This window comes from Colossoma macropomum, unplaced genomic scaffold (assembly GCF_904425465.1).
Source record: "Colossoma macropomum unplaced genomic scaffold, Colossoma_macropomum, whole genome shotgun sequence".
In the NCBI taxonomy this organism is placed as follows: Eukaryota; Metazoa; Chordata; class Actinopteri; order Characiformes; family Serrasalmidae; genus Colossoma; species Colossoma macropomum.
In genome coordinates this window covers 7,661,298-7,801,247 of record NW_023494796.1, presented here as the reverse complement: position 1 = coordinate 7,801,247, position 139,950 = coordinate 7,661,298, and the positions used below count along the sequence as shown (strand labels likewise).

The 139,950-nt window shown below is 39.0% G+C and overlaps 4 protein-coding genes, 1 long non-coding RNA gene and 1 other non-coding gene across 8 annotated transcripts in view; 3 read left to right on the top strand and 3 right to left on the bottom strand.

Annotated features, from left to right (window-relative positions):
- Positions 1–6,481, top strand: part of klf3 (Kruppel-like factor 3 (basic)) — a 26,109-nt gene extending 19,628 nt beyond the window's left edge. The window contains exons 6-7 of the mRNA XM_036583737.1: positions 117–268; positions 1,193–6,481. Of these exons, the coding sequence (XP_036439630.1) occupies positions 117–268; positions 1,193–1,374 (334 nt within the window). The 3' untranslated portion in view covers positions 1,375–6,481. The remainder of the gene's footprint in view (positions 1–116; positions 269–1,192) is intronic.
- Positions 6,482–8,063: 1,582 nt separating this feature from the next.
- On the bottom strand, positions 8,064–8,135 carry trnap-agg. The gene has a single exon. It is a non-coding gene; the product is annotated as a tRNA-Pro (tRNA).
- Positions 8,136–9,212: 1,077 nt separating this feature from the next.
- fam114a1 (family with sequence similarity 114 member A1) lies at positions 9,213–26,575 on the top strand. Its single transcript, XM_036583736.1, has 13 exons — positions 9,213–9,260; positions 13,661–13,969; positions 15,176–15,260; positions 15,780–15,991; positions 18,095–18,229; positions 19,823–19,975; positions 20,264–20,390; positions 21,659–21,744; positions 21,936–22,139; positions 22,605–22,744; positions 23,798–23,870; positions 24,904–24,957; positions 26,051–26,575. Exons 2-13 carry the CDS (start codon positions 13,667–13,669, stop codon positions 26,174–26,176), a joined length of 1,698 nt encoding a protein of 565 aa, XP_036439629.1. The 5' UTR covers positions 9,213–9,260; positions 13,661–13,666; the 3' UTR covers positions 26,177–26,575.
- A 2,747-nt stretch (positions 26,576–29,322) lies between these two features.
- Positions 29,323–31,053, bottom strand: LOC118817064. Its single transcript, XR_005007935.1, has 3 exons — positions 30,998–31,053; positions 30,068–30,121; positions 29,323–29,880 (listed from the first exon to the last, which is right to left on the bottom strand). It is a non-coding gene; the product is annotated as an uncharacterized LOC118817064 (long non-coding RNA).
- Positions 31,054–31,180: 127 nt separating this feature from the next.
- Positions 31,181–46,903, bottom strand: si:dkey-192k22.2. The gene is made up of 8 exons (XM_036582880.1): positions 46,617–46,903; positions 38,398–38,637; positions 37,192–37,524; positions 34,035–34,148; positions 33,833–33,898; positions 33,072–33,119; positions 32,651–32,695; positions 31,181–31,227 (listed from the first exon to the last, which is right to left on the bottom strand). Exons 1-8 carry the CDS (start codon positions 46,702–46,704, stop codon positions 31,181–31,183), a joined length of 981 nt encoding a protein of 326 aa, XP_036438773.1. The 5' UTR covers positions 46,705–46,903.
- A 4,410-nt stretch (positions 46,904–51,313) lies between these two features.
- klhl5 (kelch-like family member 5) lies at positions 51,314–139,608 on the top strand. Of its 3 annotated transcripts, XM_036583733.1 has the most exons (12): positions 51,314–51,607; positions 63,078–63,169; positions 110,919–111,101; positions 116,463–116,599; positions 116,878–117,074; positions 120,251–120,463; positions 126,868–127,054; positions 127,711–127,935; positions 128,560–128,722; positions 129,473–129,685; positions 133,057–133,228; positions 137,862–139,608. In XM_036583733.1, the coding sequence occupies exons 3-12, from the start codon at positions 110,959–110,961 to the stop codon at positions 137,916–137,918; spliced, it is 1,707 nt and encodes a 568-aa protein (XP_036439626.1). In that variant the 5' UTR covers positions 51,314–51,607; positions 63,078–63,169; positions 110,919–110,958; the 3' UTR covers positions 137,919–139,608. The 3 variants fall into 3 exon arrangements, with proteins under 3 accessions (XP_036439626.1, XP_036439628.1, XP_036439627.1); XM_036583735.1 differs by lacking the exons at positions 51,314–51,607; positions 63,078–63,169 and adding an exon at positions 91,111–91,243; XM_036583734.1 differs by lacking the exons at positions 51,314–51,607; positions 63,078–63,169 and adding an exon at positions 93,000–93,036.
- Positions 139,609–139,950: the final 342 nt, after the last annotated feature.

The following is a 139,950-nucleotide window of genomic DNA, read 5'->3' as shown; positions in this document are numbered from 1 at the left end:
TGAATTGCGTACATGTACAAACAAAAATACCACAACACTGCAGGATGAGGTGTTTGCTAGAACTTCTACCAGAATTCTTGAACAAACTTTCATTGATTGTTCTCTCTCTTTCACAGGGGGAACACGCACTCTGTGATCGTACACACGCGTAAGTTGGAGTCTCCAGACCCTCTGAAGAAGCGTCGCATTCATCGCTGTGATTTTGGAGGCTGCAATAAAGTCTACACCAAGAGTTCACACCTCAAGGCCCACAGACGCACACACACAGGTACACACCAACACTCAGATAAGCACCCAAACACCTACACATATATACTAACAGTCAGAGAGCAGCCTTAATCTATTAAATTTTACAGTCAAAACAACCAGTAAATACATTTTTAAGAGGTATTTCTAAAGGGAATAGATAGAGGATACTCCACCTTCATGAGGAAGAAGAAAGTAAAAGGAAAACATGAAATGAAAAAAAACAGGCATTTTAAAATTGGAGTTCAATAAATGATTAAAAGCTACAGAGAAAATGAGACACCTACGCTCAGAAAGATGGTTCTTCAAAGGTTCTTCAAAATGGTTCAACATACAACCATGAACGCTCAAAGAATTCTTCACATGATTAACCCCTTAAATGGCCAGGGCCCAAAGGCAGGTCCAAAGTTTTATTACACACTTCTATGACCTAAGAATAGCTGAGCCAGTTTGCATTGAAGTCCCTGTAGTTACTGAATAATATTCCTTAGTATATAATATTCCTGGGATTTTAAGGGGTTAAAGGGTTCTTTGCACCATAAAATGGTTCTTAAAATTGATGGAGAATGTGCAAACAAAGAAGCTACTGGTGTTCTCAGAGCAATGAACTGACCACCCCAGTGTTCAGACCTCAACATCACTGAATGTGTTTACACGAATCGTAAGGAGCAGAAAGTTCAACCAACTTCTAAGACTAAACTTTGAGAAAAAATATCCCTGCAGATTTATTTGAAAACTGGAAGTGAGTCTCCTGAAAAGAGTAGAAGTTGAGTGGACACGCTAAATATTGAGAAATTAGATCCTGTATTTAGTTGTGGTAATTTTCTTGTTGAACGTAACGGCTGAAATGGAGAAACTAAAGGGTGGTCTCTACATAGTTCTGCACTGTTTTGCTACTATAAACGTGCATCTCACATTTCCTTCCTTTGCGTTCATGTGTTTTTAGGAGAGAAGCCATACAGGTGTATGTGGGAGGGCTGCACATGGAAGTTTGCGCGCTCCGATGAGCTGACACGTCATTTCCGGAAGCACACGGGTGTGAAACCGTTCCAGTGTCCAGACTGCGAGCGCAGTTTTTCACGCTCAGATCACCTCGCGCTGCACAAGAAGCGCCACCTGTTGGTCTGACATGGAGCGGCAAAGCAAAATGTAGCTGTCACAGGACAGCAGTTGGACCGCACTGTCAACAGCATGCAGGTGGATGAGATGTAGATAAAAGGGGCAAAGTGGAAGATCCCCATTACCGCCCACTGTCCCACCACCATGGATAGGACATGAACTGTTTGCATTGGAGAAAAGAAAACGTCTATTGGTTTAAATGGATCTCGCATCTAAATACCGTTCTTATTTGAAGCCTGAGAGCCACCTTATGGAACTGTTTATATTTCTTTTTCTCTTTCTTTTCATTGTCACTCGCTCTCTCATATACACACATGCTCACACACACAGACATACAGCACACACACGCAAGGCCTGGCGTCAGGGGGTCATTTACTGGGGCAATGCCCTACTAACCATTCATCTTGGCCTACTAAACCCACTAGCTTTTACAGCGTAGGTGGCAAAAAGCAAAGTAAAACTAAACTTTGTGCGCACCAAATATAAAAAGCTGCATCAATTAACATAGTCATTACTTTGTATTGGCTGTATAATAGGCATGCACTATGTGTGGACAGATTTGTTTGATTTACTGTAAATGTGGCTCAACTTTATATCACCTCCATAAATTTTTCTTGTGCCGAGTGCAGTGGTGGTGGTATGATTGGACCTAGCGGGCGTAGGCCCACCCACATTTGTCACTGGCCCCACAGAACGATCTCTCAAGTAGACTTTCAATATGAATATCTTATTAAAACATAAATCAAAACCACAAATAAAGAAGGAAAAAATCCGTTTTTGACCATTACCAGTCAAAACTCCACTGTAACCAATATCCATAGCAGTGAAGTGTTTGCTAAGCTTTTTAACTTTAGAATTGGCCAAAAGCTCCTCATAGGGCCACCACCCCTGCATATGGACTTAAGGTACATGACTTCTTCGAAGAAAACGGTCACAAAAAGTAACTAAGCAGCTAAGTAACTAAGTAACTAATTTAATGTTACATTACATAAATACAATAACTGTAAACCCTGAACATGGCACACTGCATCCAAAAGCATAAATGGCAAACTAGTAGATCAAAATCATAAGCAGATGGACATTATTGCTTCATGGCCAACAATTCCTTGACACACAGGCGAGTGGACAGCTGTCCGGCTAACATGATAGGGAAGGAGATACTCAGATGTGGGTAAAAATGCATTAGTTTATTACTTTGACTTGTCAAGCTGTTATATGCCTGTAATCTGGATTTGGCTACTGTAAACAAGCAAATTAGCTTATTTAAAGAAACACATGTGATTCGCTGGGTTCAGCAGTCTGTCCCACATGCACTAAAACAAACCACCCTTCAAGGTCCATTGTTGACGTCATCAGAGTGTGGACTTCACAAGGCTTTGGGTGTCATTTGAGACTGGGCTTTAGTCCTGGCGCCGGGCCTGACACACACCCCTAAACTCTCCTACTCTTTCTTCCAGTCATTCTTTGTCGCCCTCTGCTGGCCAAAGGGTGTAGTGCACTCTACAAAAACTCCTACATGCACACACACGCCCAGGGTCAATCCTGAATAATGTGAATTTCTCTGTTTTTTTTTTTGCTTGTTTGTTTTTCATAAATATTAGTCAGGAAAACCATGTAAGTCCGTCATTTTGTAACCGTCATGTGTATTATGTATTCAGCCTCATCAGGACTAGATTTAATCAGTGTGTTTTATGCTTACAACTATTAATTTTGTAGATCATTTGGGTTACTGCAACATATTTTAAGCGGCAAGTCTGAAGCATCAGACCGGTTGCTTTATTAGTCTAAGAACGGGCAGAGTTTGGTTTAAGTTCATATCTGCAGTGCTTTGAGCCTCAACACCAGATGCTCATGCTGTTCCACTGAGGCTTGTCCGTGATTTTTGATCCGAGTAATATGTAAGTACTGTGTACTGTACCGTATCTATGCAACTCTGTATTTGCACATCAGTCGCAGTTTCATGCAAACCCAGGTGTGGATAGAGTGACAGTTGGGTGTCATGTGGACTAGGAATACTCCGGTTGTTTCGACCTAAAGTCTGTCTGCTACCTCTGTAGAACATGATCGATTACCACTGGTAATGATTCGGATACCAAACTCGGAAGAACAGAAAAGAACCAAAAAAGGACTCCCAAACCACGCCCATAGTACAAGTCAATGGGCAGTTGCTTTAGCTTCTCTCATAAGCTTATTTTGATTTATCACAATGAACAACTGATGGATATTAGGTTGAAATATGATGGAGTGTTCCTCTAAAATAGTGGTCCCAAGATGAAGACCATATGTATTGGCCGCTAAGCGCCAAAGTTGTTCAAACATCCAGTAGCAATATCCTGCAGATTAGCCTACACAGCTGCTCAAACAGTTAACAGTTAGCTGCTATGACGTAGCATATAGACCGAGGGAAAAGTGGCTTTATTTAATTGAGATTTGTTATAGTGGTAGATTTGAATAGTTGTCAATATTACGAATTATAATGATGCATGAACGCTGGGTTGTTGAGGGCTAGCATGCCTCCCTTTGATGGAAGCTTTGGGGGGGCAGTATGAATTTTTTTTTTCAAGTTTGTATTTACTGCTAAATGTGAACCATTTAAAAGGGGCATTATGGTAATGGAACAAGTTCGTCTTGGTTATGGGTAATGTAGTTTTTAGCCGTCACTTGCTTAAAGAGGATTTTCATCGATTTTTCTGTTGAAAAGTCTTTTCTGCATAATTAACATGTAAAATGTAAACGAAGTCATTCGGAGTGGTTTGATGAAGTCTGCCTCTGAATGCTGCATCACAGAAACTTATCACATACAATATCAGAGACATTTCTTCACAATAGTTTTGAGATAAACTTTTGGCCTAAAACTTGAAATCTATACATGGTGGAGGGGTAAATGCAGGGTGTTCTACGGCAAAATAGTCCCCAAAGAAAAACAGGTCTTCTGGTCATTAAATGGCTACGTTTGTGACCCCTGGTTCCTATCACCACCATTGTAAACAGCACAATCAGAGTCTGTTTCTCTGCAATGAACCATTTCACATCAAACCACTCTGAATGACTTTTTTCTACATCTGAAACCACTGAATTACTCAGAAATTGAGAAAAATCAGCGGGATTCCTCTTTAAGACACTTTGCGAGGCGTCCCGGGAGACATGGACAGGGATGCTGTTTTCTGCCTAAGCTTTGAAAAATCACTTTTCTGATGTGACTGTTGTATAGAGAGAGAACTGAAACGTGGAAATGTGCACTTTAACCTGATTTGATGGACACATATCCATTAGGATGTTGAATGCTTAAACCAGGGAGGTCAAGCCAGGCTCCTGGAAGGTCAGAGTCCAGCAGTGTTTAATGATTTCACTGCTAAAAAAGACCTGATTCAACTAATCTCTTCAAGAGGGTCAGATGTAGTAGTGTTCTAGAAGTAGTGAGGCCTTCTAGGACCCCAGTTCGGCCCCCCCAGGTTTAAAGGAATACTCTAGCATCTTTCAATCTAATCTCTATCTGCTGCATCTGTAATGTGCAGTGAGTTACCACAGACAGTAACTTCGATGCATGTTCCTGTGTTTAGAAAAGAACACAAAAACCAGTTATTCGAAACTTATTTATGACAGAGGTCAATGGGCAGCTGCTAAACTCGACGAATAAACATGTGAAATATGTAACAATTGAAAATGAACTTTAAAACTTCAGCTGTAATAGTATATGAGACGAGTGGAGAAGTCTTACCAAAGCTGTTCTTTAGACGTTTTATCCAACTTTCAAACACAAAGATGAGAAGAAGTCCCGGTAACTTTCCATAAGGTTGTGCTGCATTTACGTTAATCAGGCAGAGCCTGTGGAAACTCACACCACTACCCTGGTAACAAATAGTATCTGAAAGAATTCACAGCTTAATTTAAGTATTCATGAGTTTTGATATGCTAATTACATGTTTAGCATAAATGTTTACCAATGGAATTCAGCAACTGCCCACTGGCCTCTATTATAGGTGAATTTAGATTCATAATATTTTTATTATTTTTTGGTGCTACAAGGAAACATGTAGAAATTACTGTCTGTAGTAACTGATGGAATAAATACAGTTGTGTGCAAAAATTTGGGCACCCCTGGTCAAATTTTATGTTTTGTTGTAATAGTGATTATAAGGCACAATTATAACATATTGAGAAAAAAATTAAAGCATAGAATGCCTTGTGTGCAAAAGCACACTTTGTATTTTATGTTTTATTTTTCCAATATGTAAAACTCAGCAAAAAAGTAGAGATTGTGCAATAAAAGTTTCAGAAACTTGTCGTATTTAAGTTGGCTCCCTGTAGAGGATGTCTTAACTCACTGTCACTTAGAAAATCAACAAAACATGACATTTTAGCAGAATTATTTAAAACCTCTGCATACGACTGTAGGCGGATGTTAGGTTGAAATAGGTTGAATCATGCTGGAGTGTCCTAGTCAAGCTTTGGTGGCTGAATAAACATTGTCAACAACTCCTCACAGCACACGGGAAATCTGTAACAGATCAGTGCTGGTGCTTCTCGGTCCTTTTCATATCTTCTGCTCATTACTGTTGTATTTCTGTGCTCAGGCAAAGGATATCATTGATATCAAAGTTGTACTGAAGTACCTCTAAAGTGCCTTATGTGTAGGGGAAGATGGAGAAATGGGGAGAAACACAGAAAAGCAGAACTGGACAGAGGAATGAGAGCGATAGAAAAGAAGAATGAAAGACAGAAAGGATATAAAACATCTCCTTTTTTGTTCTGACTACAGCGTAGCTGTATGAGAACATTACGCAAACCTTCCCAGAGAAAAAAAACTACAGCGAAAATTGTAATATATATATTTTTACAGAGTGATACAATTAAAAGGGAAAATGAACATATTTTTATTAGGCACCCTGATCTCGATATAATTTTTTATTTTTTAATCTCAGCAAATATTATGCATTTCTATGAAGATGTGAATCTATATCTCGAATTCTATCTCTTTGAATTATATTTTCACTGTTTGTAAGGGAATCGTGTATTATGTCATTGTATTAAACTGTGAAATAAGATATATACTGTACAGACTAATATTGTATTATTATATATGAAATGTATCTTTAAATAAACGTTTATCTGTGCATTTTTGCATAAAAGTGATTTTGTGATTTTTTATATGTTTATTTTAGAGCTAAATGGAGCTAGTACAGGAAGATTACAAGCTATGAAACTAATGACTTTCAATGATGTTATGCAGAACATTCACTGAATGCTTTAAAATACCTCATTCAGGAAACACATAATAACCTGAGAATGCGATGTTGAACGTATTTATGCTTTTGGTTATACTAGGCCATTTTTAAAGAATATTTTTTCAGATATCAGACCTTTTTTTTACTTATGTTCTCAAAATTTTGACTCACATTCTCACATTTACTCACATTTTTGACTTATTATCTCAAAATAATTTGTTATTTTCTTACATTTTCGACTTAGTATCAAAATAATGATGATTTCTTATTTTTTTTTGGCTTAGTATCTCAAAATGATATCTTAATTTCTTGCATTTTGACTAAGTATCTCAAACTAATGGCTTATTTCCTTATATTTTTGACGTATTATCTCAAAATAATCTCATTTTCTTATATTTTTCACTTAGTATCTCAAAACAATGACTTATTTTCTCAAAATTTTAGCTTAGCATCAAAAGTAACAATTTATTTTTTGAAAAATCAGTACTTAGTATGTCAATAATGATTTATCTGCTCAAAAAATGACTTATCTCAAAATATGGCTTACTTTCTTGAAATTTAATCAACATAGTAAGTTGTTCTTTAGAGATAGAAAATCAAAATGTCAAGAAAGTAATGTATATTTCAAGATTCTTAATCAACATTTCAGGAAAATAAGTCATTGTTTAGAGACAATAAGTCAATATTTTTACATACTGCTGCCAGAAAAAAATGAATAATTTAAAAATTCTGAAATCTATAGAAATATATAAAGCGAATGGTGGGCAGTTCTTGCCCCTTTCTTCCTGATTCCGGAAGTCTTAAGAAAATTTTTAATTATGATTCTCCAACATATACTGCGTGAGTGGTTTACATTGACATTTTTTGCCAAATTTGACAAACTTAAACTGGGTTAGACACAATTTCAGGTTTGGATTGTATCAATTTTGCTTGCGTTGGACAAAAGGCTGGAAAAACCCAAATTTCCTCACAAGTTTGAATACATCAATATTAAATACATATATACATAAGTATTAAGTTCCAAACCATACAATTCACTATCCAGTCTTTATAATACATATATGGAGACTAAGCTGCAAGTACAGACCTTGTGATGTCACGAATATGTTTATATCTGCCTATTTAGCCTGTAGCAGTTGAGCACCAGGCTGAGTTAAGCTGAGGCACAACACAGATCAGCCAATCAGAACAGAGACCATTTACATGTGTGGATCTTAAAAATGGTGTTTGACTTGAAGAGATAAAGAGGGGCTGAAAATGGGTCATGTAAAAACCCATTTAGCCTCTTCTCAGTATATAAAACCACACAAATGTCATAAGTGGATCTCAGGAGGAAAGAAATACAAGAAACATGTGCTCTTTAATTGCATCATTAGCTACAGTACAGGAGTTAATCAGTGTTTTCTGTTCTGACTGGTGTTCATGTGCTCCATTAAGCTGCTGTTTGCAGACAGTAAAGAGGGTTTAAAAGAAGGGCTCGTCCGGGATTTGAACCCGGGACCTCTCGCACCCTAAGCGAGAATCATACCCCTAGACCAACGAGCCGGATAGACACGACGTCAGACAACACCCACCACGACACGGGAGTTCCGGTTACAGTGCAGAAGAGCGGCGGATTCATGGTTAAATGTGATCTGACTCTCAATTCCGGATTTATTCACAGTGTAACTGTATCTACTGTAAACTCTCAGCTCCTCCAGTCAGCGTTCAGAGAGACCAGCACAGCAGAGCCTACAGTCCTCTGAAGCCACACTGTCCGCGTAAATACAGTGTATAAAGAGCCTAAATATTGTATAAATTAGCTACAACGACATTTAATTTGTGTTTTTTCCTATTCATTCATTCATTCATTCATTCATTCACTGACTTAATGACTCACTGTATTTGAGTGTATTTAGTAAGTTCTTTTATAATATTATCTACCTTATTCTCTTTATTTACTTTAGTCTTTCAGCTGCTGTACAAAAAAGCACATTCCATACATATTATAGCTACTGTAAGTACTTGCTTTTTTAAAAAACGCATGAATCATACAGTTTCTCTGCCACTGTCTTCTTTATTTCATTTAAATCATAACGTACAATCAAGAACGAGAATAATATCACATACAAAAGAAAAAGAAAAAAGTAAACAGGTTAATCCAGCAGTATAAGTGCCAGACAAAGAGGCTCTCAGATGAAATACAACTAATAAATACACATTAAAAGAGAAAAAGGGGGGGCTGCTGGGCTGTTGAGGTAGTGTAGTTCAGAACAGGTCATATTTCCTGATAAATCAAAGAAGATTACATCTATTTTTACTCTTCATTGAAGCTGAAAATTGTACAAAAAACACTTTAAAAACGTACATAACAATATATATAGCTTATGCTTATTGCACATATATGCATAGTGAAATGTAAATAATGTCCAGTAAGGGCATTAAAAACAACAAAAAAAGGCTGTTTGGAGATCAAATAATCCACAGTAGAGTAAAAGGCTCTTTTTAATATTGACCAGTTTAAGAGTCCTCAGTGCTTCAGTGCTGGCTGAAGCAGAATCACTGTGTAGTTATTCTCTTTATTATGGGAGCGCCCGAAGTTGGCGTGACGTCACGGCCCGCAGCACGTGGTCCGGTGCCGACGTGGCGCGCGCCTGGGCGGAAAGAGCGACAGCGCCGCGAGAGCCACCGGTAAGATGAGCGTTAATCTCTACAAACCTGTTTATTTGTGTTTGTGTGTTTTTTTTTTCGCTGATTTGAGCTGCATTAAAACGCGCCGAGCTGCAGAGCGCGCGCTGAGTGACGCCCAGCTGTGTCCACTGTGTTTGTGCCGCTGCTGTGAAAAGTGTTATTATGAAAAGTGCACGCTCACTGTCTGTGGACGAGCCCACAGCGGACATCTGCTGACCAGCTGACTGACAGAAGATCGACCGCCAGCTAAAACACTGAGCTGCTTCTTCAAACGGAGTGAATTGTGCTCGGAATGAGCGCCTTCACAGTTTGAAGTTCTTGGTCAAGCTAAAAGTCGTTTGTCATCCTCTGTGTAGAGCTGGTCTCTCGTATTCAAAGACGTTTTGCATTTCTGTGGTCATTCTTCCTGCTGCAGTTCTTTCGCCAGGGCGGTTTTACTGCAAATCTTCCGACAAAGTTAGTAAAGATGTGTTGTGTTTACGTAGACTAGCCACTAGATGGTGCTGTAGCCCAACTCGAGAGGCTGCTCTGAGGCAGAAGGGTGGTGTGATGGACAGAGCTGTGTCACCACATACACGGTCATTCAGTCACCATAAAGCTGTGACTAAGCTGTTTAAAGGGGAATTCCACCTGTTTTTCAAAATTACTGCACAATTCAGTCATTTAGATGTAAACAAAGTGACTCAGAGTGGTTTGATGTGTAGAGAAACGTGCATACTCAGGTTTTCTTTACAGCAGTGCTGACAGGAAGCAGGGGTCACAATCTCTGCTACGCAAATATAGCCATTTTATTTACTAATCAGAATGACCAGTGAACCTACACAGTTTTATGTGTTATGGTGATGACACAATTACATTAAATCTGAATTAATACGTTTTCTTTGGGAATATGTTTCAGGCCCAAAGCTTATCTCGAAAACTATCACAAAACAATGTCTCAGCCATCAGGCAGCGTAGGCTGTTTATAACCATTTCACATTTATTTGCTTTTTGAGACATTAAACTCTTCAGACGTCTGGTTCCTATCACCACCACTGTGAACACTTCTGACTCTGTAAGTTTCTTAGAACAGAGCATTTCACACCAAACCACTCTGAATGACTTGGTTTACATCTTAACCATTTAATCATGCACAGTGAAATCAGTGGGAATTCTCCATTAAAATAACTGATTACAGTATAGGATTTGAAATCATGCATATATTTACTAGTTACTAGTCTTATAGACATTAGAGCTCTAATAGTGTCTTTCCCTTCTTTTCATTCTGCATCCTGACCTTTTGTAATGACTCATTAGTTTTATATAAAATATGTTGTCACAAAATATTACCTAGGGAGGCTCAATTTATGTTCCTGTGGTACTGAAATCATTGGAAATATTGCTAGATTGATTAAGACTTCCATGTATCACCATTGGTCTAACAAAACCTTACAACTTGTATTTGTTTTCATTTATTTTTTCCCATTCCGAAGCACCACATGTCCTTTACATTGTGTGAATGAATGAGGAATGGACCATTAGTAATGGTCTGAAATTGGTCTGAAGTTAATGTTATGTTATTTTGCTTTGTCAATCTTCTAAAAAGTTGCTAGTAGGCCTGGACGATAGGGCAGAGTAATCAGATATTGTCAATGATTGACAAGTAACCCGATGACGATGCTTAAAATGCGATAATGTTGGAAAAGAGAACTGATAGAGAACTGGAAAGGACTCATTTTAATATTAATATTAATACTAAACCATTTGCTAAATAATATTAAATAATATGTGGACAAAATGTTTTATTCACTTTTACTGTTAGAACCTTTGGTTATTAAGGGGGCTTTACAAGCCATTAGGCTACAGTAGAGTCCCCACTGTTTCTGCTGTGTTATGTACTGTCTTATGCTGTATTTTCCTTACAGTTTAGGTGTTCCTGTGGTTAGTTAAATCATGAAAAATTAATATAAACCACCATATATGGTTTTCTAAAGGCGTATAAAGCTGAATTCCACAAAGGCAGAAAATAACTGTTTTTAAGTATGTAAAATACATGGGCTTGGCTTTTGAAATCACTCATTTAGAATGTATTGCAGTCTGAAGTTTCTCCGGCAAGGGATGCCGTTAGCGCACAAGTTGCTATAAACCTACACCAGCAGAAGCTCATGAATGCACGTTTGCAGTGTATTTCTTGCACAAATGTAAGTGACTGCACAGCTTAAGCTTGCTAAGATGTTGCTAGGTGGTTGCTATAGTATCCCAGATGGTTGCTAGAGTGTTGCCATGCGGTAGCAATGGAATCCCAGGTGGTTGCTAGGCTGTTGCTTGGTGGTTGCTATGGTGTCCCAAATGGTTGCTATGGTGTTGCTGCTCAGATGTTTCAATTATTGACAGTGGTTTCCGCAAAAGATAGTAAATGAAAGACCCTCATTTAATGAGAGGGATTTATCATCCTAAATTTCAGTACAACATATTAAATAAAACTTTGTCACTTCACTGTTAGCGTTGAACTAACTCACAACATGTGGCGCCTCCAAAGGACCCACTGTGAACCCACTGTGGACCCACTTTTGAAGTGAGTACTTTGGAGCATCGTTGAGTCACACAACACTATACATATTCGTCCTTTCCTTTAGCTATGCAGGTGGACAACAGAGTCAACAAATGGTAAACAAATCAATATAGAGATAAGGATAAGTCATTAGGACGGTGTTTCCCAATCTAGTTGTCTGGTACCCCTTGTTGGTCCATGCTGGTCTAAGCTGGTTTTTACTGGTCTAGTGATGGTCTGGTGCTGGTCACACAGTATGGCCGTACCAGCACCCAAAACACAACATGCTGGTTTTGCTGGACTATGCTAGTCCATGATGTTTTTTTCTAGCGGGGTTAGCATTTGTTTTCACTGGACTAAGCTTGAAGTTAGAATGCCAGTTTGGCCTTTAGAGGAATACTACAACATTTCCAAACTAATCTCTCTAAAACTAGTCAGTACTACTGAATGAACAGCCACTTTGAAGCTGAAAGATTTGGGTCTTGTTTATGAGCTTATTCAGTTGATCTGACTCATAGAAAAGAGATGAAATGCCCATCGCTAGCTGTGCAAGTGTGCAGGTTGCTTTCCACTGCATTTTAATTTCAAACACCCCGACTTGGCAGTTTTTACAGTACAACTATGAAATCGACAAAACACAATTTCCCCTAATCTTAGCTTCTTAATGCACTCATATTAAGGACTCCATTCAGAAGACTGTTCTGTTGTAAAAGAGAGCTGTTCAGCTGCTGATTGTTTTGCTTAGCATCCATTTTGGTAGCCTGTTTGAAAGAGAGTGCAAACACACTTAGTAACTGGTTTCACTGGAACAAACTTAGCATGCTTGTTTGGCTCAAGGAATACTATGGCATTTTAAACCTAATTTCTTTCAGCCACGTTTATAGCATACAGTTGATTACTGTGGACAGTAGTTTTGAGGTGTTTCTGCCTCAAAGCATGTTTATAATAGAATCCAATGGGCAGTTGCTGAATTCTGTCAGTTACCTTTATACAAAAGATGTATTTTTGTAGATCAATGGTGTTTACAAATTAAGCTGTAAAGCTGTATAATTTGTTCTTTTACAAGTGTGGTGGTGACGGTGGAGTTTTCACGATTTCCCCGTGATCACACACGAATACCAGAAAAAGTGAAAGTAACCATAACTGCTTTTGTAACTGCGTTGCTCCAGTGTTGGACAAAACGATCGGCAAGCCATTCAGTCCTTTAATTTTTTAGCATTTTTCAACATTGAATATAAGAAAACGTGTATCTAATCATTTCAAAATGTGTCAACTCAACTAGGAGCAATATCTCATTCTTCACATGGTTTTCTTGTTGGCAACGGCTTAAATGAGTGACATGGTTGAGTTTTTTTAGCATAGAATTAGCAAATACTCAAAGTGCATAAGGGTGTTAAAGATATTATAAGGATTTCCTTAAAATGTATTTTTTTATTAATAATTTACTATGAATATATAATTTAGATAACGGAGTTGACATTTTGAAATGACCTCATCAGTAAATCGCAACATTACTAAAGAGAAAAAAAAGAATGAGAGAACTTTTGATCTTTCCATGATCTTCAGGAAATTCAGATGATGCAACTTCGTGTAGAACATGTGACTTGTGGACTATTCCATATGTTTTATAGGGGTGAGTGTGTCCAGGTAACTGGGCATGAATGAAACGAATGAAAGTTCAGTGATTATAATGTACATGTGTCATAACCTGTAGTGATGACCCCTTGAAAAAAAGAAGAAAGTAATGCAAAAATAATACGATTTTTAAAGTAATTGTTTTCTTTTCCAAGCACACAGCAACACATTCATATTATTGATTGGCTGATCAGCATTTTTTTCTTTGTTTGTTTGTGTGCATGTTTACTTGCAGAGCACCATGTCACAAGAGGATGCAGTGGGAGACCCGCCCACACACTCAGACCCTACTGTCTTTGAAACATCTTCAGAAGAACGTGACCCTACTCCTGCGCCCAAAACAGATGAGCCTCCTTTTGCTCCTCCACTCTCATTGGCTACATCAGAGCCTCGGCCGGCCAATGAGGGTGCAGAAGAGCCAGCTCCAGCCACCCAGGCCGAAGAACCTCCACAGGGCCAATCAGAGCAAGGCTCTGGGGATCCTATGACTGAATGCAGCGAATCAGTGAGCTTGGAGCCGGAAGCTGCTGAAGCAGAGGTGGAGGTACAGTGCGATGTCACAGTTTTACACCTGATCATGGCAGCTTTTTCGTTTAAAGTGATAGTTGGCCAAAAATTTAGTCGATCAGCCGAGATGTGGCTGAAGTTTGCATTTAAGTTTTTACTGCAGCTGTGAGTCTAATGTATGATGCAAACTGTAGGTATAAATCATTGAATACTGGCCTCAAAGTGTGGCAGTGTCTGAAATGTAATAAATGCTGAATTGAAAATCCTGCCTGCTGAGGTTTCTCCATTTGGCCGTTTTTTGGAAGGCAGTGTAGACAAATTTTGCTAATGTCCAAGGTAACATAAGTACTTAGGTTGCCTAGCCAATAAAACCAGTGAAATGTTGCTGCTTTTTGAGCATTATGGCCACTGCAAACTGGACGCGCCAGGTAGCGTCACGCAGCGTCATATAGCACAGTGCTGCTGTAGAATGTATGCAGTGAGAGCATGATAAATGTCATGTTCAGGTTCATTTTTATACTCTACATGTAGGGAAAATTTAATGAAATAAAACTTTAAACATCTTTATCACACTTGACATTATTTTACTACACAAACTCACTATTTTCAAGCTGAAAGGTACGACAAAAAAAGGACTAGTAAGCATTTGTTTGTTTATCTAAAAGACTGACTGCCTCTCCCTGTGTAAATTTCAAGCCACATGCTATAAACTTTGGCTTTCTGTGGTCTCAATGTTGCTTCATTTAATGTAGTGATGACAAAATGCTGAGTGACACACTGTGACAAGCTGAGAAATTAAACAAAAATTGAAACTGAATTGCTCGGAGTCACCAAGCCCCAGTGCTGCCTTCTTTAGAAACAATGGATTTGATTTTTGGATGCTGTGTGACGTAGCGTGTCCAGTGGGATTTAGAGCTTCTTTCTGGTAGACAAACGTTTAATTCATGGGAGCTACCACACTTGGTCATTAAACTATAGTCTCATAGCCTTCTTAAAATATTTTTTTCTGGGTAACAACTAATGCTAACAACTGATGTTAGCAAATGTTAGCTAGCAACACAGCAAAATGGCAATGTCATCATAAACTGTTGCCTTTGTAGGACATCTCAAATGTGACTTGGCTTTGGATTTGAACACAGCCTGTGTAAAATAGCCTTCTTAATGTGGTTTTCCTGACACTGTATGGTTCTGTTGTCTGTAAACATGGACATACTGACCAACAAGGATATGTGCTGCTTCTCAGGCCTCAGAGCACTCTCCATCTAAAGGCTGGGGTGGATGGGGTTCCTGGGGAAAGTCCCTGCTGACCAGTGCCACGTCCACAGTGGGTGAGTCTCTTCATGGTCCCTGTGGCTATTAATGCATTACCATAGTAACCTTACAGTGAGTCAATGCCTTGGAAAACATCCTAGCGACAGAATGCTGTATATATGAAAATTTCATGACCAATTTTAAGAGGCTAAAAATTCTGATAGCCGCTAATATTGTCCAAAATAATTTTGTATTTATATTTTATATTTTAATTTTATATTCCAGTAGATTTAGATAAATAGTGCTTTACTGACTGATATGATTCCCAGTTCTTAATTTACACAGTCTTAATTTATTGTAGTCCATTGGCTGGAGCTACCCAGCATGCTTTGCACTGTTGGTTTCTGTTTTTCACCTCTTATTTTGTTATTTTTCATTAGTTCTCTTCATAACAAAAAGACAAACAAACGTTTTTTTATTCTCTTGTTTTAAGTCAGGTTTGGATGCCTTTTAACTATTTTTGTACAGAAATGCATCCAAACCTGACTTTAACATGTTTGTTATAACCTTTCACCACCCTGCTACTAAATGCCCAGGTCACGGATTAAGCTCTGTGAAGGAGAAAGCAGGTGTGGCCTTGCGGATTCGTCAGCCATCTTCATGTGAGGAAGGTCAGGAGGCTGAAGAGCATCCAGTTGCTGAGTCCACAGAACCAGATCAGACTGGTCAGACAGACGGGTCAGCGGCCCAGTCCAGCAGCGCACCAAGAGGAGTGCTGTCCACCATCACCAGCGCTGTACAGAACACTGTCAGTGCACACCTTAATCTCTATCTTTTTGTCAGAGTGTCAGTTTAAATCTCAGAAAGAACGGACACACTTAGGATTTTATTGATACTCTTATGGATACTGTTTATGAGAGCGCTACAGTTATGGGTTATTAAAGCTACTGGCCACAAGAGGGCATGCTTGTGATTTACTCCACTGCATGTTCTAAGAACACCACTTACTCATGGTAAAATCACTGTAATGTCTGGCCTCAAGTGGCTTTTTGCCTTTATCGTATAGCAACAGCATAAAACATAAAACAATACAAAAAAACATTTACATGTTGATTATAATTAATAATAATAACAATTAATGATTTTTCCACCGAGAAATGTTCTTCATTCAGAGTATGCTGTTGTAGCTAAGCAACTGCGGACTGCTAAAGGAGTGCAGGAACTTCCACTCACCCATTACTGGAGTTAATTCATTTGAACTTTTTATTTTAACGAAACTATAATAATATAGCTGTGAAATATCATAATACAGCAGTGTTTAATGCAGAACCATTCACCTTATATGTAGTTTTTAGTCAACAAATTACCACAGCAATGATAAGGGTAATTTCCACTAGCATCTCAATGTGATTTCCTGTAATGTGTTAGCATCAAGCTAGCACAGTTGTTTTCTCACACTGCGTTTAACACTACTTAAGAAAGATCGAACCAAAACATGGATATTTGAAGCATTTAAGACATTCAAATAAGATATTCTTTCGTTTTAGAGTGAATTATTCAGTAAATACTTAAAAGCCTAACACTCAGTATCAATGGGGGAGTGGTTTAGCCTGTTAGCTCTCTTTTAGCTTCTGTAGCCTGCTATCACAAGTTGTTGAGAAAATAATTTGTCTGCTCTTAAACTAAACTGGGTTCACATACCGCACTGAACAAACTCTAACCAGTAAGTCATTTTGTCAAAAAGACATCATTTTGCTTTGAAACATCGTTTTCATTTGACGTAGACTGGCAGTTTATTAGTCCATTCACAGCACAGTGTTTTTAGTGAAGATGCATAAATGCAGAATTGTAAGGCGGTCATAGGTGCGTATATGCTTTACATCGGCTTTGAACGTGACTCGGTCAATCAGATTTTAGGACCAGGACTATCTGTTTTATCATTTCCATTATTGTGTCAGATCTGTAGAGTAGATTTATAGCAAAGGAATAAGCTTTCATTCATTAGCCTGTAGTAGGCTAAGTTGTTATTCACCTCGAGAACTAGCAAAGGGTCTTGTTGCATTTAAAGCAGTGAGTGTTGTTTTTACCTCAGCTACAGATCATTTTGTATTCTGTTCATCTAGTGTAGAAGAGCTTCTCTCAAATCGTTCTGAGTGTTTGCCTCAGAACAATTCAGCAACAATTATTGGCACTCTTGGAGAAGATGTTTGTTATTTACCAGTTACACTTACCATCTTACCGTCTTACACTGGAAATATATAAGAAATGTAACTGTTCAGTGAGATAATATATTTCAAGGAAGAAAATCGTTAGAAAAAAGCATTGTTTTCTTAGCATTTTTTTCTCAGAAACACATGACATTTGAGACCATTCCAGTATTCAGAAGTATTTGGTTCTCTCTGGGGATGCACAATGATATGGGAGTCATATTGGAGTATTTATTGTACTCCGAAAGGGAAGAACATTTAGGCAACGCTAGGCCGCTGTGCTAAAATGTCTGCAATTTGTTCACTTTACTGTATTTGTAATCCTACACAAATAAGGGCTGCATTTCTCTATAATACTAATCCAGGTGGATCTAGTCCTAATCCGTCCATGAAAAATACTGAATATTAGCATCGTCTCACAATTCACATTTCAATGCATCACTAATTCTTGCCTGTGGACTCTGGTTATCTGTGGAATTTAGTTCCGGAGACTGGGAAGTCCAGTGATTCTGTGGGCAATGAATTCCATGCATTTTAACATGATTTCCAGGGCCTTTGGAAGAAAAGCAAATTTAAACAGATCTATTCTGCTCCTTAATATCTGTTTCTCTCTCTTTCTGAAGAATTAGCTTCCATTACTCAAGCCTCCTCCTCCTTATCTGACTCAAAAACCAAAAACTTTTTTGTCTGTTTCTGCCTCTCAGGGTAAGTCTGTGCTGACTGGAGGTCTTGATGCATTGGAGTTTATTGGGAAGAAGACGATGACAGTGTTGGCAGAGAGTGACCCGGGCTTTAAAAAGACCAAAATCCTCATGGAGAGAACTGTGTCACTATCCCAGGTGAGACGGCTATCTGACACAAGAAATGACCATTCACTAGAAATAACTTTTCTGTAGAAATGACCATTCACTAACCATGACAATTCACTAGAGAATCTGTTTCCTGACATTATGTCTGGGTTGCACCACACATTGCATGTCTGCATTTGTGCCTTTATGCATGTTTAAGCACATACTTGGTGATTTATTTGCAGTTTGGAATGTTAGAATGAATTAAAATGAGCTATAATAATCAATAAACTATGCATCATTATGCATTTTTGACTTGTAAAAGTCAGGCATGTGAATTCTGCCTAACTTTGATATTAGTGTCAGTAAGAAAGAATGAACAGTCAAAATCCTTACACATTACTGAATCTTCAAATATCAGCTCAAATATGGCTTAAGACAGTTATTTCAACATACTTTTTTGAATATCTTAACTTGAGAGCACTGTCAAATTCCAGTGAAGTAAGTTAGTTACCTTGTAGTTTTTATGCCCCTTGTAAAAATACCACATAATGGGCCTTTAGTGAATCATAGCATGACACAGTTCAGCAGAACTTAATACCTGAACCACTCTGACAGTAATTTTCCCCCGAGGAGGGGGAAGACTTGCTTGAGACAGATTTCAGATTGGCAGATTTAACTGGCAGTGTTCTTCTTCATCCGCCAAATTCTGTGTTTCACAAACCCCCCTGTTAGTGGAAAGTAGGATTAGCTTGAAATCCAAATGAGTGAAGTAATTCGACATGTTGAGATTCTAACTAAATTCATTTTATTGAAAACAGTTTAAGGTTTTTAAGCCCATTTTGAGATTACAGTGGATCTTACAAAGGAATTCAGTTTACACATGTGAAAGTGAGGTTTTTGCCAGTAAAATTGTATTTCTCATAACTAAAAACTTAATTTTTGTTATTAATTGGTGGGATTTTAATTTTCACCTGTGCAGATTGAATTCCTGAGATCAGCTAAAAAAATATGCACTAGTTTAAAATTATTTTGACATTTGTAAAGAAAATAAACAAGAAAAATAACAAATAGAAGCTAAAACAGACTGCCATAGTAATTAGAATTTCAGTATGTGAATGTCCTAAAATTTCAACACGTTAAACTTTAATTCATGTCAGTAAAAATTGTTACTGCAATTGTCAGGAAGTGGTAAAAGGCTTGAATACTTACCAGTGAGAAATGAAATCTTACATGCTAAAATTAGAATTGTAATAATTTATAAAAGTATAAATGTAATTGTAAGATGTTATAATTTATATTTTAATAATATAATAATCAAAATAGTTAAATAATAAAGTTTCTTGAGTAAAAGTTAAAAGCAGCTTCACCAAATAATTTACTATTTCTTACACTGTTTCATTTAAAATTGGTAGCTCTGTTTCTGAAGTCTTTAGCTTATTTACTGTGCTGCATATTTACTGTGGTGTAGCACTGTGCTGTTACTCGAGTTTTATGCTTGTTGTGTTTGTCTATATTCCACTGCTATATTATTTTAAAGATATTTGCATTTTCAGCATGCTGATCCTGATCCTGAATAGTACCAAAATAATCAGTTCAAACGTTGGTAAAATTTGAGATCTTATGATTCCCGGATGTGTGCAGGTGCTGAAGGAGGCCAAAGAGAAAGAGCGGGAGAAGTTGAGCAGTCAGACAGTTTCCGAACCCACGGCTCATTACAGCATCCTGTTTGATGATTACCAAGGCCTGTCCCACCTGGAAGCTCTGGAGATACTGTCCAACGAGAGTGAGGGGAGGGTGAGTGTGTCTCTCTCTCTGTCTCTCTCTCTCAGTCTCTCTCACTCACACACACACACACGCACACACACACACACACAGAAACAGAAAGACACACGGACAGAAAGTAGAAAAACAGGTCAGCAGACAGTTAGAAGTTTTTCTTCAAAGACTTCTGACAGTTGTCATGTTGTAATTCCCAATTCTCATCCCATTGTTCTTTCCCTTTGAGACTCCGAGCGCTTCATGTTTTTGTGTCTCTGCTCTCTTTCCTCCTCTTTCATTCCATCCCGTTCTCTTCTCCCTCAGGTTCAGGCCGCTCTTGCCTCCTTGGAGGGGGAGCAGTTGGAGCTTGTGAAGAAGGAGCTGATTGAGATTAAGGAGATCTTCATCGCGAGGGAGGAAGAGGAGGATGAGACGAGTGCTGAGGAAAACGGTGATCTTTATTCCCAAATTCACTCTTTCAGCCCTCTCCGTGAGTTGTGAACACAGATCAGAAGGAACCAGATATAAATCGAATTCAAAATCATAAAAAATGATGGTGGTGGTCATGATTGGAACCATGTGTACGAATCAGAATTACCTACTAAATTAAGTAAAGGCAAATATCCAAGCGATGGTTTGGACGAACATTACATTTGCATAATTTTCTCCAGCCAAGACATGCTTATGGGGTTTCTAACACTGTATGACAGACTGCTATCTAAAAAGAACTCAAATTCAGGCTTCAAGATGGCTGATACTATGGTGTTTAGCTATGCAATTCACAATCAATTTTTTTCCCCTTAAATTAACATGAATTGAAAGTCACCATGGCGGTCATTAGTGTCTCACTGTATTTTTAATGGCGTGGTATTTCTCACCTGTGTCCTGGGCAGCAGCCAATCAAAATCCTTACGTAAATGACATCATACACATTGAAGACCCATCAAGTGAAGCTCCGGTTGGCAGCCAAAAGAAACGAAAACAAAGAAGCAAAGAAAACCAAAATTCTCAGAAACAGAGCTACAAATTTTAAGTTATAAATATAACAAAGCTACACTTGTTGACTTGCGGCAGAGGTGACATCCTATGACAGTGCCATGTTTAAAGTCACTGAGCTTATCAGTATGACCCATTCTACTGCCAGTGTTTGTCTGTCGAGACTGCATGGCTATGTGCTTGACTTTATCCACCTGTTAGCAGTGGGTGTGGCTGAAACACTTGAACTCAGTGACTAGTATTGTCCACATACTTTTGGCCACATAGTGTATGTTTGAAAAACTCTGTTGTTTCTGTCTGAGCACAAACAGTTGCAGCCGTGTTAGTGCCAGCAATAAGACAAGCTTAAATAGCACACAGTCAGTATTTACTCAGTCAGGCTTGGTAATTCAGTGCATGCGAGCAGCTGGGCTTCCGCCTGACTATTACTGCCAACTGGAAATGTTTTGTACTGCAGTGATGAACGTACTTCACGTAATGGTTAATTATTAAATGGTAATATTGTTTTTAAGGGTGAATTTCAGAATGAGTTGTTATTACCACCTGTAAATGCTGTTTGGGCCTATTTTAATTAGTCCAGATTTATACTCCTTAATTTGAGGATAACTGGTCAGCAAACTGATTCCTTACTGGATTCATAATTTAAGTTTTGTTGTATTATGTTTATGCTGTATGAGCAATACAGCTCAGTAAACTTTTTGTGTGTATCGTGTGTTTGTTTAGTTGCTGATGGGGAAGAATTTGTCAGTGTTCTCACAGAGCTGCTCTTTGAGCTACATGTTGCTGCTACACCAGACAAACTGAACAAGGTACACTCTCATTCTTTTTCTCTCTCTCTGTCTGTTTCTCCTATTCTGTATATTCTCATCTCCATATACATACGCTATTAATATTCAGGTCGAGTAATCCTGTGGGTTCATCTAGAATTCATCTACATGCACACAGACGCAGCCTCCAGCACTCTCTCTGGTTATAACTCATGCCCCTCATTGTGCTGTAGGCCCGTGTGAAGGCGTACGATTGGGTGAAAGAGGTGGAGAAGCCCGCTGCCACGGACGTTGCTAAGGAGGCAACCGAGGAAGCGAGCAAAGACGACTCTGCCACTTCAACCACTCATGTATTAGAAGAAGGAGAGAAAAAAGAAGGGAGTGAGAAAGAAGTCGAGAAGGGAAATGCAGATAACGGCTCCCCCAACAAACTGGAGGTGAGAGCCAGTATGCAGGACTGGGGGTATTTGCAGCAGTAAAACTGACCCTGTTAAACCACTCTAGTTCTATGAGCAAGGCAAAAGCAGTCATGAACTGACATGAGAATTTTACTTAAGAAAGGGGAGTTCATTAATACACTCCTTTACATACACTACCATCCAATTATTTGCAGAGTAATTTTTGCACAGGCATAAAGTATTTTTCCATTCAGAAAGTCATCAGACACCACATGTATATTTCCTTAATACAATATTGTGATTTCATAAATCACAGTAAAAGATTTGGTCATTATCATGATCTTACTTTTTTATATCAGATGACTACTTTCTACTAGTTATTTGACACCTGAGATGTTGCTCAGGACTAACATATTTGATTAAAGCCAGTGTGGTTTTCATTTTATTTCAAACTTTCGAACAGTAGTGTAGATGAATGACTTCTCTGTCTGTGCGTGTGTGCAGAGTGTGTATCTGTCCTCAGTAGGCAGTCTTGCAGAGGTGACGGCTCGTAGTATAGAGCAGCTCCATAAAGTGGCTGAACTGATACTGCACGGACAAGACGTGGAGAAACCAGCTGCCCAGCAGGCCAAAATACTGTCCAGGTGGGTGCGCGGGTGTGTGTGTGTATATTGAGACAGTATATGGGATCTCCCTCACGCCTTATGTCCACTCTGGACGCAGGCAGTAGTCCTCCAGCAGTCATAGTACTTGGCCTGCTTGGTCTAGACTTTCTTTCCATGTTCCTGGACCTGCTGGATAAGCTCTTGCTGCTGCTATATCACCTTGTATACATTATGATCCTGAGATGGGATTGGCTCAGAAACCTATATATTTATGAATGCGAAAGTCTTAGGCACTTCAACACAATGTATCTTGTCAGTCAAGTATTGTTTTGTTTGAAAAAAAACATATACCATTAGAATAAATGCAAATAAACATAAATACAGAAAGAAGTAACAGAAACGTTTTAGTTTGAAAACAGTAGTTGATATCTTGTGAGTTAGTTTGAAGAGCAAAGTTTGATTCCGAATTTCTTCTGGACGCCTCCAGCTGTTGCATGGATTGTTAACATAATGGAGCATTGATTAGATAAACTAGGTATGCAATGAAAACTACAAGTAATACTGAATTTATTTTATTAACATCATTTGTATTTGTTTATTAACTGTGATCGCAGTGTAAACATAAAAATAAGGTGAATACAGTTGTTAGTCTTCATTACCGACATCCAGTGAGAGCAACCATGGCTGCATGTTCCACATCCTTTCCTATTGTAGACCTCTTGCTCTCATACAGCTGTGTTACGTCTTGTTTTGAAGGGAACTGAAGCTTTCCACTTTACTAGCGCCTTTATTCCTGTCTTGCAAGCTCTGTTCAGCACAGTCTGCCGAATGTGTTGCATCAGTGCTGTGTTTTTCGTAAGCGATTTCAGACACGTTCGCAGCATTGTAGTAGCTATGACAGTATTTATCACGATAGGCACTCCAAGTCGCAAAGTCATAACAATAATGCATCAAAAAAAGCATTGTTGTGATTTTGTGTGCACAACTGAATCCCGTTCACTTTTACTATGGTGCCAGAAGTGTTCAAAAGTATTCTAAATAAGCTCTTTGAAGTGACCTCAGCTTTGTGACCTCCGACCTCTTGCCTTTCAGGCTGACCTGTGCTATGTGTAAGGAGGTGGGCTGTCTGGCGCGCATGTTCTCTGATACACTTCTGACTGTGGGGGTGAGTAACTGGTCAGGCATCAGTTTCAGTCTACACAAACTATGTGACAGAGCTGGAGAGCACTGTTCTGAAATTAGTGTCTTCTATGTTTAATGGAGTTTGCAGTTCAAACGAGTGCTTTGGCATATTTCAACACAGTCTCTATCTGCTGCGTCAGTGTTGTGTGATCAGTTATCACAGACAAGAATTTTGACGTGTTCTGCTGTGCTTACAAAAGAACAGGAAACCTTTTGGCTCAACATATGTTTGAATGATGCATTTTCAAATTGACACAACCCAATCAAGGCACATCATTTTCTAAACCACACCCCTAAATACCAAATTGTCCAAGTGTAGCTTAGCAAATATAACTAGGCCTGAGCACCTCTGACAAATTAAAATTATGGTGCTCTAAATTTCTCTGGCTCTCCAGACCTCTGGTGTTTTCAAGCATCTCAGCAAAGATGCCTAGGGTGCGCCTAAGTCGGATACAAATTTGGGAGATTTTCCCTAAAGGCTAGCAATGCGATCCAGGGCTCGAGGGAAAGGGCACGTCACGCTCTCTTGAGCCATGGAGTTTGGTTTTGTCACGGATTTTAAAAGTCAAAATTTTTAAAGTCACTTGTTGCAAAGCATTGCCTTCTCCTGTGGTTTGATTCATGATGCCATCAGCGATTAGTCAACGTTGACTCGACTTTCATCACATAACTGTCCACTTTAACTAATCTGAATTTGTGCAACCCCTAATATCCCAAGAGTTTTCAGTGATTTGTTTATTAAACAGAGAAGTTTGCTTCCTGTTTGCAGCCACAAATTGAACTCAAGTACAAATATAGAAGACTTGTACTTTTACCCAAGTAATGTTTTACCAGGGGCATCTCTAATTACTCTCCATGTACCTTTTCTGTTTTTTTCTGATTTTTTTAAATGATTGTCTGTGGAATCAACAGTGTGATTTGAACGCAGCAGAGAGACTAGGGTGACCTTAACATTCTTGATTCTTTATATACACCTTATTTTTTTCTCTCTCTCCTTTCTCTCTCTCCACCTTTAGAGCCAGAGGAAAGCAGAAGAATTGAACCCTTTGGTAAACAGCGTGTTGTTTGAGGTAATCACAAAAATGGTGGGGGTAGAGATTTCTGAGATTAGATATTAGAGATTCCACTTGCATAAGAAAGAGGAAGTGAGTGAAAAAATAGTTTCCAAAATTTGAGTAAAAAAAATGATTGAAAGGCTCCAACCACCTGCAAGGCCTGGTAGACCACCAAAACAATGGGCTAGCATCAGATTAACAGCGACTAAGGCTCCACTCTTGCTTCAGATCTGATAAAATCAACAGGTGTTTCTGTCCATCCTTCCACTCTGAGAAAACCACTCAAAGCTATGGATCTGAATGGATGTGTAGCTGTCAAGAAGCTGTTACTGAGAAAAGGAAATAGATAAAAAAAAAGAAGAACATCTGCACAATAACAATGCATTTGGACATCTGAGATGAAGAGGAATGTTTTATAGACTGATAAGTCTAAATTTGAGATCTCAGAAAGTAATTAAAGGCAGTATTTGTGCTGCAGAAGCAACAGACGTCTCTTTGGACCATTTCGACAACCATCAGTCAAGCATGGTGGATGATCAGTGCAAGTTTGGGGATGTATAACAACATCCAGAGTTGGTGATTTGTTTTTGATTGAAGACATCATGAATGCTGATATTTTAATACATCAAGCAGTACCTCCTGGAAACAGTTTGAGACAAAATTCAGCAAGGTTACATTCACTGCTGAAATGATCAAGATGTACTTATTAAAGACAGAAGCTGCTGATGTTCTCAGAACAATGGCTGACCACCCCAAAGTCCAGACCTCAACATCATTCAAGGTGTTTGAGTTTACTTGGATTGTGAGAAGCAGAAAATACAACCAACTTCTAAGACTGAACTTTGGAGGTGTGGAAAAATATCCCTGCAGGTTTCTTTGATAAACTGAACACATATCTGCTAAAAAGAATGGAAGCTGTAATAAAGGCAAAGAGTGGAGACACTGAATACTGAAAAAAATGTGTTATATTTATTTGTTGAGGCTTCTGTGTATTTTTTTGGTTAAATATATGTTTGCTGCTTTTCCCAGCTGCTATAATTTGTATGTATATAACATCTACATATATACATATACATGTACATATACACATGTGTGTCTGTCTCCACAGGGCTCCAACAGCACTACGTATATTCAGAATGCTTTCCAGCTGCTGCTGCCTGTTCTGCAGATTTCCTACATTCAGACCAGCCAAACTCCAGCTAAAACTGACCCAGAACCAGCTCCTACAGACTGACCTCCCCTGCGTATGTGTGCGTGACTGACTCATGTATGTTACAGTGTGTGCTGCTTTCTTCTGTAATCTTCTGCAAAAAGTGCAATGTGCAACGCCTTCGTGTACAGTTAAGCAATCCACATAGAGATATTTAGAACAGCTAATTCAGAATATAATATAGACTTATTATAATAACTTATTTAGGATGCTGTAGTGCCAGTCCTGATAATAGTATCTTTTAATGTGTTCACTTACTGTATAAACAAATGCAGACACTAGTGACTGATTGTATTATAATGTAATGACATGAAATTGAGCGCTATGCAGTGCATTTGCCTTCAAGTCACAAACCAAATCCATTATGAATTTTTTTGAAGACTAACCAAAAATGACTAAGCTGCCTGTATTTGAAAGGGACAGGAATTATGAGTTTCAAGCTTATGCTGGTGTTTTCCACTTAGATCCTTTTCATTGATTCACATTGAATTTTGTTTGCATTGTGATGTAACAATGGTGTCTAATGTGGCTTTATACAGTGAAACTTTCATGCAACTTTAGTTGCTTGAAACCTGCATGAAACTAAATTGTGCTCGAGTTGCAAAGTGTCCTGCAACTCGCTTAAACCCAGCCGCAACTGTTGAAGACATCAGAGCGTCAAGCGAGCTTCATGAAGCAGCAAATCAAAATGCTGATAACAGAAAAGACAGAAAACAGGAATGCTGAGAAAAGTCAAATCTAAGTGCCGCAAATGATGTCACAAAGGATATCTCTCACACTGCCCCATAGACATTACACAGAGACTCACATACATACTAGCACACACATACACAAACATACACACATTACCAACCACCTGGGATACCATACCAATGGCCGAGCAACAAATTACTATAGCAATGGCCAAGCTAAACCTTAAGCAACCACCAGGGATGTCCTAACAACACCTTAGCAACCACTTGGGATATCATAGAAATGACCTAGCAACACCTTAGCACCCACCTGGGATTTCGTAGCAACAGCTTTTTCAAGCCAATTTAAACTTCCAAGCTTTCCCCTTATAGCCCATTTTGTCAGTTTCCTGAGCCACTCTAACGCTAGCAGCTGTTTAGATGACTGCTCACAGAAAGGGAGACCAAGATGTACTCCTCACTGAACTGCTTTTAGGACTGGATGAGTGATACATCAAATCAGTTATGACTATAACAGCTAGTTAAAGGCTTAAAATACACAGCTACAAAACAGAAAAAGCAAATATATAGTAAAGAACCATAGAATAACAGTTTGAAAAGACGAATGGCAATGCGAGCTGGAAAAGAATGTATAAAGATAATAAAAATGCTTCACGTGTGAATTACGCCTTGCGGGTGACTTTAGAGCAAAAACGATATGGTGTGTCAAAACATACAAGCTGCTAGTTTAGTTAACTAGTGGAGTAACTAAAGGTGTTGCATGCAACTTTGATTACTTGTAATTGTTTCGTGTAACTGTCAGGTTGCACTGTAATTATGTTGCAGGCAACTGACAACATGCAGCTGAAACTTTCACTGTGTAAAGCCAGCCTTCCATAATCAATAGCTCAAAATGGTCTGAATTCTAGAACCACATAGAGAATCACACAAAAATAGTTTCAGTTAGCCTGAGACGACTTCTGCATAAATGCACGACTGAAATAAACCTCCTCGTGGCCTATAACTCTACGAGCAATGCTACAGCAAGTCAGTTGCTTCATAAATCTGGCACACACAACAGCCAGAAATGAAACGAAGTGAATAGATGCTACATCTGCATAATATGTCACCCAGCTTGATTGAGGGCCAAAGCCCGGGCAGATCTGCCACCGCTTACGCTGATTGAATAATGATTTAATGCAAATGTCAGAAAATTAGTCTTTGGCATTTCTGCTTTAGCAGCATTTGCTCATGAACACTGACTGAGGCTTTGGCTAGTTTGATTAGCTTTGTAGTCAAATAGCAAAGCCTAGAAAAATCTGCATGCTTTTAAAATAGCCAGCAAAGAAAGACATTCCACGTTGTTGGTATGTAGTGACGTTTCGGTTTATAACCAGTTATTAAATTTGGATCTGTAGCATTAATGTATGAGTAAATGGATAGATTCGTACCTCCCCTGATGTTTTATTTTCTCTCTGAACAAACTAAGAAATGCATATAAAGATGTAAGTTCCACCGAAGTGCTTCACCTGTTTGCCAATGTGTATTCCTATGTGTTGGAGGAACACCTCAGCGTTTTTAATCTAATCTCTATCTGCTGTATCTGTAGCATATGGTTGATTATATTTTAAAATTTGATGCCAAATTGCTTTATAAGTTTAAATTGGAAAATATAAAATGTGCCACAGGCCACTTTTCCAATGTGTTACAATCAGCAAATAAAAGTAATTGTGAATAAAAATGTGCAAAATCAACAAGATTGCTTGACCAGGGGTGCCCAAACTTTTGCATATATATATATATATATTGTAAGTATGCTGGGAGGCAATAGAGAAATTATTGTCTGTTGTAATCGATTATACAGATGCAGCAGATAGAGATTAGGTTGACACTAAAGTGTTCCATTAATAATCTAGTTTGGCATTGTTTACTTCCATAAGTGCTTTATGCTGGTAGCCATCCAGCAATAATGGGAGCCAACCATATGACCACTGATCTTGGCTTTGACTCACAGCATTTGACCCCAGCTGATGGCTACTGCTATTCTGCCCTTGACTAAGGCCCTTCACTTTGGTGAGTTGCTATGGGCAGTATCAGCAAATGTAAATATATTTTTTGAAACTACTACTTAGATGTTACTAAATGTTTAACAACAATCTAATTCTATTGTGCGCTATTACATAAGAAGGGAAACCACCAAAGTGCTTTAATAAATATTGCAAAAAGAGGTTAAATACTGAAGAGGTGTTTGTAACTGATATCTGCCTTAGTTAGGACCATTCATGCCTTTCACATCAATAAAATGTCAAACATTAATGATTGTTTCTCTTTTTTTATTACTTAACTGTAAAATATACAGTACTGTGCAAAAGCCATCCTTTTTGTTTTATTAAATTTGCCACCATTAAGTACATGTTATTAATCTTCAAGAGATATTTCTGAGACAATGAGATATAAGATAATCTGCTGGTATAAGGAAGGAGAAAGTCAAAGCGAAAAGATATAAAGAAATAGGATTCCTAACAACCACCTGAAAGACCTGGTAGACCACCAGCACTGTCCCCATTAAATAAACCGAGCCTTTCATTTTTGAGAGAGAGAGAGGAAAATCAAGCTCCACTTGAATCCAAAGGTGTTTCTGTCCATCCTTCCACTGTGAGAAGGCAACTCAACACTATGAGTCTAAATAGATGTGTAGCTGACAAGAAGTAAGTACTGAGAAAAGATAATGGACGAAACAAACAAATAAGCTGCTGGTGTTCTCAGAACAGTGGACTGACCACCCCAGAGTCCAGACCTCAACAGCACTGAATGTGTTTGGGATTACTTGGACCATGAGAAGCAGAAAATGCAACCAACTTCTAAGACTGAACTTTGAGGTATAGAAAAAATTCCTGCAGATTTCTTTTGCATAGCACTATATTTCAGCTTAAATGAAAACAAACGGAAATTGAAAAGTTGAGAAATCAGTTTTTCATAATGGCAGAACATCCTTTCACATTTATGTTGATTCCTCTTCGTCTTTCTGAGAGGGATGAGTGCGATGGTGCAGGCAAGCTAGAGAGAGCAAGAGAAAGAGTCATTACAACAGGAAACTGATGTTAATGAACATGCATTGCTGTATATGCATACTAAGTTTAAACTGATTTGAAATGGCCTTCAATGCAAATCTAATTCTAGACTAATTAATTCACTCAATGTGCTGCTGATTCTGTAGTGTGTATGCTGTAGAAAAGTCACTTACGTAAGGACTGTGTGTGGGCTGGACCTTGGTGAAAGTTCAGGGAATCCTCTGACCCTGTGCAACAAAAGGTAGGACATACACAGTTTTTTGACCCATAAATACTTTGTATAACAAAGTTCTACAGGTAATATTTTCTACACTTATAATCTACTTATTGGCCACTTTATTAGAAACACCTACCTTGTACTTCCACTCACTGGCCACTTTATTAGAAACACCTACCTTGTACTTGCTCTCACTGGCCACTTTATTAGAAACACCAACTTCGTACTTCCACTCACTGGCCACTTTATTAGAAACACCCACCTTATTTCTCCCATTTATATGAGGCCCCCCTTCCTTATTGATCCACTGTGTAGGTGTACAATTACAGACTGTAGTCCAGCCCAAATTGCATCAATACATTTGCACTACAGTTTCTAGCCGAACACAAGCAAGGAGCTACAACAGAGGGGCTTCTGATAAAGTGGTCAATGAGTGTATATGCTAATTTGAGGTTTTCACTGTGTTGACGGGTAACTAAGCTCGGCATAACTACCCTTATAACCATATAGTTTTAAAGTTAACTACATTTTAATGTGTACATCCACATTCACATTTATTAATACACATTATTATAAAGAGCCAGTTAAAAACTGTAAGACAATTGAAAACAGTGAACCAACTAAGCTTTTCCCTAGTTTGATTGAGTAATTTCCCCAGTGCTGGGTTTTCCTTTCACTGTTTCTTTCTGTATGTTTTAAGTTTGCCTGCTTGGATATGTGAGACTATTTGGGCTGGCAGATGCTGTAGCAAGACAATTACATGCTATTCATTATGTAATGTAAATTATTAATTTGAAAATTGTATTGGGGTACCAGAGCTTTTAATAATTCATGGTCCTTTGCAAGACTTTCATAACAAGTCTATATCTTTGTAATGCTTACTTACCTTCTTCTGTTATTATATTCTCAGACTTCTTTTTTTCATAATCTTCATCCAAAGAGACATCTGAAGTATTCACACAAAAAATAAACACACGTAATTTCACACCTACCTTAATTTAATTTCACAATACAATGGAAAATACAAAATAATATATAAATATCTTTTGAGCATAAGCATGTATGTGTGTCATGCACTCATACCTGTCAAAGACACCTCAAAAATAGGGGACAGTCCTGCTTAAACAGAGAAATCAGACATGGTGTAAGACACAATGGATTATAAACTCTTAGTTTCTCACAGAATTAACATCTTTGTGCATCATTGACTGACAAAAAAGATCTAATACTTGCTCTCAGTTTTACAGCATCCTGGGTGGCTGGCCATAGACAAAAGCTCTTAGTCTACACTGTTCAGTGTACTCTTAAGAAGAATGAATGGATAAAATGATGGCACACAGATGTGACCTCCTTTCTTCTAGACTTTGTTGCATTTCAGTAAAAAGCTATATGGCAATAGGCTAAAGAAGCATCAGTGAACCATTAAAACTGCAAAGATATCCCTCATACGTTAATTAAAATGCATTAAGCCAGTATAAAAGGAGGTGTGAGTTACAGTATGAATTTCAGTACACAGCCAAACTCTTACCTCGCTTGTACATTTCCTGATATGACAAATGAAGCCGTTCTGTGAAAAAAATAAAACAAAGAGTTTTTACTTCAGAAGAAAAGTCCACTGAACTGGGCAATGTTGTAGCCCTCCAGAGCTGGAAGCTGAAGAACACTTCAGTACAGACATAACTCTCTAAATCAACCCCTTGCAGTTCTTCTGAAACAACTTCTGAAAGTTTGATTCGAATTCAATAAACAACATAACCAACTATATCTTCTCATCACTCTACCTCGCACTACCGCTCACTTGCCACTATATTAGAAACACCAACCTTTTAGTTCCACTCACTGGCCACTTTATTAGAAACCCCTGCCTTTTACTTCCACTCACTGGCCACTTTATTAGAAACACCTACTTTGTACTGCCACTCACTGGCCACTTTATTAGAAACACCTACTCTGTACTTCCACTCACTGGCCACTTTATTAGAAACACCCACCTTATACTTTCACTCACTGGCCACTTTATTAGAAACACCTTCCTTATACCTTCAATATATAGATGTACAATTACAGACTGTAACTCCTCTGTTGCTGCACAATTTATTAGCACCATCATTGACCAGGTATTATTTGGGTGGTGAACCAGACAAAAATATCCAGCTTAGAGCAGCTCTGTGGTCAGAAACTGACCACTGGTGAGGGGCAAGAGGGTGAACACAAATTATATCTCAATAGATGGACTGCAGTATCTAACTGTACACCAGCAAGGTGGAAGTTCAGGATAGGAGTTTCCAGTAAACTGGCCACTGTGTGATCAGTGCAATCAAAATTATTATATCTGACAAGAACAAAAAAGTCAGACTGACACCAGCAAATTATGAATAAGATCACTGCCCAAGTAGCAAATAGAGACCTACAATGTTCTCCATATATATTTTCATCAAAATGTCAAAGCTAGAGTGGCATATTGAGACAAAGCCCAGCACAGTCATATAAAGGGTAACATTTACTGTGGAGAACTGAATAGGGTTCCTTCTTCTTTTACCTCTTGAGTAATCCTTTGGCGTCTTCTCTAAGAACAGCTCTTCATCTGAGGACAGATGTATGACAGAGACATTTTAAAGGCTTACATGTCTGTTAGATGTAACGTAACAATCATGCTTTCTGCCCTCAGAGAACCTTTGTTCTCCAAAACTTCTAGTATCTGAAGAAGAGAAAAACTTCTGTGCCCTCTTTTCATATAATCCTCAAGGTAGATTGAGTTTATTTATTTATTTTATTTGTTTGAGCTCAGAGAGCTGTAAAATGCCTTGAGGGGATAGATGAAAGTTTTCAAACTACAGTCAAACCCTTCAAAAGAGGGATAAAGAAAAGTTCTCATTTATGTAGCTCCATTCTGTACTTTCACTATATGTGCAAATAGGCATGTCAACAAACCAAATGCCAGCAGGCACACACGCACGTACCTTCTGCGCTCCATACTGGGATAGAAATATCAGGCAAATCACCTAAAGCTGAAAAACAACAGAATTACAGAACTATAGATCAGCATTACCAACACAACAGAAAATGAAAATGGCTCTATAAGGCGCCATAAACGTTTTTCTATTGTTACAAGCTTGACATCATAACAGTATGTGCTATTTAGAAGCATTTTCAAAAAGATTCTGTATAGAACCATATGGAACACATTCTCCTTCAATCTGAAGAACCATTTCACCATGCAAGAACCATTAAAGCCTTCAAATGATTTTATATAGAACTCATGGTTCTAAATAGAACCATTGCCTTTACTAAAGAGCCCCTAAAGAACCTTTTTTGTGTAGTGTTTCAGCTTGGCCTGCTATTTGAATAAGCTAAAATACTGGACAGCTAGTCAGCTAATAACATGAAGAGAGGCTGGAAAATGATCATGCAAAGATGAATTAGGACCGTTTTGGTCCATAAAACCACAAAATCATAAATGGACCTCAGGGGGAAAATTTAAAATACATGAATAACGTAAGATATGGACCCTTTAACCCCTTAAAACCCCAGGCTTATTACATACTAAGGCTTATTATTCAGTAATTACAAGGACTTCAGTGTAAACTGGCTGAGCTATTCTTAGATTATAGAAGAGTGTAATAACACCGTGCGCCCACTGGTTGGCTCTGGGCATTTAAAGGGTCAAATGAGGAGTAACAGCAGGACTAGTCTCAGATTCCTGTGCTTCTGCTGTACTCACACTTAACTCTTCGCTTGGAGAAGCTCTTAGGCCGATGGGCAGCGACTCGAACTGGCGCTGACTGTGCTGGAGAGAGAGAGAAAGATATTACAGTCCTTTCACAGCACTTCAAAAGATGAAGCCAAGGAAATGTTGGTCATTCAGCTGTGGTTTGTCTGTCTTCCTCAGCTGTACTGCTTCTGCGATAGGTTAACAGACTTACCGTGAAAGCAGCGTCTGCTTGTGCAGACCTGAACCCAGACACTTAGCATGACCACTACGATCACGATCAGTACCAGAATCATCCACACGGCGATGCTAAAACCCCACCACCTCACTGACAACACAAAGAGCAGAGAGACAGAGTGAAAGGAAGTCCACTGATTTTTCAAAATGTCTGTATAATTAAATAGTCAATAAAGCCATTGTGAGATGTGAGATGTGAGATGCTCTGTTCTAGAGAAACCTGCCAAGTCAGATTTCTTTACAGTGGTGGTGATAGGAACGAGACATCCACCTCTAAAAACTCCTTCACAGAATGTTATTACATGAAATGGTTGTGAATACTCTGCCTGATGCCTGAGACACTGTTTTACAGTAGTTTTGTGCTAAAGATTTTGGTATAAAATAATTTCAATCAATTTATTTAAATCCATTTATAGTGGAGGGGTACATGAAGGGCGTTCTAAGGCAAAATAGTCCCCCCAAAAGTCTCATTTTTTCATATTTACCACTATTTTACCATCATCAACACTACACATAAAAACACGTGTAGGTTACTAGTCGTCTTGGATAATAAATAAAATGTCTATATTAGTGCTGTAGACATGGCGACCCCTGGTTCCTATCACCACCACTGTAAAAAAATCAGAGTCTGTGAGTTTCTCTACAATGAAGCATTTCACGTCAAACCACCCTGAATGACTCTGTTTACATCTCAACCACTGAATTGAAATGCAGAATATTTAAGAAATTTTTAAGAGTTAAATTTATTCAGAATGGTTTGATGTGAAAAGCTTCATTACCGAGAAAATTAGTTTTTCTACAATGGTCATTAAAAGCAAGGGTTGCAATGTCTACAACACAACATTTTATTTACTATTTAAAACCTCAGACACAGTCAACCTACATGTGTCTGAGTTTTATGCAATGCCGATGATGATAAAATAGTGATAAATCTAAAAAATACCTTTTCATTGGGGACTATTTTGCCTCACAACACCCTGCACGTACCTCTCAGCCATGAATGCCCTGCTGAAAAAATCAGCGCAGTCCGTCTAAGCTGGTTTATGCTGGTCTAAACTGGCCTATAAAGGTTATCCGGCATGGTCATGCTGGTTGACCAGCATACCAGCATCAAAAACCCAACATATGCTTGTCTATGCTGGTTTTTCTAGCTGGGTGGAGTTTAAAGGCAGCATATTCATTCCATTTCATGTAATTACTTTCTGTGGGGGAGCTTTTAAATGCATTACATTCTTCAGACGTCTGGTTCCCATCCCCACCACTGTGAACAATACTCTATAAGTCTTTCTAGGACTGAGCTGTTCACATGAAATCACTCTGACTTTGTTCATATCATACAGAATAGAATGTACAGAAATTGTGAAAAATTCCCTTTTAAAATAGCTGATTAGGGTATAGGGCTCTAAATTATTTACATAGTTTAAATTATTAAACTAAATTATTTACTAGTCTTATACATATTATAACTCTTACAGTGTCGTTTTCCTTGGTAAATTACAATTACAGTGCTGAAAAATTGGTCTAATTCCCTTTTAATGTAGTAGATGTCATAACAAAATCTTTCATCTATAAAGCAGTGCCTTTAAAGAAAAAAAAAACATTGTTATATTTAAAGTATATTAATGTAATAAATTACAGTATTTCAATGTTTTAATATGGCAACTACAACATAAAGATTTTCTTTTGTTAATTCCGATTAACGCTGTTATCTCTAAGTCTTCAGATCCACAGTAACTTAATAACCCCAAATGACTCGGACAGCCTGGACCTTCTGTAGAGATTTGTGGCTTTGAAGAAGGCCAACTCTTAGCAGAGCAGAATGATATATTGCAGTAATATATTTATCAGTGGTGAAGTCGAAATATAAAGTGGTACTGTCTTCTGTCCTGCCAGAATCAATAGACGGAATAAAACATGGCCTCGGCTAACCTTTAGACTCGATTTATAGGGAAGGATTGAGAGAGAGAAAGAGAGAGACGATAGGAAGGACTGTATTGATATTGAATGTCTGAGGTGTTGTCTCGAGCCACTATCAGCAATTTCAGCTCGCTTTTCTGAAACTCAAAGACAACCTTGCATAGGAAAGAAAAGCCAATGGCATAAAGCCACTGATTTTGGTTCACAATGCACTATGATGTTATATTTGGCAAATAAACCATCTAAATGGTGTAACATTTAATAGATATGTACTGTACATTTACTGAAACCAAATCTCTTTGATGCAGGTTTTAAAATCCCAGCATGTCTTTGGTGCGGTTCCTTATGTGAACTGTTGCACTGGGGTATTAACCCAGCGAACAAAATGACATCCTTAGGGCGTCCTCAAAATGGCTTTAAAAGATATTGTTTTGTACTGTCCCACAGGACGTCCTTTTCTGATGTCTTCATTATGTCCCAAGAAAGTCCCATGTCACTAATAAACGGTTACACTGTTTTGAATGAACTGTTACAGAAACCAGCGTATTTATTTATATATATATATATATATATATATATATATATATATATATATTAGCAGTGTAGCCCCACCTATTCACACTGAAGGTATAAGGAGTTTTTCAGCCCGGGCTAATTTTTGAATGAGGCATGATTCAAGGCATATACCAGTCATGGACATACACCAGTCTTACAGGCACAGTAACCAAAACAGCCTTTTTAATTCTAAAGTTGACTTTACATGGTGAAACTTTAGTTGCTTGAAACCTACATTAAATTAAATTGCACTTGGGTTGCATAAAGTGTCCTGCAACTCATTTGAAACTCAACAGCTGCAAGCGTCTCAACTTCATGAAAGAAGTTGCATGAAACAGCCAATCAAAATGGTGATAGCATGTCACGTGATCACAGTGAGTAACACTTTTAAGACATGGGGAGAACATGCAAACTCGACACAAAAAGGGCCCTGGTTGCCTGGCCGGGGAATCGAACCCAGGATGTTCTTCTAAACTAGCTGCATGAAAGTTTCACCATGTAAAACCAACCTCAATAGTGGAAAGCGTTTATGTAAAAAATAACTGTGACATCAGCACAAACATTATAAAGGAACCTCAAGGAACAAATGTACAAATAAAATGTAGAATAATGGCCCTTTAAATTGACTTAAGAAATGGACCCAAACATCAGCAAAAGCTCACCTTCCTTAGTAGATGCTTTGATAGCGTTGCCTCCTACATAGCGAAAAAAGCACTGGCTTCTGTTTGATTGACACTTGAGATTAGAGGTAGAGTCTGTTTCTCCTGATGATGGCACTGTGGACAGTCCAGGTCTTGTAACTGGTTTGTGGGAGGTTGGGCTTGCCTTGACTTTGTTTGGGTATGCGCAGTCTCTTTGAGGTTGGGCGCAACAGCCTAACAGTGTGAAGTTCAGGCTGGTGTCTATGTGCAGTCCACTTTGGTTGAAATGACCATGCATAGTCACATTCTGGAGAGTCTGATTTGTGACCTGTAGCATCAAGACCGTGTCTAGATCTGGAAAAAAGACCAAAAAATACAAGATTTCTGAATTATGTTCATCAAACAGACTTTCTGACACAAAAGAAGATGCAACATATTACTCTACACATATTCTTAAAAATAACTTCTTCAGTTGGTGTGTATAAAGCTAGCACACAGCTCCTATCATGTTATGGGCAACAGCACTTTCAAATTATGTCAAAAACAAAAAAACAACAAAAATGAAGATAGACGTTTTGTTGTAGCGTCTATACATTTTTGTTTTAGATTAAAGCATGTACCGCATAAACCATATACAAGTCTGTTTAAGATTACTCCACATCTTCATGCAGTGTCAGCCAAGTGAGATTTGGGCATGCAGTTTGTACATGTATGCTACATTGGCAGCTATAAGCTTGGAAAACGGTGTAAATTTCATTTTTAGCCAAACTATCCTTTACACTCACTCATTAAATGGATGACCTTCAGATACAAAGGAAGATGCAACATACTGTGACATTAGTGAATTGCTCTTTTATTGGCAAAACACATGCTTTCAGCACAGAGCAGGTGGTTAGCCAGAAAACTAAGAAGCTAGTGGTCAATAAAAGGTGCTGGACTCCTTGTGGAAAAAATTAACCTTCTTACTAGAAAATTAACGTACCACTATAACAAATGCATTTCAGCAGCTAATAACACTTCAACATAAATCAATGGTTTAAATTACTAAGCACATCCGCATCTCCTGTTGCCTTATGAATGTGTCTTAATCTTGAAATGGCCACAATTTGAACAAGGAAATAAAACATCAAGCATGGAAGGTAAACAAGGCGATCAAAAAAGAAACAGCATGTTCACAAGGACACATATACACGCATGTACATACATACACATCCTACTTGATCCCACCTGAGAGTGAGGCGTTGTCATGGAGACTCCATAGGTCAGCCTCAGTCTCACACACAAACCAGTCTTGCACCACTTTGTCTTGGCTGATCATGTTCTCTTTTGTCTCCACTTCACATAGGGCATTAATCCTACTTGTATTCCTGTACTCCTGACAAATCTGCCCATCCTTAGGACCTTGCCCACTCATAGGGTCACAGGGGTTGAAGGACAAACAGTTAAACGGGATCTGCAACACTGGATCTGAAGAGAGAGATCAGTAAATTTGGAAAAAATAGAAATAAATGACCATCATAGTGGAAACCAATCTACAAAATGTAAAGCCACACTTTTAGTTGGCGCCATGCCCATATAAGGAACTTATTGTATTCTGGATGCTGGTCAGCAGCAATGGAAGTGGATATACTGACCACCAGCAAAACCAGCATTTGTTGTGCTTTGACACAGATATGCTGGCCAACCAGCATGACTATGCTGGGGTGACCAGTTAAACTAGCACTAACCCAGCTTAGACCAGCATGAAATGGTGCAGGGTGGTTTTCTCTATGAGTGAAATGAATGACATTTTCAAAAACGGCTGCTCTCACATCCTGTGGTAAACTATATTCCAAACTCGATTCATTTTGCTGTATATACATTTTCCTCCTAAATCCTGGATATTCTGAGTTCTGCGGTTGTTAAGAAGCCATTATGAATATTGCTACATGCAAGCTAACATAGCTCCACACTGAACTCACATCATAACTTTGCTAACCACACCAACTACCTCATGTAAACAAGCTTCGTCCAGTGTGGTAGTTAATTGCTTTGGCGGTAATAGTCTACTGTCTGTGTAGCTGGTGTTGGTATATACTAGTGTGGAGGTTGAATAGTAGACTTACTTTCATGCAATGTCACTTTAGTGCTCAGGAGCTTTAGCTTGTTTGTAGCATGTATGTGGCATTTTTGTATTTCACCTGCTAATGACCTTGTAATCCAGAGGATCCAATGACATTCAAGTGAAAAATGTACTCATGACAAAACGTGTCAGCTTTGGAACCTTTTTGTTTACCACAGTACACAATGCGCCATTCATTTGTCTAACTACTTGTACCCTGAGTTGTTAATATAGGCACGATGCCGACTACAGAATGACACATAACTTCAGAGGTCTATTACAGGTTACTGCTATTTGTTCAGTCATGAGATTTGCCAGAAACATGCCTGAACACGGGAGGAGAAGCCTCAATATGCAATCACTGTGAGCCGCAGACTCGTTTTAAAGAATAAAATAAAGTAATAAAATATTTACTGTGGCCTGTGACATACATTAGGTTAATGTACAGTTCCAGCACACCCTAATAAAGCTTTGAAAGGAGTATCTCAAACAGATATGCTAACATGGCTAACAGTGAATTGAAGCTAGTGTCTGCAAACTAGCATAATAGCATTTACGTCTTTCATTAGCACTTCTGAGTGAGCTGTTCCTTTAAATGTACAATAGGAACTGCTTTTTCTCATCTTGACTGCTAAAGATCTGTACATAGACATGCTCCTGGGGGGCTGAATGCCCTGCTGAAGGGCATGAAGGCAGCAGGTAGATAGTGTGGGTCATTTTGGCTCATTCACACTCTTAGTACCCATGGCGGTCATTAGCACTGTGCGCTGGCCTGAGGCTCTGGCTGTCCGGAGGGGACAGCAAGCTCATATGCTGCTGAATCCTCAGGCCTTTCAGCACTTTCCCCAAGATTTTCAATGTTGTTAAACTATTATTCATTTGCCAGTTTATTAGGTACATTCATTGGCCACCATCATACTGATGCTGCACAGATTTATCAGCCTCCATACATCCTGTACATCAAAGAAAAGGGATCACCACAGGACCACCACTAGCCAGATATTATTTGGCCGGAGGATCACTTTCAGCACAGCAGGGACATGGTAGTGATATGGTAGTGTGTGTGGTGCTCCTGGAGTTGCTGGATTTTTACACACACAAGTGTCACTGCTGTGTTGAGAATGGGCCACCACCCAAGAGCAGCTCTCAAGTCGGAAACTGACTAATGATGAAGGGCTAGAGGATGCCTAATATCTGCATCAGCAGATGAGCTGTGGTCTCTAACTGTCACAAGCAAGGTGGAGCTTAAAGGCAGGAGTTTCTAATGTGGTTTCCAGTAAGATACACTACTACCACTGTCACACACATTACAATGTCACTGTGACTGCTGCGCTGAGAATGGCCCACTATCCAAATGATTGTGTAACAACACATGGGCTACAATAAGTTAGTGTTAAACAAAGTGCACCGATATGGCAGGTGTTTCTGATAAAATGGCCAGTTAGCACAGGTACAGGGGTAGTTGCACCTATTAAACCTTGTATTCTTTATATTGTGCTATATATTGCATAAGAGTTCTGACATGTTTGTCAGTGTTCATTCATGTTTCTCATAATGCAGGATCACCTCTTATGAATCCTCATCACAACGAACACTAGCAACACATTTCATGAGCAGTGCAGTTTTATTTTTTCCTCTGTCACATGGCTTCTGCTACAGCCACATGCTGTTCTTTTCCTCCTCAATATTGATCCAAATGTTATATAGAAGGGTTTGTTATTCCTCTCCTGTCCTTCTCCAAAACCATCGGAAAACCATTTGTATTGATCTGCAGCACCCCAGACATGCCAGGATAATACGTTTTGTTCAACATGTAAAGGGTAAAATGTCGAAATTCAGTTTAACCTGGAAGATTTTAAGGATTTTAAGGCCTTCAGGATTCAGGGTTATTGCTTTTATCCCATTTCACCTTTTTATTATGTTATTATATCTTATGCCTTTTCACATCCCAGTAAGAGGCGTGTTACATTTGGAGCCAACAGCATGAGGTGGCTGCCCTTTTCCCTCAAAATTAATGGTGCCCTTTTTGATGGGCTCTAAACCCTTAATATGCTGCTGTGCAAAACCTTTGTAAAACTTAAATCTGGTCTCTTAGCTGTTATGTATGGCAATAAAGAGTTGTCAGAACAAAACATCTACATTATAAAAACAGTGTAGTTTAATACTAATACCAAGACGACACACTTTAAGAGTCTAGGTGTATCAGAAAACTGATGAAGCTTCCTGGCATTTTATGTTGGCGTTTAAGGGAAGAGGGATGTGGGGGTGCTAAGGGAGCTGCAGCATCCACTGATTTCAGAATTATTTAACTGCCGCTGCTAAAAATATTAAAATGCTTTCCAATTGTTGGCTGTTTTGGCCGTGTTGCTTAAGGGTTATAGCCTAGTTCTGAGCCCCAAAGCAGCCTAATATTGAGTTTTTCTAAATTAAAAAAAAAATATCTAATGTCCCACGTTTTTAATATTTTCATTTCTTATCAACCATTATTACAAACATTACATCTCCCACTTGTTGTGCTGTCAAGTACTGAAACTTCAGCATGTAGCTTGACCATGGGCACGACACAATCAGTTATCATGCCACATATTAACAATCTGATTGGATGTCACAAGAGAGCATGGTGTGTGTCAGTAGTTTGATGTGTCAGTTATATGTGCATATTGTCATCTCATGCCATATTATAAGACATTATGATGTTCTGTTTGATGTTAATTATACAACCGCATTTCCAAAAAAGTCGGGACGCTGTGCAAAATGTAAATAAAAACATAATGCAATGATGTGCAAATCATTTAAACCCTATACATCATTGAAAATAGTACAAAGACAACAAAATGTCAGATGGTGAAACTGAGAAATGTTTTTTTTTTTAAATATTTTTGAATTTGATGCCAATAACATGTTCCAAAAAAAGTTGGGACAAGGGCAACAAAAGGCTGGTAAAGTTTTGTCAGATGTTGAAACTGAGAAATGTTTTGTTTTTTTTTTAATATTTTTCAATTTGATGCCAATAACATGTTCCAAAAAAAGTTGGAACAAGGGCAACAAAAGGCTGGTAAAGTTTTGTAATGCTAAAAAAAACACCTGGTGGTTAATTGGCAACAGGTCATTTACATGATTGGGTATAAAAAGCGTCTTTCAGAAGTAAAGGAGGAGGGGTTCACCACGCTGTAAAAGACTGCACAGGCAAATAGTGCAACAATTCAAGAATAACGTTTCTCAGTGTAAAATAGCAAAGAACTTTTGCTTTTCATCATCTACGGTACATAATATCATTAAAAGATTCAGAGAATCTGGAGAAATCTCTGTATGCAAGGGACAAGGCCAAAAACCAGTATTTGCTGGCTGTGGCCCTCAGGTGGTACTGCATTAAAAACAGACATGATTCTGTAGCGGAAATCACTGCATGGGCTCAGAAACACTTCAGAAAACCATTGTCTGTGAAAACAGTTTGGTGCTGGAATGCTTCCACCTTCTCTGGGCCCGAGCCCATTTAAAATGGACTGAGGGAAAGTGGAGAAGTGTCCTGTGGTCTGATGAATCAACATTTGAAATTCTTTTTGGAAATCATGGACACTGTGGGTTAAAGACCACTCAGCTTGTTATCAGAGCACAGTTCAAAAGCCAGTATTCATGATGGTATAGGGGTGCATTAGTGCACATGGCATGGGTGATGTGCATATCTGTGAAGGCGTCATTAATGCTCAATGATATATACATGTTTCGGTAACATATGCTGCCATCCAGATGACGTCTTTTTCAGGGAAGGCCTTACTTATTTCAGCAAGGTGATGAAAACCACATTCAGCATGTATTACAACAGCATTGCTCCATATTAAAAGAGTCCAAGTGCTAAACTGACCTGCCTGCAGTCCAGACCTGTCACCACTGAAAACATTTGGGGCATGATGAAATGAAAAATAAGACAAAGTAAACCCCAAACTGTTGAGCAGCTGAATATATGATATATTCAAACAAGAATGGGAAAACATTTCACTTTCAAAACTACAGCAGTGTCTCCTCAGTTCCCAAACACTTACCAAGTGTTGTTAAGAGAAGAGGTGAGGTAACACAGTGGTAAACAGGCCCCCGTTCCAATTTTTTTGGAACATGTTGTTGGCATCAAATTTAAAATGGACATACATTTTTCAAAAACAATAAAATTTCTCAGTTTCAACATTTGATATGTTGTTTTTGTACTATTTTCACTTAAAAATATGATTTACATGATTTGCTTATCATTGCCTTCTATTTTTATTTACATTCTGCACAGTGTCCCAACTTTTTTGGAAATGGGGTTGTAGAAAAAACTGGGTAAGTCACATATATATAAGCTTTTTTCAGACAAGCTAACTGCTCTTGTTACACAGTGTTTATGCATGGAAGAAAATTTGTTTTTAAATATCATTACATTGTCACTGTAATTATCTAATAGTACATTTAATAGTATGTTCTTACATTTCATATTTAAAATCAGATCTGCATATAGAGTACTGCAATATTAGAATTACTGTCTATAGTGGTATTTTGATTTACTGAAGTAATCATCATATTGCTGCTGTCAGATCCAAACTCATTTTTGTCTTTTTTATGGCATAATTTGTAAACACCAGCTGCTCTTTACATCATGACAAAATTTCACTCTGAATGGACCAGTAGAAGTGGTCTAAAATGACTTGGAAATAAATAGTTTTTACATTAACTCCTAAAATAAGTTAAGAACTTTTTCCTTCACCTGTATATGTACATTTTTGGATATATGAGGTTTTGTTCTGACTGCGACAATATAAAGTCTTCCACAAGTTCCAAAAATGCCTGTTTGAAACACTATTTGAAATCTGTTTCTCTGCGTAGTTTGTTATCCTGGTCTTTAATGGTCAGAACCACCACAGGACCACCACAGAGCAGGTGCTATTTGGGTGGTGGATGATTCTCAACACTGCAGTAACACTGACGTGGTGGTGGTGTGTTAGTGTGTGCGCAGGTACAAGTGGATCAGACACAGCAGAGCTGCTGGAGTTTTTAAAAACTGTGTCCATTCACTGTCCACTATATTACCTTGGCCCACCTTTAGATGTAAAGTCAGAGACAGTAGAGCTCATCTGTTGCTGCACAGTTTATGCTGGTCATTCTCTAGTCCTTCATCGGTGGACACAGGACGCTGCTGGCTGGATATTTTTGGTTGGTGGACAATTCTCAGTCCAGCAGTAACCCAGTAACACTGAGGTGTTTAAAAACTCAAGCAGCCGTGCTCTGTGGTGGTCTTTAGGGGATCCGGACCACTGAAGAACAGAGTGAAAGGGGCTAACGAAGTATGAAGAGAAACAGATGGGCTATAGTCTGTAATTGTAGAACTACAGAGTGCATCTATATGGTAAGTGGAGCTGATAAACCAGACAGTGAATGGAGAAACAGGTTTTAATGTTAGGGCTGATGGATGTATAACACATATGTGCATGTTTGTTTGTATGTGTGTGTATGATGAAACCATGCGTTTGCACAGAGGCAGATTTTGGTCACCGCAGGAGCAGAGCAATTGGATGATAAGAAATCGAAAATGCTGAACTGCACTCAAGACGTGGTCTTTTCACACATGCAAACACAGATGAGTCGATTAAATACATCACGTGTGCACACTTTCTTGTGATTACTGGCAAGCCAACTTGAGGCAACTTGTCTTTTATGGTCATTCCATGCGTCTTGAGAGATGTATGAACACACAATTGGTGTTAGAAATTTACTTGTTTATAGTGCTAATGTTAAATAAATGTGTTTGTATGTGAGAATGTATAGCTTATATAAATGACTGTAGGCTTTTAACCTTTGCTTTAATTGAAAGTGATAAGTAAATTTGCATTTTGTTGATTATAGGCTCAGAGAAATATTCTAGTTCTGTTTTAAAAGCAGTTTGCTGCACATTCTAAGCTCTTCACTACATCTGATGAGAGATTGGTATTAAGCGTTTCTCTATAATAAGAAAAATAAGTACCCTTTAATACACTTTAATTCACAAATTCACACTTAAACACACAAATTTCACATGTCTGAAAGTTCTATTTATGATATAACAGTGGCATTTATGTATGATGAAGCAATCACTAATGATTCTAGAATCGGATCATAGGATGATGTGGCAGTTGGCAATGATTAGATTCTAGAATCTGATTGTTTGATTTAACACTGGCATTTATTTATGATGAAACAATCATTAATGATTAGATTCTAGAATTGGATCATTTGATGATGCCACAATGGTATCTGTTTAATGTAACAGTAACAATCAGATTCTGGAATCTCATTGTTTGATGATGTAACAATGACATTTATTTATGATGAAACAGTTACTAATGGTTAGGTTTTACAATTGGACTGTTTGTTGATTTAACAGTCACTAACAATTAGATTCTGTAATCTGATGATGTAACAGTGGCGTTTGTGTATGATGTAACAATCACTAACAATCACAAATTGGATCATTTGATGATGTAGCAATCATTAACAATTAGATTTTAGAATCTGATTGTTTGATGATTTAGCAATAGCAATTAATTATGATGTAACAATCACTAATGATCAGAATCTAGAATTGGATCATTAGATGATGTAACAATAACTAATGATCAAATTAAAGAATCTGATTGATGACGCAATGATGGCATTTATTTATGATGTAACAAACTCTAATGATCAGATGCTAGAATTTGATCATTGATGATGTAACAGTGGCGTCTGTTTATGATGAAACAACCAGTAATGATTAGATTCTAGAATCTGATTGTTTAAAAATGTACCATAGCATTTATTTATGACATCACAATTACTAACAATCAGATTCTACAACTGGATAATTGGGTGATGTAACAATCACTACTGATTAGGTTATAGAGTCTGATTGTCTGATGATGTAACAATGGAGTCTGTTTATGATGTAACAATCTCTAACAATTAGATTATAGAATCTGATTGTTTGATGATGTAACAATGACAATTATTTATGATTTAACAATCACTATTGATTAAATTCTAAAACTGGATCATTTGATGACGTAACAGTAAGTAACAATTAAATTCTACAATCTGATTGTTTGATGATGTAACAATGGAGTCTGTTTATGACATAACAATCACTAAAATCTGCAATCTAATTGATTAATGTTACAGTGGCAACTATTCCTGATGTACGAATAGCTAACAGTCAGATGGTAGAAACTGAACATTAAGTATGGTGTAACAGTGATGTAACAGTGGTATCTATGATCTATGATCAGATGCCAGCATCTGAGAGTGTTCCAGAACCTTAAACTAATACAGGGTTAATCACGTGTTCATAGGCAGGCATTCTTACCTGTGTCGGATGGAAAGAACTCTGGCAGGCAAATGATGAAGGTGAGGAAGACGAGGACAGCAAGCTTGGCAGCTGTTGCTTTCGACATGGAAACCACGTGTTGACAGAGAGCTCACTCACACACACACACACACACTCACTTTCCTGCATACACGCACATGAGCGAGCCCACCTTTTGTCCTGTCTAGTCCAGTCATCCGGTGACAAAGACAGAAAGCAATGCTAAAAGCTTAAGGTACAAATTGAACGTATCTCTACCGCTCACTCAAATGTGTGTCATGCTCAACAAACAGTAGAACCACTACGCCACTTGATTTCCTGTCTTTCTTCCTGTTTCTACACCAATGTATGCAAGAGTGAGAGAAAGAGGCAGGCAAAGAGAGAGAGACTGAGGTGAATCATTACTGTAACTCGCTTCACAGATGCATGTGTATGTCAACAGTGCTGTAGGTCTTTGTATAATGCTACAGTATTATTATGTTAAACAGTTACGACTGACGCTGTAGGCCTTGAGTTGTAGAAGTTGTGGCCTCACGTTTGTGTAACTAACTTTAGCTGGTGATGCAATGGGAAACTCAGGAAAACCACGCAGGGTTAGTGCTGTGGTATTTTTCCTCGAGGGCAAACATGCCCTTCACACTTACCCATGTGTGCACACAACCAATGGTCCCCCAAAACCAACACTGAAACCTCATACACCTCGCTTCACTATTTGGACTCTAACTCCATCCGCTAGTTAGGTCTCCTCCTATCTAGCATGTGCATCCTCCAAGACATGTGAAGCACCTCTGCACCTTTTCAAACTAATGCTAACACATCATTGTTACTCTAATGTAGGCTAATGATTGTGTACTCGTGTACACAATCATCCCTTTTTATGTCATATGATTCAAATATCTTGTCTAATGTCCAATTCAACAAGCAATTTACTGTCAAGTGACTAATTCTTGAACATAACATAAATATTGAAAAAAGCAGATGTGTCATTTGGCAGTCAACATATTTCTAGCTCTATCTGGCTGATGCTGAGTAATATCCTGCATTTCCAGCATGTATTTCCTGTCATGTTCTTTACACCATCTCCTGTAGTGCTGAAGCAACTCAGTGTAGGCTTAGTCATGTAGGCCGCCAAGTCCAAGTCCTGGAAAGCCAAATTTTCATAATATTTTGAAATTAAATAGCTTGAATGGGGAATTCCACCAAGTTGGTAAGCTGTAAACTAAGCCATACAGAGTATTGTGATGCCAAGTCTTGCCAAGTCAGAAATGTGAGGTGGTGGTAGGAACCAGATGTCTGAAGCATTTAATGCCTCTAAAAGCTTTATCCGAAAGCTATTACACAAGATGATTACGAATATGCGGCCTGATGCCTGAGACATTGTTTTACAATAGTTTTTCTGGATAAGGTTTTGGCTTATAAAAACATTTTTGAAACACATTCATGATGGAGAGGTACATGTAGGGCGTTGTCAGGCAAAATAGTCCCCAAAGCAACAATATTTTTTCAGATTTTCATTAACAACATTATAAAAACTCTGAAGGACTTATGTAGATTCACTGGTCTTTTTGGATAATAAATAAATTTAGCATTGCACATAATCCAAGTTTTTTCCACAATGCACCACTACACATTAGACAAAATACAAAGTGGCCAATCAAAAGAGATCATTTACATATATAACTCTTAACAAATACTGCGTGTTTTATTCTAAGGAGTAAAGAAAGGGTGGAAAGTACTCATGTAAATATAAATTATGACTGTCTTTGGTAAATGAACCCACACAAATGCTATAAGTGGGCCTAAAATACAAGAAAATGTAGGATATACCATTTAAGCTGCAAGGTACAAACTGCTACAAGGTAAAAGATGTTGTGTGTTAAAATGTATGTTACAAGCTTCAAATTAAACATGGATTGTCTTTTAGAAGCTTCAAATGTATGTGTTTAATCTAAAACAACCAAAGAATGTTCATGTGAATCACTGTTAGCTTAGTGCTAACACACTACTAGAATCCCAATGTAATGCTAGCACAATAAACCACACACTGGCTTTAAAAAGTGTCCCACTTTACCTGAAAACCATGTTCCACTTTATCTAGTATATATTTAACCAAAATGGAACAGTATTTAAACACACCTTGCTACACAACTCAATATAAATTTGACAAGACTGACAAGACTGGACATATTGACCCCTGAAGAGAATATTCAGTTCAATCCTGGCAACATTCAGATAAATGACTGACTCGCCACATTGATTTATTAGTCTACTCAGGCTTTAGCAGGTACTTCAGTGTTTGCAAGAAGCCATTTGTTCAGTTACTCAGAGTGCAGATGGTGTTTCTTTTAAGAACTGTATATATTTTTAATGTAGCAGGTAAGTATTCAAGTAAATTTACCTGTATTCTGATTACTACTTTTTCAAAATGTAATGTGGCACTTCATTTCTGTGTTCTGAACAAATACCTGACTACCTATTAGCCTATAGTGGATTGCTGTAGTTTCTATAGTACTACAACATAGCATCTAACTCCAGAAATGGCTGTGTTACAAACACAGACCATTTCTCGCTGTCTGACTAAACCTCTGCTGATGTGATACACACTCCCAATCCCACCAATCCACTCAGCAGCAGTGAAGTGTTGTCAGTTGGATGCTGAAGGATGTCCCTGCTGTTCTGGAAGCAGCTCTCTGTGGGCGCACCATCGGGCAGTTATCGCAGTAGGCCAGGATAAGGTTCCTGCGGGAACCCTCAGTGGGATCACGAGTGCCTGGAGAATGAAGGGCTCTTATCAGTATTGTCCAGCAGGTTCAGAACGGCCTGCCTGCAGCTTTCAGCTTACTACGGCAGGAGGACATCACATAGCCCGCAACAGCTATGTGTTTTCCATTCCTTTCTTTACCCGAGAGAGCACTTGAGCATGGTGGTAGAGTTGTTGGCCTGACTACTGCTGCATTTAGTAGTCCCAAATGTACAACATTTGCATAATACTGTATGCAACTTTGCTTGGGGTATATTTATCAAATTTTGACACAAATAGGGCTGTGTGTTGATCAAAACAACTCCTAATGGTTAATAACAATGATGTCCTTTATCATAAATCCAACAAACAGCCGAGTCATGCTAGATATTGCATTTTATCTTCTCTCGAGAAAGTCGCTTTCAGAATGTGTCACACGAGCAAACAGCTCAGTTTAATAGAATCCGAAGAACCAGGGAAATCAATCATAATGTAGCCTCATAAAGTAATTCTCTTTCTCTGAGAGCCTTCTTCAGACAGAAGGCCATTACAACAGTCTTATGCAATGGCGAATTCATTTACCGCACTTGTGACCTACTTAAGGCCTCATCAACCACGAGATGCAAAAAAAATAACTTTTTGGCTGATCTGTGGGGCAGAATCATGGGGGATTATGACTTTAAACTTATTCAATCGCTCTTTCTTTTTTTGCTCCATGGATGGATGGCAAGAGTGTTATGCCCCCCCATCACTTATCTAACAGAAAGAGTAGTAAAGACAGAACTCCCCTCTTCTTTTACATATTTGAAGTATAATTCACCATGCATATTTTAACTAGCATGCATCTTAAATGAAGGAAACAGTAGGGGAACATGTGGGTACACTATTTACCTACAGTACATGTGTTATAGGGCTATAACAAGGGAATGCCGGTTGTTTTCATAAACTCCTTATGCTGACAAATGCCATATACTCATATATGTCATATAATATGATGTAGAGTGTAGATACAGAGAGAAAAGAGAGAGACTTTAATGAATATACACCTTTCAGCCATAACATTAAAACTACCTCCTTGGATCTACACTCAATTCACATTTTATCAGCTCCACTTATCATACAGGTGCATTTTGTAGTTCTACAATTACAGACTGTAGTCCATCTGTTTCCCTGCATACTTTGTTAGCCCCCTTTTACCCTGTTCTTCAATGGTCAGTACCCCACAGGACCCCTGTTGCGCTGGTAGGAGTGGATCAGCAGTGCTGCTGGAGTTTTTAAACCCCTCAGTATCACTGCTGGGCTGAGAATAGTCCACCAACCAAAAATATTCAGCAAACAGTATCCTGTGGGCAGCGTCCTGTGACCACTGATGAGGGACTAGAGGATGACCAACACAAACTGTGAAGCAACAGACATCTACAACTGTAGAACTACAAAGTGCTCCTATATGGTCAGTGGAGCTAATAATATGGACAGTGAGCGTAGAAACGAGGTTGTTTTGATGTTATGGATGTATGTTGTTTAAAAAGATTACTATTACCAGTGCAAGGAATATTACTATCCATCCATGTCATAAGATTTACAGTGTGGAGAGAGAGAGAGAGAGGAGAGAGAGAGACAGAGAGAGAGACAGAGAGAGAGAGAGAGACAGAGAGAGAGACAGAGAGAGAGAGACGGACTACGGCCCCTGCGAGCAGAATTGCTAGGCATATGCTGTCCACAAGGGCAAGGGACATTGCTGTCTCCCACTCTGTGATGCTGCAAAAGAAAGCTGGCCGTGCAACCTGGTTTTTCGTATTACATGCATCAGCATAAGCTTGCTGCAGTGCATACACTTATTTACCGCGTTTGCATTGCAGACAGTGTCAGAGTTGCTGCAAAACAGCACACACAGGCATGCATGCGGCAGCAATGCTGTACCATTTCCTCCGGGCAACAGCAGCCAGTTAGGCTGCCTCGCTCGCGCCGGTAGCGCAGCTACGCGCCAGCACACGCGCAGCAGTTTTACATTTAAAAATTCAAAATGTTCTAACGGACTTTTAACGTACGCTGCTTGAGAAGCGGATAAAAACTGGCGCATTAACATCCAAATCCACGATATTTTCACCCAAAAAAGTACACTACGCTTTTATTATTATCAGCAGCCAGGAGAAAGCCAACTAGTGCCACAACTACTCCTGAAAAAAGCGAGTTTGGTCCACGAGTTAAGCGATAACGTTCACAACAGCAGTTAATCCATCACCAGACGAAGGTAAGCGGGTTCACTTCATCTTATCGTGAGAGGGATTCTTTCTTGAGCGACAGTTTTGCCTAAAAGTGGAAACAAACACGACGCGAGTGAGTGAGTGAGTGAGAGCATCGAGTTCAAGGCGAAATAAGGAAGCGAATGAAGCCGGTGAAGGATGCAGGGAGGGCGGCCTCGAGCAGGAGGCGAGCGCGGGGTTGAAAATGGCCTGGGCGGTGCGGTGTTGCTGTTGTTTATCACCGTTTTGTGCCGTGTCAACACGCTGCTTTCACTCCCCCGCTGCTCAGGCAGGTTTCTTCTGTCTTTGGTAGGTTACAGCAGCCACTTTGTCACGAACAAGTGGTTTACATTGGGCTTGTTCCAACAAGAGACTCGCACTTAAGCACCTGCCGTGTGTTTGACCCTCTAACCAGAGTGACCAGCTGTTGGGTCGAGGCAAATACAGGAGATGCCACTGACTGAGCACAGACAGAGTCCCCACCACTCTAATGCTACTAAGTGGTCTCATTAGGCGCGGACAAAACTGCAAGATGACAATGCTTGAAGGCATTTTTCATGATGCACAGTACACATTATGATCTTGTAGTAAGTGAAAAGGTTAAAAAAAGACCGAGTCTGGCAAACTACCCTGCTGAAAAAAGACCATTAGAACCATTAGGATTAGCATTGTCTTAATGGTTATCATTAGAGACCACTCGTTTCCTGTGGGACACCTTTAGATCCCATTAGGAAACTATTAAATGCATCTGACATCAGTCCCAGAACACCTGTTAAACCATTGTGATCCTTTATAATGTGATAAAAACCCATCAGGAAAACACTAAATATCATTACTGACTATTGAACACCACCAGGAACCAGAAGAAAATTTGAATAGGTTCTGTGTTTTGTTTTTGTTTTTTTCAGCAGGGAAGTGGTGGAAAACTACCTTTATGTTCCTGATTTCACATGGAGGTGGGAAATATGGCAAAATGTATCTCAGTACTTTAGAAAGTTTTTAATGATATTTTTCTGACATCTGGTAAGTTAGAACAGACAAAACTGTGACGCTTTTTAAAAATACCATCAAAAATATGAACACAGTCACTTTTTATATTCAACATTTCACACAATGCTGCACTAAATCCGATAAAACAGGATTAATTATGCTCTCTTTTTAGTCAACCATGCAATTGGAAAGTGTTTTTTAAGTGCTGGTAACCACAATATGCACAGAAAAGCATATTGTGCTGTAATTTATCACAATAACGGTAAGTATTGTCATATGGCCCAGCTCTAATTTTGCATAATACACAAAACTAACATTACATCTAGTTAAATAGGATCAGTTAAGCTTTTTGTGGGCATTTGATCTCCTGGCAAAGCCACACCATATCCAAAATAAAGAATGTGTCATAGTTTTGTTCTCTTTTCTTCTTCAAACAAAAACATTGGCCTACATTTAAAGAAGGTTGATGAGTTAACAACTCATGACAGAACCTTCTGAGGCCTGCACATGAGATGTCCTGTGAATCCGAGGCAAACATTGCTTAAAGACTTCCATTATTGGCGCTTGGATGTTAGAAATCTATGTAATGTGGTCTCTCTTAAATCTGTTTTGTAAATGAAGAATGAAGTTAATCAGTGCTCATTAAGAAATGATGATAAACCTGATATGTTCAGGGCAGCGTGTTGTGACGGAGTTTATCATAATAACCCACCCAATCTCAGCCAAATGCTGCAAAGATTAGTACTAGCCTTTAGATAGATAGTCTGCTTACAACACAAACCCTATAGGTGTAACCCTATATCCAGTGAATCAGAGCCATAAAGATTATTGCTTCCCATTAGATGGATAGTTTACCTAAATTTGGAGGCATATTCACATCCAGGCTGGCTTTATTTGCACTTTGTTGAAAATGTGTTATTCCTTTGCAACAGGTGTTACAGCTTAGCAGAATCAGCAGGCGTGACACAAAATAGGTGGACAAATGACAGATGGACACTTCATGGATAGACACGCAGATGGACAGTCTAGCATTTGTAGCCTGTATCTTGCGAGGTTTCACGTTTGCTTTATTACACTGATTCAGTCTAGCGTTTTGCTAATAGCCAGCAGCTTTTCTGCCAAGTCTTTGGTCAGATCAGTCTGCATCTCTGAATGAGTTCTGGACTCAGACAGTATTTAAAACAGTATTTGAAATGTGGAAATCAAAAGAAGATAACACATTGGCAAAGCTTTCAAGATATTATCAGTTATAGCTGAAGGCACCGCATAATTAAAATAAAAAAAACTCTCTTCTCTGCTTTGAAGGCTTCTGAGAAGATGCTGTTGCTTTTTCCAAGTTCAGTAAGAACCCATAAGAAGTGGTCTGAGTGCTACTGTATTGTGCAGCACTGTACAAAAAGTGCTGTTTTTTTTTCTCCTGGGTCCTATTCATGCTTGTTATTGACATCCGTCTTGAGAGATCTAATCATAAGTGGACAGTAAGACATATAGCCTTTTATACCTGGTCTTTCTGTGTGTTTGGAAGGCGCCTCCAGAGACCACATGTGAGCAGATTTTGTGACGGCAGGATGAGTACTCTGCACATGCAGTATGTCAGTCTCTTGCTGTGTTTGTTGTGAGACAAAATTGTCTGACGAGTCCTTGTTCATGTACATTTATGAGCTGTTCCAAATGTTTGGATCACTTGTAAACAAACAGCTATACAGCTGCTTTTGTCTCTGCTGTGATGACACAGTTGCTTAAGGTGTTCCTTCAACACATTAATTTGCATTCACACTACAAATGATATGTGGTCATATGCATCCCTGACCACCTCCCAATGTGGGTTAAGTGATTGAATCACAATGCATTCCTGAGACATACTGAGGCTGTCCACTTATGAATGGATCACACAAGACGCATGTTAATGGCAGGTGTAAACAAGTCATTTTGGAAACTTTTGTCTACGGATGATATATCGGCATCGATGGGTTTTGGTATTAGGCTGATATTAAAAGATAATTGGATCCAACCCTGTAACAAATCTAGCTTGAAATAGCACACGCATTGTGTAATCTGATGTTGTTAGCTGTCTGTGGGGTACTACTTGTTTGAGTAATTTGAGCATGATAGCCCTGTGTTGTATGTTCCTCTTTAATTAAAAATAGCCAGTTTTAAAGAAAAAATATTTGATCATCCTTCAGGTTTTAATATTGGTATTGAAAAAGTATTGAGAAAGTGGTATCGTGCCATTTCTTGTGTCCCATTACACATAAATTTATGTCTTTGTATTACTGTTTCTTTTGTTTAACTGGTAGTTCATAGCAAAAGTCTACAGTATCTGCTTTGTCATATTTTGTTCTTTTCATGTGGTGGAATGACAGTGTTCTGAGGTCTTGCCATTCGAAGAGGAAAATAGTTTAAGAGGTGGCAGTAGCGATTTTCGCTCTCTGCACAAAGGCGTTAATGAATCTCATTATCTAATTATCAAGCCTGGTTGAAATGTTGTTGTGGTAATTAAAGCAAGCAAGTCAAGCATTGTCGTGTGTCCCCAGGACTCAAATGAAGAACTGCTGCTGAACTTTGTCTAGGGCTGCTCGAAATATTGCAGTTATGTTGCTACACATTGAAAAATGACTTGCAATATACTAAAATAAATAAAAAAAACTTTGAGGCTGTGATGTGGTTATAGAATGGCTTACATTAGTTTTAACCAAAATGAGTTGTGTTTGCTGGAGCAATGATGCCTTGATTCATCTAAGCACCCAAAGAACATTTGTGATTGATTAGGTTGTCATCATTGCGAAGGCTGATATTGTGGTAATGACGAGCAAAGAATATATTCTGCAGCCCCAGCTAAAGGTGGATGAACATCATGACGCTTAAGGACATGACATGTATCGCAATATTTCATATTTTTTCAGAAATTTGCACACAAGTTGGTTCAGTCCAAATACTCCAGCAAAACAGTAGTGCCACCTTATAAAGAGGCTGTAAAAACTTTGATTATGTTGAGCTTCCATGCACAGGTTGTTATTGTTGTTAACAGGTTTAAATGTAAAGACCTGTAACAGTAAAATGTACTGAGGTACTGTTCACCAAGAGTTAAATTACCACCACAGAAGAGAATATGTGGTGCTTTGTTTAAGTCTGTCCATACTTTTAAGCTACAGTAAGTAATGAGCAAATGCTAAAATAGGTAGGTTAATGTTATAGCTCTTCAGCTGGTTCAATATTTTAACATGCTAGTTCAGTATGCGAGCTATGGGTTTCCAGGATGAGCGGATGGCATTTTTCATGTGAAAATGTTCACACAATGAGTTGTATTTTAAGCCAATTAACCAGTTTTATGCAATAGCTTGACAGGATGAGCTGTTGATTGTTCAGTAGTAGTACACTGCTACCTTTTAATATCAGAAGTGATGTGGCTTAGAATATTCCACTGACTAATTTCAGTAATGTAGTACGATCAGCTTCAGTGATTTTTGTAAAGGCATCATTAGCCATTCTGATAAATCACTTGCAGTGTGACCTTCGCGTCCTCAGTGAGTAGTTTGGTTTGTCAGAACACCAGCCTGGAGAGAGAGCAGCTGTTTACCGACTGTTCTCCTGCTTCAGAATTGTTGTATGTGACTGTTCTTCATTTTAAGAAAATGCTTTTACACTATTTTTTAACTTTTAGCCATAATTGTTCTTTTTCTTTCGTTATCTGCTGACATAGGTACAACACTATAAGCATATTGCTGCCCCCCTCAGGGTAAGTGGTTAACTCAATTAAGGTTGAACATTGCATTGAAAATGCAAGTTTCAGCCCTAAATGTAAAATAAAACAAAGTGAATGAGTGAATGTGTGCACAGGAGGTATGCAGCTCTGTGCCAGACTGCTAATTCTGCTAACCTTGTGTATCAACATTTAGTGATTAGCTAACTACGCAAAAAACAATGAGCTGCGAGAGAAGTCAGATGTTTGCAAAGTTGTTGGTTTATTTATAGCTGATTCCATGGTTTTATGTGTTTGATAGCCGTTGTGTGTGAAATTACTGATGAACAGTGCATAAAGGGAGGTCTAAACATCTAAAAATCTCAGTCATGCCTGTCATGATGGGCAGAGTGATTGAGAGACAGATGTGTATTGGGAGAAATGTGTATTCTGCTGTGTTTTCTAGCTCTCCCATATATGAGCACAGACCTCCAGTGGCTGTTCTTGTATTTTTAATTAGCCCCCTACTATGACCCAGCACTAAATATAGAATATACAGAGAAAGGCAGAGAAAGAGAAAAAAGGAGGGTGGGGGAGGGAGGGAAGAGAGCAGAAGCACAAACATGAACACACAGACACACACCATATTTGTACATTTGTTTTCAATTTGTTTGTGTTTGTTTTTTTCCCCCTCTCACCAAAGGCATAGATATTCCTCTCACGTGCAGCTACACAGCTTGTAGAGGGCTGAACAAATGATCTGGGGTAGGGGAGCGAGAGGTGGCGATGCAAGAGAATAGGTGTATACACACACACACACACACACACACACACTCTTACAAATGCAAAGAAAGGACACAATCCTCAAGGACAAGAAGTTTGGTGGCATGTTACTCTCATGAGAAATAAACTAAGATTGTTGACAGACTCTGTTACTAAACAGCTAAAGCCATTAAGACAGCAGTGATTGGGTTTAATACTGTCTGTTTCTCTAATTGATAAAAGAATAAAGGCTGTTATGCTGTATAAAAGAGTCCCGTGCTGCCTTTATTGTTGGATGCACTGTGATAATTTCTGACTGAGTGTGCACACACATTCAGAACGCAGCTCATATTGCTAAGGGCTAATCATTTTTCTTAGGGTAAAAAGCTGACTGAAGTGTGAACTGTATTTCTTTTTTTCTTACTCAAAATAGTACAGAAATGAATTTTTGGCTTTGTTAGTTTGTGTTCTTGACATATTAACAGAAATGTGACAGTAGCATTAATAAAATACATTATTAACCCTTAGTGAATGAAATACTATACAAGTAATTACATATTGAGTAACACAGTAAAATACAGTTTTTTAAGTATGATTCTTTTAAGCAATTATTATTTCTTTTTGCGTGCAGAACTGTATGGACATTCTGAGCCCAGCATGACTCAAAGACTGTGGCTGTGACCAAAATGGATCCCTACTCCCTCATTAGTGTTGTGCTCTACATGGGAGAACTATGTAGTTTACTAAATAGCGGTAAAACGCATGAATCAATAGTTCTGACACTTACTCATCATCAGCCTGCGTCACTACTCACCGGTAACATAAACAAACCAGCAGTATTTGCTGAGCGAGGCTGAATTTGCTTTTTATTCACAATCTTAGACATGAGCGTAATGTTTTGAAGTGCAGGGGACAAGAGGAAGGAAGTAAAAGACATGACTAGACTACACATTTAATTCTTGGTCCATGGGAACAGTTAACAGTCAGTATTGTATTTTGCTGTATGCTGAGCAGTATTAGGGTATTTGTTTTTAACTGTAAGAGCTGCTGTTTTTTTTGGAGAGTTCCTCGAGAGTCATGAAGTTTCATTTTCAGTGGCTCAGGAGCCACCATTAAATTAACATTCTTCTTTCCATTGTTTAGTAACAAGAGACTCGCAAAGCACGTTGATATATATTCAGCTGATGTAGTGATGTACAACGTTCACTGTAATTTATAAATGCATTGTGGGATGTTACAGTGCCCTCAGAATCACACTGGAATTTCATATCATGATTTGGACACTAAGAGACAAATGTCCAACAGGGATCTGTTTCGGTCGCAGCTTGTCTTTGAGTAAAGGCCCAGTCACACTATCTTATGTTAGCAGAATTTTGCAAGCGTAATGACTTTCATTTTAATGGAATTTGCCATGATGAGCAGTTTTGCATCACAGATTTCCAGAGGGAGTCACACTTCACTTTTGACACGAGAATGGGCTGGGCAATATGACAATATATATCGTTATCGAGATAAATTATGTCACGGTACAAAACAATATGCTTTTCTGTACTAAACGTCTTGTATACTGTCTTGTATAACGTCTGTACTTGTAGAACACTGACCCACTGCATTTTTCGTTACAAAGAGAGCAAAATTAGTAGTCTTGTTTTACTGAATTTAGTGCAACACAATATAAAATTATTGTGTTCACAGTTTTTGTATTTTTTAAAATGTAGCACTACTCATTCTTTTTTTTCAGATCCAACTAGTCAGATATCTGAAAAATTAATATTGTGACATATAGTGCATTGTGAAAAAATCTTGAAGTATCACATTGTTAGATTTTTGATATTGTCCACCTCTATTCACATCCTTGATCATTAGCACTGCATTGATTTGGCTGTGAACTTCTGAAGGGGATGGTGCTTTGTATACAGAATACGCAGCAACATAGTAGAAATGCCAATTTTAGCTATTTTTGATGTGACACAACCCTTTTAACACTTCATCTTCACTGACTGTTAATAAACACAAAAAGGGAAACTGTGATATGTGGTGAGTGAGAATTGTCTTAATATCTTTTGTGATTTTTTTTTTTCATTTTAGGGCATGTTAGCTAGTTAACTGCTTGCTTACTGCTATGTTAGCTCCTTGGTTAAATTCAGCTGCACACAAATCACTCCACTGTTGTCAACCACAACAGTTACCCAGGCTTTCTTGCTGTCCCCGGTGTGTAATTTTCTGGTTTAGTTTTGTTAACTCTTTGTTTTTACTGTTGACTGCACCAAAATGGTTGATTGTCACCAATATTATTTTGTCCGTTCCAGTTGCCACCTTGTTGTTGTGAGATCCCTGATTATGGTTTTAAACTGTGAGCTGTTGTTTTGGGCTCTACAAGAGTTTTGCAGAATGTTAGCAAGACCATAATACTGCACAGCTTCTCCAGTGTGGGTTAGACACGTTAGAACAACAGGACAGAAGGCAGTGGGTGGTTGGATAATGAAAAAGAAATGTGAAGATAGTAGTTGCTGTTAAGACCTGGGTGATGTCCCACTGAGAAAAATAATCATTATTCTACACATTCTCTCTCTCTGTATCTGAGTCTGAGTCAAGTTAGTTAGTAAATAATAGGCTCCCATCTAAGGTCATTTAAAAATAGCCTCTCTCTCACTCACACACTCTCTCTCTCTCTCTCTCTCTCTCTCTCTCTCTGGAGAGAATGATAAATATGTGATGGATGGGGGATAAATAATGAATCTGAAGTGACTTCACCCCTGGAAGCAGGATGTCGAAATGTTGGCCAATTACGTCATACGGACCTCTGCTGTAAAACTCTGCTGCAAGGAGTAGCATAGAACATAGACAGAAGAGGATGTTGTTTATAGTTTAGAGTGAGTGTAAATTAAGGAGTACTAATTACAGTGAACCATTAACATCTGAGGTGAGTTATGAAAGTGTTTTGTACAGTTTTTTATACCACTGTCAATGTTAATGCCAGGCTACTCTAACCAGTAAAGTCTTGAATTGCGTAAAGGAAAAGAACAAGATCTACACTGGTCATATCATCTTGAATCAGCCCTTATTGGCTCATAACTTTCACTGCCTGCCAGGGCTCTTCCAGTTTTCTACTGATATACTCCCCCAATTCAGCTGCCACCGCCACTGGCCAGATGTGGAGCCATTATGGCCCATGTTTCCCTCCATGACGACTCATGACTAATTGGTCTCCAGAGACTGTTGCATACGTGCTATTACATACAAAACGGCGCCTAGTGCCTGACAGGCAGTCAGACTAGAACAGACTGCTGCGACATGCCCTATTCAGCTGATACAATCTAAACCTGACAGAATAAACTAGTGCTGTTAAGGGGAATTTTGCACTAACACAAAAAAGTGGTTTCCTATCACAAAGTTGGTTTGGAGGACCTTGACACAGTATAGTTGTGTCAAAATGTTAAAGGCAACCAACTGAATACCCCTCCCTCCCTCACCCTCTCACCCCCTCACCCCCTCACCCTCTCACCCTTCCCTCACTCCCTCACCCTTCCCTCACCCTCCCTCCCCCACCCCTGCCCTCACCCTCCCTCCCCCACCCCTGCCCTCACCCCTCCCTCCCCCACCCCTGCCTCCCTCCCTCCCTCCATCACCCCTCCCTCCCTCCGTCACCCGTCCCTCCCTCACCCCCTCCCTTCCCTCCATCCTTTCTTGCTTTTTTTGTGCTAAAAAATAAGTATGATCGTTTGTCAAAATTTTTGCTCTTAAACTTCTAACAACACATAATGGTCAGCACCAGCAACACGCACTGATTTTTCTTTCTCCATCTTCCAACCTTTTCTTTCTCCATCTTCCAAAATTCAAGCTGCTGCTTCAGTGTAAAAGTGCAAAAGATGCTCCCTAGAGACAGTGTTTGGTTTGTTTATTCTGGGCTACTGTAGAAACATGGCTACACAATGTGGCGGCCTCTGTTGGAAGTGGTCCTGTTCCCTGTGTAGATACTCATTCTAAGCTAACGAAAAAAAACAGTAATTTTTAGTTACAGGTGATTATATACTATATCATTGTTGATTGCGTCTGGGCATCCATATCACCCACATGGTAGATTTGGTCATGGTAATTGGATTGGTTGTGATTAATTCATATAAAGACTAATTGGTTAACTGGCTATGATTAAGTCATATGTTGTGTGGTTAATTGATACGTTTTGATTGGTTAAGATTAGGTGGCTAACTGTCTCACTGAATGCTGTCTCAGTTCAGGTTTGAAAATGTGATGGAAGAAGAGAGAAATTTAACTGAAGCATTCTAATCTTTGTGGCTTTTTTTGGGCTTCTTGTCATTTGAGGCAAAAATCTCACATCTACAAACACACACTGTCTGAAGCTTTATCTATGTGTGTGAAGTTAAAATTCATGCTTGGCTGCACCCCTCGTCCTCCCCCCACCTGCTGGTTGTCGTGGTGATGATGCTAGCCGCAGGCTGGGCTTAATAATTGATAGCAGATCTTTTTGGCAGTAATCGCTCGTCAGATGCCCTCCTCTTATGGGGGATATTAGAAAATATGTGTGTGAGGTTTGTGTGTGTGTCTGTGCGTATGTGCATGTGTGCGTAAATGTAGATGTCTTTAGGGTAAAGTGTGTTTGATGCTCAGTGTACTATTTGGCAGGAAATGCTAGTTTTGAAGCACTGGGGGCTTTTAAGGTGTGTGTGTATGTGTGTGTGCATGCATTTATGTGTTTTTTGGGCTTTGGCTGATGCTCTGGATGATATTGAGGTTGTAAACTGCTGAGTTGTAGGTCAGACCAAAAAAGACCCACTGCTTTGTGTGTATGAATCTGTGTGAAGAGAGAGGCATTTAAACCTTTAGGGGCACTTTGGCTGATTATTTGTTATTCAGACGTAACAACAAATTGCATGCCTGTAATGTCAATGTATGCAAAAACTGCATGCTGTATGCAACAACTACATGCTAATAAACTGATAAGTGGTCTCAACTTTATATTGCAATGATAATTGCAATCCCAGGAAGCAGGGTGGGGTGTAAAGATGCAACTCATTCTATTATATTGAGTTATATCACATTGCTGTTTCATGACTTGCGTGTTAGCTTGGGCCTAATATATTAGCTTGCTGTAATAAACTAAGGCACATTTTCAGCAACTTTGAAAAATGTATTGAATCAAGACATCACTGTATTGTATCAAATAAAATTCTGAATCTTTACACCTTGGGATGCATGATGATATTGGTATCAGCAGATACCAATATCATCATACGGGTTAAACTCACACTTTATTTGAAGGTTCAGATTTTACAACTTTATTATTGATACTGGAATAATAATTACTGTTTTTGTGCTGTTATCCAGAAGCGTAATAACCATGATAACATAATGAAATTTTTTTTTTGTGATACTTCATTCTTGTTTTTCATTCTTATTCGTTTTAATTTGTATTGGTGTTTTACTTTAGTTACAGCCTGGCGTTAGACAGTGAGATATACATTATTAATTTTTTTTTTAATAAAAAGCACTGATGTCGGATTGGTGCTTGGCATTGGCCCAGAGATCAGGAATCAGATTGGTATTAGAAGAGAAAAACTGGAATTGGTGCATCTCTAGATATGGGCAGATATGTATTTGAATATCTCCATTGGCCCGCTATTCCCACATTTGCGCATCTTCAATACTTCTAGTGGGGTGTTCCAGTTCCATGGTACGAGCTGGATCAAGTATGTTGCTTTTTTGCATGATGCTGAATGTTTTACATTGATCAGTGCATGTCAAACAGAGTTCCATAGGTTTATAGTGCTGAGCACATTTTGCATGTAGTTAAATGGCAGTGGAGACGTTTGCCCATGGCTAACATGACCATATGGGGATGTAGTTGAGCATGGATAACACACTTTTTCTCCTGCCCACGCTTACACACAGTAGCACATAGTTCCTAATTGGCTGTAAAACCCTTGTCTCAGCAGTTGGTGAACACTTTTGCAGGTGTGTGGCTAAGCAGTTTTAACTCCCTCTCTCTCTTTCTCTTTTTTAATAATTTTTTTTTACTTTTTCTCTAGGAGAGAAAGAGCTGACACTTCATCCATCCATCCCAAAAAGTGGATCAGCGAGGCACACCTGTATACTTGTACTGAACACGGCCTTTTAGTTGGTAAGTCATGCCAGAGATGGGGAGTGTTGGCTGATCTGTGTCACGATTCGGACTCGTCCTTAAATGTTGCGCGACTCGATTCAGTCTTGAGACTTGTGAAATTTCAGCCTGACATAAAAACATGAACAAAACTGATTCCTGATTGATGTTGTGCTGCCAACCATAATGCTCTAAATGAATAAAAACGTTTGCTTCCAACCATGTCAGTTTTCATCAGTTTTGCTTTAAACAACCAGCTTTTCATTGTAGAAGGAAAAACAACTGAAACAGTTGGCTAGTGTTTAGTTTGGATAGGAGGTATACTAGCTAGAGCAGTAGCTGTTGTAGCTGAAGTCATTTCAAGTAGTTTTGGCCCTTTCCTTTATACATTGTATTTACTTTGTGTAGTGCTTCAATTTTGTCTTTCATACTGAAGGATTTTATTGTGAAAGGCTTGTTGAAGTCGTGTCAGACCTGACAGGTTTTTAGTAGGGGTTTACCATTGTACAATGCAATGCCTGCAGCAAATAAGAAGACTCGGACTCGCCCCTCAGAGACTTGAAACTCAACTCGGACTCTCACTATAGTGACTCGAGACTCAGAGACTTGAGACTTAACACGGACTTGCACTTCAAAGACTCAACTCGGACTCTCACCTCAGAGACTCGAGACTTGACTCTCACTTCAGTGACTTGAGACTTGACTCTGCCTCGCACTTCAGAGATTGGAGACTCGAGTCGGACTCGCACCACAGAGACTTGAGACTTGACTCGGACTCACATCTCAGAGACTTGGACTCATTCCTCAGACATGCGAGACTCGACTTGGACGCACATTTCAGACTTGTGACTTGACTTGCTTTCACATCTCAGAGACTTGAGACTCAACTGAGACTCGCAGCTCAGAGACTTGGACTCACACCTCAAACACTCGAGACTTGACTTGGACGCACATCTCAGAGACTCGGACTTGCATCTCACAGACTTAAAATTTGACTTGGACTCATATAAATTGACTTGAGTCATACACAAATACACACATGACTCTTTTGTGTGAGAGCATTAGTTGGGTGCATCGAGAGAGCGATGAAATACAGACAAATGAGATCTATAAAAGCTACAGAATTGTGAACTCACCTCTGAGACGGTGTGCGTGTTTGTGTGTGAGAGCGAAGATTGAAAGGGCAAGGACTGCAGATTCAGCACTTCCTCTTACCTGTCATGTGTGCACACGCACACAGATCATCGACGTTCAGTGAACACACACACACCTTTCACTTGTGCTCAGTGTATCAGTGGGCGAATACAGGTCAGCTCCCAAGTGTACAGCTGTCTCTAATTCCCTGTCTCTCTCTCTCTCTCTCTCTCTGTGTCTCTCTTTTCCTGCTCACTCTCTCTGACTTTCTTTCTTTCTCTGTTCCTTCTTTTTTAGCTCAGATAATGGTCATGATCCTTTAATTATCAGTCTCCAAGAAAACATGGAAGATTCTGTTTTAAGTAGAGATGGCTGGATGCCACATTTCTGTTCTGATGCAGATATTGTAATCTTGAGTATTGGCTCATGTACTGATCCCATAGTAGCTTTTAGATGAGCTATTTTTGCTGGGCTACCCAGCTGGCCAGCCTATGAGAGTCACTGTTTTTTACTGCGTCGTGGGTGATTGACATTCCGTCTCATTTCATTAAGATCAGTTGGCTCAGTTCAAAGTTAAGAGCTGGGTCTCTCACCTTCTAAATGGCTTTTCAGTCTGCAGCATTTCGTTTTTTGTTCCCAAAATTAATGAAGTTAGCGATATTTTCAATCATTTAATTTTCACTAAAACTCTACTCTACCTTCTAGTTAACTAATGAATTAATTGCATTATGTTTGGTATTTAACAAATATTGAATATGTCATGTTGGTAAGCAGTTTCACTGGATGAATTTCGAGAGGCAGCAATCACAGTATAGGTAGATGGGCAAAATGCAGGCAAATCTATCAAAAAGTCACCAACAAAAAAAGGCAGATAAAAATAAAAAATCAGAAGAACGAGGCACACTCTGAGACATGGCTAAGAATACATGAAAAACAACTGCCAAGAACAAAACCAAAGACAAACTAACACAAGCAGCAGGTTTGGGAATATTGAGGGGAGGGAGCTGGGATGTTTTCAGCTACAGCATCGTTACATCAACTTATTTGTTTTGTTTCAAATGACCAAAATAAATAAATAAATAAATGGCTCTTCAATGCGGGTCACCTCCCAACATTGACCAAAAAGAGCCAGCTCAAAGAGCCAACTCATTCGTGAACAACACATCACTAAGAGTCATTAAATGACTGAGTGACTGACACTCATTGTTGAAATGTGCATGCACAAAAAAACACCTGAGACAAACAGTAGGTGGCTGTATACTTACGCCCCAAATGTAGGGCTACCATGCCAAAAATGAAAGTGCACCAGAATATACACTGGAATGGTATTTTTACTTTTCAGTCACTATTTTTAGAATTATCACTTTGTAAACTCAGAAGCTGTGCTACTACCACTATAAGCCTAGGCTAGCAGCTACAGAACGAGTATTTATTTTTTACACTCAAGATGGTTCTGTATAACTGTAGCAAAGTGTACACATTTGCATGATTGAGGGTGAGTGTAAGTAGAAGTCACCTTGGTCTTTCTTTACTCTGCGAAATTTTCATGCAACTCTAGGTACTTAAAACCTACATGAAACTAAGTTGCACTTCATTTGCATAATGTAGGGTCCTGCAGTTAATTTGAAACTCAAACGCAACAGTTGCAACTGTGTAAGCTTTGTGATTCAAGTTTTGTGAAACAGGCAGTCAAAATGCTGATAATGTCAACATGTTAAACGACATCATCTTAAATCATTCATTTTACTGGATTAATGGGCAAGACAATAAATAGAAGATGGCTTACTGGAAAACTGAAAATGAGATTCTCCTGACTAACTTTATGTAAGGTTGGAAATTTTTTATTTTGTAAGGTACCTGATCTATGACAACAGACATATGTGTTTTGATGCTAACATTTCTGTAACCATCTTATATTATAACTAGCCAGCTAACTGCCTGCGTTTATTTTTCATGGTGTTATTATGATTAATGTAGTTAGATTATACCTTTTTGACTCTCTTGATGCCTCCTAATTTTACACAGAGCTCAGGTTCGTTTGGATTCCAAAAGATTAAAATAATTACACGAGGGGAGACTGAGATGTGCTCCTGGAAGAACTTGCCATGCTTCCAGTACATGGAAGAGACTGAGTGAGCGAGACTTTAGAGACAACCATAAACATTAATTTTCAAAGGCTTAACATGCACAGAACAGATTGAGACTCAGATATAAAAGATACATATATATAGATCAGAACAGATATTCAGAACAGAACTGACAGCTGAAAAAAAAAATACAAAGGTGAAAAAAATATGCAAATGTTAAGAACACTTCAACTTTATATAGCAAAACGGTACAACTTATTTAAAAAAATATGAGTTGCTAATTTGGCTAATCGACTATGTTGGTGCAGCTTTGTTTTTTAATTGCATACAACTAGTTGTGTTGTAAGTTTTATCATGTAAAGCCTGCCTTAGAGCCTGTTATTTTGCTAATAACCGTCCTAGATTGTGAGAGTGAGTCCTAAAGAGATCTAACTAAATCCGTCTTTATGGATATTCCTGACATAGCAGTGGATATAGCATGTCGAAATTATGATAATAATAAGTTGTATTTATATACAACCTTTTACAATCACAAGGTTGCTTTGCAATGCAGTACAGTAATCATAACATACAAAAGAAAAACATTAATTATGAAACGAATCCACAAATCTTTATATTTTATTATTTAATCATATTTTGTCATGGTTGTTGTTATTAGTGGTAGCAGTAGTGTGATAGAATATGTGTGTATTTATTGACAAAAAATGTATGTAGGCATAGCAGACACATAGCAGGTGGACTAAAAGGCAAATTGCCACCCTGCATATAATACATGGGTTTTTATACCTTCTACCATAGACTTATGCGTGACATAAATAGCATGCAACTGATGGCGATTTTAGCAGGCTTGCCTTATCTTAAACTAGTGTAAATTAAGCACCTAAGATGCACATTTAAGATGGCCATCTGAAAGTACTAGGGATACACTGATATGGGGAAAAAGGGCTGGTGCCAATATCCCGTATTTTTAATGTACATATCTGCTGATGCTGATACATAAACATTGAACAACATGTATACATTTTAGCGCAGTAGCCCAAGGTTGCCTAAATGTAACCTTTCTGGAGTAAAATAAATGTGCTGTTAAATATCGGTTTGAAATATCAGTGAAGTCTAAACATCTGTCTGATGCTAATAGTGGTTTACACAGTTTTTGTCAGATGATAACTAATTTGTGTTTTATACATATTTTTATATGCTGAATATTCAGTTATGCATTATGCTCAGCCACTGATTTCAAATGAAAAATGTGGTTAACACGCCTTTGGTCAGTCCAGAAAAGGTTCTGTTACGACCTTTACACATCAGACTTGGACTGATGAAGAGCTTTTAGGTGATAGTTCTAAAAGGAGCTAATTATGTATCATAGGAATACATTTTCTAAGAAAAAGTAATGCCAAGATCAGTGAAGGAATTTTGTAGATCCTTAAATTAGATAAGTAATACAAAAAGTGGAGTTAGAAAATGAGTGAAGCAGAAAAAGCAGCATTGCTGTTCTTCAAGTTTATTACTAAGAACTTTCTGGGAATCATCAAGCAGAAAATTACTGCAAAATAGTGAGTGACCTATTGACATCATACAGAGCTACTGGGTGCAACATGTCATTAAAAATACATTTGGGTTTCTTTTCTGAGAATCTCGGCTCTGTCAGTGGTGAGCATGGTGAGCAGTTTCATCAAGTCATTTCCAAATGGTGCCTTAATATGCTAACTGCTCTAACCCTCAAAAAAGACGTTCCAGAAGCAGCAAAAAAGCAACTATGTTTTTAGGAAAATTGTTAATCTTTATTTTTAATCTAAATGTTTTCTTTTAAATTTAGTCATGTGTCACATAAAATCCCTACCTTTTAGAAAACAAACCTTAAAACACATTTGAAATCAGCTCAAACGTCCTACTAGAATCACATTCTTTAGTTCATGTGACAAAATTAATATTTCTGTCACCCAGTGTAATTTTTTAAGCAATTATCTGCTGATACCAGTATGATTAGTTCTGATGATATCATTGTGCATTCCTAAAATATACTGTGCTCAAACTGCTTAAACTACTCTACTACTCTATATGAAGAAATAGCCCGTGGAGCCAACAGCATGACATATACAAATTCACAGCTGTTTTACAAGTTAGACTGTTTCAGATTAAATAATTGTAATTCTAGTATAATACTTAAGACCTATTCAAGCAGGATTAGTTTTACTAGAATGTAAAAATAACAGGTAATGTCTTTTGTAAGGGATTTGTATGGCGTAAAATATTTGTCATTTCCCCAAAATCCCCCCGATAACCCAGGGTGAAACATCACTAGCCCGAATGTTCATTCTAGTGTTAAGATTAAAATTAAATGGATACAAACAGACAAACAAACAGCAAATAATATCATCCAGTTAATGTCAGATTGATTCGCTTAGGCCTATAAAGTAGGCCCATTCCAAATAACAAATGCTGCTCAAGAAAACAGAACTCACATTGCCTTGCAGGAGGTACTTATTTAATTTTTCCCATTTAGGAAAATGAAACCACCAGTGAAAATGTTGCACATTTCAGTAGTCCTATGTTGAGCTTGAGGATAAAGGAACTGTGACAAGTCAAGCTCCATTTCAGTGGTTAGCCTTGTCTTTCAGTCTCCAAAAAAAGATTGCTGTTGTCTGTTACCAGGTTTTGTTATTACAATACCGTGAGATGAATTCAAACTGGGCTACAGTTGCGAAGGGAGCTCCAGGTTCTGCAAAATACAGAAGGCAATTTGCTCCAGAATTATTCCTTAGCAGATTTGTAGAAACTGACATCGCAGATTCAGACGTCATCAGTAATCACTCAGATTACAGCACCTCCCCAAGTAAAGCGGTCTTTAGCTAGCTAATTATTGGTTTTATTGTGCTTATCTCAACATTAAGGTTCATGCAACTAAGTTTTGTTTTGCTACAAGCTATTCTGTGATATTTAGTCTAGATTTGATACAGAATTGGATTAGTTTGTTCTTTCTTTTCTCCTTTATCAGATTAGCATTTTCTGCTGGAATCAGCTTGAGATCAGTACAGGGTATCTGTAGTTTTAAGCCGTGTAGAACCTGCACATAATGTAGACTTTTGTGTGAAACGAACGCTATGCAACTATATAAGCAGGCTATATATGCAATCTTCTTAATTGAAGCACATCACATGTGATGGCACACACATCTGCTGATGTCCATACATAAAAAAATTTAAAATGAAGAAACTGAATAAGGCCAGACCTAGCTAATTATTGTAGTTATTACACGTATGTCAACATACAACATACATCATGCAACTATATTTTGTTGTGCTGTAAGTAATTCTATGATGTTCAGGCTGGATTTGTTACAAAATTGGATCCTTTCTCTCCTTCAATATCAGATCCAGTGTTTTCTGCTTGTATTGGACTGACATCAGTACTGGGTATCTCTAGTTTTAAACCTGGCTGGCTTGTACATTTTTATTCATCTGTTTTTATGTCAGCATGAGAGAGGGAGAAGCTTTTTATCAATAATTCAGCACATGCTTTATGATGTGTTGTAGATCAGATACATCGGGTCTTTATGACTTAGAGATGTTTATTTATATTTATTTATTTTATTTATTTCATCTCCGTGTGGGGGCTGAAGATGACCTCTCTTTCATCTCCTCTTTGGCAGTGTGGCCAGGAGAGGTTCTCTAGGTCAGTCTCTCTCTCTCTCTCTCTCTCTCACTCTCTCTCTCTCTCTGTGTGTGTATGTGTGTGTGTGTGTGTGTGTGTGTGTATGTGACCGAAGGCCCGTCTTGACCTCCTTTGTGTATTGTTGAACAATGCTATAAAATATAATAGGTGAATTAAACTCTGATGCCTTCTGCAGAATCAGTCTGAGTCCTGTATTAGTGGCAGAAAATAATCAATACATCGTCGTATTGAGATGCTTTGGGTGAGAAACAGTATCAATGTAAGATGGTCGAAGTATAATTTATTTTATATATTACTATTTTATGTAAATGTTTTGATTTATGTATTATGATTGAGTAATGCAAATAGACCCAGTCTCTTTGCATTACTCAGGCAAATAGAATCCAGACCTTGACTTCACAGAAAGTGTTTGGGGTTACTTGAATCGTAAGAAGATGAAAAAGCAACCAGCTTGTAAGACTGAACTTTGGAGGTGTGAAAAATATCCCTGCAGATTTATTTGTAGGGATTATTTGCAGTTATATGTAGTGGTGCACAACTCACCATCACCATTTTTGATTTCTTCTACCAAATTAGCAGATTTTTGGCTGATTTTTATCACCCTTTTTCCCAAACTGGCCGATTGCCTCTTGGATATTAGGAGCTTTTGCTCCTAATTTTCCTAAATTTGATCTTGGCCAATTCTGATGTTACCTGACTTCAGTCATGCTCTCCTAGTTAAATTAATAAGTCGCTACACTTAACACATCACAAATATTTCAAAATTGCAACAGTTTCATGTGACCAAAAATCTTTTGATACAGTTTGGCGAGATCAAAACTGAAAAAAAATCAGTAGTATTAAGAGATCTGTGCTTGTAATAGGAAGATAACGCCTCTTCTCTATGTGCTCTTAGAAGGGGGGGAATTCAAGCTTTATGAGGGATATTTTGAGAAGCGATTCATGTCTTTTCAGCCAAAGCTCCAAGATCAGTCAATGGTGCAGTTTCTCATTTGAATCATTAATGCAGGCTGCCAGACAGAGGCATTTGAAATCCAATCCTGCTGAGAGGAGAAGCCTACAGGATTTCCTCTATATATATATTGCCTGCTCTTTACTGGTAACCCATATCATTACAGCTTAGAGCTTCCTGTCCAATATGCACTGGCTTGCCAGTTTATTAGGTACACATGCAATCATCTGCTTCTTTTAACTCAGAAACACCCACCATATAGGTGCGCTTTGTATGTTTACAGTTACAGACTGTATCTATTACTGCACAGTTTTTCATCCCTCAGTGTCCAACTATGAGTGGAAAGGGACCAACACTGACCAAATATTGATTGAGTGGTGGACCATTCTCAGCACAGAAGTGTCACTGACATGGTAGTTTTATAGTAGTCTGTGCGATGCTTGTACAGACACAGCAGGTTTGCTGTCAAGCCAAGCGGCTCTGAGGTCAGAAACTGACCACTGATGTTTGGCTTGGAGGACTGCTCACAAAAATTGTGCATCAGTAGATGGGCTGCAGTCTTTAACACCAGAAAGATATGGGTTTCTAATAAAGTGGCCAGTACAGCATTTAGGCTGTTTTTACACCTAATTTATTTGCTAAAGTCTGCACCAGAGTTCAGGTTATTGTGACATTTAGTCATTTTAATTTGGTTTGCCTTTGGCTTCACATTGCAGAGGCTGAAGTAGACCAGTTTGCACATGTGAGTTTTCATTGATTGGCCAGGAATTTAACAATGATTCAAGGCAAGTCCTTTGTTGTTTTAACCTTTGGCTATATTAGTGCCTGAAATTATCTATTTTTATTTTAGCTTTTATTATTATAGTATATTCAAAAAAGTATGTGGACACCTTCCTAATTGTTGAGTTCAGGTGTTATAGTTAAACGCATTACTAACAGGAGTGTGTCCACATAATTTTGTCCACATATTGTATATAGTTCAGGTCTATCCCTCAAACATATTCATGATCAAATGTATAAATCCTTCCCATTATCTTGCATTATAATAGAGACACATAATGTCTTGGCATATCACAGTCAAATTAGTAAAAAAAAACTTACTTGATTTTTAAGTCTGCAATTGTTTGGTTTAGTTATACGTTTGAATTTATCAAAACTGTCACTGTTGGTCCAGCCTGGTCCAGGCCATTAAAAATGCTTTCTCTGACAAAATAAAATGACAAAAGATAAAACGATATTAGTGTCTGTAAAGAGTCAGATGTTGAGGCAGATTTTATGCACAGTACAGAGATGATGTGCACGAACAAAAGCATGCTGTAATGTCTGATTTCCCTTATTTGGTGCGGACCATCGGTAAATGCATTTCTATCAGCAGTGAATTGAACCAGGGTTCACTTGGAAATGGACCTGAGACCCACAATTTTTTGGCGGACCGTCTTTCATTTCATTAGTGTGAACCGAAGTGTGAGTGGAGTGTTCACACCTCTCAACCAAACTAGAGAATAAGTTTAACTGGTCTGTACTTAACAAGGCATGTGTGAAAGCGCTCTTATAAACCCCAGCAATACTGCTGTGCCTGATACAGTTAGACCAGCACCACATACACTACTATATCACTACCGTGATATACCATATACCATTTCATTGTACAGTGTAACTGCCTGTTTTTGCTGTGCATATGACAATAAAACTTTTGAATAATATCTGATCTGGTTCTGTGTTGGTCCTTTTCCATTGATGAATCATATACCTGATAAACTGATAATACTTTCTATAAGACAGAGAAAAAGACTGACAGAAAGAGTGAAGCTATGAGAAAAATGAGGTACAGAGAAGGAGAGAAGGGGAAGACAGGAGGCATAGAGGAAGACTGGTGGACAGAGAGAAAGAGAGAGCGATGAAAATCTCATTATGGAGTGCAAAATGAGCCTGGTGATATTTTGGCTCATGAGTTTGGAACGAGGGGATTGCATGTGTAGGGTTATAGATTTCTCTCATAATAGCCTGTGTTTCAGCTGGTCAGTGCAGAGGCAATATGAGAAGAGCAGCAAAGCAGGGATTCTGTTAGGTATTCGATCTGAATATTGCTGTGTTTGGGATTTGGGACTTGGGATTGGGACCTCGCTGGTGGAAATCTGTAATTGCACGCGATGTGCAGAAGAACTTTTTGTGATGTTGGCTGTGGTCCGGTCCCCTTCCCTGAGTGGATGAATCCAATATTTGTGAGTGAAAGAGTGTTCAAAGAGAACTTGGTAAAGGTCTTGTCTTCTGAGAATGTAACTGAATTATCTGCTGTCATCATATTTTCATCAGTATGCAAATTTTGCATCTGAGACCAAACATGGACCTTCTTTTTGAGCCTGTGCGCGTGAAGTGTATTCATAAAGACAAATGATCTGGTCCGCAAAATTTGATCTGATGCTTCTGTCTTTTAAATTATTATTTTAGGCTTTACAAGGTAACTCGCAGCAGCACACACACACCATATTTTAGAGAGAATTATAAGGATATTTATTTTAGGGGTCAGTGACTGAAGCAGAGCTATAAGTAAGGCTCAGTTTAAGGGAGAATACGAGGGGATGCAATCTCTTAAGATTTTCATCATCAGTATTTCCTTTCCATCCCAGGAGTTCTTTGTGTCATTCGAACATGTTATGATCAGGTTCTCCCACCAAATTGGGATGTTTGTAGCTTGAAAATGCTGGTGGGCGACTTTTGAGCCAAGTTTGAGCTGGAGAGTTTTGCTGGAACTAGCAAACCTGCTCACTGTAGGTAACCTGTGGTATTTTAAATAAGAAAATTATGATAAATATTGTTAACCTTGGACTCCAAGCCATGGATGGCTGTACCATAAATGGAGATTGACCTCGCAATCTCCTGATGATAGGGCCAAAGCTTAGATGGGTGCGCAACTCGGAAGACCTTATAAATAGAAGGTAATAATAATATAAAAATGCCAGCTGCATTTCCACAATGAGAATTGCTACAGCGTTGCTAATGTTACAGTTATGTGTGATAATATCATGCCTGACATTCTAAATGTTATTGGAGTTTTTAGAGGGAATAAAATGCTGATTAAAGAACTAGCATGTTGAGAGGCACCAGTGAAATATCTGTTGTTCCAGTGAATAGACTGCTCATGTCTGACATTTTTCCTAAGGATGGAAGAATGCTACGTTAGAACCACAAAGTAGCTCAAAATCTGAAAGGGGATGCAACTGACCCTGAAGCTAACTGACCACAGCAGAGCTAAAAAAAGTGGTTTGATTCGAAATCAGAGGTTGCAGCAATGTTGTGTGTGTTTTCAAATTGTAATAAAGTGAATATATGGTTATTATAAAAGTCAAAGTTATGATTTGTTAAATAGACCTCACCTTATTCTTTCTCTCTATTTTCATTACCTTAATACAGTTTTTATTCTGGGCATACTGGAGTCACTCACTCATGTTTGACAGAAATTTAGCTCCAGGGTCTACAAGGCGCCCGCTTGGGGAAAGTGGATGAAATTATACATCGAGTTGATTCAAGATAGGACTGTTTAGTGCAGCCAAAAGAAAATTTGTATTTGTTTAGGTAAAAATATTTGTTTATATATATATATTATAAAAAGAGTTGAGGGAATTTAAAAAAGGTTGATTATTTTATTACATCTTGTATTAATAGAATTTTTTTTTCACCAAGTTTACACAAACAAGGAATTGGTCATGGTGTGTGCGCACATGTATGACATAAAAAACAGACCAGACAAGCACAAATATGACAGAAAAAATCTATATTCCAGATAAAATAATATATTAACTAAGGGATAAATAAAATAAAAATAGGATAAATATAATAAAGAGTAAGAGAGTACACATAAAAGAGCCAATGTGAAAGGAGTTAAAAGAGATGTGAATATGTACATATGTTCATGGTCTGAGGATACACAAAGTAACAATTATATAATGATATGAACATTAGTACTGTTGTGAAAATAAGCATTTGGTACAGTAGAGCTGCACAGTTATACAGTAAGGGAGGTTTGCTAGGTTTAGTTTAAATGTAAGTCTAAAGGGCAAGGTGTCCGTAAGCGTTAATGAGCACTACAGCAGTGGAAGCAAAAGCTGTTAGTATGTCTTATTGTGTTGGCTTTATTGGCCCTGAATCTTCTACCAGAAGGAAGTGGCTAGAAGAGATGATGTCCAGAGTGGGTCAGCTGTAATCTTGCCAGCACGCTTCATGACCCTGCAGTGTGTAATGTTGGCAGACTACATCTGAGGGTCCTCTCTGCTGTCACGATTATTGAGTTTGGCTCATTCTTGTGAGGTGGAGGAACCAAACCCTGTTGTTGTAGACGAAGTGAGAATGGACTTGATAATCAGCAGCAGTTTGAATTTCTTCTGCTTCTTAAATTGAATCAATTGAATTACTCTTTGCCAGATGTCTTAATTTGCAGGTCTCCCAAAAGAATAAAATAGTGAATGTTGATTAATTGCATTCTTTTGTGTAGTTCAGTGCAATGAATCGCAGTTTTCTTATTTGAAAATCCAATTTGACCTATAGAAAGATGTGTTCTGTTTGTAAAGCAGTGATTTGAAGGGTCAAACTAGGAAAATTTGGTGACGTGGGGAAAAATTAATTGTGTTACTCATTTATCATGTTTGTGTATCATTAGTGTGTTTACTTTGACACCACTAATATAATTTTTTATCCATGATCTAATGACTGCTGTTGTTATTGCTGTATGGTGAATTAACCGGTGCTGTTATTAGAAATATCAGGTCTTGTTTGGCACGCTGGGTGATGATGGGTTGGTTCTGACAAAATTTTGTTGGGCTCAGGTCAGTCACAGAACCGCAACTTGCTGATGGACCAAAATTCCAGGTCTGATTAAGCTCTAGGATGTGTGTGTGTATGTGTGTGTGTGTGTGTGTGTGTGTGTGTGTGTGTGTGTTTGTATGTGTGTGTGTGTGTGTTGGAAGTTATTTCCTTCGGGTCCATGAAAGCATTTTCTCCTTTTACAGATGCAGAGATGTATCAAAGCAATGTGACAAGCCGCCTCACAATCCAGCTGCGTGTGTGTGTGTGTGTGTGTGTGTGTGTGTGTGTGTGTGTGTGTGTGTGTATACATCTGAGTGGTGAAATCCACATCTTTGCGCACCAAACCAAAAAGCTTTTAACACTGACATACACACAGATACAGAGTGAGGTGCAATAATGAAATCCACTGTATTTTTGCCCTAGCTGCAGCTCTTACACACAAGCATGTTGTATTATTGTGGTCACAAGATTCATTGACTTGGCTCAAGTGGCCAGTGGAAATATGAAATATAATGTCTGTCCCTGAGTGTTTTAAAATAAAACACACATTGAATGATGTGAAGGTTCTGCTGTGTTAAAAATCACGTCTGTTTTTTCTAAAAATCATACTTCCTGTGAGTAGGCCTGAAAATAAAGGCACAGGTACTGTACTGAACAATATCACCATAAAGCCCTGATATGGACAATTCTACCAAATTAGTTCAAACTGTGTTCCTGTTGTCAACAATCTATTAAAAAAACAACAAATTATTCAAACCTGTTGTGATGTTATGATCTGTTTTAACCCAGGGAATTAACCCTAACCCCTAAATTTACGCTTAGTGTTTTTTTTTTTATGTTAAGTTTAACAATTCATTTATAAATAAAAAAAAACCTTTATTTAAAAAATGCTGTCCCACATTTTCATATCACTACTGAAACACAAAGAGCTTTAGTTTATAGGCGGAGCCTTATTTTAGCCACACCCCTGCATCCTAGAGCAGGAAGCAAGACTGTATCCCTGTCCCTCATGGCCACATGGTGAGCACTTAGATCCCATTGTTGTAAAGTAAATGTGTCCCAAGGTCTGGAACATTAAGAACTGTTGCTGCTGAAACACAATTTTTTTGCAATTAAGTAAACTTTTTGTGTTTTAATGAAAAACATTATTATTTTATGTGTGTACAACTGTTCAAAGCTGTGTTTGCTAATCATGTACTGACTGTAGTTTTTGAGTTTTGCTCAAAATTAGCTAAAACTGTTGCTATTGAAACAGTTACGCTTGTCTTGGTAGTGACAAAATGGAATGTTCCAACTAACTAGATCATTTATTTCAATAAAATAAACATAATTAAGGTATACACACACACACATCATCTAAACCGCTTATCCTTCTGGGCCAGAGCCCATACCAGCTGCCATTGGGCGGAAGGCAGGATACACCCTGGACAGGTCGCCAGTCCATTGCAGGGCATAATTAAGGTATAGAGTCACTCAGAGTAATGTGTTAATGCAGATTCGTATTTAAGTACAGTCTAGTCCTAAATTAGATGTTACTGTTGCTTATTACCACCATAAGCAAACACAAGAAGCATAGTTTTTTTGAGGATATAATCTATGGTATTCATGTTGTTTGACTGTGCTCTACTTCAGGGTTTCTTCTGAATCTGATTCATATTGGGTGCAAATATAGAGAAATAGCTGAGAGGAAGTGTGTGTGTGTGCATGTGTGTTTTGAGCTTACAGTAATCTGGATTTGTTTATTTTTTCATGAATCCGTGTCATCCTCTGACATAATAACTGGGGTTACACATCTGGAGTTGTTTGAATGTGTGGGTCTGTGTGCCTATATTTAAATCTTGCCCATCTGGGATTATGGATCTTCTGTTCTGGCCCACTCTTTATTTAGAGCTGTGTGAGCAGCAGAGTGAGGGAGTTTATGTCCGCGCAGCTGATGTTTTTTTATTGATGTATGCACACACATACACACCTGCCTAGCTTTGAGGTGCAAATCTGTCTCTCATCATGATTCTCTCCAAATCCATCTTATCTCCACATGTGCTGTTAAGTCTCAGAAGCTCGCTGTAAACAAGGAAGGTTTGCATGCTTTAGAAAACAGCTATTCAGTGTTTTTGAGTTGTAATTATTACCAAGATACAGGAAACATCCTGTTGTATCACTCTTTGATCTGAGCTGTGTGTCTTTGTGTGTGTGTATTTGTTCATGTACATTTTCAAAGAAAAAACAGAGAAAACCCAATGAAATTCTCTTCACATTACAAAAGCATATATATTTACATACATATAAAACATGTAGGATATTAAATACTTACCTATGTGTAATACATATGGGACATATTACGTATAGATACTTACATGTTCAGTCTTAGAAGTTGGTTGGACTGAAGCATCTGTGATTGTTTTCAGATCTGAAGTAAGAGTGGAGCTTAATTTTCTCCTCTCTCTCAAAGATGAAAGCTTTAAGGGCTGTTTGTCTGATAGGGAAAGTTTTGGTGGTCTGCCAGGTCTTCCAGGTGGTTGTTAGGAATCCCGTTTTCTCTGTATCTTGTAATCATTTTTTGAACAAAATACAAAAATAAAAGGAAGACGGGGAAAAAAAATGGAATTCATTTGTAGTTCATTGTAAATTCATTCTAATTCATTATACATAATATCATTCATTATACATAGTATATATTAATGAATAGTATTATATTTTATACTTTACATCAAATGCCACCCTCCAGAACAGGGGTCACCAAACTTCTGCAAAAGGCCGGTGTGGTGTTTAATCAATTAGTCTTATCTTTATACAGTTGATAAGGTGAGCTCCTGCTTGGTATAAAAACGTGCAGCTGCATAAGGTTGGTGACCCCTGTTCCAGGTGTGTGTGTGTGTGTGTGTAAATTAATACTTTTTAGTAAGTAAGTAGTAAGTAAGTAAAGTTTATTTACATAGCGCTTACATAGTAGTAAGTAAGTAAAGTTTATTTATATAGCGCTTTTTACAACAGGTGTTGTCACAAAGCAGCTTTACAAGGAAATGAGTATTACAAAAAGAAATCCGGGTCCAAGCCCCCATGAGCAAGCCAGTGGCGACAGTGGCAGGGAAAAACTCCCTAAGAGAAACAGGAAGAAACCTTGAGAGGAACCAAGACTCAGAAAGGGGAACCCATCCTCCTCTGGTCGACACCGGATAGTAAACATTGTTAGTATAAAGTATTATAGTACAAAAACAGGGTAAAATGTGGAGCAAACAATTAATTTGAATAGTTTAGTTCATGCAGCAGCAGCATCACGGCAAGCAGTGGCACCCGATCAAGGCAGAAGAGGCAGCAGCATCAGACGCACAGGATGGGCAGCTGTTTTACTCGGCAAAGGAAAGAAAGGAAAAACACACAGAGTCAGTTCTGCAATGGGTGATTGATCAGTTTGATTAGTTTAAATGATTGGTTCAAGTGAATAATTTTGATTAGTTCATGTAGCAACAGCAGCAGTATCAGTGGGGTCAGGTTGTGAGGGTGAGGTTTGCACAGCGTTGTACAGCAGGAGGCTCAACGTTGGTAAGCCGGTCCAGAGGGCTGGCGAGCAGTGGCACCCGATCAAGGCAGAAAAGGCAGCAGCATCAGAATGCACAGGATGGGCAGCTTGTTCAACTCGGTGAAGAAAAGAAAGGAAAACACACAGAGAGGAAAACACACAGAGAGTCAGTTCTGTAATGGGTGACCGATCACAAATTACAGTGTTAGCAGAGACTCTGGCAGGTATAGAACTGACAGGGAAAACTAATTACCAAAGGCTTGACTATACAAGTAAGTTTTTAGCTTAGACTTAAACACTGAGGCTGTGTCTGAGTCCCGAACATTAACAGGAAGACTATTCCAAAGCCGGGGGGCTTTGTATGAGAAAGCTCTCCCCCCTGACGTAACTTTATTAATTCTGGGTACTAATAGTAAGCCAGCACCTTGTGATCTAAGTAGGCGGGATGGTTCATAGTGAGAGAGAAGTTCACTCAGGTACAGACGGGCGAGTCCGTTTAGAGCTTTATAAGTCAGTAAGAGAATTTTATAATCAATCCGAAATTTAACTGGCAACCAGTGTAAGGTTGATAAAACTGGGCTGATGTGGTTGAACTTTCTGGTTCTTGTAAGGACTCTGGCTGCAGCATTCTGGACCAACTGAAGCTTGTTAAGGCTTTTGCTGGGACATCCAGCCAGCAGGGCATTACAGTAATCTAGCCTTGAAGTAATAAATGCATGAACTAACTTTTCTGCATCCTGTAGAGAGAATGCATTTCTCAATTTAGCAATATTCCAGAGATGCAGGAAGGCTGTTCTAGTAATATTAGTTATATTTATTAGTTATATCTATACATTAGTTATATGTATAGTTCCATCCAAATCTGCCATGTCATTGATTTTTACAGACTGCATGCTCACAGGTCAGTTAAAGTTCTGTCAGCTTTTACCTACTATAAAACAAACGAATTGCCATGTTGGTGAATATTCTCCATGTCTTGGGGAAAATTAGTTTTTATGCTTTTTCTTCAGTATGGTGGCACTTAGAGAAGCATTTTCTTCTCTGTGACTCAGATCAAGCTGATATGTGTCATCTTTCCTCAAGTATAAAATGACAAATAAAGTTTGACTTTATGTGGTGATATTGACTGCTGGCCGTCAGTTCTCATGCTAATGATACACATTGCATTACTTATATGTTTGAACATGTTTCCTGATGATGTAAAGACAATGCTTGGCAATTTAAGCATCTCTGTGATTCTGTGATGTTTATCGAGATTTCTTATCCCATGCAAATAAGTCATAAACATTATAGATGTCCCGTGGTAAAATTGCGTTCCCCCATCTCCTCATGTAGAACTAATCCCGTCCAAATGTCACTTTAAACTAATAATTTTGACTAATTTACCGCAGCAGTTGTTTTCATTGCAGGTTTGTTTTGAGTTTTGTCAGAAGAGTTGTGATTGGATGAGAGGCCTGTCAGTTTATATTTAAACAGTCTATTATGTGATTATGTAATTATATTTAAATAATATACCAAAACAACAGTATGAACTCCAGACTTCTGAGGAGGGAAGGTGAATGGAAGGTCGTTTTGCTCCAGAAGCAGCAGTAAAGTGTGAAGTGGTAACTGTTCACTATAAAGTGTCCTCTCAGTGTAAAGTGACTTCAGTGCCGCTTTGTATCACAAAGTTTAAACCTTAATCACACCGGGGAGGAAGCGAAGAGGAGAGAGATTAAACACTTCTTCAGCTTTAGTGTGTCTCAGAAGAAGCGTGTGCCTTTAGACGTTTTTCAGCTCTACCATCTTCGGATGGATGCTCACAGACGCGTGCATGTTTGTGTTTATTATTTCCGTGTTTGCCAGGAGCGTCTGATTTATTGCATGCAGTCGAAGTCAGATTCAAGAAATGTGCTCATTACTCTCTTGTTCACACGCACATTGCTGTTCCAGGTTCAGAAGATTAAACCATAGGCTGAAAATACTGGTCCAGCAGATCATTTGATTATCATACTCCGGCAGAGATGAAAAGGAGAGCTAGAGTAAGAGAGATGGAGTGATGGAGGGAGGGAGGAAGAAAAAGAAAATAAAGGGGAGAGGGGGAGGAATCAGACAGAATAAGAGCAGAGGGAGAAAGAAATGGAGGAAGGGAGACAAAGCAATTAAAGAGGGAGGAAACAGAATGGGAGAAAGAAATAGTGGGAAATATAGAGAAAATAAAGAGAGAGTGAGGGAGGTGTCAGACATAATAAGAGAAGAGAGGAAGAGAAATGGGGAAGGACAGAGAGGAGAAAAAGAAAAGGAGGGAGGGAGAGAAATGAATGGAGGGATGGAAAGTGGGGGAGAGGGACGGAGGGAGGGATAGAAAGTGGGAGGGGAGAGAAGAATGGAAGAAAAGAGAAATGGAGAGAGGGACATTGGGAGGGCAGGATGGAAGGTGGGAGAGAGAAGGAGGGAGGGATGGAAGGTTGGAGAGAGAACGAGGGAGAGAGGGATGGAAGGTTGAAGAGAGAGAAGGAGGGAGGGAGGGATGAAAGGTTGGAGAGAGAACGAGGGAGAGAGGGATGGAAGGTTGAAGAGAGAGAAGGAGGGAGGGAGGGATGGAAGGTGTGAGACAAAAGAAGGGAGGGAGGGAGGGAGGGACAGAGAAAAGAATGGATGGACAGGATCGGAGGGAGAGAGAAATGAAGGGAGGATGGAAGAAGGGAGAGAGAAGGAGGAAGGGAAGAATAGAAGGTGAGAGAGAAAAGAAGGGAGGGACAGGATAGGAGCAAGAGAGAGAGAAGGAGGGAGGGAGGGATGGAAGGTGACAAAAGAAGGAATGGTCAGGATAGGAATGAAAGAGAATGAGGCAGGGATGGATGAAAGAAGGGTGGAAGAAGGGAGAGAAAGAAGGAGGGAGGGAGAGAAAGAAAAGTTGGAAGGAAATAGACAGAATGAGTGGAAAGAAAGAGTGTGAAAGGTAGCGAGAGAAGGAGGATAAAAAGTGAGGGAGGAAGGAATCAGCCAGAATGAGGAAAGAGAGAAATTGAGGGAGTGAGGGAGGCAGGGAAAGAGGGAGGGAGGGACCAATGGAGGAAAGAAATAACTAGGGAGAGGAGGAGAAATACGACAGAATAAGAGAAGAGGTAAGAGAGAGAAATCAAGGGAAGCAAGGAGAGAGAGAGTATTGAGAAGGGGGGAGGGAGAGAAAATAAAGAGTGAAAGGGAGGAAACATAGAATGATAGAAAAAATGGGGAAACTGGAGAAAAAGGGAAGGAGAGAAAGAAAATAAAGAGCAAGAAAGGGATGATTCAGAATGAGAATAAGGAGAGAGAAATGGAGGTAGAAAAGAAGAGAGTGAGAGAAAGGGAGGAGAGAAATGGAAGGAGGGAAGAAGAGAGATGGAGGGAGGGAAGAGAGTGAGAGGGGAGAAGGAAGGAAGGAGGGAGAGAGAAAATAAACGGAGTTAGGAGTAATTGGAATGAGAGAAGAGAAATGAAGGGAAAAAATGGAGGGAGGGAAAAAGAAAGAAAGGCAGGGAAGGAGGAGAGAAGAGAGAAGGAGAGAAATGGAGAGGGAGTCAAAGAAGGAGGGTAGGAGAGAGAAGAAAGGCAGAGAGAAGAAAGGAAGAGAGAAGAAAGAGGAAGAGACAGAAGGGGAGAATAGGAAGGTGAAGGAGAGAGAAGAAGAGAGGGAGGGAGAGAGAGAGAGAGAGAAAGGGGGAAAGAGGAATGGAAGGAGAGCTTAATTGTAGGGAGTAGAAAAGGAAACAAAGAGGGAGAGAGACAGAGAGAGAGGGAGAGAGACAGTGAGAGAGAGAGAGAGAGACAGAGAGAGAGAGTGATATCACTAAAGGTGAAGTAATTATTTGCTTGGCCAGTCAAATTCCTTGAAGGCCGGTGGCCTTGGGCTGATGTGAGTCTCAGCTAATTACATTGTGGGTGTGGGTGCTCTTGTCTGCCTGTGGATGTGTGTCTCTGTGTGTATTGGGAGATGTATGTGTGTGTGCTTGTGCTTTTTGGGATTTGTTTCTGTGTGTATTGGGAGGTGTGTGTGTGTGTGTGTGTGTGTGTGTGTGTGTGAGAGAGAGAGAGAGTGAATATGAGGAATGTCTTTAATGGACATTTATTTTTCTCGCTGTCTTCCTCTCTCCCCTCCTGCTTTCAATTTCCTCCTGACACCGTCTTCCTTTTTTCATGCGGCACAGCAGAGCAGAGCTGAGTTGTGTCTGTGTGTTGGGGATCTCTGGGCACCTCACAGTTTGGTTCAATTTGGATTCAGGGTGCCAAGATTTGATTATAAAACGATTCTCAATGCATCTCAATTTTAGTTTTCTATAGCTTATCTGATATATCTTTATGATTTCTTCCAGTTTTTGTTATTTAAATATACCATTAAGGCCCCGTCACTCTAGCATTTGGCCGCAAGATTGCATGAGCGGAATTACCGTCTTTTCGATGGAATTTGCAACGATGAGCAATTTTTTGGAAATTTTGCATCAAGTTCAATTTGTGTCTTACATTTATGGCATTTGGCAGGCGCTCTTATGCAGAGTGACTTACAATTTGATCTTTTTACACTGGTAAGCGAAGATCGTGTTAGGGGTCTTGCCCAAGGACTCGCTTGCCTAGGGTTCAATCTCAACTGCTTTGGCTTTGTTGACATCTGAATGGGTGGCCTTCATATAGCAGCGCTAAACTTAAATAAATCTAGCAGCGTTTGAACATGAACGTGAATTTCTTCCCCACTGTCTATAATGAACTTTCGAATAGGTGAATGCCTGATACACAGTCAGTCGGTAGAATGTAATAACATTTATTATCTTTAATTTTGTGGTTTTACTGTTTGTGATAGATGAGTTAGCCAGCTTGGTTTATTGCAGCTGTACACAAGTCATCCCGCTGTTGCCAAACATGCCATTTATGTGCATGTTTTCGTTTCAGATCAGTGGGCAGCACTATACTTTTGTGAGTATATAATTGTGTTCACTTTTATGTGGTTATTGTTTTTGGTTAGTGTGTTAACTAGCTTGCTAACTGCAGATGGAGGATTTTTTTGTTGCCAGCCTTCTAGTCCAGCCTTGGTTTCGCAATGCGACACAAACTACAAATGTGTAGTGTGACTCGCTTTAGCTTCTTTAAGTTTGAGTGGAGTCTAAACTTTGTGCACATAAGTCTTGTATCATCACCTAGTAAAACTGCATTTTTATTTAATTTTTTTTGTTTGTGTCACACATTCTATATAGCTCGTAGTCAGAGATGGAAAGAAACAAACATTCATACATTACATTAACTCGTCATGGTTCTTGAGTACATTTTTTTTTCCATAACTGCTTTTTTGAGTAGAATTAAATCAAAGTACTATTCCTTTTATTTGAGTTAATTTCTAAAAAAAAAGCACTTAACTACTTTCATGTTTAATAACCATCAGGTTTAGTTGAGACCGAGAGAAAATAGCATTACACGACAAACATACTTTTCTCAGTTTGTCATCTTCATTTGTTTTCAGATGAACTTAAAAAAAACAGCATTATTATCAGCTTCCAAATCTGCCTCTGTAAATCTGCCAAAATCTCAATTTTTTCCACCCTCAGGGAGCATACAAGCAGTTAACTGACTGACTAACTAATCCTATCAAATCAGGTATTTTTTTCTTCTTACTTTGGCACTTTAGAATAATAGGTGTAATGCCTATTTAACCACTTTTCCAAAAAAGTTGAGACACTGCGTGAAATGCAAATAAAAGCAGCGTGCAATGATGTGCAAATCAATTAAACCCTGTATTTCACTCTCCATTTTCTTCAGGAAATGCATCTTTCTAGTTTTTATTTGCATGCTAAAGATCATGCTGTTAAGGTAGATTGGATATAGTTTATTTTTCTTGTGTAATTCAGCACGTTGGCATGATGGCGAATTTGTTGTTGTCGACTCCAGCTTATGTGACGTTATTTGGGGAGACTTTTCAGACATGCTAACTGATGTTACATCCATGGGCTAACGACAGGCTTGTTGTCCATTGGACAATGTTGACGAATGCACCATCACCCCTACTTTGAGTTTAGCCTGGGATCTTGGTTTAGATTATTTCACACTCAGTTTGTTCCCACCTCAATAAGTCTACATTCCTAAACACATTTAGTCCAAAAATTCTTATGCTTGGCCCCAGACATTCTAGTTACAAGATCATGTCTGAGATTAGGTTTGTTATTGTCCATTTCCACTGTTTGATTTCTGTTTGCTTGATTAATCGGATGTTTACTTCATTACTAATACAGTTGAAAGTGACTGCCCTAGTGTCTGCAGTATGGCTCTCATTCTGACTTTTTGAGATTTTGCATATGGATGTAAGTGTTCACACATACACAAAATCTATTTTAAGAATTGCTGAGTCATGCGAGAGATTAATTAGCCTCTGCTTAATGTTCCCTTAAAATATGTGTGTGTGTGTATGTATGGGGAACAAGACTCATTCACGCTGCACTTCTGAAATATGATCATCTTGATTTATGAAAAAATGTCAGAGAGGAAGGGAGAGAGGGAGAGAGAGACAGAACAGCGGGGGAGGATTAACCTTGAGAAAATAAACGGTGATCATAAAGAAAAGATTCAGCTTAATCATCCTCCCCATCATTCAATAATGCTCCCTCCAATCACATACACCATAACACTTTATGGCACCAGACAGTGTGTATGTGGGTGGGTGTGTTGGTTTTTCGCACATTTTCAGGACCAAAATCTATTCACCGTGTACAAAAAACAGGGAAATGCAGGGCCTGCTTAACTCCTGTAAAGTGTTTTTTTTTGTTTGTTTTCATGTTTCATTTTTAAAACTGAAAGAGCAAACGCATTATTTTTTGCTACTTAACATAAGGCTTAGAAAATTATTGTAACACATAGAAACTGGGAAAATCCTGAAAAACTGATTGGAGAAATATAACTAGTGCAGATTCTTCCAGACAGGTGCACTGCCTGATACAATTAAGCAGTTAACATCTCACTGTACTATGTGGTGTGTATAATAATGCTTGTCCAAATGACCTTGATTTTGGATCAAGATTGCAAGGTGAAAAGGTCTAAATGACTTTAAAAGAAGGTTTATTATTGGGACATGGCGCTTCAGACTGCTGAACTGGCTAGTGTTTTGTTAGGAACTGTGACTAAAGTGGCATCTGCATTTAGATCTACAAGGAAGACATCAGTCAACAGTATGGAAATTGGGGTGAAAGACATATATTCAGTAAGCGTGATGCTCGATTAGTGTGATATGTAAGGAGAAACAGAAGAGCAGCTGATCCTCAGGTGACTGAGAATGTCAATGCAGGATGAGATCAGACTGTGTCAGCGAGGACAGTCTATCCACAACTACACAGAGAGCGATACTATAGTAGAACTGCAGTGCATAAACCCCTGATTATGAAGGTGAATGACCATTTCAGAATTCAGTGGTGATAGAAGCATCAGGACTGATCTATAGAGACGTGGAAAAAGTGATAAGATCAGATGAATCACCTCGTTCTCCACAAGTGGGCGAGTGCATGTATGGACTACACCCACGAGAATGGAACAGGCCTAAATGCTTTACCCCTACAGTAAAGGGTGGCCTGTGGGGGGAAATTTTGCTGACGTGGTTTGGATCCACTCACCCATAACCCTACCCACAGGGCACAAGGGGTCACTGAATGGTTAGATGAGTTTGAAGATAAAGTGTGTGTTAGACAGCGCTGTCCACCACCATCATCAAAACAACAACTGAGGGAATATCTTCCATTTCTCCAGCAATAAGATCTGTACTACAATATATACTATACAATACAAAGTTGCTTAGAAGCTGTACTCATGACTCTTGGTGGCCCAGCACCTCACTAAGACATACTATGTAGGTTTTCCTTTGATTTGTCTCCCGTCACATGTAATACAAATGGGACATATTATTATCACATACAGACAAATATAAATACATAAGTGACCCCATGTCCTGACATAAAAACAGACCTCTGTGTGTGTGAGTGAGTGAGTGCAGGCGTGTGTTTTTTTATGACTATGTCTCTGTCTATGTCCCAAAAGGTGAATAAAAATAAAGTAGTGGTTTGTAAGTTAAAAGGGTCTGAGCCTGGTGCAGCACTTTAGTGCAACCTCTCTCTCTCTGTCTCTCAGTCACACACACATACACACACAGGGAGTTGCCATGGTTGGTGGGCAACATATTCAATCTGTCAGGCACATCTTAAATTACAGGGAGGTTTAAGATCAGGGGAAAACTCCTGCCAGCATCAACTCCATCTCTCTCTCTCGCTCTCCCTCTCTCTGCCTCTGTCTTATATATACACGCTCCTGTGTTTATAGTGAAGGACAGTTAAAAAGTGTGTATGTTTTTGAAATGGAAGGACAGGGAGAGATTTTAATGCCTGGTTTTTAGATCCTGTTAGGGCATGGGGTCATACAAAGATGTACATATAAGTATACAAATACGTAAGTAAAATTATGTAATAATATCTACCATATGTATTTCATAAACGTAAGTGCTATATCAGTGCCTATATGTAGGAATAACAAGTTGTCTATGTGTTACATAGTGCCTATGTGTAATAATATGTCCCATATAGTGTTTGATTTGCAAGTGTTATTTTTAGTCTGGCCTCTTGACAAAAGAAAAATAATATTCATAAATTTCAATGTAAGTTAATGTAAAGTGATTTTATTCCAAGCAGTTTTGGAGCATTTCTGTTGGCCCATATATCTTATATCCATAACATTAAAACCACCTTCTTGTTTCTACACTCATGGTCCATTATCAGCTCCACTGACCATATAGGTGCACTGTGTGGTTCTACAATTACAGACTGAAGTCCATCTGTTTCTTTGTATACTTTGTTATCCCCCTTTACCCTGTTCTTCAATGGTCAGGACCTCCACAGGACCACCACAGAGCAGGTATTATTTGGGTGGTGGATCATTTTCAGCACTGCAGTGACAGTGACGTAATGGTGGTGTGTTAGTGTGTGTTGCACTGGTTCAAGTGGCATACACAGCATACAGACACTTATATGCTTGAGTTTTTTAAACGCCTCAGTGTCACTGCTGGACTGAGAATAGTGCACCAACCAAAAACATCCAGCCTATAGCGTCCTGTGGGCAGCGTCCTGTGACCACTGATGAAGGACTAGAGGATGACCACCACAAACTGTGCAGCAGCAGATGAGCTACTGTCTCTGACTTTACATCTGCAAGATGGACCAAAAAGACAGGTGTGTTTAATAGAGTGGACAATGAGTGGACACAGTGTTTAAAAACTCCAGTAGCACTGCTGTGTCTGATCCACTTGTACCAGCCTTGTACTGTGATACAATCTATATTTTTATATGCATTATATATGTATTTATCTATAGGTAATAGGACTCTTTCTGTCAGGTGTTTCTTTTCTAAATCTTACCCTAACCGTCACCTTAGCATCTCTTTCAGTTTTAAAAAATAAAACATGGAGCTACAGTACACAGTCTGGAGCATTTTGTTGCTTCTGTGGTTCTGTGTGTTCTTCTCTAGTTTCACTCCAAAGTCAGGACATTTTTGGAGAGATCATCGCTGACTTTTCAGATGCTCTTTCTGAAGCAGTCACTGAACTTTGGCCATGTTTAAGATGAATGGGGCCGGCGAAAAAAGGCCTATCGATCCACACTCGTTTATCTTCAGAGACTTCCTCTGTTCCACATTCCTTTCTTTCTCTCCTTCACTCTCTCACTTTTATCCCTCTCTTTGTCTATAGCCTTTCAGCATATTGATTAGCGTGTGAGCGGTGTGTATGTGTGTGGGAAAGAACATTGTAATGGATCTTATTGATTGCACAGAATGGATGTGTCCACTGCATGTCTATTGATATGAGATTGTTGACTTGTTAAGGAGAAAGGTCAGGGAATCAAAAACAGTGTGTGTGCGTGTGTGTGTGTCATTGTTTTATCAGTGTTCGGACACTTGCTAGGATTGATGGTGATGATGGTGATGATGATGATGATTCTTTGCCAATGCTGCATTGCAGGTCAGGGGACATGTTGTCCAATATATGTCGGTGCAGTTGTTATTGTATATGTCTGTTGTTTGTCATTTGTTTTAGGCTGAGGAAACATCTTTTTTTTTAAATGTATTAATATGAATATGATGGTAATATCTCTTCCTTTTGCTCTTTCTCTTTTTCTATCTACGTGTGTGTCATAGCCTTCAGCCTACATGGAAAATAGTTGCAATTAGGGTCCCTGTTCTGCTTTAGTGACTGAAAGCATGTGCATGTGCGTGTGTGTGTGTAAGAAAGAGAGAGAGAAAGAAAGAGAGAGAGAGATACATACGCACAATGATAGAGAGATACAAATAGTGGGAGAGTAAGAGAGAGATACGTACAGATTCATACATACAGTAATAGAGAGCGATACATACATACATACGGTGATGAGAGAGAGATACATACATACAGTGATGAGAGAGCAATACATACGGTTATGAGAGAGAGATACACACATACATACATACATACAGTGATGAGAGAGAGATACATACAGTGATGAGAGAGAGATACATACACACATGTACATACAGTGATGAGAGAGAGATACATACATACAGTGATGAGAGAGAGATACATACATACAGTGATGAGAGAGCAATACATACGGTTATAAGAGAGAGATACATACACACATGTACATACAGTGATGAGAGAGAGATACATACACACATGTACATACAGTGATGAGAGAGAGATACATACAGTGATGAGAGAGATACATACAGTGATGAAAGCGATACATACATACAGTGATGAGAGAGAGATATACACATGTACATACAATGATGGGAGAGAGACACATACATACAGTGATGAGAGAGAGATATACACATGTACATACAGTGATGAGAGAGCGATACATACATACAGTGATGAGAGAGAGCGATACATACGGTTATGAGAGAGAGATACATACACACGTACATACAGTGATGAGAGAGCGATACATACATACAGTGATGAGAGAGAGCGATACATACAGTGATGAGTGATACATATACACATACATACTGTGATGAGAGATACATACATATTTACAGTGAGTGATGAGAGACAGACAAAGGTACATGCGTATATACAGAGATGGAGAGAGACAGACATACAGTGGGAAAGAGGTATACAACGTGTGAGAGAGAGAGAGAGAGAGAGAGAGAGTCCTCAGTGTGTGGATTTCCGCCCCCCCCACCCTCCTCCCTCTCTCTCTCTCTCTCTCTCTCTCCCTCTCTCTCTCTCTCTCTCTCCCTCCCTCCCTCCCTCACTGCCCCTCTATCTTCGTCTCCGCGAGCCTCGCCAGCAGTTGCTCCTGAGTTCCAGCTGGCGCGCGCACGGTTTACGGCGCCGCTCCCGCACCGCGCGAGCACGCCTGCTCTCTGCTCGCCTCTCGCGGCGCCTCGGGCATGTCGAACCCCCGGAGAGACTTCGATGTGAAGCAGATCCTGCGCATCCGCTGGCGGTGGTTCGGCCACGCGACCTCCCCGCCCCCCGGGCCCGAGCCTCTGCACGAGCCCCTGCACGAGCTCTTCAGCAGCCGCACGAGTGGCGGCGGCGGAGGCGCCGGGAGCTCCTCGCGCTGCGAGCCGCCGCGCTCCCCGGCCATCTCCAGCTCGTGCGACGCCGCCACGAGCACGAGCGGCGACCGAAAGTTGGTCGAGTCCAGCGGGCGTGCGACGACCTCGGTGACAACGGTGACGGCGCGCTCCTCCGCGTGCCCGCGCTCCGCGAGCCAGCACGAGTGCGCTAGCGCCCCGCGTCCGTCCCCGGCGCACTCGCGCTCCGCGCTGGACATAGGGAGCGCGAGCGGCACCGCGAGCTCAGAGCACGGCTCGGCGGACGGTAACCAAGGCGACGAGGAGAACAACAACAACAACAACGCTGCTGCTGCCACCGCAGCCGTAGAGTCCGACTCGAGCTCGTGCAGGTAAGCGCGAGATCTGCTCGCCAGATGTGTCGCCAGCTGTTTGCCGTTTCAGGCTCTGCGTGCGCGGCGCGGGGTGGTTTTGTGTGAAACTCTAAACGTACCATGCTCGGGTGAGCTGTGAGCTGTTAACGGTTCGTTAGCAGCGCGAGAAAATGGATTTTGTGAACTTTTTGTGAGCAGATTTCAACGTGGCTGCTGGATGAGGGGCGTTGATTTTTTTCCCTCCCGTATTCCGTCAAGCCACGCCCCCTCAGCGCTACGATTGGCTCATGTGCCTTTGCCTCCTGCGCTTGGATTGGTTATTAGTCCTTACTCTCAGCAGCCTGCCACTCCGGTCATATATTCAATCAGATGTCTAGTTATAGCAGATAGGTTTAGATATGCAGTCGTTGACTAAAGCTGGCACGGACTAGTAGCTCCAGTCATAGCGCAGGGGGCGTGGCTTTAGCGTTCTGGGACGAAGCGTGAGGTACTAGCGAATAGACCACTGTAGTCGTGCGTCATTCTGTAGTCCTCGTTATGCCCATGTTAGGAACTCTGGGTCTAAGCCCCGTTTCTCTATGGGCAGAATGAATAGGATTTTCGAAAAATCGCCTCTATCGCCCCCTGTGTTAAATAAAAATGTTCAGAACCCGATATGTTTTGTCCTGTAAACATTTTTTCTCTCGAATAACACTGGATCCCCTGAATTACGAGGTCGTTAAAGAGCTATAATACTAATATTGCTACATGCTAAAGCTACTGTGCATCAATTTGATGTCACTAAGCCACACAAAACTAAGGTGGGCTACCTTAACGAAATCTTCTACAGTAATGCGTATTTACAGGTATACCCATAAATAAAACCTCTAGGTAGGATATTTTGATAGGCTAAAACTCATCAAAAATACTACCCATGTTAAAACTACGAGGCTGAATTTAGCTTTTCTTCTGCAGCTTCTTGTTTGAATATTCCCCGTTCCACCTTAAATGGTGCAGCAGCTGTGAGCTATCACAAACATTAGCAAACGAGACAAAATACTGACCTGTCGGCTCTGTGAAACAGCAAAAATAAGTTAATGTTACTCAGCTGTTCAGCGGAAATAGAGAAACCTCCTCATATCAGGCCTTTCAGCCCTCCATGAAGCTGAAGTCAGCTTCTTTTTCGCCGGCTGCTTATTCAACTTTTCCCGTTCCACCTTAAATGGCGCAGCATTTCAGAACATGACTGCTGCGCCATTTAAGGTGGAACGGGAAAAGTTGTACAAAAAGCTGGCAAATTTCCTGAGAAAATGTCCTCAGAAAAAAATGTTACCAGCCTTAAAATAATGATGAGCAATATTCATATTTCAACTCTTTAATGACCTCGTAATTCAGAGGATCCAGTGTTATTCGAGAGAAGAATGTTCACAGGACAAAACCGGGTTCTGAACATTTTTATTTACCACTGGATGCGATAGAGGCGATTTTTCGAAACCCTATTCATTCTGCTCATAGAGAAATGGGGCTTAGACCCGGAGTTCCTAATATGGGCATAATAACATGGCGCCGACTACAAAATGATGACACGACGACAGTGGTCTATACCGGCGCGAGTGGGCGGGGCTGGTCTGAATACGGGTGGGAGAATAACGGGTGGAGTTTGAGTCATGTGTTACTGGTAGTGCAGTATCACTAAAGGTCTCTCAACCCACAACTTAGCTAAGGTTTTGTGAAGCATATAGACACCCACACAAAAAAGACAGAACAAAGTTTCCACACTGCCAGATGATGCAGAGTCTTCTCAGGGTGGGTGGGCAGCTCTGTTTGTCCAGGTAAGGGAACTTAAAGACACTTTTCTGTCCGTCTCTGCTTTAATTCATTTGTATTCACACTGTAAAAAAAGTAAGTCAGGTCAGCTTGAAATTGCATAGCGTTTGTCATTTTCTCAGCTTAATTAAAACTCACATTTTCAAGTCAAAAGGTCTTTATTGTCAATTCTCAGTATAGCATATGTACATTTGAATGATTCATGCTGTTTCATAGTACAAAACAACAGAGCAGTGCATTGTACAGGACTATCTAAAAGGCAGCTTCATGGCAGTGTAAATATACAATAAATACAGGAGAGAATAAACATACAGGACAGTAAATACACATGATGCTAACCAGACAGAACAAAATGGCAATACATGGATGGGCATCAAGTAAGTGGATGGGTGTGAAAGCAGCACATGAATAGAGGAACTAGTGCAAACAGTTGTCAACTGTAAACTGTACAGGAGGATTTGGGTAAAAGTGTCCCAAAGCAGCATTCAATCTCTTAAAATCCCAGGCTTATTACATACTAAGGCTTATTATTCAGTAATTACAGGGACTTCTGTGCAAATTGGTTGAGCTGTTCTTAGTTTATAGAAGTGTGTAATAAAACTTTGGGCTTGCTAGTGGGCCATGGCCATTTCAGGGGTTAAAGAATTTAAAGTGCAGGTATGCCCTGTTGGTTAAGGACTGTGTAATCAGTCTGTGGTGGATATTGGAAGGTTTACTACTGCATCTTAGGTAAAGTTGAGCTTACTGGAAAAAGTCAATGTAGTCACCTCCTGAAATTGGTGATATTTTTTACTCTACTCTCACTTCCTCTACCAATTTAGTAATTGCTAATCCCCACCCACAGGCTATGACTCCCCCATCACACAGGAAACCTCTGACTGCGGATGGCTATGGTGTCACCAGGATTCAAACTTGTCATCTGTTCATGATTAGACATTTCGACAGTGACACCACTCACAAGCCACAGATGTACAAATATCTGTGTCAAGGAAAGAATGGAAGGAGCAGAGCGACCAGTGCCTAAATTGTTCCTGCTGCTCAGACAGGCAGCACTGAGTGTGCTTAGATAAAGAACAGTTACCTGTGCAAATAAATAAATATATATTTTTTAATTTTGCTTTTAACTATTTCGGTATCTTTCATTTAACTTGATCGTTTCACAGTGATCATCATGAGATGAGATCATGAGTTTTAATCCTGATGATGCCTCAGTCCTCTATAATAGGGAGGGAGCCTTCACTGTCTTAGGTTGAGAGTCATAGCCTGTAAATGGGAACAGAGTAAAAATCCAAACTGAAGCAATTTCAGCTTATAGGAGGCAACCATATTCACTGTATTTTTCTGGGTTAGCTTCACCTAAACTGTGTTTTGTAGACCGAACTAAATATATAAGTTAGGCGAACTTTTGACTGAGCTATATTGAGAAAATTGGAAAAAGCTGTGCAGCAAGATGCCTTAATTTCAAGTTGACCTGACTTTTTTACAGTGCAGTTAATGGAAAAAACTTATATAGTAAAGCTTTTGAGAATTTGGTGTTTCATTAAGGAAGTTGGAGTGTTGGTGTGTCAGAGAGGGTGTTAAACTCTGTGTTGGTGCATCAGTACAGACAGCTGTGACTGTCTAACTGTAGAATGTATGTGTATGATGGATATACCTGGATGCTGAAGTGTGTATTTCAGCATGAGGCAGGTAGCTGTCAGGATTAGTCTGTTTGTATGTGTGTGTCTTTGGGTTCTTACAGGATGACTCAGCCTGTCTAACCCATTTCAGCTTTGCTCAAAATTCTCCACAACTGCTTATCAGCCTCCTCGACTTTTCACTCTCAAGGAAGTATCTGTGGGCAGGATGTTCAAGACGTCATGGTAGAAATGAAAGGTGCATAATTATCCGTCACTCTGGTGGAGGCAGCAGATGAGGCTGAAGTTTCTGCTGACAGGCTATTTCGGAGGCACGTACTCAAAACCAACACAAAGCAGAAAAACTGTAATGTGCTTGTGTATGTATAATACACCTTTAAGTGAGGTGGTCTTTCAAGAGTTCCTTTCTAAAAATATTGCTTATGTAAAGAACCATTTGAATGCATAACTGGTTCTTAAAACTGTTGTATATATTTTTTTAAAGAACCTTTTTAAACAGTTCAGTATTTCACCAAAAAAAGGTTCTGCTGTTGTTACAAGTCAGAGAACCTTTTTTTGGGGGATGAATAAGAAAAGTGGCCAGGTTTGGCTGTCCCCTTGCTGCAACGCTCAGAATGCAGCTTGCACTTGCGTTGCAATATGAATTACTCTGTGACACATTTTAGAACCCCACAACGACAGCAGCTGTATTTCTATTTCATTGTCATTTGTCTTCTGTTATAGCTTATTAAAAAGAAGTGGAACCATTAGGACGTAAATTGGTCTGGAATTCAATTTAAAATATAATATTTTAATGTTGCACTTTAATAAATAACACTGTTTTTGAAAAATGCAAAGACTAGAAAATGTTTGTTATATAAATTCTACATTCAGAGTTGTTTTTATTTTAAACAAAAAAGAGACAGTGGCCTGATCAGGGTTATCAGAATGGACATTATGGGATTAGCATTTTAATGCAACTTGCTGTGAAAATGATTTTTTAATTGATCTTTTTCTATCACCTGCATGTTTACCACTGTGCTGCATCACCTTTTCTTTTAACAACACTCTGTAAGCATTTGGGAACTGAGGAGACCAATTGCTGTAGTTTTTAAAGTGAAATGTTTTCTTATTCTTGTTTGATATATGATTTCAGCTGCTCAACAGTTCAGGGTCTCGTTTGTCGTATTTTTCATTTCATAATGTGCCAAATGTTTTCAGTGGTGACAGGTCTGGACTGCAGGCAGGCCAGTTTAGCGCCTGGACACTTTTAATACAGAGCAATGCTGTTGTAATACATGCACAATGTGGTTTGACATTGTCTTGCTGAAATAATCAAGGCCTTCCCTGAAAAAGACTAGATGGGAGCATATGTTGCCAAAACCTGTATATATCGTTCAGCATTAATGGTGCCTTCACAGATGTGCACGTCAACCATGCCATGTACACTAATGCACCCCTATGCCATCATTTGTCACAGGACACTTTTATACTTCCCCTCAGTCCATGGTAAATGAGCTCAGGCCCAGAGAAGGTGACAGTGTTTCTGGATCCTGTATATGTACAGTTTCTTCTTTTTATTTTAGAGTTTTAATTAGCATTTGTGGATACAGCGCCGAACTGTTTTTCACAGACAGTGGTTATCAGAAGTGTTTCTGAGCCCATGCAGTGATTTCCACTACAGAATCAAGTCTGTATTTAATGCAGTGCCGTCTGAGGGCCCAAAATCACGGTCAGCAAATACTGTTTTTTGGCCTTGTCCCTTGCGTACAGAGATTTCTCCAGATTCTCTGAATCTTTTAATGATATTATGTATTGTAGATGATGAAAAGCAAAAGTTCTTTGCTATTTTACATTGAGTAAAATAGCAAAGAGAATGAGAAACGTTATGAGAAACGTTATGAGAAACGTTATTCTTGAATTGTTGCACTATTTGATTGTATAGTCTTTCACAGAGTGGTGAACTCCTCCCTGTCGAAAGACTCAGCTTCTTTGGGATGCTCATTTTTTTACTCAGTCATGTTACTGACCTGTTACTAGTTAACCACCAGGTGTTTTTTTTTTGGCATAACACAACTTTACCAGCCTTTTGTTGCCCGAGTCCCAACTTTTTTGGAAATGGGGTTGTAGAATGTTTGAATATTCAAGATTATATTCAGTGAAGTGTTTGAAAATGAAAATGGAGAATTCAGAGGATTCAGAATGGAAACACTCTGCATTAGAGTGTCTTACTGCTTATCATGAAACACACACACAGATTAATGCATACACATTTGAGTGTTGTTGGTTCAATATATGCACACACACACACACACACACACACACACACACACACACTCTGTCTCTCTCTGTCTCTCTCTCTCTCTCTCTCTGTCTCTCAGATGATGAGAACCGTGTCCTCATAAAGTATCTGCAATTATGATCTGAAGATAATGGGGTGAAGCATCTGATAGCTGCCGAGAATACAAACCATCCGTGCGTGCACACATGCACACACGCATTTTCTCTTGCTCTCTCTCTCTCTCTCTCTCTCTCTCTCTCTCTCTCTCTCCACATCCTCTTCTCTGGAATGTAATGTTTAATAGCAAGTGTGGATGAAACCTTTCATTTTAGAGACAGTGGTAGTGAGCTGTGTGTATGTAGTGCAGTGCTTCAGTGGATTCTGTGTGTGTGTGTGTGTGTGTGTGTGTGTGTGTGTGCTATGACTAGGGATGCAAATTTTGGCCAATTCTTTTGACCGATAAACATCCATTGGTGATTAACCATCAACTGGCATGGACGCAACCCTATAAATCATCAATAATAATACAGATAGTTCCGGTTCTTAGATCTAATTAGCTGAGCCGCGTTTGACGCCGTTGTGAAGTACTTGTTCATACGCACACATGAACTGAATACTGTATTCATGCACCAGAATATTGAAAAGTGCTCTTTATATGGATTGTGGAATGTGGTATTTATAGGTGGGGTCAGGCATCAACGTGTATATGAAGTAAACAGCCTCAACACCCTACACAAGAACATACACCCGGTTTTGTTCTGGTTTTTATTTAGCAGCATAATGTCAGCAATAGTACGGGTGGTATTCGTGGTGTTTTTTCATCATCTTGTTCAAATCACAAGTAGCATCTATTAGCAAATTAACCATAATAAGTAGTAACAGTAATATTAAAGAATTGTATGCATAATCATAAATCATAATAATAAAAGTTGTCATTTAGTCATTACAGTGAAACATATCTTGAGCATTTCTTGTAGAATATTTGAATATTCAAAATAATATTTTAAGAGAACATTCCAAAGGAAAAAAGGTGCAGCCCAAGTATATATAACGTGTATATGTATAACATAACGAAGAAAGAACAAGACACAGGAAGTATGGGTGATGAGGGGGCTGCAACACCCCAGATTTCGGGATAAAAACAATAGCAGATATAAGAAATATAACAAAAGCCCAGAAAAATATTGTGAGCATACAAAGACCCGTGTGTGCTTTGTGTAGGGTGGAGTTTGTGTTTTATTCATTGTAATTATCCCCCTCTGGATGTGCGTGTCTAGCTTGGCTGTGGGTGCGACACAAGCGGTTTCTGTGGCCCACATCCACAATCTGATTGGTTGGTGCTCAGCTTATTTGCATAAAGTTGATCCAGCAAGAGAAAGGAGAGGCAGTAGGGTGTGCATCAGTGGTTGCTGTGTCAGTCATATGTGCATATTTGTGAAATGACATCTTCTTTTTAATGTTATCCAGAGAATTAAAAAATATAAACACTTTGTGCCAGATGCAACACCAGAGTTACAGCTGCTATAAGAGCAAATCCCATGATGGTAGCACATTTGTTTGTTCATAAACGAGGATTACCAGCCTGTTTTGGCACTCGTGCAATGTGAGGCCATCCTTTTCCTTCATTTATATGTGCTGGTGGTGTTTCATAACATGACACAGTCCCATAAATAATAATGCTTGAACCACTCGCAATCCCCCTCCTGTGTGTGGAAGGTATCTTTAGCTTTTAATATAAATAGGTGAAGAGTAATTTTACATGTTGAGATTCTAATTACATGTTTGAATTGATGTTATTGCAAGCAATTATTTGCTGTTATTCCTGTTTTTTCAATTTTACTGTGGATTTTTACAAAGAAATTCAATTTGCATGTGAAAATGACATATTTACTAGTGAAACTTCATTTATTTGTCAAAACTGATTTGTTACTAGTTGACATTTAATATTTACAAGTGGAATTTTAATTTTCGCATGTGCAAACTGAATTCAAGAGAAATAGAAAATAAAAGCTAAAATAGAAATTAGTTTTTTTACAAGTCAATTAGATTTTTAATTGTGTGGAAAAATTGCCACATTAAACCTTAATTCATGTTAGTAAAAACTGCTACTGCAATTAGAATGAACTGTAATGAAATCGTGTAATTTATACAATTAAAAGTTGAATGTCCAGATGTTATAATTCAGTTTTAGATACATTTTATTTTTCTAGCATCAACAACATTTTTTGATAAAACAACTTTACCTCTTGATTTGAAGTTAAATGGTTTGTTGTGCCTGTACCCTGGGACTTGCTACTGGATACTTTCTTTCACAGTTCTTTTTTTCTTCCAGCTGTCGCTTTTGACAGTCGACAGTAGGTTTGTTACATTTGCTGCCATGTTTATACATTCTTCCGTTTTCTCCTACATCTTTTTCCACTGTTTAATTTTGTGCAGCATCTTTTTTTTAATTATTCACTAATTTTATAGTATTTGTGAGCATTTCTTTCCTTGAAATTTGTAGCTCTGTTTCTGAGAATGTTGCCTTTCTTTGTTTCTTTGTTTTTGTTTGTCTCATCATGTCCATTTCGGCACCCAACCGCAGCTTCACTTGGCTGTTCTTTACTATGTATGAACTCATTTACATGTGGATTTTGATTGGCTCTTACCCAGGACACAGGTGAAAGTACCACAGTGCAGAAACTGGGGTGCTTATCACCGGCACAGTCTATTTATGAACAGCTCATATTTATATAAATTTTGATTTGCGTAACTCTGCAGCATTTTGTGAATCTGGCTGTATTTAGCATGACGTCATGGTGTACGTCACGTATAGGCTTCTAAAAATTTAAGCACCCTCAACTTATAACACTTTGCAGTGTCCCTGAGGGAGAGAGAGAGATGGAGAAGGAGGAAGAAAAATATTTCGAACGAGAGAAGAAGCGGGAAGATGTTAAATTTGTGGGTGTCTGTTGGGATTTTTGGTCAGGTTTCCTGTGCATATGTCTATCTGAGTGTGTGTGTGTGTGTGTGTGTGAGTGTGTTGAGATTTGGTCGTGCCTGTTGGGAGCAGAGTGTGTATGCACAGAAGGATATTTTGGTCCAAGCCCAAAGTAGGTTATTTTTCTGGTCTTTCTCTCTGTCTGTCTTTCCTCCTTCTTGTCCTCTTTGCAGTTTTTCTCTGTGTGCCTCTCTCTCTCCCTCTCTCTCTCTCTCTCTCTCTCTCTCTCTCTCTCTCTCGCTCTCTCTCGCTCTCTCGCTCGCTCTTTCTTTCTCTCTCTCTCTGTCTCTTTCTCTTTCGCCCCGTTCTTTAAACCCTATGTTTACAGAGATATATGCCTATACATCGATGTGTATGCGTATGTGTGTGCAAGCTACTGTACTGTACGAAGGTCAGAGAAAGACCACCCTGTTTTATTTGATTTCTTATCAAAATGGCTGTTAAATAAGTAAGTTATTTAAGCAAGTTAGTAATTAAGTATGTAATCATTCATTTTTCAGCATCAGGAAAAAAGCAGAAAACAATCTGTTCATTTTCTAACATTATAAATCCCTTCAAAATAATTATCTTGTACTTAATGGCTGTTTTGACTGGACATTAAATAAATAAAGGGTGGTCTCTGACAATATATGTGTTGTTTGTGTGTGTGTGTGTGTGTGTGTAAATGTAAGGCATATTGCTGTTGTCGGAAGAAAACCTTATATCTCGAAAATGATAACTTTATAGAAGAAGGAAAAAACATACATTGCTTTTAATGCAAGTCAATGGAACCAGACTTTTTTACAAGTCATTTTGGGTCATTTATTTTGGTCCATTCATCACAAAATTTACACACAGTGTGAAGAGCAACAGGTGTTTTTAAATTATGTCAATAACTGAAAAACAACAAAAATGGAAATAAGAGGTCTTCATCCGACAGTCGCAATATATTAATCATGTGTATGTTATGAATGTAAATACCTGACCTAAGTGATTCATTTGTGATACTTTACCAAATGATTCAGCTAATCATGAAATCTCAATTTTGTCACAATTCAAATTGATCAGTTTGTTTTGATTCAGAAATATTATTAAAAATACAATCTATACATGAATGTAACTATAAATGAAGGTAAACTGCCACAGTAGTGGAATGTACACAAAAACAATACACCAAGCATGTTTTTGGATCTTAATGTTTGAAAATGGCCCAAAAGTGAGTGCGGACTTTATTGAATATTATTATTATTGTAATGGATTGTAATTGATTAAAACAATGCAGTTGAATTACCACCTATAGACAATGACGTGATGCATTTTTACACTCGTAGTATGTTCCTGCCTTTATAACCAGGCCTCCCTCTTCTCTGTCTATATTGTAATCTCTTTCCCTGCTGAATTGGCAGAGCGTATGTGTGTGTGCATGTGTGTGTGTGTGCACGTGTGCGTGTGTGTGTGTTGTGTGTATGTCTGCAAGGCTTAAGGTTGATCCAGGCTCTGAACGTTGTTGGAAAGCCTGCTGAAATCCATTGTGGAACTACTGCAGAATTCCAAATAGCTTACAAAGCTCAGAAACTGCTTTTCCCTGTGTGTCTTTCCTTCACAATAGTGGCATTACTGCAGCTGATCGGTTGACCTTTTAGCGCGCCGACCACAAATACATGTCGTCAGTTTGGACAAGCTTCACTGAACATTGACAGTGATCACATTCATGAAAATGAGAAACTGTAGCACACTTCACTTTTTATAATAATAGATAAATCTTAGGGTGTGTTTCACGTGTGTCAGGTTTGGTTTGATCTAAGGAACCTTGGTTCAATGACTCTGTCGGTGTGGTTTATTAGAACAAGTGAGAACACTGCCCTTCAAACTGTGCACCAAATTTGGACCAATGTATGTGTATTTGTGAGCACCCAAGAGATTATATATAAAAACGTGTATAAAAAGGTGTGTGTGTGTGTGTGTGTGAGTGATGTTTCTCCTTTATCATATCTCAGTCAGATACACTGTGTTGGAACATATTAGCTGTATCAGAGACAGTCGGTGTGAATGGGTTAGGGATGCAACACAGTCATAATGAAATAGATACTTAAATAGCAGCACTGCACTTCGTGTCTTGAACGATGATTAGACTATTTTTAGGACCTCTTTCAGCCGTGTTCTGTTCCCGACTGCTGTAGGAGTAGTCTTTAATCTTCTCTTCGTTGTTCAACAACCTTTCCAACATTCCAGCCATCATTAAGCATTCTTGCTAGAGCTTAACATTTTGGAGAAATCTTTTCTTAGTAATATTGTGACTTCGATTTAAATTATGGTTACTTAATGTAAACTAAGGTCTAGGCCTGTTTTTTTGGCCAAGAAGATCAGCACATCCAGTTTTTCTGGCTTAAGGCATGAAACTAAACACTAAACAAAGGCAACTTACTGTCCTTTGTTTTATTTGTCTATGCTTTTTTGTACCTATTTCACTGGCAGCAGTTTTTGAGCTAGAATCATGATCGTAGAACCTATACAGGAATAGTGTGCTTGTGCTTTTGGGACTAACTGCTTCCAATCGGTCCAACTCAGGAGTCACCAGTCTTATCCACATGCATCAGCCTCGTTTTAAAAACAAAACTATTCGTTCCGAGACTGACCTGCTCAGGGGGTCTCGGTGTGTATGTTTGGTGTGTATCAGATTTTGGATGGCAGCATACTCACTTGCTCTAACGAACTGCACTAACAAAGCAATCGCACTAGCATTTGTTTTAAACGCTAATCTGCTAAGTCTGAACGCAGTTACTGTTGCTACCTATTTAGTCACATCGTAACATAAGTCTCCTTGAACCTTTTAGATGGAAATCTGCGAGTTTGTTTGCTAATACCAGGTTCACTAAATTAAATATTATTCATCAATCACATCTCCATGAGTGAGTGTAAAATTAACTTGTGCTTGATTTTTATCCTGTGATGCTTCCTATGTGCTGTAGCTGCGCTTTGTACCTGATCCGCTGCGTAGAGCTTTTCATTCAGTGGATAGACTTTCTGACTTTCCTTCTTTGGACTAAAAAGATCAGAAACTCTGACCAAAACAAAAGGCTCTTCACTGCCCTCTGGTGGGGTACAGAGGTCTGACATCTTGTTCTTAAATATGAATATGTACAACATTAGAGAGATGCTAATTAGCGTTTCAAAAATGCTAATTTGCTATTCTTGAAACTTTTAGGACTATCTAAAAATTCTGACTCATCTCTAAAGCCAGAAGCAGTGCTTCATTTCATTGTGTTTATTTAGCCCCCCAAGTGTCCGAAAAGGCTTTCGGTAAAGAGCAAATAAACACTGTTGTTGTCTTTATTGCCTTGAAATCGAAATCAAAATCGCTCATAAAAATTCTTGTTACTTGCACTCATAGTGTGAAGATAGGAACTAGAAGAATATCTCCAAAATATTTAATCTCCATTTTTGCTGCTACCAAAGACAGTGAAAAATGCTGGATCGGCTTTGGAGCAGAACACAGCTGCAAAATATGCGAGCATGTGCCCCCACCAAAGAGACAGCGGGTGACAGTCCTCCAGAGAGAAAGAGAAATAAAGAAATGTAGAAGGGAGGGAGGCAGAGAGAGGAAGGGAAAGAGGATAAGTGTAGAACAAAAGGAGAAAAGGAAGATGGCTGGTGTAAAAGAGTCAAGCATGAGTGTGTTTCAGAGTTGTTGAGCAGCTAGCAGGTGTTTCTCTCTCTTTTAGGAGATAAAACAAAGCCTTTACTACTATGAGTGCGTGTGTATGTGTGCTAATAGTAGTCTCTATTTCTCAGTGAGTCTAAATAATCTTAGCAGTGAGAAAAGCCAGAGGCTTGAAACCTGCTTCATATAATCCAGTGCTAAACTCTCTCTTTTCTTCTCGGCATCTCTCCATCCTTCTCTAGCTCTGTAGGCCTTCATTCTCTGCAAATTTGCTTGGCCTTCATTCAGTTTTGTTGAAGGAAACTGAAATCTTTTCTGATACCGAATACTGATAGCAAGCTGATATTTGATATTCTGAAATTCAGGATATCTTGTCATTTAAACAGACACTATCATGGAAAAAAGAATTCTCCTCACTTATTTACAATAAAGAAGTTTGAAGGGGTATATAAACTTATTAAAGTTTCAAAATGTGCCATTCACTCCGCACTCCATACAGTCCATATATGACAACTAAGCTGCAAAATTAGCACTTTTTTATGTTCATTGTTTCTGTTATGTCACAAGAACCAACACATTTACATATATCCCCCTATTCAGCCTACAGCCGTTTAGTCCTGCCCGCTCATGTTGAAGTTCTAAGGATTGTTTCAGCTCTGAGTGCTTTTTGAATGAGGCACAGAACAGAGCTTGTGTCTCCGCCTATGAACTAAAATGCTGTTTCAGTAGTGACATGAAAATGTGGGACAGCATTTTTGAAGTATTTAAAAATTAAACACATTAAAACATTTAAAAATGGAAAAAATGTATTATTTTGTTAAGTTGAGGTTTAGAAGTTAGGATTTGAGACGGCTACCTCCAAATAGAACCTTAGCTTCTTGCTTTATCACTTAATGGTTGGGTTTAAACAGATCGTGACATAATCCTTGTGAATATCTGGGGTCTAATTTTTTGTAGTTTTTTAATGTGGGACTACAATTAAATCAGTAGAATGGCCCATATAAACACAAAAACACTCACAAACTGTAAATATCTACATATCCAAGTCTATATTTGTAGCAATTTAGGTGTTAAATTAGGGCCCCTTCCTCAATTGGTGAAGCCCCAGTTTGCTAACAGTAAATGGTCAGTTAACACTAGTAGAGTGGAACAGAGATTAGCCTGAACAAATTAGGTACAAATAATCGGTGTGAATCCGGTGCAGGTTGACACAGAAGGCAATGTTCTACAGCGGCCTTAGTTTTAGCATTGCTTATTGAAGCAGCTGTTTTCATATGTAAATCACATGACGATGGACAGCAGTGACAAAGAGCAGAAAACACTTACGGATGGTGCAGTGAAATGCTCCAAAATATCAGATATGTTCAAACTGGTGGGTTTTAGAAACACTCACAGGAACTTAGTTAGCTAGCATTAGTTTGTAGCATATTAACTACCATGATATGTCAAATTTAAATAAAAGCTTTAATCACTAGCTGACCAGCTCGGTTATCTTGTTATAGCAGATAAATAAAAAAAGATGAAAGTTTGAAAAGCAAACCTAATTTGAACACAGTAGTCAGTAGCCTTTCTCTGTTGTAGTTGAGACTGGCTGTCAGCTAGTCATCTAGTAAAAGGTTAGTCATTAGCATTTTCTTTCGTTCTTCTCATGTTAGATCTTGCGTTTTCTGGTGTTAACTGGCGCTGTCCTCATGTTTTACGTGGGTCAGTAGCAGTTTAGCATGAGACATAACTGTTTAGCATAACTGTTAATTCACTAACATATACTCATGACAAAGTCTCCTGAAACATCTTGTTTTTATCAGGCCTTATGGCTACACACCCATTTTCAACAAGACCTTTTATGATTTGTCTGTATCCTCACAACAAAGTCAAAGACCAGCATTATTTAACAGAACATTACTCAAAAGCCTCCAAGTAATCCATCAGATAAACAGTACTTAAAGCTTTCATCTTTGAGAAAACCCAGTGCTGTGGGTCTGAAAGGATGTGTAACTGTCAAAAGCTGTTACAGAGAAAAGGAAATAGACAAAGAAGAAAATGTGGACTAGAACACCGAAACCTGACATTTGAGGTGTGAAGTTCTGTGGACTGATGAATCTAAGGTTTTGTTCACACAGCAAGTAAAAGTGGCCCAAATCCAATTTTTTTCTTCATATGTGACACGGATGTGTGTCTGTGTGTCAGTGTGATCAGCAAAAAACACATTAAATCTAACATTTTCAATTCCGATTTGAGACGCTTTTTGAATGATCGCTTCATGCGACTTTTACGTCAGTCCAACTCGACATTCATCATAATTTTGCACTGCTGGAACCTCATAAACATTTACGCTGATGTTTCTATACCAAAAAATTAGAAGGCACTTATCACAACTGCTCTGTTTTCGAAGAGATTTCAAACTAATTGTTGAAAAATGTGCTCTTATATTTTTCTGACCCTGAAAAAAATACAAAAACAACTTGTACTTCATGGCTGTTATGACTGGCTCTGTTAAAAGCTATAAAATAGGAGTGTTGCAGCCTATTATGTTAATAATTCAGTAGTCTACTGAGTGTTTTGATGAGGATTTCAGTAATAAGAGTTTTTAAAAAAGCCCAAACAATAAGAATTGTCTTAACTGAACAAGAACAAGTCATGCAAACACTTTCAAATCTGCCTAAATAGTGTACTGTAAAAGACTTAATTACAAAAGGAAATAGAAAAACACTATGTGCGTACATCCTTCAAGCTCTGTTCCTCAGTAAGAGAAGACAGTAGAACAATTTCGAATGTGTTCTCATAATGCAAGTTACCAACTCATCACTGCCCATTCATCGAAAAAATTAAGTTTTAATCAGTGTTTTTAATCAAGTATTCACCTGTTTGAGTAATCATGACAGCCCTACTTTAAATGCTTGACTGTACTGTGGTGGAGGTATTACTGAAAGAAACAGACACGCCTAGTAAAAGGAAGTCTGCACTTTTTAAACTCTAGCCTTTAATTCTCACAGGTTTAGAGCAGAGAGCTGCTGCAGTTCTAATAAATCCAGTCACCACCACCATCTGTCTTCTGTTTCAGTGGAGGAAGTAGTGTGTGTGTGTGTTACACTGAAATGTATTAATGTCATGTCCTGGTAACGACTCACAGACAGCATCTCTTTGAAATGAGCACTTCAGCAGTTTTTGTGCTTGTAATAAGAAAAATCCAGTTTTTGTTAGAATCTTAGTAGTGGAAAATGTGAGCTCTTTCCAATAAATGTAGGCTCTTCTGCTCTGAATCAACATTTCTCTCGAAATAAAATGATTTCTCAATGCGTTTTTTCTAAAAAACATAAAAACAAAGCTGAAAATTCAGCTTTATTACGCAAATGCGTAATAATAATCTTCACACTTCAGTGGCATTTTAAGCTACATTCACACTGTCAGGTTGAAGTAGCGTAAGTCCATTGTTTTGCGTTGATGTGACACAGATCTGATGATTTTAGAACTGTATGGACACACAAGTCTGATTTTTTCAAATAAGATCTGATCCACTTTCATATGTGGTCCTAGACTGAATATATATCCAATTTGTGGCCTTGTAACCCTATTGAGAACGGCCAGATTGGAATTAGTGTGTTTTTTTTTTTCATCACTGTGCAGGCGCGTATCATCCTGTGCAGCTTAGCAGCTGTAAGTCCTTACTAGTAAATGCTGGAGAAGCATTAAAGCATCTGAGCTTTATTCACCTTTCCCCTTAATCATGAACAGCTGAGAGCTCATCAGAGCTAAAGATCTTTGCGATGACGGATTGTGCTGCTAGATCATTCATTTGTTGTTATTGCTGTTCATGACGTGGTTTTACTCAGGATTGGAATGAGGATCCAGGGACACTGCAGATCATGAGAGACCCTATTTTAAACACTGGGTATAGGGGTGGGTAGTATATTACAATACATAAAACATTTTTACAATACATACTGCACATCACATTGTTTTTTTCTGTGGCTTGAGTAGAGGAGGGTGGTTAATCCAGGCTAGTTTTGTCAAATAGTTACTGTAGGCTAGTGTTGTCAGACATATCAGTATATCGATTATGAAAATTTGAAATGGTACCAATACTCATTTTCTGCAGTATTCTTTCTTTCCATGTAAGCCATGCTTTCCTGCTCAATCTTTTATTTAGCACAGGCTAGCATACATACAGTATGTCTGCAGCTGCAGCCGCACCTCCTCTCGCTTACGGTGCAGGATGTTTTACTAAAATGGCAACTTTAGCCAGTTCACAGCTTTACAGACAATGAAAGCAAAGAAGTTGCTGTCTCGACATACTTTGGCTTCTGGGCAAGCCAGAGGAGTTAAGCAAGCCAATATGCTAAAGGTACTACAGACTACGGCCGGAGTGTGGACCACAAGTGGGCGGCGCACCCTCTGGTGGTCCTTGGGCCAGTAATGAGGAGGAGTCTGTGGTCCATAGTGGGCCAGTGATTGTTCTTAAACAGTAAACAGTATAAATACAGTAATGCAACAATGGTGCACAATCAACTTCATGTATTTTTGCCCCTTGTCTTTAGAAACAAAATGCACTGCCCTGAAGTTTCAGTTGTCCATTCGCGAGTGAAAAATGTAGCTTAATTACGCCTGATTTCAGGTATACAACAAGCTTATGCTCACCTAATCTGTTGACATTTCATGTCCAGTCATATACATAGCATGTTCTGCCACCAGAAAATGGCTGTATCGAAAATTTACCAAAAAAAATTCTTTTTTTTTTTGTCTTTTTTGTGGGCCTCCATGCTTTCTAGTGATAAAAAGGAAGACCTTAAGGTGGAAAAGGTTGAGAACCCCTGCTACAGACATTAGTACAAAATAATGTGAACACTTCCATACTGGTGAAACACCGAAAAGACCAACACACTCGCCTGTACAAAGAGTTTTGAGAGGCGTTGTGAAAGCTAAGCTAACGTGAAGCAACCGCAAAGTGTTCAGCAATGGCCTCGGCATTTATTTCAACAACTGAACACACATGGTGTTAACTGCCAGCATCAACCACTACTCATGGTTTCTGTATCAGTATTCATATTGGAAAAGAAAAACTTTGGCTTTGTATTTTGCCATTTTTTGCCAATGCGTATTGTGATGTAATTTATTACAGTAACGCAAAACTGATAAAACTCCGCCCACTCCCATTTGGTTATAATTTTGGTAAATTACTTGTTCAAAGCATTTCTATCAAAAATTCCACTTTTTTAATTGCTGGTTTCACATGGAGAACACCACTTTTATTTCAGAGCTTCTTACAGTGCTTTCTAAATTTCTGTGCCTGCACTTAAACACAGCGCCTAATTCAACACTGCCTTTTTAATGAGTCTGAAAATTCTAAGTGTGTGATTAATTATCACTGTCAGCGATATTAATTTCTGAAAGCTCTCAGATGACCAGAAAGCCCAGAGGCTGTTTGAAAATTAAGAGCAGACTTCTCTGAGAGCAGGAGTGATAACAATAGCGAGATTTATGGAGCCCATCACGGCCGTTTGGGGGGGGGAGTAACTGGCAGAAAGTAGGTGATGAAAGAGAGTGAGTGAAGGAGAGAAAGCAAAAGCAAGTGGTGAGAGAGAGAGGGTAGCCATCAGGGAGCGAGCTAAATTGCTTTGTGTTTTTCATGGCAGAGTTTGCCATCAGTACTAATTACCAACAGCTCTCAAAAGCGCATTTATATTTATGCTGCCATGAATTCTGTGTGCCTGTGTTATCTTGTGCCAGTGAAGCTTCTGTCTGATTGAGTTGTGTGTTTGGTTTTAGCTTGTTTGTTTGTTGTGTGAGGTGAGTTTGGTGGTGTGTTGCTTCCGTCTTCACTGTGACAGTGTAAATTTCACTGTTAAATTTTAGCCAAGCGAAGCATTAGGTTTGGTTTTTTTTCTGGACAGTCGCCTTTTTAGATACAGCATGTTTTGTTGATGTATTTAATAGTGATGCACCAGAATGACGAGACAGAAATCCAGGACCAGTTGTGGAAAATTCAGTTCCAGAAAGTAAAAATCCTCCCACATTTTTGTTTCAGCTGCCTTGCTGCTGGTTTGAGTTAATGAGAGAAAGCAGATGGAACAAAATCCTAGGGAGCATTTTTACTCTTTAAACCTGAACTGTCCACCTCAGTTCAGGACACACTGGGCCAAAAACTGAACAGAGCTAACAATAAATAAAAACAGTTTCCATAAAGTAAACTTACTAAGACAACTACTGTATAGGCTACAGTAGGTGCCAAGAAATGCAACATTCTCCACAACAAAGAATGGATCATCCAAGGCAATGCATTCTATTATTTTTTACTTATGTTTTGTGGTTTTGGGCTTGTTTGTGAAATATTTGATTTATTTGAAAAACTGAGACTACAAAAACAAACAAACAAACAAAAAAAAAACCTTACTCCTCAGTGGAACTAAGGGGCTGAGCCCGAACCCTGAAAAACCCCAGCCCCAGACCATTATCCCTCCTCAACCAAACTTTACTGTTGGCACTGTGCATTCCGGGGAGTAGTGTTCTCCTGGCATCCACCAAACTCAGATTCGACCATCAGACTCCCAGATTGAGAAGCATGATTCATCACTCCAGAGTCCAGTAGCAGTGTGTTTTACACCACTTAAGCCAACGCTTGGCATTGTTCATTGTGATTTTAGGCTTGTGTGCAGCAGCTCGGGCATGGAAACCCATTTCATGAAGCTCCCAGTGCACTGTTCTTGTGTTGATGTTGTTTCCAGTTTGAAATTCAGTAACAAGTGACGCAACAGAGGAGAGGCGATTTTCACACTACTGCAGCAGTCGATGCTGCTCTTTGCGGCTGAACTGTTGTTGCTCCTGGAAGCTTCTGTTTCACAATAATAGCACTTACAGTTGACCAGAGCAGATCTAGCAGGACAGTAACTTCACAAACTGACTTGTGGCAAAGATGGCATCCAGAAAGAGCCACATTTACAGTCTCTTCAGTATGACCCTACTGCCAGTGTTTGTCTTCGGAGATTGCATGTGCTTGATTTTATACATTATTAAGCAGTGAGTGTGGCTGAAACACCTGAACTCAATAATTGGGAGGGATGTCCACATAATTTGTCCATATGGTGTATCTGTCAGTACTAATATGGTTCCAGTATTATTGTGCACCCCTAAATAATAGTAATCATGCCTCTTGGATATATTGGGATATTAGAACTGTAGTTCTTATCATGCCCAGCATTATTGTTAATCTTAATATTAGTCTTTTACTTGAGTATTTTATACAGGATATTTAAGTATTAATTTGGGAACACAGTAAAATCATATTTGGGCTAATCGTATTTTAATTTGTGATATGGCACAGCCGCAACAGTTTATTTAACAGTCTCTCATGCTTTGCGCTATGTTTGTGTGTGCAGGACGTCTAACAGCAGTGCGACGCTGTCCTCATGCGTGTCGATGGAGCCGTGCGTCCCAGATGAACTCTTCCAGTCACACAGCCACGCGGAACACACCTTCAGACGAATGGAGACATACCTCAGGACCCGCAAGCTGTGTGATGTGGTCCTGCTGGCTGGAGATCGCCGAATACCTGCACACAGGTAACACACACTTTACACAGTTGAAACTACAGTTAATTTTGCACCCTGTTCTACATTGTGTATGCGTTGATGTACACGTATACATACATTTTTATTTATATATATATATATATATATTTATTATCTATTATGTAGTTACATTTTAATTTTAATTTTTGCATCACATGTAAAGTGTTGCTTGGCCACTGCTATGGTATCTAGGTGATTGCTAAGTTTGTGTTTGTGTGTCTTACGTCTGTGTTATGTTACACAACTTGGAACATGGCACTTTTTTTTCAGGTGAGCAAAGATTGCCCAGTCACACAGCTCTGAATAATCTACTTTAGGTTTAAGCTCTGGGTTTCACCTGTAAAGTGTACATTTGTTGTTATAAAGGATAAACCGACATGAAGACCAGAGAGCTGCCTGTGTTAGAAAAGTATGGCATTTTAAAGCTGAGAAAAAAGGGGAAAATTGATCAGACCCATCGCATAAGCGAAACGTGTAGCCAAAACAACAATTTGGAACATCCTGAAAAAGAAAGAAATCACTGGTGTACTAACAACCAGACATCAAACAGTTCGGCCAAGGAAAACAACAGCAGTTGGTGAAACATTGTGAAGAAAAGCCCAAAAACAACAGTCAGTGACATTGCCAAGAACCTCCACATAGCAGTAGTGAGGGTATCACAATACACCATTTGAAGAAAACCTTAGGAGTAGGAATAAAAAGGCCATTCCACAAAATGCAAAACACTCATCTGCAGTAGGATTGGAAGACCAGATTGGAATTCAAAAAGAAATACATGAGCCCCAAAAGTTCTCAAACATATTTTTAGAGACTGATAAGACCAAGATTAACCTGTACCAAAATGTGGAGAAAGAAAGAATCTGCTCAAAATCCAAAACCTATGAGCATATGAATGTCAAGCAAGGTGGAGGTAGTGTCAAGGCTTGGGCTTGCATGGCTGCTTCTGGAACAGGCTCACATATCTTTATTGATGATACAACTCATGATGTTAGCAGCTGAATTAATTCAGAAGTCTACAGAAACATTCTGCCTGTCAATTTACAGAGAGGTGTGTCCAGTAACTGCAAATAAACTTAAATACAGTACAAAGTAGCAAGTATGTTTTGTTTTTCGAAGTAGTTGATATCTTGTGACCTAGTCTGAAGAACAAAGTTTGATTCCAGATTTCTCCGGATTGCTCTCAGACATTGTATGGATTTGTTCATCGTTGGCACGCTTGATTTAACATAATTGTTAATTAGCCAAACCTAGTGTGGATAGTAGGATGAAAACTACAAATAATAGTGGGCTGCCAAGAGGAGAGGCTTGGAAATGGTTAAATGGACACATTGACATGCATTACAGCTGTGCTCAAAAAAGCTAGGCTGTGGTCCAGGTGGACTGCATTTCTAGACTGCTAGGCTGTTCCAATCAGAAAGATCCTTCTAATGGAGCCAAGAAACGCAGCCAACATTCTGATAGTTTTCAAGGATGCTACCAGAGTATTCTTGACAGTCTTCTGTTGCCCATAATCCTCACACACATTTGATCTGATTTAGGAGAAAGTTCAAGAGAAGCACTGACAGATAAAACCAACTCCTATAATTCGTTTAAAAAGGTCAGTACAAAATAAAGAAATATTTACAGTCTGCTGTGCTTCAACTGTGCAAACACAATAGGCTTCGACTCACAGGCCGCCAGTCATCCGCCGTTTGGTGTCTCACACAGATTCAAAAGTCTGATTTCTGAAGAAAACCTTATTCTGTATGCTCAATAAATAAAAACAGCGACAGAAATGAGCAAGTTAATGGTGTGATGTGATCGTTTTCAAAAACCTTCACCCTTTTACAATTCCAGTTATCAGAAAAACTGTTTTCATGTGGACGGGAGGCGAAAGTATACAGATATATGTGGACTGGGCCTAAGAGGGTGTAATTTTAATGCAGGATGTGTAATGTGCCTGCTTTTAGTGATTTTATGTTTATTGCTTGCAGGACAGTATTTAAGTACAAAACAAATTGTTTTGCCTGCCACATATTACATCATTCACATCAACAGTATCTTCTTCACTAAACACTTCAATTCCTAAAGGCAGTTCTTCACCTGCCTGACCAGTCCTAACAAGTCAGCTAAGGCCTAAATAGCTAATTAGTTTCTGAGGCTTTACAACTGAATGGGTGTTCAAACTTTTGCACTTTCCACAATTAATATTTTATTTATTTTTTTCAAGTTAATTAAATATAAATTAACTGTGCATTAATGCAGAAAAAAAAATATTTTAGAAAACAGTTTGCAGCAGACAGAGTCACTGTTGTCACTTAAAACATCAACAGAATGTGTTGTTTGGCCAGGGAGTGCCCAGACTTTTGCATACAGCTGTAGATTCTCCTGGCATGATGCTGGAGTGTTTACAAAGAGTTTAAAAGTTCCCTTTTAGAGAGACCCACACAGAGGATAGAGAGAAAGAGTTCGTAGAGGATGACATAGCAATGGTGTAGTGTGACACCTTTGCAGTCGCCTGGAACACCATAGCAATGGCCTAGCAACCACCTGGGAAACCATAGCATCAACTTACAGCAGAACTTACAAATACATGCAAAAGGTTGGGCACACAGAATGCAGATTACACATTTGGACCATTTTTGGATTGAACAGAAGTAAACACAACCTCTATTTTCCTACTGAATGAATAAAGAGAAAGAGTATGTAGTGTGCAGACAAAGAGCTGTCTCTTACTAAAGAGAAAGGTCCACAAAATGTGTGTACAGTGGAACGTTTTGGCACAGTGAACTGTAAGGGGAAGATAAATTCTTCAGGATGTGAGTTTGGACGAGCACAGAGAGAGAGAAAGAGAAAGAAGAAAAAGGAAAAGAAAGGGCAGAGTACAGAGAGAACAGACGCAGGCACATTTTGCATTCAGTACCTTCTGTTTTCCTTTCACTCCTGAGTCTATTACCAAACTACACGCGCGCACACACACACACACACACACACAGACCTGCTTGTGCTTTGCCAGTGAGGAGTTTGGCATCAGAGATGAAAATGCATTTTCAACAGCTCTGCATTTTTTTCTTCCTGCATCATCCTTTCTTCATGGCCTGCTTTGTATCGCTTTCTTCTCCTTTTCTCCTCCATCTCTTTTTCTTGTAGTTGATGACCTAGTTAGAACAGTCTAATTGGAGGGCTGCCTTGGGCAGGTATGAAGGGGTTTGCTTGTGTTAACAGATAATGAGACGCATTCACTCTACCCTGATACGGCTGTAAAACTTTCACAGAGTGGGTTGCTTTTGTTACAAAAGTAGAAGAATGGACCAGATTGACTTTTGCATTTATTCTCTTTCAGCTGCAGCCTTTGGTTATGTGTGCTGTGAGTGTCCAGCTGGATAGAGTTAAGTTAGTTTGCTCCATATTGGAAAGAAAAAGGGAAAACAGAGAGAGAGAGAGAGAGAGTGTAATGGGGTCCAAAAGTCTGAGACCATTGAAAATCTTTTAACCTGGAAATAAAAGAAGAATTGTGAAAAATCTAAAATTATGAGAAGTAAAATGAAGGAATATTCAAGATTCTGCACTGTTTTCTAGGTCGCTATTCAAGTTCAAGCAAAATTTAAAGAGGAATTCCACCAAATTTTCAAAATGTCTGCATAATTTAATCTTTAAGATGTAAACAGTCATTCATAGTGGTTTGACATGAATTGATTCACTGAAGAGAAATTTAAAGAGCCTGATCTCTTTACAGTGGTGGTGAATGGAACCGGGATGTCTCAATGTCTACAATAGAAATATAGCCATTTTATTTACTATCCTAAACCTCCAGTGAACCTACACGTGTCTTCTGTTTTTATATGTAACGTTGATGATAAAATAATAGTAAATCTGAAAAAAAGGTTTCTTTGGGGACAATGAATCCGTAAAAAAGTTAAAGTAAAACATAGCTTTCTGATGCTTCCCATCACCCCCACTGTCAACAATTGTGCTTTGGTAAGTTTCTCTAGAATGGAATGGTTTCATATCGAACCACTCTGAATGACTTTGTTTACATCTCAACCATTCAATTATGCAGAAAATATAAAAAAATAGGTGGAATTCCCCTTTGAGACTTTTGTATAAGAAGGCCAGATTTGTTTTTTTAGTCATATTCCTTCCCTTGAAGTTTATGCTGAGACAAATTTTAGGTTGATTTGATCTACTCACCAAAGGCCTTTGCACAAACTTGTGGACTCCATGTAGCTCAAGTGTCATTAAAGGAAAAGTAATACATGATAAAAATAAGAAATTCTGAAATTTGTTAATATATTTCAGAGATTCTACTTTTTGCTCAAATTGTTACACTGGTGATATAATTTGTAATGAAAAATGTTGGATTAAATGGGAAAACAGTGCATTTTCACTAGTGGTCTCAGACTCAGAAGTTGGTGTAAGGTCACTACAAGGTGAGTGTATTCCTATGTGAGTAACATACAAACATACAGATAGACATACAGAGTAATATTTCATATTATATATGAATTTGTTAGCGTATTATTCCATTGTGAGTACAGATCTACATGAAGAAATACACTGACACTGCTGTTTTAAGTGGAAACCAAATAAACAAATGAGTGATCTCTTACTTTTGCACAGCACTGTATCAGCATTTCCTCAGCATAACACTGTCACACACACACACATACACACACACACACACACACACACACACACAGCATCATTGTGTCTTCTAATACTGCAGCTTTTGCTTTGAGGCTTTTTTTATTCTACATTTCTTTGAGACAGCCATTAATGTTCAGGCTATCCACAGTCCTCACACTAATAGATTTAAAGCTGCAAGCCTTCAGCCACACTGTGTGTGTGTGTGTCTTTGTCAGCTGAGCTGGATTTAAATAGGAAATCCTCTGTTTTTATAGGACTTTAGTTGACAGAATAAAGCTGAAAAAATCCTTTGTCTCATTGTAATCGCCGTTCTCTTTAACTCTGGCCCTGTTTTAAACCCACAAACACCACATCCCACTAATCAGGCAACTTTCATTAGCATTGCAGTGTTCATCGCGTTTACATCACAGTCCATTAACGTTACTGCACTTTAACGGTTTCATGATTACTCGATTGAAACAGTCAGTGTTAAAATTGACCTTCACAAAGAATTAGCTATGATAAATTTGCATAATTATAATGTATATTTCAAGTTCTCATATAGTGGAATTTTTGAAAAGCTCTGTTTGGTTTTGTTATTGCTCAGTGAAGTGCTTTTTTTCCACTTTATTAAAAACTCTATTAATGTAAGTGATCGTGACAGCAGCTACAATGTCCCTCTCTCTCTCTCTCTCTCTCTCTCTCTCTCTCTCTCTCTCTCTCTCTCTCTCTCTCTCTCTCTCTCAGGTTAGTGTTGTCCTCTGTGTCGGACTACTTTGCAGCCATGTTCACAAGTGACGTGCGGGAGGCCAAGCAAGAGGAAGTAAAGATGGAGGGAGTTGACCCAGATGCATTGTGGGTCTTGGTGCAGTATGCATACACAGGTAAGTGTGTTATGTCTCGTAGGTCATTTCTTCCTAGAGAGAAAAAAAAATATGAAATAACGCTCTCTCTCCCTCCCTCTCTATCTCTCTCTATCTCTGTCTCTCTCTCTCTCCCTTTTCTGTCTCTCTCTCTATCTCTCTGTCTCTCTTGTCTCTCTCCTCTCTCTCTTTCTTTCTTGCTGTCTCTCCTTCCCTCCACCTTTTTCTGTCTTTTTGTTTTTTCTCTTCTCTCTCCCTCCCTCTCTCTCTCTGACCCCCCCCCCGCCCCCCTTCTGCAGGTCGGTTAGAATTGAGAGAGGACACTATAGAGAGTTTGCTCTCAGCAGCATGTTTGCTGCAGTTGTCTGCAGTGGTTCAGGCTTGTTGTACTTACCTCATGAAGCAGCTGCACCCCTCAAACTGCCTCGGGATTCGATCCTTCGCCGACGCCCAGGGCTGCCAGGACCTTCACAAAGTGGCACACAACTACACCATGGTAAAACACACACGCTCTACACTCACACTCAGAGCAAACACACTAGGGGTGCATCTTGATTAAGGGACTGTTGCTAGGTAAACTGCGCCCTTAGAAGCATCCTTACCACCAACTTTCAGCAGAGACGCTTCCTCTGCAGCTTCTCTGAAGTTATATGATCTAAGGAGGTTTCATGGCTGTGGTGACACCATAATTTACTTATTAGCTGAGAGGCTGGAGTTTGCGGTGTTTGAACAGAGGAAGCGAAACATGGGGGAGGATGGAGCCAGACAGCGAGACAGCTATCAAGATAAATAAGGAAAGAGGTGTGAACTGAAATTAAATGACTGAAATGATTCTTTTTGATGTCTGATTTTTTTTTTTACATATGGGAAAGAGACCATCCACACTGCATTCACCCCTTCCTGGTCATTTAAAGTTCAAGTTCAGCTCTGACCAGTAGCGTGTTTTTACAAGCCAGTTCTTCTTTAATAAAAAGCTAAAGTTCATATGGGAAAGAGACTGTCCTCTGCACTGCAGCCACCCCTTCCCAGCCTGTTAAAGTTCAAGCAAAGCTCTGGATAGCAGCTTGTTTTTACCAGGCAGTTCTTCTTTAGTAAAAAGCTTCCTTTTGGTTTCAGCTGCAATATCCTAACTATACCCCATATATGCTGCAAACATGTATTCCGGCCCACACAAAAAAGGTTTCATATATTTTATGTTAAGTTACGCAGTATTCTGTATCCCTCAGCCTCATGGCTTTGATAGAATTCATGATTTTATATCATTTACATGATTTTGTTCATCAGTGTTCTGTCACTACAGTACCCAGCATACATTACGCAAATACATCATGCAACCATTGGGAATCCCTGTGATGCAACTGGTTCCGACTGCTTGCTTACTCACTGATTTATAGGCTAAAATATCAACCATGCTAGCATTAGTGTAACTCTTACCTCAGTGGTCAAACAGAATTGTAAAAAGAACAGTGATGTTTTGTACGCTTACAGCCACATAAAAGAAGCCAAACTGAGGTAAGCCTCCAGATAGTCAGCTGCTGTGCTAACTTCAGCTTTTATCTTGCTGTCCTCTTCGTCTGATGTATCATTTCTGTCATTTGTGTAATCCATTCTGTCCATTGTTGAAGACAGTTATTGCACTTAAACTGCTGCTGTGAGGTTTCTCTAACCTTCAACATACATCATCAGAAGGAGGTTTTCATAGTCTTTAAACTAGATAATCTCACTCTCACTCTTTAGCAACCACATGGAACATCATAGAAACAGCCTAGCAACACCTTAAAAACATCTGGGATACCAGAGCAACCACCAAGCAAAGTCATACATTTTTTAGCATATTTAAATATATATATAATACAACAGCTACAACTGTTCATGTTCTTATTTTAATCTTGACCCTGTTTCTGCTAAGTGTATGTAAGTGCTTGAGTGTACTATAGGACCTTTTATAGTGAGGGTGTGTGTGGTGTTTCTCTTTTCTTGCTGTCTCTCTTTCGCATTCCCTTATTCTCTGTCTTTATCTCTCACTCTCTCCTTTTCCTGTTTCCTCCCTTTGTTGTTTTTTTTCACGGCCCCAAATACACGTCCTGGAGGATTTATCCTCCTCTGCAGTTAACTGTGCCAAAACTTTCCACAGCACTCTGTGTGTGTGTGTGAGTCAGCGGGTGAACTGGGCGAGTGTGTGTTTAATTGGTCACGCTAGTGTTCCCCTTCACAAACTCTGGGCTCTCTCGTTTGATGTTGCTCTGTTCCTGAGGGAAGCTCATTCAGAAAATATAGCCCATAATAGCCCGCCCACGGTTACCAACTGGGGAGTTGTCATGGAGACTGCATGGAAAACTTGCCTCATTTTCTTTCTGTCTTTCTATTTCCTCTCTGTCGTTTTGCTCCTTCCTCTTTCCCCTCCATGTCTGTTTCTCTCTTTCTGATGCCTTCACTTTATCTCTCATTCTGTCTACCTTCTGATTTTTTTTCTCACTTCCTCACTAGAGCTTTAATAGGGCCTTACATTTTAAGCCAATCCCGAGTATTGTCCGAAAACATGCCGGTTCCACAGCCACGTTATAATCCCAACCCTGACTGTAGCTGTCAAAATTCTCTTCAGATTTGACTGTAACCTGACAACATTCAGTCCAACAAAATTCTGTCTAAACCCGACTGTAACCCTACAAAATTCTGAGCCTGACTGTAGCCCAACAAAATTCTGTCGAACCCAACTGTAGCCGAACAGCGTTCTGTCTAAACCCTACTGTAGTCCTAGAAAATTCTGTCTGAACCCGACTGTAGCCCAACAAAATTCTGTCTAAACCTGATTATATCCCAACAAAAATCTGTCTAAACCTGACTGTAGCCCAACAAAATTCTGTCTAAACCTGATTATATCCCAACAAAAATCTGTCTAAACCTGACTGTAGCCCAACAAAAATCTGTCTAAGCCCGACTGTAGCCCAACAAAAGTCTGTCTAAACCCGATTGTAGCCCAACAAAAATCAGTCTAAACCTGATTATATCCCAACAAAAATCTTTCTAAACCTGACTGTAGCCCAACAAAAATCTGTCTAAACCTGATTGTATCCTAACAAAAATCTTTCTAAACCTGACTGTAGCCCAACAAAAATCTGTCTAAACCCGACTGTAGCCTAACAAAAATCTTTCTAAACCTGACTGTAGGCCAACAAAAATCTGTCTAAACCCGACTGTAGGCCAACAAAAGTCTGTCTAAACCCGATTGTAGGCCAACAAAAATCTGTCTAAACCCGACTGTAGCCCAACAAAAATCTGTCTAAACCCGACTGTAGCCCAACACAAATCTGTCTAAACCCGACTGTAGCCCAACAAAAATCTGTCTAAACCTGACTGTAGCCCAACAAAAATCTGTCTAAACCCGACTGTAGCCCAACAAAAATCTGTCTAAACTCGACTGTAGCCCAACAAAATTCTGTCTAAAACCGACTGTAACCCGCAAGTTCCGTATGAACCTGACTATAGACCAAAAAAAATTCTGTCCCAGTCTGGCTGTATTATGACAAAGTTTGGTCTGAATCTCAGTGTAGCCAAACAAAATTCTGTCTGAACCTGACCAAACTGAATAGTTCAGTCCCATCAGGTTGTAACGAATATTTTAACAGCTGTCTCTTGTCCCCTCACACTCTCTCTCTCTCAACTGTTTTTCAGGAGCACTTTATGGGTGTTATGAAGAATCAGGAGTTTCTGCTGCTGCCAGCGAGCGAGGTGGAGAAGCTTTTGGCATCAGATGACATGAACGTCCCAGACGAGGAAACGGTGGTATCGGCTCTGCTTAGCTGGGTCCGCCATGACCCCCCCACCCGCCAGTCACAGTTGCCCAGCCTTTTGGCACACGTCCGTCTGCCTCTACTCAAACCACAGGTCAGTCTGACTGTCAGTGTCAGTGAATACATCAATCACACTGACAGGTCAGTCTGACTGTCAACTAATCAGTCACTCTCACACTGTCACCCAGTGGCAAAGCCTGGCTAGCTGTCTACCAATCACTGCAGTAGATCAGACTGTCAGTCACACCAGCAGTCATGCATCCCTCGTTCATGCAGATGATTTGTAAGTTGTTTTAATTTTGACTTGTTTATCCCAGGACATCACATAAGATAAGTGTGTTATTGTGGTCCTTCTCTGTTCTTGTTTTAACCTTAGGATAGCTGAAGAGGATGGTTCTTGTCACACTTTTCCTATTCACATATACGCAGCCTCAAACTTTGACTCCTTCTCCTCTGTGACTTTATCTTCTGTTACAGAGAAAAGAAACACACACACACACACCTGTAGACCTCCTCTGTTTCTTCTCCAAGTTCCGATGTTTTTTCTTTGTAAAGAGTCTCCAAATTTGTATGAATGTTCAATTCATTAGATTGATAGATTAAGTGCTTAATTGACTGACTCCTTGTTTTATTGTCAGTTCATCTGACTGATTAGTAGGGTTACTTAGGGAAAGAAGTCAGATGACCCCCCCCCCTCCTTTTTTTCTTTCCTGATTAGATGATTGGGCCAAGTCTTATTCTGACACATTTACTGAATGCCTAACAGAATGAGTTCTGAAATTTCATCTGGATCTCTGCTTTTCTCAGGCTTATTTCCCTGGAAACTTTTTGACATTGGAAAATAGTGATCTCTTCATTTATACAAAGTAATAGAAAGAAAAATAAAAAGAAAAGCTGTTGAAAATATATGGGGGGTTGGTTTGTGCTGTGAAAAGAGCAGTACAATTTGGTTTTGAGGGGAAAAAAGTGCTTTTATCCTTTTGAACTGAAGATGTAACAACGTCCAAAAGGCCTTTTTCAGCATATTGCCCCATATCATTTAGATACATTTTATTTTCATCATAAAGGCACAAAGCTGTCCACTGGCATTTCGCTGACTAGCTAGCATATAACACTGTGATCGTTAGCTACAATTACGCAACATTTTTAGCCATCTTACTAGATTTGTTTGAATTTGTATGAATTTTGCAGCTTGACACATTTACATCCACACCTGATCTGTCCAGTCATAGTAATAAACATTTTACTATAGTATTATTACAACTGCTGTTATAATTACTTCTATTTATACTGTAGCTGCTATTACTGCTACTGCTACTGCTACTGCTCCTGTTATTACTACTACTAATGCTAGTAATAGAACTATTTTTACTACCACTGCTGTTGCTGCTACTATTGTTAGTACTACTGTTACTACCACTACCACCACTACTATGATTACTACTACTACTACTACTACTACTGCTGTTAATAATAATAATAATAATAATAATAATAAATACCGTTACATGAATTTAAATCACAATAACTATTTCATTAATGAACAAAGTTGACAGATTTTTAATGTTTCTGTTTTGCTGAAATGTGTGTTATAGTTTATTAAAATGAAGTGGAATCATTAAGACGTAAATGAATAGAGGCCTCAATTTCATTATTGTCAACACATTTTCTGAAAATTACAAGTAGTAGAAATGATCTTCCCCCATTTTCCCCTATTGTTGCACTTCTTAAGACTCTTGGTCCTTGGCTTAAATGATGTAGAACCTTTACATTATGTAGACATTCTTGAAACTTTGACAATGTTCTTTTCTCATTTGCAAAAATGGTTCTTGAAAGATCCATTGAAAGGCTCTTTGTGGAACCTAAAATGGTTCTTCTGTGGCAGCACTCCAAAGAACCCCTTTTGGCACCTTTATTTTCAAGAGCAAACCTCTGTTCCGTTTTGAGCATGTGCTGCTCTCGTTATGGTGTGCACTGTAATTTAGGAGGAGAAGTACCATGAGGCTGTGCATTTCCCTGGCCTTTATTCTTCATACCTCTTCACTCCTCCCTCCATTTTCTTTCCCTCTGTTCCCCTCTTTTCCGCACACCTCTCCTCTCCATTCCACAATTCATTCCTCTTTTTCCTTCATTGAATGATTGATTCCATGGACTTCCTCACTGAAGCTCTCCAGTTCTGCCTCTGTTTCTCCCTTTCAGTAAATTTCTATAACCCTCAAGAAAGCAAAAAGAAGAAGGAAGAAGCAGGGAGAAATATTTGAATAAGTCTGGGCAATCGAGGCGTTGCTTCTGCCTGGGTAGCCGCGTCCATTCCGTTCAATCTAAATGGAAATCGCAGCTTCTTTCATCCTCTTCGGGGAAAGGAGATTTTTTTTTTTTCCTCTTTTCAGCTCCCAGCCTGGTCCTCCGGACGTGAGCCTAATCATTTACACCATATGCACACGCCCCCATACACGGGCTGAGAAAAGATGAAATATGAAATATTTGATACATCTCTCTGACAGATAGACATAGCTGCCGTAGAGCGCCTTTACGTCCAAAAAGAGATGAAAACGTTTGCATTTGTTTTTCAGCAAAAAAGCTGAGGGAGGAGGGGATGAGAAGAGGAAAGGAGGAGCAGGTGGACGTGATGGATGAAGGGAGAGAGCGAGATGAAAGGAGGAGATAGATGGAGGGACAGCAGAGGTAGACAGTGCAGTGTAATGAAAGTATAAGGTATGTTATGAAAGCTGTAACTAGGCAGGCTCGAAGGGGCAGCTGATAGATTTTATAAGAGATTCATTTAAGAGGCATTGAATTTGGATGAGGCACAGGCATGCACGAGTACACAGACACACACACACACACACACACACACACACACACACACACTTACTTCCCAAGCAGCAGTGGGTTTGTTAACCTGTATGTGTAGCAGTATGCTTCCATATACATGGACTTGCCAGGTGCACCATATTCAGTACTGTGCAAAATTCAGAGACCACCTTTCTGTTTGTTGAGTTTCCAATAGAAATGGCAAAAGTACTAATTATTATATGTAACAAAATTACACAACACTAAATATAATATCAACTATGTGCATATTTAATTGTGTAAGTCATACTGCCTCTTTAATTCTATCCTTCCACCCATCCAATCTTAAAACCAATGAGTTGCAGCTGTGTCCTCCCAACAAAAGCTGTGCCCAAAGGAGTCACTGACATTAACTCACCTTAGCTGCGTCATACATTTCTCTCTCATGTGTACCTAAAATGGCTAAAGAGATTTACATTAGATACTTGCATAATGACAGGGAAAAGCCAAAGGGCAATAGTGAAAGTGAAAAACTGGAGTTTCCTGATAATCCACTTTATAATGATGGATTCATTAAAAGATATCACGAAAATGGGACTCCTTAAAAGATATCGCGAAAATGGGACTCCCCATCAGAAAACAGCTTGAATCTTTAAAAGAGAGAGGAGAATATCAAGCTCCACACCTGCTTCAGATCTTTCTTTCACTGAGAAGTGTTTCTGTCCATCCTTCTACTGTGAGAAGACAACTCAATGCTATGGGTCTGAAAGGACATGTAGCTGACAAGAAGCTCTTACTGAGAAAAGGAAACAAAGAAGCTGCTGGTGTTTTCAGAACAATGGACTGTCCACCTCAGAGTCCAGACCACAACATTACAGATTGTGTTTGTATTACTTGAATTGTGAGAAGCAGAAAGTCCAACCAACTTCTAAGACTGAACTTGATATATGAAATTGAAATTTAGCTGTTGAGGGTTCTGTGTAATTGTCTGTTTTCTGCCACTGAAAATATGAATGACTTGTACTTAAAGAGTATTTTGACTGTAAATTAAGTAAAGGTGGTCTCAACTTTTGCACAGTGTTGATGTGTCGTAGGTGTTTCTAATGAAGTGTATATTTGGAACACTAGTATATAGTAAATGATGATTTTAAAATCAGTTACTCAATACATTTCATAAATATTATATGCAAATAACATATTCCATATTTCTTTGAAGTATAGCTTAATAGACTACCATTTTCAGTCTTTGAAATAAGTTGGAGCACTTTGACAAGTTGTTCCAAAAAAAGTAATAATTAGGTAAAAATTGTGATGTAAAAATAATTACTTCATGGTTTTTCCCTCAGGCAGTCTTGCCCAGTGTTACTTAACATTTTTGATTACTTTATTGGCCAAAAGCCAGCAATTACTGGCTAATGAAAAGTCATAGAGGTGTGTGTCTGTGTGTGTGTGTGTTTGCATGCATAATGTGTGTGTGTGTGTGTGTGTGTGTGTGTGTGTGTGTGTGTTAAAGACACGTGTCTGTGGGTGTGTATTACTCCAGCAGACTTCATTACTGTGAGATTAGGACACAGAGCATTGGCTTCCTTCTAATTAAAAACTCTTTCGCTTGCTAGACCATGAGCGAGGGAGGAGATAAACAGAGAAAAAAAGAGAATGAGGGTATGAGTGCAGCATGCAGCACCTCGTTAAGGCGACTCTGAGAGGTTGCAGCATGAAAGGATTAGACAGAATAAGAGAGAAGAGAGAAAAGGACCTGAAATGGTTATGCAAGAATTAGTATTCTAATCTCTGATCTCATTGGACTAATATTAAGAGGATAAATAAAGAGTGTGTGTGTGTGTGTGTGTGTGTGTGTGTGTGTGTGTGTATGTGTACATATGTTCTTAGGAGGCTAGTTGAATGTTGAAAGTGTAGAATGGAGATTTATGGGTTATGTAGTTTTTCCAGTATTTTGTAATATTATCATCCTTATCCAACTAAATGCCTGTGACCTTCCATTCCTCAGGCAACACTGCATTAAAGACTGGCATTTTTTTGTGATGAATATCACCACATGGCTTGGGAAGGGTTTGACATATCATGGTCAACAATTATTGTTTGTCGCTGTATCCACAAGTGCAAGTTAAGACTGTTTCATGCACAGTGGATGCCATATGTCAGCAACTCATGTGAAGTGGACAGATGCACAGTGGAAACGTGTATTGTGATCTGACATGTCAGCTGTTCATATTGTTAATGGAAATAATGGACGTCATGTTTTCAGGCCAAGGAAAAAAAGGTCCATCCAGGCTGTTATCAGCAAGTTCAAAAGGGGCCTGTAATACTGTGGGGGTGTATTAGTGCCCATGGCCTACGGTGAAAGATATGTATATACACAATTTGGAGCATATTCTGTCTTCTAGAAGACATCTTTTACAGAGACATCCATGCTTTTTTCAGCATGACAAATCCAAGCCATGTTCTGTACCTGTTACAATAGCAAGGCTGCATATTTGTAATTGTACAGGTGCTGGACTGGCCTGCCTGCAATCCAGACCTGTCTCCAATTGAAATTGTGTGGCACATTATAAAACACAAAGTTTGCCAACAAAGTTCTCGAATGGTTATGCAGCTGAAGACTTGTATAGCGGAAGAATGGCAACAAAAAACTGCTTTCAAAGCTGGATCGAGTAGTGCCTTCAATCCCCAAATGGAAAGGTGATGTAACACATTGGTAAACATGCTCCTGGCCCAACTTTTTTGACTGTGTTGCAGATATCAAATTTAGAATGAGTGTATATTTACAAAAAAATGAAAAGTTTACAAGGTAAACACATAGTGTTTTTGTACTTTTTGCAGACTTTATAGCATTTATTAATCACTGCTTTTTGTTTTTATTAGCATTTCACAGACTGTCCCTTTTTTTGCAGGTATGATTTTTATCCATTTTTGGACACCCAATCTGAGGGACATTGAAGGGGTAAAATTTTGGGGGTAATTTTTTTTTCTTTTTTTAATTTTGTGGTTTATATAGGGTAACCTCCTCCGTAGGGACACTACAGAGTGAGGGCTCTGGGTGTCAGTATTGTTTAGCAGATACAGGGAACAGTCTACTCTTGATGTTTGTGTGTGTGTGTGTGTGTGTGTGTGTGTGTGTGTATATAGAGATATATAGTTTTTGTTTTTTATGTTTTTGTCAGCTATAGAGTTCAGCACACTACTGGGGCACAGTGTTTAGTAAGAGCTTGAGGGTTTGTGGGCTGTTTTTTGACTGTAGTTTTTAACAGGTACATAAGCTAGCCCACTACACATGGACTCTTATGAGTGATGTAGTTTTTGTTTGTTTTTGTTGTCGTAACAATACCATATGTCTCCAAATGCAAACCAAACTTGTAATGTAAAGATGTAGAGATTTTATTCCAGGTCATGTTGGAGCATCTTGGTCCATTCATCATGAAACGTTCACAAATATAAGGGCAGGTGCTTTGCTCAAATGATGTAGAAAAAGAAAATGGATATTAATTGTTTTTAATATAAATAAAATATTTAAAATTCATCGTTTGGCAAACATACAGGGAAGCCTGCAGTGTGGAGTCAAGGTTTGTGGGTACTTTAGTGATTCTGCCTACAGTGTTCAGCAAATTTAGCGGCCAGTTCCCTCACAATGGACATTGCGGAATGAAGGTTTATGGTTAATGTATTTTTTGTTTCTTGTGTTTGTAGTTTTTGGCTGATATGGAGGGCAACCCACTCCTGAGGGACAGTGTGGAGTGTCAGCGGTTGGTCATGGAAGCTATGAAGTACCACCTGCTACCTGAGCGACGACCACTGCTGCAGAGCCCGAGGACACGTCCCCGAAAGGCCACTGTGGGGGCACTGTTTGCTGTGGGGGGCATGGACGCCACAAAAGGTAACAGAGCACACTGTGTATAAAATGTTTGTTGTAAATGAATGTAGTTTAGGTCGTTTATTTCAGGTCAAGGTTCATTCATGTAGCGCTTTGTACAATGAGTGTCATCACAAAGCAGCTTTACGATAAATCTAAGTCTAAATGAGCAAACCAAGGGTGATATTGGATAGCAAAGCAAGAATAAAGAATTTCTTCACCAGCCCAGACGAGATCTTGTAACGAGAACATATGAGGACAACCAAGTGAAATTTTTGAGGTGAATGTCGGTGGGAATGTAGGCTTATAAGGGTGAAACGAAACTGATTTCTAAACCAATCTAACGCAAGAGCTCAAAGGCAGAGCTCAAAGTAGGGGGTGACGGTGCGCTTATTAACACTGTCCAATGGACAACAGGCCTGTTGTTAACCCACTGACGCAAGTTATCACGGCTAAAGTCCCCCCATATAAGTTATATAAGCATTATAAGTTACAAGTGCGAGACTAATATTACAAGTGAGAGACTAATATTAACCTATCCAAGCATCTTCTTACATGGGCCATCCCATGGTATTGAATGATATGTGAACTTATAAGTATCTGCAAATTTAGCAGAATAATTTCTGGTTTCAGCATTTTAAACTGCCGGAGCTGCACCTTTAATTTCCCTTTATTTTCAGGTGCCACCAGTATTGAGCAGTACTGCCTGCGGAGAGATTCCTGGCGGCAGGTGGCAGTGATGAGTGGCCGGCGGCTGCAGTTTGGTGTGGCTGTCCTCGATGACCGGCTGTACGTGGTTGGGGGGCGGGATGGCCTGAAGACTCTCAACACAGTGGAGTGTTACAACCCCCGGAGCAAAAGCTGGAGCGTCATGCCCCCCATGTCTACACACCGGCATGGCCTAGGTGAGCCACCTCTGACCTTTGACCCTGAGTGTGTTTGTGGCTCCATTGAGGGCTTGTAGATTATTTGTTTTGCTTACTGTTGACAAGGAGTTGGGGAGGGAATTCTATGTTAATATTTGTGAGCATGTGTAGTGCAGATATATATAATGTACTGTGCAAAAGTCTTAGGCACCAAAGCACAGGCAGCAAGTGAGTTTTTGTGTGTGAAAATGCCATATAAGATTAGAATATATGCAAATAAACAAATACAGTAAAAAGTTACAAGAATAACTTTTTTTGAAAAAGATACTACTTAATAATGTGAACCGTCAACACCTAAGTTAAGAAAAGCTAACTACACTTTAATATTAATTATCATTCGACATTAGAGATATTCACAAGTCAATTTAAGTCCCAGGCCATTAAGTGCGAATCCAAGTCAAGTCTTGTGTAGAGGATTTTTTACTGCGTGTAGTGCTTTCCTCTGTATATCAGATGGAAGGTTTTCCTATAACAAAAGGATCTTTATTTGAAGCTGGATTGAATCTGATGCCTAATGTACTATTACTGTACGTTCAAATAGATGCTGTGTATCTAAATTGTGTATTGAATTAAATTATGTGTATTGTGCTCCTGTGTGTGTAGGGGTAGCAGTATTGGAGGGCCCCATGTATGCAGTGGGAGGTCATGATGGGTGGAGCTATCTTAGCACAGTGGAGCGTTGGGATCCTCAGGCCCGACAGTGGAGTTTTGTCGCATCTATGGCGACACCCCGAAGCACTGTGGGAGTTGCAGTTCTAAACAGCAAGTAAGTTCTGATAAGTGTGCTTGTATACCAGGGCTGCTACTAATTATTATTTCTGTAGTGGGCTATCAGCTACAGTTCTGTGCAAAAGCCAAAGACCACCCTTTAATTTGTTTAATTTTCAGTCAGAACAGCCATGAAGTATGAGTTATTCATTTTTCAGCATCAGGAAAACAGCAGAAAATATCTGTTTAACATAAAATTACACAGGAGCCCCAATAACTAAATATAATAGTGATTTTTTCAGTATTTAGTGTGTTTACCCTTATTACATTATTACAGCTTCCATTCTTTTTGAGAGACTTGCTTTCAGTTTTTCAAAGAATCTGCACATTTTTCCTTGCTTCTTATAAACACAAGTCTATTCTAAAAAATTGTTTGCATTTTATGCTCTAATATTGTACTTAAAGATTCTGTGTAATTTTCTGTTAAATACATGCTTTCTGCTTTTTTCTATTCTTTGGAAAATGAACAACTTATACTTAATGGCGATTGTGACTGAAAATTAAATAAACAAAAGGGTCTCTGACCTTTACACAGTACTGTAAATTATGGTCATGTATCAACTATTTAATATAGAAGAGCCCAAATATATGTCTCTCTTCTGCTATGTCTTGCTCAGTTTGTTGTCTCTTCTGTCTTCCCTTTTTTATTTCTCTCTCTCTGCCTCCTTCTTTTTTTCTCTCTCTGCTTCTTTCTATCTCTCTCTTTTTCTTTCTCTTTTTTTCTCTTTCTTTCTCTCTCTCTCTACAGGCTGTATGCAGTAGGAGGCAGGGATGGTAGTTCATGTCTGAAGTCAGTTGAGTGTTTTGATCCTCACACCAACAAATGGAGTGCCTGTGCGCCCATGTCCAAGCGCAGGGGTGGCGTCGGTGTGGCAACCTGGAACGGCTTTTTGTACGCCATTGGTGGCCATGATGCCCCTGCATCTAGTCTCACATCCCGACTTTCTGACTGCGTAGAAAGGTGAGGGGGTGAGAAGGGGTCACTGTTGTCAGTATCAATAGTGTCCTTTTAGTACAGTCAGTTTTGCAACTACCCTTAACAAAATGTACATACAGTAAATAGGCAGCCCAGAATGCATATATAAATCATTATTAATCAAAAAATGTGGAAAAAACAACTACCTAAAATCATTATTAATATGGCAGCTACAACATTATATACATGTTGTAGCTGCCATATTAATAATGATTTTAGGTGGTTGTTTTTTCCACATTTTTGATAACACCTGTAGCTCTTGATATTGCATGATGAATGGACCAATAGAAATGGTCCAAAATTAGAAACGGAATGAAATCTCATTGCATAGCTCAGCGCTATGAGTCTAAAGGATGTTTAGCTGTCAAGAAGCTGTTACTGAGAAAAGGAAATAGACAAAAAGTAGAAAATTGATGCTAGCGCAAAACTGGACATGTGAGGTTTGGAATAAGGATTTATGGACTGATGAGTGTTAATTTGAGATCTTCAGAAGTAACAGAAGGTAGGATTGTGTGCTGCCCAAGTAATGAAAGACTCTTCAAACCATGTCTGCAACCATCAGTCACTGCAAATTTGAGGATGGGTAACAACATCTGGTGAGAAGTACAAAGAAATTTGAATACAATGCATACCATGAAATTGTAAAGAAATTTATACTGCAGCAAGATAATGACCCTACGCACACTGCTGAAAAAATCAAAGCATATTTGTCAAATAAAGAACAGACTGACCACCCGAGAGCCCAGACCTCATCATCATTGAATGTGTTTGGTATTAATTGGATTGTAAGAAGTAGAAAATGCAACCAACTTTTAAGGCTAAACTTTGGAGGTGAGGAAAAATATCCCTGCAGATTTCTTAGTTAAAACGGAAAGTTTCCTGAAAATAATGGAAGCTGTAACAAAGACAAAGGATGATTTTTGATTATATTCATTATTATGGTATTTACATTTTTAATGTTTAATTTTATAGTTTAAAACCCACTTATTTGAAACCCATTTTCATTTTTAATCCCGTGAGATGATCTTGCTTCTGGGAGATATTTTGAGTGTTCATACACTTAAATACCAAAATATGTAGGCAGTAGATTTTCCTTACATATGCCTCATCTTAAATAAATAAAGGTCATGTGAAATGATTGTTACACTTAAAAGTCTTTACTTAAAATAGAGGGTGATTTGAGTTTGGCATGTGGAACTGAAACTCATAGGTGATTTTTGTTTTTTTTTATATTTATCTTGTTTGGTTGTGCCTCATTTTTAGGTACCGGCTTACTGTAATTAATTAGCATGTTTCACCCATTAAGTGCTGTTTACTTTTATCAGTAAGCGTTTTCTATGGATCTGCAGTTTCTTTGAATTGATACAAGTTCTTGTTTTAAAGCGAGGTGTTTAGATGTAGCTAGGCAAGAAAACCCTGGCAACCTCTGATACTTGACCTGCATGCAGGCAATTTCAGTAATCTGATTATGTTACCGCATAGAGCAGGTCTGAATATGCATATCTATTGACATATCTTCTGAACTTGGAATACAGCCCATTGTATACAGTAAAGACTATTGTGTTTATTAATCTATGCAAAAGTCTGAATTAGATGTTTTGGGCATTGATGCAGAATCTTTCAGTAGAGCATTGCAGTGCATCTAAGAATTGTTTGTTTTTCCCACCCCTAATGAGTTGTATTGGAAATAATACGGGTTTGTTTTTGTATGTATGGAGAATTCCGGTTTTCCATCTTATGCATGCTCTATGTGTGTGCGTGTGTGTGTGTGTGTGTGTGTGTGTGTCTGCGTGCTTGTCTGTCTGTGTGAAAAAGTTGTGCATGACTCAAGCTGTGTCTTTCTCTGTTGTGACTCAAGGTAAAGTGAGCTGTCTGTCAACCCGTCTGTCAGAGATCTTCTCTAAAGTGAGCCGAGTGTCTCGTTCGTCTCAGCTTTCCACCACATCCTCTGATTCAAATTGAGTCCTGTCAACTTGTGTGTATCTGACCTCTTGAGTTTGTGGAGTTCAGAAGCAGGGTGTGTACATATTTGGTAGTGAAAGATATTAAAATGTCTTAAATCTTTTGCACGAGTTGACATTCAAGAGTCAGAGCCTTTTGTCACTAAAATAAATATTACATTGAAAGAAATATTGAAGTAAATGTTGCTGATAAGAGTATAGTAATGTCTTGTGATTCTACAGCCATTGTTCTTTTTTATAATATAGGCAAAACAGCCAGTAAGTGCATGTCATTCATATTTCACTGTCAGGAAAAAGCAGAAAACATATATTTAGCAGAAAATTGAATATAATATGAAATGTAACAGCAGATATTTCAGTATTTAGTGTGTCCACTTTGGTTACTTTTTCTGCTTCTCATGATCCAAGTAGTCCCAAACACATTCAGTGATGCAAGGTCTGGACTCCGGGGTGGTCGGTCCAGAGTTCTGAGGACACCACCAGCTTCTTTTTTTGAGCTTTCTAGCTTATTCTTATAGCTGGCAGAAGAGCCATTGCTGTTAATGTGATGTGGTGCCGTAAAGCGCTACACAGTTATCGCAAGAGGTTTCCTGCCTGCTCCTCTAATGTTTCCTAGCACTATAGCAGGTATTCTGGGCCCGGAGTGGCAATGACAGAGATGCCATTTTCTTTATTATAAGTCAGTATATCATCAAAACAATTTTGAAACAGTAATTTTATGTACTGCTTATCTGATGGGGACAGTTTCGGTGGTCTACCACATCTTGCAGGTGGTTGTTAGGAGTCTTTGTATTTTCTCTGTATCTTTTAATGATTTTTAAGCTTCAGTTTTGGAAACTTTTTCCAACTAATTTTCTTTTAACTTTCTTTTTCCTTATGCAGGTGATGTATCTTATATGTAATCTTCTCAGAAATATCTCCTGAAAAATTCATCTTTAATCTGCTAAATATTTTATCTATTTATTTATTTGGTTAGTTAGTTATCAGTCAGGTCACTTTGGTGCTTTGCGTTTAAAAACAAAGATCTTTTATAATACTCTGTAATGTTCATATGATACATGTGGTCCAGCTGATTATTATAATCTGCTGTAAGTATAGGTGCCGATATGGCTTCTATTGTTTTGTTGCACCATAAAAGAAGAAACCACACTTTGAGGGATGGTGTTGCTGTGATGGTGAGGAAACAGCAGAAGGCAGAACAGTTAAATTAAGCCAGGGGTCATCAATCTTATCTACAAAGGGCTTGTGCGACTGCATGTTTTCACTCAAACAATGCAAAAGCACATCCGATTACATGTGTTTAATCAGTTGGTCTCAATCTTCAAACACTTGATTTGTTGTTAAATAATAGTCATAGATTCATTTAAGATTATAAAAATAATGTCCCTCTTGTAGGTACGACCCTAAGACAGACATGTGGACGGCAGTAGCTCCGATGAGCGTCAGCAGGGATGCAGTTGGAGTGTGTTTGCTGGGGGACCGGCTCTATGCAGTTGGAGGGTACGACGGGCAGGTATACCTGAACACAGTGGAAGCTTATGACCCACAGACCAACGAGTGGACACAGGTTTGTCTGACCACTGTTATGCCTTTCTGCCATTTGCAGTTTGCCTGTGTGTCTGATTTTGTAATGTTTGTCTAGCGGTGTGACTGATTTTTTCTTGTGTCTCTCACACTGTCTGTCTGTTCAGTTATTTACTGTCTACTTGTGTGGCTGTTGTGTCTCTGATTTAATTTTGCCTTTGTGACAGCATGATGGTTGATTTTGTGTGTATAAAATTATAATAAAATAGTTTGCCATGTTGAAATATAGGGCTGCTTTAAAGGTATTCATCTAATTGCAAAAGCTTTGTTCGTAAATTCCGATTTTCTCAAGTGTCATATTGTGTAACCAACTATAAAGGAATTTTATTCAGACATACTTTTTTGTGATATTTTTTTTTTCATTGATTTCTGACAAATATTATCAAGTATAAAAAAGACAGATAAACTACTTCTTTTAAATACAGACACAAATTAATCAAAAAATAACTAAATAAACAAAATATACAGTTAGAGGATAAAAAGAGGCAAAAAATTGCCATGTTTGAGTCATGGTTAGGCTGATTGAGGTGGTGTGACCTCAGGAAAACATTTCTAAAGGCATCCAGCTGACCTGTAAGCCGTGTGAACGTTTCATGATGAATGGACCAATAGAAATGAACTAAAATTACTTTGAATAAAATCTCTTCATGTTTAAACACACAACAACGTTAAGAACATTTTTCTTTCTCCAGTGAGGTTACTGTTCTGGAGATACAGGGTTTTTAAGACAGTGGTCTTTGATTTTTTGTTGTCTTTCTCTCTGTCTGTCTGTCTGCCAGTCAATGAAATCGGTCCTCCTTTCCACCTCCATGTTGGCCTTTTACTGTGTATGCAGGTTTACAGAAGCCACCTCTGTCAGTTCCTCTACTTGTCTGTCTGTCATGTATCTCTTCCCACGCTGTCTCTGATCCTGTTATGATTTTACACTGTCTGCTTCCTCCCATTACTGAGCGTGTTTGGTATGCAAGAGCAGTAGTACTGTCATACTGATGCTAGCAATCTGGTCATGTTCTCCTTGTGCTACCTTAAACAGTCTTCTGGAAGTGTGTATATGTGTATGTGTGTGTGTATCATTGGAGTCAGTGTTACACAACGAGTACAGCGGCAACACGTGTTATTTGTAGATGTAGCTTTTTTTTTAGCATAAAATGATTTAATGAAAATGAAATTGATAGAACCCCAAGTACCAATGTTTTTTGACAACTATTTCACCTCAAGTTGTTACTGTAATATGCATTCATGGCTGTTTCTTCTCTTTAAAGGACACAAAAAAAACACAAAAGTGATTTGCATGCTAATAGCTCCCCCTTTTGGAGAAACATCAGATTGTCACACATGTTCTGCAAGTTCCAAAGCCAAATCCATGTGCGTTGCATCATATTAAAAACGTTTGGATATTCATAGCTTCCGATTTGCACCACTACTCGGTTGTAAAGGGTCTGGATTCCACAGTTAGCTGAGAGCGACTGAGCTATATTAGAAAATCCCCTCTCACTCCCATTTTAGCAAAAATATAAGAGCCATATTTTATACAGAAAAACAAGATCTGATTGTAAATGAACTTGGTGTGCTCTGTTGATTTAATTTTAGCACATTTTTATTTATTTTTATTATTCAGCAGGTATCTCTTTCAAAGCATCATCATTGGCTTACGTGTCAGTCATTGCCGATATATGATTACAGCGCTTTATCACCCAGGCCTAGTGTAGCTGTTTGAGTTTTAGAAGCTTATCGATAGGAGAGCATTTCATCATTATGCATGGCTGACAAAAAGAGAAAAAGGAGGTTAAAGAGAGAGAGAGAATGTGTGGGTGTGTGTGTGTGTGTGTGTGTGTGTGTGTGTGCACTTGTGATGGGGGTGTGTGTGTGTGATGGGTGTGTATATGTGTGTGTGGTGTGAACAGGCTTGTCAGTGAGTGTCACCCTTCCGTAATTGCGTTGAAGCTGCGGGCTGCAGAGTGCTAATACCAACTGTGGACGGAAATGAGTGTGTGTGTGTGTGTGTGTGTGTGTGTGTGTGTGAGTGTGAGTGTGTGTTTGTGTGTGTGTGAGTGTGTGCACTGCCCCATTCAGTTCAGTCAATTGTGGAATTTTTGCATATAACACACTCTCATATGAAACCATATGCACATAAACTCCATGTGTGTGTGTGTGTGTGTGTGTGTGTGTATTTATATATATACTCTTAAGACATTTTGACAATACATGATATGCATCATGATTTAATAAGTTGTAACAGACAAAATAGAGCCTGTACTGTCACATAATAAAAATACCACTACTAATAATAATAAAGTGAAATAAATTATTTTTATTCAGTTTTATGAACTAAACTGCACTAATTCCAATTAAACAGGCTGAATTATGCTCACTAAGTAATGAAACAAGTTTGCAGGGTATGCCTGTACTGACGATATCCACGATACAGTGAGAAAAGCGTATTGTGAGATAATTTATCACGATACTGATAAAAAATATTTGCCACACCTACATATACATACAGTGCCCTCCACAAATATTGGTACCCCTGGTAAACATGAGCTAAAGAGCTGTGTGATGAGTGTAATGATTAAAAGAAAAAAGAAGTCATGAAATAAATAATATCTTAAATCTATGTGTGCCACAATTGTTCACATCCCTCGAAATTCTTAAGAGTGAGATCTAAATGAAGTATATTTCCATTCATATTCTATGTTTTTAATTTCACCTGAGCGATTAGGAACAATTAAATGGTCAGCCATGACTTCCTGTATCACTGGGAAATATATATGAGATGAAACACAGGCCAAATGCTCTCGGTCATCTATCGCCATGAGAAAGACCAGAGAATACAGCAGTGATGTGCGACAAAAGGTTGCACAAACCAGGAAATGGCTGTCAGAAAATTCTTACCTTTTTTTAAATGTTAATTACTACTGTCAAGGCAATAATCAAGGATTTTAAAAACAACTGGAGATGTTAAAAAAAATCTGCTGGGAAGAGGACGTATGTCCATATTGACCCCACGCACAGTGAGGAGGATGGTTCGAGTGGACAAAGAATCTCAAAGGACTACAGATGCAGAACTCCGTCAAGTACCAGCAGAAATAAAATTAAAACCCAACGGCTTCAGCCAGGAAGCTTAAACTGGGCCATAGATCTTCCAGCAGGACAGTGATCCAAAGCACACCTTAAGATCAACATTAAAATGGTTGACTGACCACAGAATTAAGGTTTTCCCATGGCCACCCCAGTCCCCTGACCTAAACTCCGTAGAAAACCTGTGGGATGAGCTGAAGCAGTGTGGCCCTTGGGATCTGAAGGATCTGGAGAGGTTCTGTACAGAGCGATGGTCTCAGATCCTTTAATATGTGTTCTCCACTCTCATTAAGCATCATAGGAAAAGACTCAGAGCTGTTATCTTTGCAAAGGGAGGCTGCACAGAGTATTAAATGAAGGAGCGCCAACAGTTGTGGCACACATAGATTTAAGAAAAATATTTGAAAAATTTAGGTTTATTTGAATCATGTATTTCAAATAAAGGTTGTTAATATTTTGAATGAAAGATCAAAAGGATAAGCAGTAAAGAAGGTTTTTACAGCCTGTTTTGCTCATGTTTACCAGAGGTGCCAATATTTGTGGAGCACGCTGTATATATTACTTTTTTCAAAAGGAATTAGGTTATCAACATGTAAGGGTGGGTTACCATCCAAAAAATACAGATAAAAACACATACAGTTACTTGCGATGAGAAAAGAACTAAACAGTTCCTCAAAGAAGGGTCATAAAAAGAAGGAGTGTGTGCTACACTGGCTAATTTACGTCTCCTAGTACACTGCTGCTCTTTTTCTCCCTCATGCCCTTCTTCTGTAGATAAATACACTCACCCTGGACAACACTGCCCCCTAGTGTCTGGCTAATTAATTACCATGGTGACTGAAGCTGCATTTGTCACAGTAGAATGTTTGCCGATATTTTCTCCTTTGAAGCATCGTCCTTGAGTTAGCTGATCATCACCAATATCTGACTATGATCATCCAGGCTTTGTGTATGTGAAGTAAAGATTTCATCTAAGTAGGTCTAATTTGAACAGCTCGGCAGACAGAGTTAGGTTTTACTGATGGATTCACTTTAGACTGCAGCATACAAAGTAAAGAACATTCAACTTGAATGCCTGTTGCAAACATCACATGCTTCAGATGACCATGTTTAAGTGGGGCTGGCTTAAGCAGTATTAAACTTAGCTTGTGAAAGTGAATCTATGCTGTTACTAACATTGAAATTCCCATAGAAGTGCTAACAGAAGTTAGATGTAATTTTGTTTATTAAGCTTTAACAGAGCACTGCATTCTTGTTTTGACAAGAGGTGGTAATATGAACTTTTTAACTTTTGTATTGAAAATATTTCATATTTTGGTGCAAAAACTAGGGCCAGGTATTGAAAATCAGTACCTTTATGGTGTCGATAAATTATCGATCATGGTCGTACATATTGTTGGAAGAAATTGTTACAAGCGGGCTTCCATATATGGACTTCTTGTAATGACCCAGATGCAATGTTCTGAGTAAATACATGCATTAGTGCTTGTTTTTTGTTTATTGATGTTTGATATTTTATTTATTTGTTTGTGTGCTAGGTGGCGCCACTGTGCTTGGGCCGAGCTGGTGCCTGTGTGGTCGCCGTTAAACTGTGATGCTGCTGCTGCCTCCGCCTGTCGTCTCCATGGTGATCCTTGTACAGTAGCCTCATCTCACTCTCATTCACTGTGGAATCAGGAAGATGGAACAACATGACCAAGAGAACAAACACACACACACTAACTGGAATACTCTATTGGCCTTATGGGTTGGTTCTTAGGTTGTTTTTTCTGTTTTTATTCTGTTTTTCCTTTTTTTTGGGTCAATGAAAAAGTGTCAGTTAATTAACAGCCCATTTTCTTCTGTCCAGTTCAGTCACTGATTGCATCCTTCCGTTTAGTGAGCCTTTTTCTATGCACCATTCTATCTATATTTCCACAGACTGCTAGTTAGTGTGTCTCTCCTTGAGAAAAGCCTTCACTTCACTGCTCTTTTTTCTTTCTCTCTTCCCTCGCCTTCTGATTAGTTTTGCTGTGAGCAGTGTGCTTTTTTGTAATGCTCCTTTATTCTTGTGCCCTCATTTTTCTTTCCCTTTTTTCCAATTTGTATTGCTTGTTCAAGTGTGTGTGTGTGTGTGTGTGTGTCTGTTACTGCAGTGCAGCGGAAATTGAGAAATTGATTTAAAGCCCAGCAAATTAAAAGTGTGCTAGTGCAACACAGTAACACAGCCAAACATTCTTTCACTTTAAATGATGTGTCATCCGCAGAACAGCAGCAAGTGCAGAGATGTAGGCCTTGGACTGTATAGCTGTGGAATAGGAGGTGTAGAAAGGTGGATGTCTTTTTGTTGTTTTTTTGTCATTTTTTTTAGTTGTTAAATATATATTGGTTATAGTTCATCTGGTTGTCAGTGTATCTTAGTCTGTCTGTCAGATAGAGTGTGCAGAAATCCCTGGACACCGGCAAGGTCAGAACAACAGTCGAGATGCTGGGAGGGCTTATGAGCTGAGAATGATAATGCAGAGTGCTGGTGTTAAGAGAACAGCTCCACCTCTTTTTTCATCAGTTTTCTGCTTTCCTTGAAAGCCTATAAATAGCATTTACTTCATTAAAAGGCTGTCACTACAGATTATATTAGTATAATGAGATTAATTCTACAACTAATTAAGTATTCAGAGTTGTAGAAACAGGCTAAACAATGAAAACTGACATTACTGAACAATAACAAACCACGCAGACCCTTTCAGAGATTTGAAAATACTTTGAAGGAATACTCCAGCAATTTTCAGTCTAAGCTCTATCTTTTATATCTGTAGCATTAAGTTAATTACCACATACTGTAAAATCAGTGCATGTCCTTTACATAGTAAAAGAACTAAAAAAAACCTGTTGACTCAAAGTACACTTATAATAGAGGCCAGTGGGCAAATGCTTCCACTTTAAGCACCTTCCAATTGGCTTCTGTTGGAAGTGTCACTGGGTTTTCTGTTCTGTGCATTATTATTGTGAAAATTGCCAATCATTCACTGTCGATTCATTATGAAGGTACATTTTAAATGGAGTTAGCATGACAGCCAAACTGCATTAACAGCATTAACCAGCCCAAATCAGCACTATGGCCTGCTGCCTGATGTGTTTTCCCTGTAAAGTTTCAGGTCACATCCACTCAGCACACACAGAACTTAACCAGTGCAAAAGCCATTAAGATATTGCTATGGTAGCGATAAAAGAATGAGGGATAAAATGCAAAAAAGAGAGAGAGATGGCAGTCAGTGAGCCAAAAAATAAAAAGGGACTGTGTGAGCACTGGTTAAAAATAAATGAAAGACAGAAAATGAGGACAACAAAATGGGGCACTCTGGGATGTGTAGTTAAATATGACCTCATGATTTGAAGGACAGCATGTAAAAAAAAAAAAGCATGAAAAGACAGAGAATGGGAGGGAATTTCTTTCTGATGCATTTTCGTTGTATAGGTTTTTGATATGTGTTCTGCACAGCAGCACCGCTATTAATATATCAGCCTTAATGTGGGAGAAATATGAGTTACATGTTACAGACGCCAGTTTATTCACACATCACACTCTCAACTATACTGACCTGCTTGCAAATCAAAAGAAAAAATCAGAACACAAATGCATGTTTAAAA

Coding starts and splice junctions, on each gene's coding strand:
- fam114a1 (XM_036583736.1), top strand. CDS start 13,667: ATGTCACAAGAGGATGCAGTGGGAGACCCGCCCACACACTCAGACCCT. Junction 15,992..18,094: donor CCAGCGCTGTACAGAACACT/GTCAGTGCACAC, acceptor TCTGCCTCTCAG/GGTAAGTCTGTGCTGACTGG. Junction 18,230..19,822: donor GAACTGTGTCACTATCCCAG/GTGAGACGGCTA, acceptor GGATGTGTGCAG/GTGCTGAAGGAGGCCAAAGA.
- klhl5 (XM_036583733.1), top strand. CDS start 110,959: ATGGAGCCGTGCGTCCCAGATGAACTCTTCCAGTCACACAGCCACGCG. Junction 116,600..116,877: donor GGTGCAGTATGCATACACAG/GTAAGTGTGTTA, acceptor CCCCTTCTGCAG/GTCGGTTAGAATTGAGAGAG. Junction 129,686..133,056: donor CTTTCTGACTGCGTAGAAAG/GTGAGGGGGTGA, acceptor TCCCTCTTGTAG/GTACGACCCTAAGACAGACA.
- si:dkey-192k22.2 (XM_036582880.1), bottom strand. CDS start 46,704: ATGTCGAAAGCAACAGCTGCCAAGCTTGCTGTCCTCGTCTTCCTCACC. Junction 37,525..38,397: donor TGACAACGCCTCACTCTCAG/GTGGGATCAAGT, acceptor TCTTTTTTCCAG/ATCTAGACACGGTCTTGATG. Junction 32,696..33,071: donor CCCAGTATGGAGCGCAGAAG/GTACGTGCGTGT, acceptor ATCTGTCCTCAG/ATGAAGAGCTGTTCTTAGAG.